The sequence below is a fragment of the Arvicanthis niloticus genome, chromosome 20 (assembly GCF_011762505.2).
Source record: "Arvicanthis niloticus isolate mArvNil1 chromosome 20, mArvNil1.pat.X, whole genome shotgun sequence".
NCBI classification, from domain to species: Eukaryota; Metazoa; Chordata; class Mammalia; order Rodentia; family Muridae; genus Arvicanthis; species Arvicanthis niloticus.
The window spans coordinates 51492904-51634966 of NC_047677.1; the positions used below are offsets into that span (position 1 = coordinate 51492904).

The 142063-nt window shown below is 43.1% G+C and overlaps 8 protein-coding genes, 1 long non-coding RNA gene and 1 pseudogene across 15 annotated transcripts; 3 read left to right on the forward strand and 7 right to left on the reverse strand.

Annotated features, from left to right (window-relative positions):
- Positions 1-19472: 19472 nt before the first annotated feature.
- Gabbr1 (gamma-aminobutyric acid type B receptor subunit 1) lies at positions 19473-47829 on the forward strand. Of its 3 annotated transcripts, XM_034523755.3 has the most exons (23): positions 19473-19739; positions 20149-20230; positions 20915-21118; positions 21866-22051; positions 23244-23264; positions 24475-24635; positions 27507-27641; positions 27999-28169; positions 29103-29204; positions 29492-29557; positions 30012-30203; positions 35673-35915; positions 36508-36571; positions 37806-37883; positions 40168-40318; positions 40785-40917; positions 42093-42209; positions 42294-42401; positions 42918-43011; positions 43583-43710; positions 45370-45498; positions 45651-45794; positions 46352-47829. In XM_034523755.3, the coding sequence occupies exons 1-23, from the start codon at positions 19698-19700 to the stop codon at positions 46523-46525; spliced, it is 2925 nt and encodes a 974-aa protein (XP_034379646.1). In that variant the 5' UTR covers positions 19473-19697; the 3' UTR covers positions 46526-47829. The 3 variants fall into 3 exon arrangements, with proteins under 3 accessions (XP_034379646.1, XP_034379647.1, XP_076772994.1); XM_034523756.2 differs by lacking the exon at positions 23244-23264; XM_076916879.1 differs by lacking the exon at positions 20149-20230 and having other exon boundaries at positions 19610-19739.
- A 6595-nt stretch (positions 47830-54424) lies between these two features.
- On the reverse strand, positions 54425-59387 carry Or2h2 (olfactory receptor family 2 subfamily H member 2). The gene has a single exon (XM_076916884.1). It carries the CDS (start codon positions 57096-57098, stop codon positions 56166-56168), a length of 933 nt encoding a protein of 310 aa, XP_076772999.1. The 5' UTR covers positions 57099-59387; the 3' UTR covers positions 54425-56165.
- Positions 59388-60814: 1427 nt separating this feature from the next.
- On the reverse strand, positions 60815-80337 carry LOC117724613 (olfactory receptor 2H1). Of its 4 annotated transcripts, none has more exons than XM_076916880.1 (5): positions 80291-80337; positions 77187-77255; positions 68175-68418; positions 66846-67057; positions 60815-64410 (listed from the first exon to the last, which is right to left on the reverse strand). In XM_076916880.1, exon 5 carries the CDS (start codon positions 64171-64173, stop codon positions 63235-63237), a length of 939 nt encoding a protein of 312 aa, XP_076772995.1. In that variant the 5' UTR covers positions 64174-64410; positions 66846-67057; positions 68175-68418; positions 77187-77255; positions 80291-80337; the 3' UTR covers positions 60815-63234. The 4 variants fall into 4 exon arrangements, with proteins under 4 accessions (XP_076772995.1, XP_076772996.1, XP_076772998.1 ...); XM_076916881.1 differs by having other exon boundaries at positions 60815-64431; XM_076916883.1 differs by lacking the exon at positions 66846-67057.
- On the reverse strand, positions 71746-80345 carry LOC117724623 (olfactory receptor 2H1-like). Its single transcript, XM_034524544.2, has 3 exons — positions 80291-80345; positions 77187-77255; positions 71746-73499 (listed from the first exon to the last, which is right to left on the reverse strand). The coding sequence occupies exon 3, from the start codon at positions 73090-73092 to the stop codon at positions 72154-72156; it is 939 nt and encodes a 312-aa protein (XP_034380435.1). The 5' UTR covers positions 73093-73499; positions 77187-77255; positions 80291-80345; the 3' UTR covers positions 71746-72153.
- A 4915-nt stretch (positions 80346-85260) lies between these two features.
- Positions 85261-89680, reverse strand: LOC117724510 (olfactory receptor 2H1-like). The gene is made up of 2 exons (XM_034524373.2): positions 89257-89680; positions 85261-87005 (listed from the first exon to the last, which is right to left on the reverse strand). Exon 2 carries the CDS (start codon positions 86742-86744, stop codon positions 85806-85808), a length of 939 nt encoding a protein of 312 aa, XP_034380264.1. The 5' UTR covers positions 86745-87005; positions 89257-89680; the 3' UTR covers positions 85261-85805.
- Positions 89681-96156: 6476 nt separating this feature from the next.
- Positions 96157-97322, forward strand: LOC117724509 (casein kinase II subunit alpha-like; annotated as a pseudogene).
- Positions 97323-100125: 2803 nt separating this feature from the next.
- LOC143435289 (uncharacterized) lies at positions 100126-102460 on the reverse strand. The gene is made up of 3 exons (XR_013105439.1): positions 102355-102460; positions 101832-101978; positions 100126-100624 (listed from the first exon to the last, which is right to left on the reverse strand). It is a non-coding gene; the product is annotated as an uncharacterized LOC143435289 (long non-coding RNA).
- Positions 102461-112380: 9920 nt separating this feature from the next.
- Ubd (ubiquitin like modifier D) lies at positions 112381-114741 on the forward strand. The gene is made up of 2 exons (XM_034524571.2): positions 112381-112528; positions 113889-114741. Exons 1-2 carry the CDS (start codon positions 112511-112513, stop codon positions 114354-114356), a joined length of 486 nt encoding a protein of 161 aa, XP_034380462.1. The 5' UTR covers positions 112381-112510; the 3' UTR covers positions 114357-114741.
- Positions 114742-114888: 147 nt separating this feature from the next.
- Positions 114889-119774, reverse strand: LOC117724291 (putative olfactory receptor 2I1). 2 transcript variants are annotated; one of them, XM_076916885.1, is made up of 2 exons: positions 119290-119774; positions 114889-116608 (listed from the first exon to the last, which is right to left on the reverse strand). In XM_076916885.1, exons 1-2 carry the CDS (start codon positions 119293-119295, stop codon positions 115679-115681), a joined length of 936 nt encoding a protein of 311 aa, XP_076773000.1. In that variant the 5' UTR covers positions 119296-119774; the 3' UTR covers positions 114889-115678. The 2 variants fall into 2 exon arrangements, with proteins under 2 accessions (XP_076773000.1, XP_076773001.1); XM_076916886.1 differs by having other exon boundaries at positions 114889-116619.
- A 6037-nt stretch (positions 119775-125811) lies between these two features.
- On the reverse strand, positions 125812-130547 carry Or10c1 (olfactory receptor family 10 subfamily C member 1). Its single transcript, XM_076916887.1, has one exon. The coding sequence runs from the start codon at positions 129232-129234 to the stop codon at positions 128296-128298; it is 939 nt and encodes a 312-aa protein (XP_076773002.1). The 5' UTR covers positions 129235-130547; the 3' UTR covers positions 125812-128295.
- Positions 130548-142063: the final 11516 nt, after the last annotated feature.

Below are 142063 nucleotides of genomic sequence, written 5' to 3' on the forward strand. Positions count from 1 at the left end.
TTATAGGCCTAGGCCATTATGCCAGGCGTGGCACTTTTATTTTTTTAAACATAGAATTGGGTTAGATTGTTACTTCTTTCTTATATCTGAGACAGCATTTATTGCTGTTTTTGGTCTGGATGATAGCCATTCTGACTGGGGTAAGATAAATCTCAAAGTCATTTTAATTTGCATCTTTCCTTCTTTTCTTTCTTTCTTTCTTTCTTTCTTTCTTTCTTCCTCTTTCTCCTCCTCTTCCTCCTCCTCCTCCTCTTTCTTATTCTTCTTCTTCTTCTTCTTCTTCTTCTTCTTCTTCATCTCATTGATATTTCCTTATCAGGACTCAAATAACATCCTTGTTATTTTATACAAACATACAGTATCTCATTGTACAAACTTTTCATATTCATCTAATTAGGCATTCCACAATATTTAGGTTGCTTCCATTAAAAAAATAATATGCCAGGCTGAAACAGAAAAATGTATCTAGTTAATTTAAACTAATAACTATTTAAAACAATGGTATTGTTATGCTTAATTAATAAAATAAAATAATCTTAAAGTGTTCAGGGCTCCCAGAAGCAGGGTAAGAGAGATATCCATTAATGATCTCCTGGGCAGGGTAGAATGTCCAATCTCCTCCCAGGGACAAAAATGGTTCAGATAGCAATCCTCTGACAAATAATTAGAGTCCTGAAGTTCCTAGTCCTTGGTTCTATGTAAGAAGTTGATTATGAAGGAGGGGCCCAGTTCTAATATCTTCAATCTGCTAACAGCTACCTAGCAATGAAACCCTGAACAACTGCCCTGACTGCATACCTATGAAGTTTACTCTTCCTGTATCATAGTGGTGTACTTGAATGAATCTGAAGAGTCCACTGGGATTCAATGACTGATAGATTAAAGGTCCAGGCTATCCCCATTTAGGGAGAAGCCTCATAGGTCTGCTGGAGAAATAGTTTTGCTGACATGAACCAGCCTGATGCAGTTCCTACCAAATGAGTGATTGAGAAACAGGCACGTGGCAGAAAGCATTGGCTCTCCAATCCTACACTTCACTTTAGTTAGCAAATTGTGACTTTTTGTTGATGTTGTTGTTATGTTTTTAGAGTGTCAAATAGTCCAGGCTATCCTGAAACTCATTATATAGCTGAGAATAACCTTGGTCTCCTGCTCTTACTGCCTTTGCTTCCCAAATGCTGAGATTACAGAGATACCCCACCATGTCTGGCAGGTCAGAGTGTCATCTTTTTCCACTTCACAGTTAGCAAGAATGGAGGGTCTTGAAGCTGACCTCCAAATAAAAGACACAAAAGACTTGAGCATTCCAACAGGCTTCAAACTGGCAGTTTAAGAGACTAGGCCTAGCCGGGCGGTAGTGGCGCACGCCTTGCCTTTAATCCCAGCACTTGGGAGGCAGAGGCAGAGGCAGGCAGATTTCTGAGTTTGAGGCCAGCCTGGTCAACAGAGTGAGTTCCAGGACAGCCAGGGCTACACAGAGAAACCCTGTCTCGAAAAACAAAACAAAACAAAACAAAACAAAACAAAACAACAACAACAACAACAAAAAAAAAAACCAAACCAAACCAAACAAACAAACAAACAAACAAAAACAAAAAAACCAAGAGACTAGGCCTAAGTCCAGGCATGCCCAGGCAAGTAGGTTACTAGGAAAAAACAAAACAAAAAACAACCCAGGCTTCTGGCAGTTATCAGAAATTGTCCTGTTATCAGAGGCTGCCCCACCACCTAGCCTGAGGCAAGGACAATGGGTTAGCAGCAGTTTCCAGACTTCCCCAGCAACAATTTCCACCCTTCTTAATGGTTCTGGAAGTTCCATAGAAATAGACCCAACAGATTAAGATAGAGGTCACCTACCCCGGAATTCCCTTAATGTGCTTTAAATCAGGTCTGCGAGCTCACTTGGTTGTCTCTCTATTCCAGTAATGGGAGACCCCAGCACACTGGACTTCCACAGAATAAAACACTCTTTGCATTTACATACTATTTGAGTCTTGGGTATCATTCTTTGGGGAACCATGGACCCTTTACACTATGGCTTTTCATAAATTTTAAGGTGACCATAAATGTACTTTGACTAAACTTTAACCTACTTTCCTTTTACTAGTTTGTTTCAATTTTCTTTCTAAACATAGGGGATATACAGTGGGTTTAATGGCTCTAAGCGAAGAGCAGCTGCCGTGTGGAGTTAGTGCACTTGCTGCAGTGGAAGTGGCTGCACTTTCACTTTCTTGTGTTTTTAAAAAATGCAGTGTAGAAAATCAGGGGGAAAAATCAGTTATGTTCTACTGTCTCAGCCCGTGTTCTATTGCAGTGAAGAGACGCCATGACCTCGGTAACTTCTATAAAAGAAAGCGTTTAATCTCGGCCTTACAGGTTCAGAGGTTTAGTCTATTGTCAGCCTGGCGGTAGCTTGGCAGCACACAGGCAAATTATGGTAGCTGAGAGTTCTACATCTGGATCCACAGGCAGGGGGCGAGAGTGAGACCCTCTCTAGGCTTGGCCTTTAGCATTTGAAATCCCAAAGCCCACGTCAGTGACATACTTCCTTGAACAAGGCCACATTTACTCCAACAAGGTCACATCTCTCAATCCTTGTCAATTAACATTACTTCCTAAGGACCAAGTATTCAAATCTATGAGTCTATGGGGGTCATTCTTATTCAAACCACCACATCTACTAAAGATTAAAATGTTAAATTTAAAATTCTCTCCGCGGGGCAGGCAAGGTGGTACATGCTATAATGTCCGTACTTGGTGGTAAAGGCAGGAGGATGCTTGGATACAAAGTACAGATTGGGCCTAAACAACAAGAAAATCCCAAGCAAAACTAAACAAATTTTTAAAAAGAAACTTTTTAGGTGACTTTTATTATTGGAATTATTATTATCATAAAAATTTTCCGCATTTTTTTTTGAAATTTTGAAAAGAAAATTATGTAGCTTAGTGAGTCAGAAAAGCCAAGCATTTGCTTGCTTCCATTCTAAATGGGCAAGAGAAGTGCTGGTTTTAATCAAAACCAAGCAAGGGCTATCCTGTGGAAGAAGCATTTAGCTGTTCGGTAGGTGGGGGCAGGGGCCGCTGAAGCATCCGGGACAGCTGAGTATGAGAACTCGAAGGCACGTTTTATTATGCCTTTCTCACGGTGTAAATAATTTCTTCTGTCTGGTCTGCAAAGCCAGGGATACACAGAAAAACCCTGTCTCGGGGAGGTGGGGGGCAAAGTTTATTGAAGCTGTTGTCACCGTGGGGAAAGACTGCAGGAAGGGGCTTCCCATTCTGGATCGGAAAGCCAGCACAGACCGTTTTCTTTCAGTAACTTTCCTCTCTCCTCTCCATATCTGCATTCCTGTGATACCTTTGCAGCAGGCCCTTGCTGGGAGGGGACAGAAGAGGCTCTTATTCTGCCCAGCAACAGTGACGTCCATCGCCTGATCACGCGGAATTAGTCGCCAGGACCAGGAGACTTTGGGGGCGTGGGCCTCTAGCGTCTGCCAGCGTTGCTGTGATACCCGGTCCCCTCAAGAAAAAACTAGCTAACCCTTTCGTTTCAGACTCGCTGCTTCTGGTCACCTGCTTTTCCTCCAGTGTCCCTTTTGTTTCTTGTCGATATGGTGTGGACCCCGCAGCCTTCGAGACCCGGAGAGGGAGGCCTCGCCTCGCGGCGGGCTGTCAATCACCACGGTGGCAATGACGACAGCGACGAGTGTGCGCAGGCGGTTTTCCCCAACTGAGCAGCTGTCACGTTGCAGGCCATCTTGGAATTTTACAGTCTCTCCCCTTTGTTTTCTTTTCTAAGGTTCGATCCAGAATCTAACTGAATAGGCTGGCACTCTGCCTTTTAATTATAGCCCATCCCACTCCATTTTCCCAGTAGAGAAAACTATATAACGGCTTAAGTATGTAGCCTGGAATTCCTTGAGCTATTTGAATTTTTATTCCAATATGAGGGAATTTGTTTCTTCGTCTTTGTCCGAAGTGAAATTCTCAAATGCGGATTCTAAGTCTAACTGACTGAAGATTGTCTGAGACCCTAATCCTGCACATGGGCTAAAGAAACCCCAATTCTGTATTTATAAAATGAGAACTACTAAAGAACCAGCTTAAAAGCTATCTTATAATAAAGACAAACTAGGTTCATTCCTCTTTATGATTAAATCCCTGTTTCTCAAGGTCCGGGCTATGCTCCACCTGTAACCTTAACTACAAATGGTTCTGTAGATCCTGTTCTAGGAATGATCACCGATTTGTTTCAAGAAGTTGTTTATATTGAGAGAACCTAACTCACTCCATTTTAGAACAGGCAGCCTTGTTAGACCTTAAGCTTCAATTTTCCAGGACAGCCTAGGCTTCTCCGAAAAACCACAGAAAAAGGACAGCCAATCAGCAATTGACTAGACCTCCTGTGAGGGGCTTAAAACAGATACAAAAAGTCCCTATAAGACACACACACACCCTCTCTCAAGGTATGAACCAATCAGAAGTGTACAAATATCTCCTACCATAAACTCAAACAATCCTGATGAAGGTAATCCAACCACAACTGGAAAAAACCCTAACTGGCTTTCAAAGGGGCCACAAGCTTCCCCAGAGACACCATTTTGCTTAGATGGTTGACCCCCGAATGTTGGCTGTTTCTGCAGAATCAATGCTTCTTGTCCTTGCATACTATTCTGGGGTCTTCTTTCAGAGACTCTTGGACTCTTACATTGTAACCACCCATGACTACCTTGTTATGCTTTTGTGATTTACTTTGTTTTGACCATCTGTTATGTTCTGCTCTGGCAACCCAGCCTATGTTCCCACATTTGAGAAACTCCTACCCATGAATTTTAAAGACCTTGTCTTCCTTACAACCAATGCTGGCCTTTCAAACCCTGCTTTAGGACAAGTGCAGGGATTCCCATTCTATGCTGCCATTCCCAGTTCAATATCTCTTGCTGAATAAATTACATGACAGCCGTCTTGACTAAGTAGAGTGGTATAATTTCCATTTGTCCTTGGTTCTCAGCAGTGTTCTGAATAGCTGGCATTATTAAGTTACTAAATAAAGCAGGCATATTGAGTTACAGTTGTACCCAAGGAAAAGTCATATTAGAGGAGAGAAAACCGTCTATGTAAGCAAATTTTCACTATTTTTATTTATTCAGGAATTTTATGCATGTGCATAGAGTATTTTGGCTGCTCCCACTCCCTACCTCCTCCTCCTCTTTTTCTTTTTTCCTTTTGAGATAGAGTCTCTCTATTATGTACCTCCAGGTGTCCTGGAACTTGTTGTGTAGATCAGACTGGGGAGCAGTGATAGAAGGCACAATCTGGCTAACAAGGTGGATAAAGTTAATATAGGTTGGACATTCAATGTCAAGGTTTCAATGACAGATGTCATAGATGGTAGCCTTCTTGTCTACCATAAAGGCCTAATCAGAGTTGCCCAAAGGTGTATGAATCATGAGGATGAAATTGCAGGGCTCCCTGGGCAGTGGTGTCGCACGCCTTTAATCCCGGCACTTGGGAGGCAGAGGCAGGTGGATTTCTGAGTTCGAGGCCAGCCTGGTCTACAGAGTGAGTTCCAGGACAGCCAGGACTACACAGAGAAACCCTGTCTTGAAAAACAAAACAAAACAAAACAAAACAAACAAAGAGTAATTGCAGGGTTCAACAAAAGTGGTGGAAACCTGGTGTCTGGGTACTGGAGTGTCAGCTTGGGCTGTGGGCCTCCCCATCTCTTGGATCATCAGCCAATATGGTCCCAGGAGGGCAATGAGAGCAGAGATGAGTGTCGGGGATCAAAAGCTCTTCGAGAACATACAGTGAGTGACTATACCCAGATGAGCTATCAGGAGGCAGATCGACTTTACTTAGGGTGACTCCAGGCTTATAAAGTTTTGGGGGACCGGGGATAGGGACATCCAGGATGGGCAAAAGTTATTGGCTAAGGGCTGAGGGCACTGAAATGCCTCATTAGCATGAGGGAGGAAACAAACATTTCAGGAATCTCAGGTGCTAGCTGAACTGGTTTTATCAGGAAAAGGAAATTGATCCTGTAATCTGAGGCTGTGTGACATTCCTGGGGGAGGAGGGGATATGTGAGGGGGTTTTGAATTCCCCAGACAAGGTCAGTGGAGAAGTCCTACTAATGAAGGGAGTCCCCCATTATGCGCTGAGCCTCAGAAAGCTATCCAGTTAATGGTAGACTTTGACCTTAATTAGCAGAATTTCCCCACATTGGACTTCTTTCCACAATCCACAGAGGGCCACTCCATCAGTAGGGAGGTGAACTCTGAGACATTTCCTCCACCAAAGCTGTGGAAAACCAACAAGTCACAAAGACTTATGTGTTGGTCAGCCTACTTGTGAATTCAGTGCAAGATAAAGTTACTGATCTCTTTGCCACTGATGTAGTAGCCATGAACATAGTTATTGGCAGCCGCTCAGGGTGGAAGAGCTGATAGTAAGTACTGAAGTGGAAATTTCTGGTTTCTTTAACAACTCAGTTGTGTAATGTGATGTTTTTCTGGAAGCTGTTTTGTGAGAGGGCATATGATGTTTTGCTGAAAACAGACGCTTGAGAGGGTTCATGATGTTTAGAAAGAATGTAAATGGAACCCCACAGACAGTGAGAGGATGCCCTTGCATTGCTATGCCATTTAATGCTTCACTGGTCTTTGCTGGTCTTCACTTTGCAGAGAGAAATGTGCCAAAGAACTTCTTGTGGTATTCCAGCTGATTCTGGTGTCTTCCACTGACTTGTGCCAATTCGGTGGAATCTTGCTGTTTCTACTGGATCTTGACACCTCTACTAATTCATGTTTGGTGTTTGTTATTGAACTGGACTGTTCAATAACAGTATCCTGAAAACAAAGAGTGGAAACTCCCCAAGGAACTACTTCTAAACAGGTCTACAGTAGCCTTTTCCTATTAAACCTTCTTTCCCCCCTATTTCTCGTTGGTGGGTTAGAAGAGAGGTTGAATTGTTTAAGAGACCTAAGTAAAGTTGGTTTTGAAAAAAAAAATCTACAAGCCTACAAAGTGCCAGTGCAAAATTTTAGGTTCCAGGTCTAGAAACACTTCCCTGGGCATATTGTTGCCAGTACCTACCTCACTGAAGAGGAGTCATCACCGTCCTTGATGATCTTACTTGACTTTGCCATCAGGCTAGATTCCATGTTCTAGGCAGTAGAGCTCTTAGCAAGACCCGGACACCAGCCTGCCCAATTTGGACAGAAATACATTCATGTGTGGTAACTACAGTTTAGGAGATGAGGATGACAGAAACAGACACAGTCCCAGTTACTATTCCCTGGACAAGCTAAGATTCCAGTTATCTAATGTGCAATAGTGAGATTCTTAATATAACTCATGACACTGTTGACTTAGTTGTGGACTTAGACTACAAAAACCGCAGACAGTCTAGTCATCTGACTAGGGGAACCAGAGGCTGGGGAGGGGGACTTTGTAAGAACCAGCAAAATATAAACAGTCTGGAACCTTAATTCCGGAGCTGAATGAGGATATCGGTAAGAAATAGGGTCGATGTGGTCACAGAGATTTTGTTATCCTTGTAGTAATGTTCTGAACAGAATAGGCACATCAAATAGCTCAGTACCACCCTACCACGACATCTCTGAAGGGTCTAATGCACCCTAAGCAGCTTTGAACTCAATGTATAGCTAAAGCTCACTATAAACTGTTCTTCTGCCTTTATTTTTCAAGTGTTGGGATTGTTTTTGTCATCATGCCCAGCTTCCAGTACAGAACTGTGCTAAATGGCTAAACTGGATTTAACTAAGAGTTTATACCTATATACTATTATATTCAAACCAGAGCCAGAAGCTGTCTTGAGGCTTACCAGAAATGAGAAATTTATTTTTTATTTCATTTAGTGTTTTTGATATATTTTCACAGCCAACATATGAACTTTATAATGATAATTTTCGAAAAAAAAATGTCATACAACAAACAAGACTGAAAAGAGCATTTGCTCTTCAGACTTGGTCCCTTTCTAAAGATTTTGTGTTGCCATGTAACTCATGCCATCTAATGGACTAATCAAGTAACTGAGCTGTGCATGATGGCATACACTTGTAATTCTAGCATCCTGGTGGCTGAGGCAAAAGAGTTACATAAAGTTTGTGACTAGTCTAATCTATATAGTAAGACTTTGTCTTACACACACACACACACACACACACACACACACACACACACACACACACACACACACACACTTGTTATCAGTTGTACAAGAGCACAGAAAAGATACATGGATGCTGGAAACTTCAAAAGAGAGAGTGAACCATGATACAGCCAATTCACTCACTAAAGTTGCACAAAGTTCATACTTAATGAGGTATTAGGGCTACCTAATGATGGTAAATCATATCTGTATGCCACTCAACAGAGGAAGTATTGATCACTGATACGTGTCAGATTTTTTTTCAGCCTTAGAACATTCTTTCTGTTAATATGTTTCTCACAATAGTATATATAACGGCAGATAAGCCATATTTTTCTAATGTCACAGATGAAGAAATAGGGATTGTAAAAAGACCATAAGTCAGATGATTATTGTTTTTACAAGGTTAGGGCCGCAGACCTTTGGTCACCGGGCTGATATTCTTCTCAAATATGTAGATATGTATATATCTCTTCCATATCCACTGTGAGTGCTTGAGTTGAGACACAGGAAAGAGGGCTTAAGATGTTCTCTATCACATGATTTGACATTCTTTCCTCAAAACAGTTTTACCAATATATACTCATGTTAACTATGTTTGAAGATTCAGTTTATTACATTATTGTCAACACTTGATTTAAATTTTTTTGAAATTATGTGTATGTGTCAGCAAATGGAACTGCAAGTGTCAGGGTCAGGTTACATCTTTTCTGGTTGTTGGCCAGTGGGGTCCCATACACACTGACAAAACATCACAGGTTATTGCCCTATTGATTCCATAACCTGGTAGCAAGGCATGTTGCTGAAGACACAACCTACTTACATTGTTGAACATGAAGAAATTCTGCTGGTGCCCAACTAGAAGTTTCACTCCTACTGATTAGCATCCATGGTGCTAGAAGGTACTCTGCTTGCTACTGGGAGAGAAAAGTATTCATTGGTACCACCCAGTAATAAACCTTATGCTCTACAATGACAACCTGTCTGCAAAACAGACTAGTGAAATCCTGGCACAAATGTAATGGGAGTAACTGTGTTAGCTTGAATAAGAATAGCCCTCACAGGCTCATGTATTTAAATGCTTAGTCATCAGTTAGTGGAAAAGTGTGGTGTAGATTAGGTGTGACCTTGTTGCCAAAAGCTTGTCACTGGGGTGGGCTTTGGGGTTTCAAAAGCCCACCTCAGGCCTGGTCTGCCTCTTTCTTTGTCTGGGACTGCAGGCTCTCTTCAGCTACTGTTCCAGTGTTATGCTTATCTGCTTTCTGACATGATGATTGCCATTTGCAAGAGATATCTGAGAATTGATGTTGAGAAAGGGAAAGCCTATTTTCTTTAATGGAGTAGATCAATCAAACTCCAGGGCAGCCTTGTGCTCAGAAGTCGTTGGCAAACACAAAACAGACTCCATTTTTTGGTGCACCTTTTGTTTTGTTTTTGTTATTTGTACCTTACTGATTACTGATTTTTTTATGGAGAGAGAGAGAGAGAGAGAAAGAGAGAGAGAGAGAGAGAGAGAGAGAGAGAGAGAGAGAGAGAGAGAGAAGAAAATGAAAGGAAGAGTGGGGGGAGAAGAAACAATATGATCAAAAATTTGTATGAAGACATGAATATATGTATGGGGTTTATGCACTTGTATGCAATGCTAGAAGCCTGTGTTCGATCCCAGGGAGTTGGAATTATGGGAAGGGGGTTGAGCTGCCCGGCACCATCGCTGAGAAACAACTCTAGTCCTCTGTAAGAGCAGCAGTATGGCTAGCTCACCTTTTCACCTCACATATTAACCATTTCTGACTTTGTGCTATCGAGTCATAGACTTCTAGAGTTAGGAACACCACCATTCCTAACTCCTTTATAAAAATGGCAAGATAGGATTGAGGAACACTTGTGTGGTACACTTGTCCTACCATTTTTGGGAGACAACTGTTCTAGGGCCATCAGTCAAGGCCTCCCTCTTTTCTGGCAAGCCCTTAACCTATGATGTCTTAGTTAGGGTTTTACTGCTGTGAACAGACATCATGACCAAGGTGAGTCTTATAAAAGACAACATTTAATTGGGGCTGGCTTACAGGTTTAGAGGTTCAGTCCAGTATCATCAAGGCAGGAACATGGTAGCATCCAGGCAGGCATGGTGCAGGAGGAACTGAGAGTTCTACATCTTCATCCGAAGGAAGCCAGGAACCATCTGGGCAGCCTCAGACAGCTAGGAGGAAGGTCTCCAAGCCCACCCCCACAGTGACACACTCCAACAAGGCCACACCTTCTAACCTGCATATGCTAGGACAAGCATATGCAAACCGTCACATATGGCAGTAACTTATCCATAGAGAATAAAAGTTGGACCCTGGCACAAGTGAAGATTCACTACCCATGTACCTGATTCTGGAGCAGGAGCTTTGGGATAAACTCAAGAATCATGATCCTTGGATGGACATTTTCAGAGAACAAGCAGAGTGATAATAACCAGGCACAGTGGTACACACCTATAATCCTGGTACACAGGAGTCTGAGGAAGGAAGATCTTCAGTTGGAGACCAGCCTGGGCCACATTAGACCCTCAAAACCAAAACAAAAAAAGGAAGAGAAAAGAATTGAAGGAGAAGAGGGGGTGGGAGGAGGAGAGCAGGGACAAGAACAGGAGGAGGAGGAGAATTGATTTGGTTCTCTTCTTGGTAGGAGATGTCTCACTATACTAGTGATCTGACTTGGGCCACAATTATTAGTACCGGTATGTGGAATAGAACTTGTGTATGTACCAGAGATCATACAATGTCTTCAAGACCCAGAAATTCTGCCACTTCTAGTGCTGGGAAGAAACTTCAGTTTCCTAAAGATAAGAGCAGCTGGGCAGGAAGTAATGTACCTGGCATGACAGCATCCTAGATAGCATCAATAAATGATGCAAATTAGCAAAGAGATTGATAAAAACATGACATGGCAAACAGCAGAAGAATTTGCTGGAGAAGGACTCTGTCTAGAGCCCAGTCACACTGATGGCAGCTCCATGGAAAGATGAATCTATTCCCAGAAGAACTGTTATCCAGGTAACAATGACCCTAGTGGATTTATCTACAACAGCACTACAGAAACACAAGAGATGTTTCAGGAAGACAAACTACGAGCTAGACAATGCTTCCCACAGCTGCACCTCACAAGCAGGGTCTCTGGAGTCAGTGTTTTCATCTTCCCATGTCACATAAGTTTGAGTTTTTTATTAATAGAATGAAAATAGTAGTATCTATGTCAAAAAGTTTCCCCCAACTGGGGATAGACATACATTGGAGTGGCTTCCACAAACACCTTCTGCAGTCAATCTCCCTAACAGAATTAATTAATTAATTAGCTCACATATTTATCGTGTGTGCGTGTGCATGTGCGTGTGTGTGTGTGTGTGTGTGTGTGTGTGTGTGTAAAAGAATGTGGAGATCAGAGGACAACTTGCTGGTTTGCTTCTCTACTTCAAACATGTGCCTCCCGGATATCAATCTCAGGTTTTCAGGCATAGTGACAGGTGACTTTACCTCACAGGCCCTATTTAAATTTTTTTGTTTGTTTGTTTGTTTGTTTTTCGAGACAGGTTTTCTCTGTGTAGCCCTGGCTGTAGACCAGGCTGGCCTTGAACTCAGAAATCCACCTGCCTCTGCCTCCCAAGTGCTGGGATTAAAGATGTGCTCCACCACTGCCTGGCTCTATTTAAAAAATTTAAACTCCAGTTTTCTCATCTGACCTGTGGAGAAGTTATTACAAAAAAACAAAAAGACTAGAATAGAAGGGATTGGGGAACGGCACATTGCCAGAGTCCATGGCTACATGTACAAGGCCCTGGGTTCTGTTTCCAGTAACACTCGAGTGTGTGTGCAGACACACACACAGAGATACACACACAGACACACGGAAACACACACACACACACATACACACTCGAGAGAACACACACGAGAGAGAGAGAGAGAGAGAGAGAGAGAGAGAGAGAGAGAGACAGACTAAGAACAAATTAGAAGAGAACATAATGTAAATTGTGCACCATTAAGGTATTCTGTTTCTGCACAAATTCAAGTGTAGCAAATACTGAAAGCATCTGAAGGTGTGTGTGAGTCACACTGTTGTTCCAGAGTGACGATTTGGAAAGACAGGCAGGGAAGAGTAAACCCAACAGGTGTTTGTTTACTCTCAAATGCTAAAACAGAGCTAGCAGCACACCTGTTCCTGGTTTTCCCCTTTGCTGGGATCCCAGTGGCTTGCTTATATGATTCTCTGGGTCTGGTGTCTGCTCTGCTGTGATAGGCTCATTGGTGCACACTTGGTTAAATTCACAGGCAAGGCCTGAGTGGGATACTTGCTGGAAGCTTTATGGTGTTTCCATGAATAGACTTGTTAGTCTCTTGCCTCAGCTTTCTTGATTTGACTCCTAAAATATCCACTGGCAAATAACTTCTCATATATATATAAGCTTAGTTTCACACATCAGTTTCTGCAATTCCAAACTTGCCAATAGTTTCAAAACCAAAGTTTTATATCTCACTAATTTGGTGGCAAAATCTAACCAGACTTGCATTTATTCTGTGGCAAAACTGGGTATGAAGCTCTTTCCTGACTATTTATTCCACCCAAAGTGAATCTTACATTTAATCCAGAAATATAATTGTGCATGTTATGGGCTTCAAATTTGTATATACATATTTATTTTTAATTTTTTTTTTAAAGACAGAGTTTCACAATGTAGCCTTGGTTGGCCTGGAACTTACTATGTAGACCAGGAAGGCTTTGAACTCACTGAGATAAACTTACCTTTGCTCAAGGTATGTTGGGATTAAAGGTGTGTGCCACCATACCTCAGTAATTTATTTTTAATTATGTATATGATTCTATGTCTGTGTATACTTATGTGCATGTGTGTGCAGGTGTCCTTGGAGGCCAGAAAACAACCTTAGATTCCCAGGAGCTGGCGTTACAGTCAGTTGTGAGCCACATGCCTGACATGGGTGCTGGGAACCAAACTCAGATCCTCACAGACTCTCTTAATCACCAAGCCTCTCTCTAGTCCCCTTGAATAAAGATTTCCCCATCATACCATAAGCTTCTAATAGAAAAATGTAATAGGGGACAGAGAAAGCATTTCTATATTCTATGTTATGAGAGCACAATTCATAGCCTCTGTAGCCTGGGGAATATGCAAACCTTACTGCTTATGAGGGGAGAGGGTATGAATTTCAGAGACAACCACCTGACCACAGGTACCAGACTAAACTTTGGGATGATTGGCTTGTCTTTGTTCTCATTGTCTATCAAGTCTGCTAGCTGGAGAGGAGTGCTAAGACAAGACTTTAGGGTGTCAGTCTTCACTTTTCTCATAGTGCCTGCTCTCTGGATAAAGCATAGCTTAAAGCTCTTATCTCTGTTCATTGTTATTGGTAGTAACAGATAACAGGAACCTCAGTATTCCAGTTAGAGACTGAAGTTGACTGGTCTCTTTAGCCAGGTACATTCTCATCGTCCCACAAGAGTGTAGAGTGGTCCTTTGGGATGTTATCTAGTCTCTTTTGCTGAGGATGCCCCACTTTACTCTGTTATAAACGGTGTATACCTGCTACACTTAAAAAAAGAAAAAGAAAGAAAATAGTAAAGAACAACATAATTTGTTGTTGTTGTTGTTTTGTTTTTTAAGACAGGGTTTCTGTGTGTAGCCCTGGCTGTCCTGCAACTCACTTTGAACACCAGGCTGGCCTTGAACTCAGAAATCCATTTGCCTCTGCCTCCCACGTGCTGGGATTAAAGGCATGTGCCACCACTGCCCGACATTTTTTTTTTCTTTCTTTCTTACCTTTTTACTCTGAGTACTGTATTATTAGTCTAATGTGGATTTTTATTTACATTTTAATCATATTCTCTCTTTCTCTTTGTCTCTCTGTGTGTGTGTTTCTTAGTTTATTTTGAAATATTTAAAAGTCTGATAATTTAAATGCTCACTAAATTTGTATTGGTAAGAGGTGAGCCTGGTCTAGGTCAGTTATCCTATACTCATCCATACTGTAAAGATAAGCTTTCCTGATTTATTATTGCTTTGGTTACTCTAACACTTAATTACACCATGCTCACTCACTTATTACATAAGCACTTACTCGTGGAGACATTATTTATAGAGTCAATTCACATTGCCAACTTGGTAACCTGGTTTTTGGCTCTGAGTGTCCCCGAGACAGGGAGATGTGAGCTAGAGAAAGAGTTTCACAGTGTCATTTTCTTATTTCACTGAAGTTTTGTGAATTCTAGGCTAGGCCTACGTGTGTAAGTGTGTATAGTTGCAAAGGTACAATAGCAGTAACCAGTCTTCCTATGCCCTAGGCTGGAGTAAAGAAGCAAGGCCCTGAAGTTTTAAGAACACACATTGCTGCGGTCTCAATGTGTGTATACCCTGCTTGGTCCTCCAGTTCATATGCTGAGACCCAATGCACACAGTGTGATAATATTCAGAGGTGGGCCGGAGAGGCCAAATCTGTTAAGTTCAGACTCCATTTTAGGGAACCTGACCTAAGTTTGAACTCAGACAAATGAACAGGCGGTACCTAATATTAGTTTCCAAGTTACCCCACAACAAAACCTGAGCCTAGCTCCAGTTTCCAGGTTATATCTCAACAAGATCAGCATCTCCAGGTTATTCTCCCAACAAACCTGCACTGCAAGGTTATAGGCCCAGCCCCTGCCTAACGGGGGATTGCTAACATTTCCTGGTGCTACAGGGAATTTAGGAAGGTGATTAGTATTTTTATAGAGAAAGCCCTCTTGGACTGGGGATTTGGCTCAGTGAGAGAAGAATTTGCCTAGTACATACAAGGGCTGGGGCTGGATTCCTCAGCATGAGGTGGGGGCAGAGAGTAGGAAGAGGAGTGTGGGTGTCTCTTCTGTAAGCACACTGTAGGGATGTATCTAGGATGGTGTCATCTTTAAGGATCAATGAAACTTAAGCTTATACTTCCAGCTTCCAGATATGTCAATAATACATTTCTGGGATTTTCTGAGGTGTGTGGTGGGAAGAGAGAGAGAGAGAGAGAGAGAGAGAGAGAGAGAGAGAGCGCAAGAGAGAGAGAGAGAGAGAGAGAGAGAGAGAGAGCAAGAGAGAGAGAGAGAGCAAGAGAGAGAGAGAGAGAGAGAGAGAGAGCGAGAGAGAGAGAGAGTTTCACACTAAAGTCCAGCCTGACCCAGAACTCATGATATAGCCCAGGTTGGCCTCAAGCTTCCCAAAAGTGCTGAGATTACAGGCACTAGTCAACACACACCTCTCTGCAAGTGTTTAGTTTAATACAAACATAGAGGGAAAGTGATGCCCAGAGTCTAAATGAGATCAATATCTTAATTTTGAAGTCTTATTCTATACATATTTCTAAGTAACACAATTTATATGAAACAGAAAACTCCCCGAAGACAAGTCTTTCAACTTGTTCTTCACATGCTTTCCACCCCTCGTCAGGCATAAAAACAGAACAGAGCTGCATTCTAGTCTATGAAGGAGTATTCTGTGGGGAGTGAGCTTTGGAAGAAAGAAGTACATCAAGTCCAAGCCAGAGTTTCCATGTTGGTGGTACATGCCTATAATCTCAACACTTAGGAGGCAGAGCCAGAAGGATTAGGAGTTTAAAGTTATCCTTGGATACTCATTAAATTTGAGAGTTTGAGACTAGCCTGGGCTGCATACTTAAGACCCTCCCTCTAAAACAAAAATCAATACTTCAAACAAATCAATAAGAACACAACCGCACAGACAAACAAACCCAAAACAAAAGACTAAATTCTAACCTATTTATTTATTTATTTATTTTTGTAGTTCAGTTTGGCCTCAAACTCTATATAACACAGACTGGCTTTGAACTGGTTGTCCTCCAGCCTCTTCCTCCAAGTGCTAGGGTTTGCATGTACTATGGTGCTTGGCAAAACTAAACCTTGAAATGAAATGTGAAGAATCTGAAGATAGGCTAGACATAATGCTATGCAACTATAACTCCAGCCTTCAAGAGACGGAGACTGGAAGATCGCCGCAAGTGAAAGGCTGTCCTGTTTTAGGCTTCAAGTTCCAACCGGCCAAGACTTCACGGTAAGTGTCTTAGTAAGAGTTTTACTGCTGTGAATAGACACCATGACCAAGGCAAGTCTTATAAAGGACAACATTTAATTGGGGCCAGCTTACAGGTTCAGAGGTTCAGTCCATTATCATCAAGGTGGGAGCATGGCAGCATCTAGGCAGGCATGGTGTAAGCAGAGCTGAGAGTTCTATATCTTCATCTGAAGGCTGCTAGTGGAAGACTGACTTTTAGGCAGCTAAGACAAGGGTATTGAGGCCCACACCTACAGTGACACACCTACTTCAACAAGGCCACACCTCCAAATAGTGCCACTCCCTGGGCCAAGCATATACAAACTATCATGGTGAGACTGTCTAAAAAAGAAAATTAATTTGGATGCAGAGTAAGGAGCTGGAGTTCAAATACGGGCTCTGCTGACTTCTAGCTCTGCTATCCTTGCTTTGCGTCTCACTTTCTCCAAAGCAGTTTAGTTGGAAATAAGAGCATGAACATCCCTTTACTTCATGTGGTGGTGTGAGCATTAGATGCCATTTCCCTTCAGAACCCACAATTTTATGGATCATCAACAACTTGGGTTACTTTGGTTCTTGTGTTTTCTTTCTTTCTTTTTTTAAATATTTATTTTATTTATATGAGTACATTGTTGCTCTCTTCAGATATATCAGAAGAGAGCATCGGATCTCATTACAGATGGTTGTGAGCCACCATGTGGTTGCTGGGAATTGAACTCAGGACCTCTGGAAGAGCAGTCAGTGCTCTTAACTGCTGTTTTATCTCTCCAGCCCCAGTTCTTGTGTTTTCATGGCTTCTGATAATTAAGCTTTGTGCCCTCTGGGGTGGAAGAGAAAGAATGGGGGAAAGCATCAGAAGGAGAATACGGGAAACAAGGTGAATAAGAAGGCTGGCCATTCCGTAGGGAATCTGAGTAGAAACTCCTCCATTTCCATGGAAAATGGTAACAAAATAGAACAGAACAAACAAACAAAAACTGCACAGAGAAGGTAGCATTGCAATGGCACACCTGTGAAGAATAAGATTGTGCCCAAGAACCTTTCCAGGAGAAGCTTTTACATGTTTTTATTATTTATTTATTTATTTATTTATTTATTTATTTTGTAGAAGGAAAAGAAGGAAGTGGAGGGCTTGATGCCCTACTTTCATCCCTACGTTAATCCCCAACATCATATCTCCTGTTAAATTCATTATCTATGGGAAGAAAGAGCTTACACTTTGTGGTTTGAGGAAGAATCTGAACAGGTGTCCTGAGGAACATGGACAAGGAACTCTGGAAATTATACCGGAGAGTGAAAAGGTCTGAAAGGAGAAAATGGCAGTTGCAGAATGTTCTAGAGGTGAGCAAATCAGAGTGCTTACACAAGGATGTTGAGAGTAGTTTGTGATCCCAGAGAACATGCTTGCCCAGATGTTCCATTGTAGCAGGGTCCTACTGGGTTTGGAGAGGGGTTTGTGAACTCAGCTTTGCCAGGATCACAGGGTATCACTTGGCTAGAAGTACTGGCCTTTAGACAGAGTCAGATAGCTCTTCTTTTTGACTATCTAGGAAACTTCCCTTGCTGGTATCAATAACTTCAGTTGGCCTTATTGAGAGAGCAGGCCACTCAGAGGAGGGTGGCTGTCATGTCTAGTCGTTAGAAATCCTTCCTACACTCGTTTGTTCACTGTTTAGTCCAGTGATTCTCAGGCTCTTTCCAGGCAACATTTAAAAGTTTGTGGGGTTTCTTTTTTGTATTTAGCGCTGTGAGAGGGGGTGTACTTATGGCCAGAGCCTGTGTAAAAGCTGTCCTCCTGCTAGAGTTCTCTCTTTATCTAGATTTTCAGAAGTCCCCTAGGACATTCATGTAGGTAAAAACTTGTGTTTAATTATCTGAGCCTAGAACTTAATAGTTTTTTTTTTTTTTTGATGGTCTGAATATGCAGTGAACTTTCTAGGAATGCAATTACAGTTCTGCGTGAGTTTAGGGAAGCTTGACTTTGCTACCAAGAGTTGCTCAACATTTCCTGAAGTCACTACATTGATGGCAACATGCCGGAACGGAGGTAGTTGAGTCACTGGCTGTGCACCTGTATCAGTGCGTGTTGGTAGAACTTCCATTTCTGTGACTCTATGGAGAAGTGTGAGCATTTGCCTGCTTCGAGGGAAACAGCACTCACACTAAAATACTGTTTATGTTATAGCAAATTGCTATGCTCCTCCTTATAGATGGGGAAATATTATGCTCTAAAAGTCATGTGCGTAGGGAAGTGATGTAATCTATGATTATTAGTTCGCGGTTTAGGAATCATTACAAATACTTGTTCTAACAGAATTGAAGGTTGAGAACCTCAGTTCTCCTGGGTCTCACAATATCTGGTTTCCACCCACCTCTCTGGAAGAACTAGCCAGCAAAGGAGTGCCCCACCCCCTTTTCATCTTTCCGTCCATCATCATTATTAAGGACAATCACAATGACAGCCTTGGCTGTCAGACCTCTCTGCCAGGGCCTCCAGTTTACCCTTAGTCAAGAACTGCAGGTATTTGGTCTGGTGGATAATACAGGCTCCAGCTCACGTAGAGGTTCTCTTTCTTTACGTTCCCTCCTTTCTCCATCTACCTCAGTATCTCTTCTTGATGCTCTTTCCCCGCCCCGCCCCGCCCCCCCCGCCCCCCCCCCCCCCAGCCATAAGCTGGCAAGTAGCCTACTGCTGGACCAACGAGCCACCCTGGGCTCCCAGTTCCAGCTCTCCCATTTTCTCCTGGCGCCTCCTCCACCCTCGGCTGCCTTTCTGACCCTTGCTTCTCCCTTTCAAGGTCTATTCTCCAGGCATATGGCATCTTCTTTCCTTCTTTCGCCAGGTCCAGATCTGTCTTCCTTCCCTTTGTACAAACATCCTTTTTCCACCTTCATCCAGGCTCCTGTCTCTGTGCCAGCTCCTTTGCTTTAGGCTTGGGTCGCATAACATCCCCACCCCCCAGACGCTCCCCTCCCCCGCCCCCCCATCAGTCTAGGCTGCAGGTCTCTCAGCAGCTCTCAGTCCCTGCCTGCGTGCTTGATAGCCCCCTCCATCCTACCTCTACGCCCTCCCGCGCCGTGGGCGGTCTAGGGAGGGGCCAGGATCCGGGGCGGCTCCTGGGGCTCGGGTTGTGGGAGGCGCCCTCTCTGGTCTCCCCCTCCCTTCCCCCCCGCCCTGTCTTCCCCTGCACCCTCCTTCCTCCCTCCGCCCGAGAGCTTCCCCGGTCCCCGGCGCCGCCTCCTTCCCTCCCGGCACCGTGCTCTCGCGGCCGCTGTCGCCCCGGGGAAGGAGAGACGGGGGTGGGGTTTGCGGTAGCGATCGAGAAGGGGAGAGACCCCGGCCGGGCTAGAGCCTGGATTCCTGTGGAAGGAGAACAGAGGGAGGGGAAGCTGGAGGACCGGGAGGGAGAACGGGGACCCGCGGCCGGGCCTGGGCCCATGAGGCCCGGGGAGAGCCGCGGAGCGGGACCGGCCGCCGAGGTAAGAGCGGGGCCCCACGACCAGGGCTTAGTGAGGAGGCGGGTGGACGCAGGGCAGGGCCGGGGGTACTGGGTTTCGGGTGCGAGCGGCGAGTGATGGGGTAGCGGGACCCTGGAGCGTGGGTAAGCTGGGCTAGCGCTAGCCACAGGGGCTGCTGAGAGGAGGTGGAGAGAGGTGGAGTCCCGGGAGGGTGGGGGGCCAAGGGAGGCCGGAGGAGGGTGGGGACAGGCGCTCTCTCCTCCTCTCCCCTAGCCCGTGCGGCTCCGCCCCCGCCTCCTCCGCGGGGCGCCCTCCGCGTCCCGAACCGCGCGGTCGGAGCCCGTGAGGCCGGGAGCGAGACCTGTCCGTCGGCTGGCCCAGGCCGCTGCCGGCGGGCTCCTCCGTGCCCTCATGGCTGCCTTTTCCTTAGATGCTGCTGCTGCTGCTGGTGCCTCTCTTCCTCCGCCCCCTGGGCGCTGGCGGGGCGCAGACCCCCAACGTCACCTCGGAAGGTGCACCCATCTCCGGCGCCCCGGACCTCTTCCACCCCACAGCTCCTTTCCCTGCACGTCTCCTTTTCTCAGCACCCTCGCGTCAGGACCTTCCCTCACCCCCACCCCCGGGCATCCTGGTCCGCAGCCACTTCACTACTCCTGACCTCCTTTCTGTCACTCCGCATCACCACCAGCACCCATTTCCTCTATCTCACGTTGCTACACTACACCGTTTTTCTGTGACCCCGAATTATCTTCTCAGCCCCACCCCCCTTTCCGGGCCCCACAATACTATAGCGCCCCCCTTCCGTGGTCCACCTTGTTGCTTTGATGGGCTTGTGTGGTCCTCGTTCAATGGGATTGTGTGGTCCTCACCAGTATTCTCCTTCAGCCCTGTCCCTCATTTTAACCATCGAACATGATAGCCCTTAGGATTTCTTCTTAGCTATTTTTCTCCGTTATACGTCTCAATCGGTGGAAAGGTGATGTAAGCATCAGCTTTAGCCCTAACCCACGATTCTGGGTTCTGCAGCTTGGGGTTCTTAACTGTTCCCACTCCCACCTTCCAGTCGTGTGCCCCGTGTGCCCGTCCTTTTCTGTCCCCCAGACCCACCATTGACCACGCCCTGCTCTTCCCCCTTCCACTGCGGCGCTGCCTTCCCGCTCCGACGGTTCCCCTGTGCCTCCCCCATTCCCTCTTAGGTTGCCAGATTATACATCCGCCCTGGGAAGGTGGCATCAGGTACCGTGGCTTGACTCGCGACCAGGTGAAGGCCATCAACTTCCTGCCTGTGGACTATGAGATTGAATATGTGTGCCGAGGGGAGCGCGAGGTGGTGGGGCCCAAGGTGCGCAAGTGCCTGGCCAACGGCTCCTGGACGGATATGGACACACCCAGCCGCTGTGGTGAGTAGCCTGGGAAGCCACCCACCACCCCTGCCCCCTTCCTTCAGGCATTTCCTTTCCCAGTTGCAGACCAACCTTAGTTGTTTTGCAAGTCAGCAATTTAAATCCAGTGGAACCAAATTCACAAATACGTTTGATGAATGAGTACTATGTAGGAGGAGGGTGTTGCTGTGAGCAGCTAGTGGGAGGAAGCAAGCTAAGCAGCCATTCACTTCCTCGTCTTCATTAGGATGCCGATCATTGGAAGAAATAACTTTGATTTTTTTTTAATCTGAGTTATTCTTTGAGGTTCATTAGTGAGAGATTATTTTTTTTAAGTCATAAAACGATTTCATTGCATTTTCTGACACCCTTTGTCTCCAACTCAGTGACCATATAAGCCAATTTAGTAGTAGTACAGACCAGCCATAAGAAAAGCAAGCCTAATCATGCATCCAGATTTACATACATCTACACATTTCAAAGGCAGAGAACTACCCGCTTTACTGTGCTGTGAGCAGTATCTGTTTTGTGTGCTTATAGCTCCATCTTGGGTTCATACAATAGAAATGCTATTTTTTTTCCTGATAGGAATGTGGATACTGGGGGGCTGGGGAGAACGGGGAGGTAGGGAGGCATGGACATTGCACACCTGATTTCCCATAGAGCGCATGCTTGTGAACCCAGACCCAAACCTAATTCTCTGTACTCCTTAGGGGAAGGATCTTTACAACTTGCCTTTCTTCTTATTTTCCTGTCTCTCCACAGTCCGAATCTGCTCCAAGTCTTATTTGACCCTGGAAAATGGGAAGGTTTTCCTGACGGGTGGGGACCTCCCAGCTCTGGATGGAGCCCGGGTGGATTTCCGATGTGACCCCGACTTCCATCTGGTGGGCAGCTCCCGGAGCATCTGTAGTCAGGGCCAGTGGAGCACCCCCAAGCCCCACTGCCAGGGTGAGGGGAAAAGCTGCCTGCCTGTAGCTGATGAGGGTGCTTGCCCTAGAATGGGAGTGGGGTGGGAGTGGGTAGAGGGAAAGGATGGTTGCTATGAAGAATGTCGGGGAGGAATTTGGGAAGATGCAGGTGAAGCCCGTCTTTACACCACCCACCTGCCTCAGACTTGGTTCCACAATCCTTTCTGTTGGGCTTCCCCCCACCCTCCTTCCCTTTAGTGTGTTCTTCCTGATTTCAAATCTTAGACCTTTTGTTTTCTTCATTAATCTCAGCCCCGCTCCCTCAGCTTCTTAAAGTTAAAAAACTGCTCGCCCCCCCCCCCGCTGGAAAAAACTACCCCCTCTCTGTAGACTTAGAACATCCTCTGTATCACTCTTCTAGAATTAATTGATCCTTTGCTCTTCACTCTATAATGGAATTGCTGTAAATATTCAGAATTAAATCATACATTACCTTTAGAAAAAGTCGGTGAGATCTGGGATTGGAAACATGGAAAAAAAAAAAAAAAAAAAAAAAAAAAAAAAAAAAAAAAAAAAACTGGGGCAGAATGTCCAGAACAGTGATAATTCAAGGGAACATGGAAGAAGACTATGAGTCTTGTGTATTCTTTTTACAACCTTGATCATTCCTTGAGGGAATAATTGCTTTTGTGTTTGCCACCCCCTTGCCTGCCTCTCTGCTGTCTTTTCTGCAAATGTCTCCCTTTTCTGGGCACCCAAACTCTTGTTGTATATATATATTCTTCTCTCCTGGAATGAATTAAGTAAGCTTCAGGGTTCTTCATTTTGACTAAGTCCTCATTTTGAGCTCTTAAGACTGTGTGCGTATGCTAACCAACTTTTGGAGAACTTACTAAATTAAGGTATTTAAAGTACTCGTTTAAAACCAATTGTTTTGTAATTTGTTTTCTTATAGAGATCATAGATTTATACATGTGTATAATAGTCAAGCTCTACAAAACTCAGCTGCACTCCCACCCCCTCTACTTCCTGGCACAAAATCTGTTGTCCTTTGAATAGAAGAAAACACGAGTCCTGACCCCTAGCCCCGCCTTGCTCTTATCCCCAGGCACCCTTCCCTCAACGCAGTCTCCGCTCCGCATGAACAGGTGTGGGAGGGGGCTGGGGATCAGGCCTGGGAAGCTGGGCGCCCCTGGTAACTCTTCTCTGATCCCCGTCTTTCCTGCTGCCAGTGAATCGAACGCCACACTCAGGTGAGATCAGAAACCCTTCCCGCGTGCACTGCTGCCCCCATCCCCTCACTCTTCACCCTCCACTAGAAGGATTTCTTTGCGTAGGTTGTGGGTGTCCTGTTACTCATTCCCCTCCACCCATTCTAGTTTGAGGCTCGGCCCTCCTCTCCTACCTGTTTCTTGCCGACAAATCGCGGTTTTCCGCGGGTCGCGCTCCCTCCCACTCCCCTGCTTGGCCACGTTCCTCCGGGTCGCGCTCCTCTCGGACTCAGCTTCCAAGTGCGAAGCCCGGTAGGGGGCAGCCGCGCGCCGGAGGATCTCAGATCTCTCCGCGGGGTTCCTTCAGACCTCGGGGACCTATTCCTGCCACCCCCTACCTAGGTTTTACCGGCGGGGTTCCGTCGACCCTGTTCACCGGTCCCACCCATGCGATTCTCGCATTCTTTGTAGACCCTTTCTCTCAATACCCTTCTTCAAGCCTTCCCTCCACCGCACTATCCTTAACCTAAGTTGCACTTCTCCATACCGTTCTCCCGTTCTCAACCCGTATCTTTCTGCAAAGCCTTGCCCATCGTTCTCGCTCTTCCCACCCTTAGTCCATCTCCCCATATTCCCCTTTCAGAACTGTCACCGGCCCCTCCTACCCTACCCACCCTCGCTTCCCATCTTTGCTTTGTGCTTATCCTCTCGCATTCCAACCCCCCCATCCTCCTCTCCAGTCTCCTTAGGCGGAGACCCCTCCCTTCCTTGCGCGCTCTCTCTCTTCTCCCCTCCCCTCCGGGCCTCGGCACTGGCTCCTATCCCCGCCCCCAGCCCGTGACGTCAAGGCCCCTCTCCTAGCTCCTTTTCTCCCTCCTCCCTTCTGTCGGTCGGTCAGTCGGCGAGGAGAGTCCGCGGTGGCGGGAGCGAGCGTCTCCTGGCCCTAGAAAGCCCACGTCCCTGCCTTCCCCGGGCTCTAGCCCCTCCTCCCCAATGAGACCCGGGATGGAGGCGCCTCCCCGACGCCCTCCCAGAAGCCTTCCCCAGAAGAAGTGTCCCCCCTGAGCTGCCCCCATCCCAAGGAGGCCGCCCCCGCCCCTCCTCGCCATGGGCCCGGGGGGACCCTGTACCCCGGTGGGGTGGCCGCTGCCTCTTCTGCTGGTGATGGCGGCTGGGGTGGCTCCGGTGTGGGCCTCTCACTCCCCTCATCTCCCGCGGCCTCACCCGAGGGTCCCCCCGCACCCCTCCTCAGAACGGCGTGCAGTATACATCGGGGCGCTGTTTCCCATGAGCGGGGGCTGGCCGGGGGGCCAGGCCTGCCAGCCCGCGGTGGAGATGGCGCTGGAGGACGTTAACAGCCGCAGAGACATCCTGCCGGACTACGAGCTCAAGCTTATCCACCACGACAGCAAGGTAGTCGGGGTGAGGGACAGAGTGGCTGGGGTGGTGGAAACGAGGGCTGTGAATCCTCTTTGGGATTGCGAAGCAGACCCCTCCGGAGGGTGACTGGTTTGAGACGCACAGGAGGTGCAGGAGCTTTGGGATGTCTCAGTGGCTCTGAAGGCCGACCCTCTTGCAGGCAGTAGGAGAATCACAGAAGTGGTGGGGGTCTTAGGTGCTGATCCTCTGGAGTAAGCTATCCCTGGCCAGGGTTGGGGGCTGGAAGGAACATCAGAGGTGGGTAGCTGGCTCAGGGGTTTACATTTGCCATGGTAACAAGGTAAATCTTGGCGTAGGTTGGGGCTGAAAGGAATATGGAAAGAAGGGGGAGGATTTAGAGAGACAAGAGGGTTCTACTTTATCTATCAAAACAAATAGCAAGGTAAGGCTGCCTGACTCTTCATCTCTACCTTTTGGGGGATTCCTGTGAGAATGTGGCCTACAGCTCTGGGAACGACTAATAATGGTTAAGGGGTGGGCTGAAGCACTGGAAGAGCGTATTGGGGTCCGTAAGGAACCCCTAAAACAGCATTGGGGATGGACAGTCAGTGTGCAAGAAGATCAGGGAGGGGGTAGGGAGGGGGGTTGGGACAGTCAAAACCCTGAGTCTCCCGTGGAACTTGGGGGGGAAGGGGTCCTGATTTTAGTGTTTGGTTTTATTATGGCCTAGTGGATGTAGTTTTGGGAAGAGGAGAAGGTTCATTGTGGTGAAGAAATTTTGGGGTTAGAGGATGGTCTATGATAAGATTTCTTTACCAAGTCTCTCCCTAAGTGGGAACTGACAGAAGTTTGGGTCCTTTCTGACTTGTGGCTCCAAAGATTTGAGGTTAGGAAAACTGTACAGGTGGGAGATTTGGCCATTTTATTCTTGGGGTGTGTGGAACATTGGTATGCACTAAAAATAGGCACGTGCCTCCAAAGGGGGCAGAAATGAGCCCGCTGCCAGAATGCTAGGGGAAGGGGCTTGGAGAAAAAAAAAAGAAACTTAAATTCTCTTGGATTTTTGCCTTCTCTGTGGGTCCCAAACATCACTGATCAAACACACGATTTGTTTAAAATATTAGTTTGCACTTCTTAGTCAGGAAGGAATTCCAAGTAGTATCTTCGTTTTCATCCACAGAAATCCTGCCTAAGGAGATGGGTGCATGCAACTTACTCCAGGATGCCTGTGGGAAGAGAGGCAGAGCACAAGAAAGAAATAATTAGACGTGAGGGTAGGGAGGAAGGAAGAAGAGAGAGGGTCTTGATCTGGTTAGAGAGCAACATAGGTCATTGTCTGTGAGAGGAAGATGGGAAAAGACCAGAGACGGAACACTATAGGAAGTCAGGGGAGGCCTGTCTTGAGTTCAAATTTTTCCCCCATGACAAGAGATTCCCTAGAAGTGTTGGGGAGCAGATGGGGGGGGGCGCTAGAAGGTAGACATGAAGGAGAGGGTGTGGTGCAGCGTCTCCATCGTTGGCCAGTGTTAAGAGAGGAACTTCATGGGTTGGGGGTGAATGGTTGTGTGTGTGGTTTTTGTAAGAAAAGATAGAAAAGAAACGAAGCAGAGATGATACACACATTAGGCCCCACAGGCCCTGTTTTATGTAACTGTAAATTGCTGGTTATCCTCATTGTTCCTGTGAAATCTTTTCTTCAAACAGTGAAGGGACACTTTCAGGACTTAGGGGAAACTGAGGTCAGCATCTGTTCTTAGTCAGGAAGGACCCACTAATGGTTAAAAAAAAATTGTAAAGATGCTAAGTAGGAGGCATGTTCCAAACTTACAGGTGAGCCCTGCCCTTGACAGGGGGAGAACGGAGCAGGCAGCAGTGTTCAGAGTATGTTCTTTTGGGTGCTCAGATTTGCCATCTCCCCCTGCCTCCCTGGGCTTCTTGTCTCCAACTTCCCACAGTGTCTCAAATGTCAGGCCTCAGTGGGGAGCAAGCAGACTCCAGATACCTTCTTTATTTTCTTTCTAACCCCCTCCACCAAGTTCGCTCTCTCCAGTCCCTTGTGCCTCCAGTCTCTGTTCCCTCTGCTCTGACTCCCCACTGGCTGTCATTTCTTCTCCGCTTCTTTTGGGGGCTCCAGCAGCTTCTGAAATGTCATGCTTCAGCAGGAGGGGAACAGACAGTGGGGGACCCACAGCTGGCCCTTCCTCCCCCAATTTTATTTCCTACTATTCTTTCCCTCTCTAAGCTCTCCTGTTTCCTCTCTCGCAGGCACCTCTCATATCATCTGGCTTGTGGAGAATTCCACTCTATTTATTTATCTGGATCTCCCTCATTTTAGATTCTTCTGCACTCCCCCCTCCCCTTTTTCTCTAATGGACTTGTCAAATGTCAGGGCCCAGTGGGAAAAGATAGGGTGCTGAGCAGACACCCTACTGATATTGTTCTCTGAAATTGAAGGTGAAAATTTTATTGAGGGAGCTGTCTGGGAATCTGGAGAGAATGTCTTTGTATTCCTGCAGATTTTTCTGGGCAGATGTTTCAGACCCTATAAACATGGGATGGGTGTGTGTGTGTGCAGAGTTGAATGAAGAGAGTGGGCTTAGGGTTAATTGAGAATAAGCAGAAGTGGAGGACAGTAGAGTATGTGTTAATATGGACGGAAGAACATGCAGTTGTGAGTAGGGTCAAGGTGCCAGATGGAAGACAGGAGAAGGGAGTTTAAGGGAAGAGGTGAAACCAGAAGAAACTTGACAGGAAGGGATTCAGGAAGAAGAATGTGGTGCTGGAAGTGGGCAATTAAGGAAGGGCAGGCACTAGGTTGTCCAAGACAGTAGGCAATTCAAGATGTGTGTGTATGTGAGGTGGGGGTCTTGGGAGCCAGCCCTCATTTCCTCCTTCCTCCCTCAGTGTGACCCAGGGCAAGCCACCAAGTACTTGTACGAACTACTCTACAATGACCCCATCAAGATCATCCTCATGCCCGGCTGCAGTTCTGTCTCCACACTTGTTGCTGAGGCTGCCCGGATGTGGAACCTTATTGTGGTATGCAAGGCAGGGGGTCACTTCCTTTTGGGCTCGGTTTAAGTAGAGCTGTGGAGGTTAGGTGAGAGAGAGAGAGAGAGAGAGAGAGAGAGAGAGAGAGAGAGAACAAACGAACACTAGGGAGAGGGATATCTCTGCCAGGACTCAGCCTACTGAGGGCCTGAGTTGTTTGGCTTTCTGGTAGAATTGCATGAAGGGCTATGGGGATCCACAGATGTGTGTGTGCGCGCAGGCACGCTTGCTTGCTCGATCTCGAAAATCACTTTTCCCAGGACAAAGGTGGGGAGGTTTGGAGAGTTGGGAGGGAGAAATCAGGGCCAAGGAGTACCTAAAGACACTGCCATTCTTCTGCCTCAGCTCTCATATGGCTCCAGCTCACCAGCCCTGTCAAACCGACAGCGGTTTCCAACATTCTTCCGGACACATCCATCGGCTACACTCCACAATCCCACTCGGGTGAAACTCTTCGAAAAGTGGGGCTGGAAAAAGATTGCCACCATCCAGCAGACCACGGAGGTCTTCACCTCAGTGAGTCCAGATAGGGGGTGGGACATGAGGTCCCAGGGGCATCTGGTCTTGGGGGGAGGACTTGATGGTTTATCAAAAGAGAACACATTCCAAGTGGGCGAAGTGCTTGTTCTTTCTGTAGCCTGGGAACACGCGAATCGGATTTTTGGAATCCTCTCCACTGTTTTGATTTGTTGTTTCCCAGACACATAGGATTCTGTTCTATGAAAGTAGGTTTAATTACAAGATGAAACAAGAGGGAGTAAAAAGTAGGGTCTTAGGGAAGTAGTGGGTTCCAGTGCCTTCAGGGGTGGAGGGTGATTGGCGGCTGAGTGTGGAGCTACTGGATGGAGTGGGAAAGAAGAGGATGAAAGAGTGGGGGTAGATAAGAGAGACAAATGACACGTGTGTGGTGGGTTTGCTAGTTGACAGGAAAGATGCTTACAGACAGTTTGAGGAAGGACAGGGAGGTTTGCAGAGGCAGAGAGGAAATGGCCAGGCTCCACACTGGAGAAAGTAGCCTGATTCTTCTCTTTGTTTCTATCCTTTGAGTCTTCATTATTTTCAGTGGCCCTTTAATTTTCCCTTCCCACTTTTCCTCAGTGACTCAGTCCATTTTTCTGTGATCCTTTTGACTGTCTGCCCACTTGCCTCTTGAGTTGGCACCATTCTGTGTAATCCAGACCCTGCCCTGCTTTTTTCTGCTTCCTTTGTTTTCTTCTCAGTGTCCAGAATGGGGTAGATGGGGCAGTATCCTTGGACACAGATTCCGAGGAGGGTCTCATCGTTACATCCCAGAAACTGCCTCCTAAGAATGGGGGCACTTTCTTTCATCCTCTCTTCATGGGGTTCAGGGGCTCTTGGAATAAGGTTCAGATCCTTTGCTGTGAGTATTCGGTCGGTTCTTGCCTGCAAGCTCTGCTTCACTCTTGATCTTTCTTATCCCCACCTAAGACACTGGATGACCTGGAGGAGCGAGTGAAAGAGGCCGGGATCGAGATTACTTTCCGACAGAGTTTCTTCTCAGATCCAGCGGTGCCCGTTAAAAACCTGAAGGTGGGAGAGCAGGGGTGGTGGGCTCAGCCTGCCGTGGGGTTAGTGTGGGTGGTGGCTGGCTGGAGAAGAGAACCTGGAAGAGGCAGTTGTTAATTCTGTGAGGCAGCTCAGTCTCCTGGGAAGGTTTAGTTCTGTCTTCCAGCTGACATTTATCCACTGCCCATTCACTGAGCATTCTTTGCACTAAGTGCTTGGAGCTGTGAAATCAACGCTTAGAAAGCACTGGCTTAATCCCTCAGGCGCTTTTAGCATCCCTCAGGAGCTCTGTTTCTGTCCCTCTTTTATAGCGTCAAGATGCTCGAATCATCGTGGGACTTTTCTATGAGACCGAAGCCCGGAAAGTTTTTTGTGAGGTGGAGATAGAATCTGGGCCAGGGAGGGGCTGGATGGGCTCTCTACCGTGGTTTTTCTCCTGGGTTCTCACTCACTGCATCTCTCCTCAAATTGATAGCAAATGACCTGAGGTGATAATGAATACCAGGCCTGTCTGTAGGCCCTGACTCCTTATTTGAGTACATTCAGACACACACACACACACACACACACACACACGTTCTTATTTTATTGCTTTGTGTTTTGACCCTGTCTTTTCTGAGTGGCCAAAGGAGGTATTTTGTTGAGACTTTCCTATGATTCGAAGATTAGATTTTTAGATCAGCATACAAAATGGAGGATTATAGTGAAGATTTAAAAAAAAAATTGCTGCTCTTTGATTCTGGAGAAGCTAAACAGTATCTAGTGAGATGACACTACTTCCTCCACAGCAAGAGCAAACCTCCAATGCTTTCCTCCCTACTTTGAATGCAGGTCTATAAGGAACGGCTCTTTGGGAAGAAGTACGTCTGGTTCCTCATCGGATGGTATGCTGACAACTGGTTCAAGACCTATGACCCGTCAATCAATTGTACGGTGGAAGAGATGACTGAGGCGGTGGAGGGTCACATCACTACTGAGATTGTTATGCTGAACCCTGCCAACACCCGAAGCATTTCCAACATGGTGAGGGAGCATCCAAGAAGAAGAGAGAAGAGTGGGGGGGGATTGAGGATAGCAGGGGAGTCGGGGGATGGGAAGGGGTCCTGTACCCATCTTGTGCTTGTTTGCGTCGTGTTTCGTGGGTTCTACCTGTGCTTGGTTTCCTTGGGCGAGAGAGAAAAATTGTGGAGCATACAGTAGGCTTCTGATGAGCGGAAGGGCTGTTACCATGGAAACAAGGAGCAGTTGGTGAGAAGTCAAGTGAGGGAGAGAGGCGTTAATGGTAATATAGCCTTGCACGCAAAGCACACTTTTTCCAGAGAGCTTCCCTTGGGCACTGATGTGTTCTTATTTATTGTTATTATTATTATTGTTATTATTATTATTTGTGTGTGTCTGAATTATGTTAGTACCTCAGAAGGATGCTTAATATTCCCCTTGGTTTTTTTTTTTTTTGTTTGTTTGCTTGTTTGTTTTGTTTGTTTGTTTTGGAAATAGAGTCTCTCTAGGTACCTCTGGAGATCCTGTAACTAGCCATGTAGACCAGGCTTATGTCAAACTGACAGAAATCCTTCTGCCTCTACCTCTCTAGTGCTGATATTAAAGTCATGTGCTAACATGCCCGGCTTTCATATTCACTTTGTTATCCATGTGAAATTAGTTTTTGGTAATTTGCTTTTTTATTTATTTTTTAAAAGAATTTTGGATTTACACAAACTCCCAAAATTCTTTAGCCCTGGATTGTTTTCTAGTGATAGGCACTTTGAAGGCACACTGTCACTGTCTTAATTTAGAGGATCAGGGTAGCCCTGGGGGGGGGGGGTGATGCGTGAGCACAGGTGTGGCTATGTGGGGAAGAGACCCTTGCTACACAACACCACACCCCACAGTGCAGGGATCTCCATAGTTCAGGAGGGTAACCTGTGTACCTGACGTAATTCCAGCTGTGAAATATCAGCTTTCAGAGGGATTGAACTAATGATGGTTTAATAATGGCTGATTTTTATGAGGAATATCAGGACATTTCAGGTTTAATTTCAGGATCTTAACAGCCATACTCTAAAACAGATTTGTTATTTACATCTTATGAGCTAGAAACCAGAAAGGTTTCTTGGAACCAGGAAGGTTTATTGACTTGTCCTGGGTCTTGCATCTCCTCATGCCCTGTGGAGCTGAACTCCAACCTGCTCTGTCATATCAATTCCCATGGCAAAGCACAATGCCTAACCAAAATCTTTACATCTTCATGTGTAAATAATGTTCAGATAATGGTGGAGTTTTATCAAAGGAGAAATGAGGTTCAGGAATCTGCTTCTGGCAGTAGGTTGTGATAAAAAGGTGGGCAGCCATGTGGATTCTGGTTATAAACTTTGTTCTGGGATGTTCTAGCAGGATGTTATGCTTAATTTATCTCAATTAAAAATGACAGTGAAGAAACACTGGACAACCACTGCCCTGCACAGGACATGAAAACAGTCATTTTCCAGACACCAAGGCAGTGGAGTAGGTTACCAAAATCAGAAAGGCTTATTAGTGTTCAAAGCCTAGAACCTGTCACTCACGGACTCTGTCTCATACTGGGGGAGAGAGAGAAGGAACTGATGAGAGCTTAGAGTTGGGGGAGGGGGTGTCGCTGGATACTTGGGCCTTGGGGTAGGATGTCTTTTCTGGCTTTTGGTTTTCAGAGAACATATCTTTTTGTTTATTTATATATTTTTTAAAAGGTGCTCTTTTCTCAAGAAAGCTGAAGGCCTTCTTGAGACCCCTTTCTTGAGAAAAGACCCTGAAAATGTCAGGTGGAAAACACTAGATTTTTTTTTTTTCAATAGTGAAGAAGCAGCCTTTTCAGGAGACTAGGGAAGATTATAGGTGGTCAAACGGCACCAAAAGAAGTGGATCAGAGCAAGAGTCGGACTGAAGGGTGAAATGGGCAGAACCATAGAGACGTAGAGAAATGCCAGAGTTGCATTCATCTCAGCAGGGTGGCCTCAGGTGTGCTTGGATCAGTTCCCAAATTCCCATCAGAGCTACCTGGAAAATTAGGTTAGTGTGGAGGTTACTGAACCCTTTCCCTGGAGTTCCCTGCATCTGAAGTGTGGGACCTGAGGGTTTCATTTCTGGCAAATTCTTGAAGTTTCTGATGCTGCTGATCTGGTTTCCCATGAGAACTATAGGGGAGTGGTGTTCAACAGAGGTTGCAATGTCTGGAGGGTGAGGACAAGGGGGCCTCTAAATATCCTGCGATGAACACAGTTCAAACCCTAGCAATAAGACTTCCCTGATTAAATAGTTCAACAGCATAGGAATTGAGAAACCCTGGTTTAGAAGAGGAACTTAGGTACCATGTCTGAGGAAGTGGAAGGTCTGAGATCATATACACCCAACCCTACCTCCTCTACAAAGAAAGAAAGAAAGGAAGAAAAGTATAACCAATAAGCTGACTCAAAAGGGAAGAGTGGTTTTTTCATGATTTGCAGTGGTACTCTCTTGGCTAGCTGTGCTGTCCTGAGTGAGCTGAGAATCTGAGGATAATATCATGCTGAGCAGATTAATCCCTTCCCAAGATGGTGATTTTCTGATGTAATCTTTTCTTTGAACTGAGGATTGGCTAGACCTGAAAGCTGAAGGCCTGACTGCTCAGAAAGCCTTAGCTCGGTGCAGTCTGAGAGCTTCCAGCACAGAGGCAGCTCAGGGCAGTGCACAGTAAGCACAATGGTGGATGCCAGACACCCTGGGCTGGAATCCCAGCATCACTACAGGCTGCAGTTAGTCACAGGACCCTGTGTCTTTGTTTCTCATCTCTGAAATAGAGATGATAACAAAGCACACTCATTGAAATGTCTGAGGATCAAACACATTGATCTGTGTGCCTGGTACAAAGTGAGGACAATATAAATGTAGCTGTCATCATGACTCCTACCACCACCACCACCACCAGCAGCCTTCTGTATGGAGAGCAATGGTATTAATGAAACATTAGATCAAACTGCTTAAGAGGATTTGCTGATCTGATATGTAATTTACTTGCAGTCTGATTCACTGGATACTGGGTGTATGAGGGAAAAAAAAGTGAGCTAAATATTATATCTTTTTGGGGGTGGGTCTTGGTTTTCTTTTTATTTTATTATTATTAGGCATGTATGAGTATGTATACAGAGGTGCCAGTGGAGGTAAGATACCGGATCCCATGGAGCTGGAGTTTCATGGGCTCTTTACAATAGCCTATTCTGGACCATTGAACCATCTCCAGCCCACCTACCTGCCTTTCTGTTTTGTTTTGTGTTGAGAGTCTTACTATGTAGCTTTGGTTAGCCTTGAACTTAGCTGTGTACACCAGAATTGTCTCTAATTTGAAATCCTATTGTTTTTGTCTGCCTCCCAGGTTTGAGATTATAGGTGTGCACCATTATGGACACCCCCACCCTGACCCTTCTCTCTGAAGTTGGTCTTACTGTGTTGCCCAGGTTGATCTTGAACTTACAGACTCAGACTCACAACTCACCCCCCCCCCACCCTCTTTAGCCTCATAAGCAGCTTGGTTATGCTGCCACTGTTCTTCCTTTGAATTTGAGATCAATGGTCATATATAGCGACAATGTGTTTGAGTAAATGGGACTTACAAGATGTAAGGTCTGGGACCAGAATTACAGGCCTGAGCACTGGGAACAAAGACGAGGGTGCAACCAGGGAAATGCAGAGAGAGAGAGTGTGTAATGTACTTCATATGCTGCATTTTATGTGTTCTTACTTAATCCTTGCTGGAGCTCTTTAATGCAGTATTATTCCCATTTTCAAACTGAATAGTCAGTTTAGTGAGATTTAATAACTTGCTTGAGATTTCTCAGTAGGTAAGCAGTTTAATTACAGTTAGAACCCATTCATCCACTTATCCATCCAGTGGACTTTCTTATGACTTAGAGATGTTATTGTTTTAGGTTCACAGCAAAATTGAAAGGAAGGCCCAGACTTCCCATAATTCCCCATGCACAACTTCTCCACTATCAGGTTACACCACCACATGAGTATACTAGTGAAAACTGGTGATCTTCATCAATCATCTATTGTTACCCAAAGCCCATGGCTTGTATTAGTGCCAGCTGTTGGAGTTTTGTGTTCTGTGGGTACATGTGTTTACCTTTACGGTGTCATGTGAAGTACACAGAGTTCCAGGAGCATTTGTAGTGTGTCTGCTGCGAGCTGTGTTCAACGTTAGGTACCAGTCCCCAGGAGAGGAATGGAGCTTATTCCTGTTTTAGCATAGTTGAGCCCTGACCTTTGTGTTTCAAGGCCCAGGCTATTTCTAGAAAACTGGATAGAAAAGCAAATGTCTTTAGGGCATGGGAACAAGGTTTAAAACATTTTTAAATTTCATTTTATCCATTTATTTTATGAATGTGTCCACACCAAGGTGCACATGTGAAGGTCATAAGTTAGTTAACCTTTAGGTGTTGATTCACTCCCTCCATTATGTGTGTGCCAGAAATCCAACTCAGGCTTGGCAGTAAGTAGGTACTTTTTACATGCTGAATCATCTCACTGGCCAGAAACAAAGATTCTTCATTCGTGTATCATCCCTTCTTCGTTAGAGTGTGCCTGTGAATGTTCTAAACCCAAACAATTTTCTGTGCAGTGATTCTGTGTCGTACACGTGTTCTGCCAAGAAAAATTTAAATGCTTTTTTACGTGGTCAGGAAGAGAAGATGTGATGCTTTCTCTGTTATGTGGAAGGCAATTCTGAGAGGTTCAGAAATTCATTTACCCATGAGTAAGGAAAGCCAAGCAGAGCTGTCATGAGCTATACAGCCAGGTCTCTTCATCCATGAAAGTTAAAGGGATTGCCATTCTTCTTAGATTTCTTGGAAGAAAGATTGAGTGCAAGAAGGGGTGTGAATAGAACTGAATCTGGACCTCTACGATGTGAAGGCTGCTTCCTGTGGCTGTCACCAGTCCAAGGAGGCAGCCAACAGAAGTCATACCAGGCTAGCAAGAAGTTAGCTCCCTAAAGAGTGATCCTCCTGGCTGGCAGGCAGAGTGCAAAAGGCTGTGGTGTCGCCTTTTCTGGATCTTTCAAAACTGGAGGAGTTGTTAGCTCCTGGGTCACCTCTGCTGTACGAGCCTGAGGGTTGGGAGAACGCCAGCTGCCACTTCACTGCAATATCCATCTCTTCCTTGGCTGTGTCTTTGCTTCGCTCGCTTGCCATTCATTTCCCAGAGTGTTTATTCATCAGATTTCTCTGTTGTTTGTAGTTCTGAGCTAGCAGCTGTACGCTCTTAAGACCATTGGACTCAGCTAATCCCCGCTTTTAGTCTTGTAGCTTCCAACCCAAGATAGACACATGGGTATAGCTAACGATTTTGTCTGTACATATGGTCCTACCCCACAACACGAACACAAACCATCCGCTCGAGTCACAGTGTCTGAGCCAGAACTGAGGCCTCTCCCCCTGCGCCCACGCACATTTCAATGCTCTCTCCTCTTGTTCTTCCCTCCAGACATCACAGGAATTTGTGGAGAAGCTAACCAAGCGGCTGAAAAGACACCCTGAGGAGACTGGAGGCTTCCAAGAGGCACCACTGGCCTATGATGCTATCTGGGCCTTGGCTTTGGCCTTGAACAAGACCTCTGGAGGAGGTGGCCGTTCTGGCGTGCGGCTGGAGGACTTCAACTACAACAACCAGACCATTACAGACCAAATCTACCGGGCCATGAACTCCTCCTCCTTTGAGGGTGTTTCTGTGAGTTACAGCAGCTTTTGTTGTGCACCCATGAAAAGGGAAATGCTTGGAGGGTCCCTAGATACATACATTTTCTCAGTTTTTTTTTTTGTTTTTGTTTTTGTTTTTTTTTTTGTAAGAGTCAGTAAAGCAGTCTTAAACTACGGAGGAGGGACCCCCTAAACCAGAAAGCCATACAAAATATGGCAGCACAAAGAACCGCTGTATTCTAGTGCTTTTCAAGCTGGTCAAGGTAGTTTACAGGTTAGATGAGAAGTATACTGTTTTAGAAAGAGATAACAACTGGAGAGTTTATCTCCTCATTCCTTTTAAAGTAAGGAAATTAGTGTCCAATAGGGTTTGGCGATTGTTCCTGATCTCCCTGGGGACACTCTGATTCAGATCTTAAGGGTGAAGCTTCTTCTCCAAAGAATACTGTTTCCAGAATCTAGGGTATGTGCATCTGGGGTGTGTCCTACATGCAGCAGATGCCATAAATAGCCTTCATTCAGAAGCTCAATTACATCAAAAAACAGAAGGTTTCGGAGTCCCTGATGTTCTCTTTCTCTCCTGCTTTTATCCCCTCTGCCTTCCTCTACATGTTTCTCCTCAGGGCCATGTGGTCTTTGATGCCAGCGGCTCCCGGATGGCATGGACTCTTATCGAGCAGCTACAGGGTGAGCCCGGGGTCTGAGGGGTCTGAAGGAGGGGCAGGCAGGGGCTGGGCTGAGTGCACCCTTGGAAGAACAGTGATGTGCCTCAACAAGATTGCCGGATACATTTTGCCTACCTTGCATCATGTTCGTCAGTCTTTTAAATAATGATAAAAAGAACATGGACAGGCCTTTTGCAGTGATTTCTGTTCTTTCAAAGGGGCATGCAGGTTAAAAACAGCTGTTCTTTCTTCCCAGTGGCTTCAGTTTTAGTCCTAGAAGTTGCCTGCCTGAGGCTGGGTTGAGAGGTGAAAAGCTGTCAGTGTGTCCTAAAAGATCAAGGGAAGCTGGCCCTGGGAAGCTGGCTTCTTTTAAAAGGAATCCACTCAGTTCTTTGCTATGTGAGAACAGCATTCCAGTCATACAACTAGCTGGCCTTTTCTAGATAGCATTCCCTGTAACTTAGTTCTGATGAGTCTGCAGAGCTTCTGTGAGTTAATCTCTCAGTTTCACCTGACTTAGCCTCTTGTGGTGTGGCCAAGAGACCCATTTCTTAGCCTCTGTGAAAAGTCCCTCCACCCCCACCTCTGCCACCAAATCCTCTCAGCTCTCTCTCTCTCTCTGTATATGGGACAAGTGAGGCTGGACTTCAGCCAGGGTGAAGTGGGTGTGAGTTGGTGTTTGGAAGGAAGGTTGTATTAACTGGCCATTCTGCAAAGAGACATCTTAGGAGTGACTGCATTTTACTGACTGGCACTCGAAGAGGCAGATGTATCTTCTCCAAGGCATTAGAACCCAAGCCAAAGGGAGAGAGGGTTCTAAAATTAAAGCCATGGCTCCTGCAATTCTGTCCATCATAAGAGGGAGAACAGGCAGAAATTGTTTAAAGCTTTGGAAGCGAGAGACGAGCTGCTGGGAGAGGTGTGAGGCAGTAGAATATGTGGTAGACGTGCCAAGGCGTCTTCCTCTGCAGAGAGCCTTACATGCTTAAGGGTTATATTACTATTCATATATACACACACATACATATTTATTTATTCATAGATACTTACTGCTTATTCATGTAAACTTGCTGCCTTGGGAACCACCTTGTGTTGCCATGGATTTAGGTTGCCTACCCAGGTGACTTGGGTCCTTACAGCATCCTTGGGTTGCTTATTATATATTATTTCGTGCAACCACGGAGAGCAACCTCTAGGGTAATGGAAACTTGAAAATGGCTTCTCCCTACCCACGGCAATTCCTGTCCTTTGCTCAGGCGGCAGCTACAAGAAAATCGGCTACTACGACAGCACCAAGGATGATCTTTCCTGGTCCAAAACAGATAAGTGGATCGGTGAGTTCTTCTTTGGTGCTTCTGAAGAGTCATTGTCATACATACATCTGAGTGAGGGGGGGGGTTGCTTTTGGGTTGAAATGGAAGGTGGGTCAGGGTAGGGATTGGGAGTGAACATAGGCCCCCAAGAAGGGAGGAGGGGTGAGTTGGTGTGAAGCTGGATGAGGCCAGGAGTTGGATCAGGCCCTGTTTTTTTTAACAGTGCTCCGTTTCAGTGGGTGGGAATTAAAGGCAACAGAGGCCGAGAGAAATGGAAGCTGTCATCCAGCCTTGATATGGTAGAACCAGGGTCTTCAGTTCTCTCTCCGGAAAGTACTTGCTCAGCTGTGGGACAGGAGGCAGAATTTCATACTGTTCTTATTGGCTCTTTTGTCCTTTTTTGTTTTGTTTTCCCCTCACATTTTATACGTTCATTTGTGTACAAGTGGGGGTCAGAGGACAACCATAAGAGACCTCTCCTACCACCGTGTGGGTCTTGGAAATTGAACTCAGATCATTAGGCTTGGTAGCAAGAAACTTTATGCCCATGCAGTTGCTGGGAATTGAACTCAGGACCTCTGGAAGAGCAGCCAGTGCTCTTAACTCCTGAGCCATCTCTCCAGCCCGATCTTGCACTTTTTCAAGAGGGAAAGAAAGCTGTTACTTTTGATGTGCTAAGTGACAGGAAATGGGAAAGATACTGGAGGTAGACAAAAAAAAAAAAAGTTCCTATTGATGTAAAGGCCATCGAAGGCAGCCTTGCCCAGTGAAATCTCATCATTACCAGCACTGCTGGAAAAGTTAGTGTGTGTGTGCATTCATGCTGTGTGGCTGTGGTGTTCCTGTGGAGGCTAGAAGACAGCTTTGTGAACTTGGTCCTCTCCTTCCCGACTTTACCTGGTTCTTCAGCTCTAACTTCATGTCGCCAGGTTTGCATAACAATTGCTTTTACCCACTGAACTATCTTTCTGACCCAGCTTTATAGATTTAATTTTTTTTCTTTTTTTTTTTTTTTTTTGGTTTTTCAAGACAGGGTTTCTCCGTGTAGCCCTGGCTGTCCTGGAACTCACTCTGTAGACCAGGCTGGCCTCGGATTTAATTAATTTCAATGTGTCAATAAGTGTTTTGCCTGCATGTATGTGTGTACCATTTGTTTGCCTGGTGCCCTCTGAGGCCAGAAATGGGCACCAGAATCTCTGGAACTAGAATTACAGATGGTTGTGACCTACCATATATGTGGGTGCTGGGAACTGAACTCAGGTCCTCTAGAAGAACAGCGTGACCTGGTGAGCCATCTCCCCTAACCCCTGTTTTATTTTGAGACAGATCCTTACTTTGTAGACCAAACTGACCTCAAAGTTAAGTCAATCTTGTCCTAGCCACCCAAGTGTTATCTCCATTACTGTGTGAGTTAACATGCCTAGGCTTTACTTCATATTTTTTTAATTATTTATTTATTTTTGTAGCTTGAATTTAGGTCAGTGTTCTGTACAGTTATAGACGCCGCATGGCCTAAATTGAGTTGGCTCTTTAATTTTTTTTTTTTAAAGCTGAGCAAATTGAAATTAAGTAGGTGTTTTGAGTCTCCCCCACCCCCACCCCATTACAGATTTGAGCTTCCTCCTAAGAGTAACTGGAGAACAGTTTTGGGGAACACATCCCTGCTAGAACTGTTCTGTCTTTTGCTGGAGGCTAGAAGACCACACTGGATCCTTGAGGCTCTTCTGGCTTTCTGCTTCTGTAATTGTCTTTTACACCTTTTTGTGGAGTGACTAATAAACTCATAGGGTCATTTCATCTCTTCCCTTCACTCATCTCTTATTTTCCCTTGCTGTAAGGCAGAGAAACAACAAGAACAAGCAATAAAAGTTGCCTGTGGTGGTTCACACCTTTAATCCCAGCACTCAGGAGTCAGAGAGAGAGCCAGGGCTACAAGGAGAAACTCTGTCTCTAAAAACCAAAACCCAAACCAAAACCAAATCAAACTAACCAAACCAACCAAACAAACAAAAACTCCAAAAAAACCCAAACCAAACCAAAACAAACAAACCTCCAAAGGAATGAACAGTCAAAGACTGAGCTCGTCTTCAGCACAGACCCCATTGTCTTATTTCTATGTGTTCCTCAAGGTTCCCATCGTCCTCCAGCATTCCGCTCACCTCAGCCCCTCGGTGTGTTGAGGGCCTCGTGTCTTCAGCCACACAAGCTCCTTCCCTCAGCAGCTTGCCCTTCTCCACTGTCTCCTATCCTGCCTTGATGCCACATCCTTCCTCCGTTTTCTTTCCTCCTCCCCTGTGCCATGCAGGAGGGGCTCCCCCAGCTGACCAGACCTTGGTTATCAAGACATTCCGTTTCCTGTCACAGAAACTCTTTATCTCCGTCTCAGTTCTCTCCAGCCTGGGCATTGTCCTTGCTGTTGTCTGTCTGTCCTTTAACATCTACAACTCCCACGTTCGGTAAGTTTCTCTTCTGACTGGATCTCTGGCCTGGCTGTCTCTCCAAATATTGACCATACTCTCTGAAGAGTAGGACAACTGTAACTCTCAAGGCCACGTGTCAGAGAGTAGCATGATACCAGAAATGTAAGAGGGATGAGGCAAGACCCCTACCCTTGCTTCAAAGTAGTCAGCTAGAAAACCAAACCAAACCAAACCAAACCAAACCAAACCAAACCAAACCAAACCAAAAAAACCCATTCCAGTAAGGCCTTATGCTGCAGAAGCCCTGTGCTCCCCTAGGTCCAGCCCTGTGGCCCAGCAGTGTTCCTATCCTGAGTGCTCTTTCTGCCTGTCCCCAGCCTGTCTCCTTTATTGGCCCTGGGGATAGGGTCGTGCTATTGATGGCATTTCTGGAGAGCTGAGCCTCCCTGGAGGAGATGGGGTAATTCTGTGCTTTCTCCCACCCTTTCCGCCTCTGCCCTAGTTATATCCAGAACTCCCAGCCCAACCTGAACAATCTGACTGCTGTGGGCTGTTCACTGGCACTAGCTGCTGTCTTCCCCCTTGGACTGGATGGTTACCACATAGGGAGAGGCCAGTTCCCATTTGTCTGTCAGGTAAGTAGATGGTGGGCCAATATAGGCCTTGCAGAATATGGCTTTCCTAGCCCTCACAGGAGCAGCCTTCCTGTCTCTCCTCTTCCCCTGACTAGTGGCTCCTTTCCTGCCTCCTAGTATCACCCTCTGGTCTCTCTTTGGCTCTGGCTCTGCCTCTGGTTCTTCTTTCTGGGTGCCAGACCTATTCCATTCTACAGTTCCCTGGCTGGTTGCAAGGTTGCTAGGCATGCCTTGGAGAGGAGAGGGGTGATGTACTGAAGACAAAGGAAGGGGTCTGCACACAGAACCTGTGAACAATGGTGGCTTGTCTGTGGTATGTGGGCTGAGAAACAAAACTGGGCTTTCCCGTGGGAGCCTTGGTTGGAGTTTGAAATGTTGAAGGCAGAATCTAAGCAGATAGAATTTGAGCAAGGGACATATCACAGAGGGAGGAGGCTTTTGGGATTGGGCTCATGGATTTTCAGGGACTATGAGGAAAGGCTGGCTTCAATGATGTTTGAATGTTTCTCTCCTATATGAAGCATCCACTCTTTCCCTGGTTCTTCCCCGACTCCCTCTCTTCACTGTTTCTGTCCTGACCATGCCCTGTGCACACAGCATGTGCACACATCCATGCGTTCACCTCTTGAGGAAGTGCCAGTTTCTAGTGGGATTGGCACGCAGCAGGAGAGATAGACAGCTGGCTGTGGTGTGACTGTGGAAAGTGCTGTGGAGACAGAGAAAGGAAGTGGCTCACTGTCCGTGTTTGAGTGGGCCTCAGGGCTTTTGTGCATTGGAGGATGCATGGGATCTGAAAGAGAGTAGGTAAGGGAGAGTGAGTAGTTCAGCATAGCTTGGTGGGTGAGCACAGGTTCAGCAAGGGCCTGGGAGGTGATGGACCATGCTATGTCACATTCAAAGGTGTGCCGGTGGTAACTGTTGGTGCTAGATAAGGTCAGTAAGGGTTTACCAAGAATACCCTGGTGCTGTGGCAGTAGTAAAGACAGTAAAGATGAGGGGAATGGGTGAATGCAGACCCCTTTCCTCCCCTCTCCTCTCCTCTTCTCCCCTCCTTTCTCTGCTTGTTATATCCTGCTTGCTTTTTGCCCTCTGGTCATTATTCCCAATGCCTCCTGTAGTTCCATCCACCATGGTCTCAATCCAATCTATTTCCAGTGTCCTTTCTCCCCTTCTAGGCCCGCCTTTGGCTCTTGGGCTTAGGTTTTAGTCTGGGCTATGGCTCTATGTTTACCAAGATCTGGTGGGTCCACACAGTCTTCACAAAGAAGGAGGAGAAGAAGGAATGGAGAAAGGTGAGCTACTCCCCATATGCAGCCTTTGATTCTGGGCATAGAGAAGATCTCCTTTTGACCTGTCTCCTCTGGCTGTCTTCTCAGACCCTAGAGCCCTGGAAACTGTATGCCACTGTCGGCCTGCTGGTGGGCATGGACGTCCTGACTCTTGCCATCTGGCAGATTGTGGATCCCTTGCACCGAACCATTGAGGTATCTATCATTTGAGTTGCTGGAGTCAGGAGACTGGGTAGAGTTCACCAGCTTAGCATCTCCAGGGCTGTGTGTGGTCCTGAAGGAAATGAGTAGTGGCACATAACCCCAAAACTCCGGTGGCAGGGGCAGACAGAGTTGTGTTAATTTGAGGCTAGCCTGGTCTACATGGTGAGTTCCAGGCCAGCCATGGCTACATAGTAAAAAGAAAAGGAAGCTACTCAGGGAGAGAACTTTACCATCTTCTAGATATTCTAGATCTTTGCCAGATGAAACCTTATCAGAAGCTTCTAGGTTTATCTAAAGAAGGGAAGTCGTATCTGGGAGGATGTGTAGGGTTTCCGAGCTTTGGGGGAAAGGGGGGAGCAAGCCCTTCTAGTGTGTTCAGGAGAATGTCCCCAGGCCTGGAGTAGGATCTGGCACAGTAATGAGTCTCACAGGGAAGGCAGAGGCAGAGGTTCAGGAGCTGGATAAGAATACAGTCACTCACCCTGTTCCTTTTTTCCCCCTTATTAGACTTTTGCCAAGGAAGAACCAAAGGAAGACATTGATGTCTCCATTCTGCCCCAGCTGGAGCACTGCAGTTCCAAGAAGATGAATACATGGCTTGGTGTGTGGGATGTGGGTGGGAGGAGGGGAGGGAGGAAGCATAAGCAGGAAAAAAGGGTAACAACAACAAGCCAGGAGAGACGGACCATTCAGAGGAGACAGCTTCAGTGCCCTTATCACTACACTAAACTTTTCCAAGAATAGGAGAGCTTTGGTCTTTTGCTGTGGGTAGTGATGTTCAGCAGAGGGCCAGTGTGGGTGGGTGGACTCACCCATCTGTGTCTGATCAGCTCCTGAGAGTAAGTGACTAAGGTTGTGAGGTCGCAGGCTTAGCCTCCCTTTAACCTGACCAGCATTCAACCAATCTACAAATCCACCTGGTGAACTAAAACTCAGCCTGTGCTGTATGTTGCTGCCTGGAGGAGATGGGTTGAGACACTGGGTAGCATCCATTGGATCCTTCCTAGCTGCTCCACAGAAAGCCACAGAGGGGCTGGGATGGAAAGGGGGCGGGGCTTTCTTTACACAGAGGACCAGTAGTAAATAATGCTCAAAGAGGGGAAAGAGGAAGAGGACTGAGTTGGGGGTATGATATCCCTTGTTGCCTCTGTGACCCTTTGCTACTCTCCTAGGCATTTTCTATGGTTACAAGGGGCTGCTGCTGCTGCTGGGAATCTTTCTTGCTTATGAGACCAAAAGTGTGTCCACTGAAAAGATCAATGACCACAGGGCTGTGGGCATGGCTATCTACAATGTTGCGGTAAGCTTACTTGACACCTGGCGTTGGCCCTGGAAATGGACCGCAGCATGGTGAGGGTGATAGAACCAGAAGAGATCGCTTGTATAGGAGTCATAAAACACTGGCTAATGTCTGATTTATAAAGTCATTTTTTAAATGACTCTACCAAGGAGACGTGAGCAAATGTTAGTTCACCCTAGGTAGGGTACCACAATAGAAAAGATTCTACCAACGTCTAGCTTAGTGTTCTGTTTCCGTTTCTGCTGTTGTGATAAAACACTCTAACACAAAACAACTTTGATGAGAAAGGGCTTATTTCAGCTCACAATCCCAGGTTATAATCCATCACTGAAGGAAGTCAGCACAGGACCTTGAAGTAGTTGGTCATCCAGAATTAAGAGCAAAGAGAAATAACAGCATGCACCCTTACTCAGCTCAACCCTGAATCCTATGCTTAGGGATCGGTGCCCTCTACAGTGATTGAGTCTTCCCACATCACTTAACAGTAGAAATCAAGATGATCTCCCTACCCCAGAATATGCTCACATACCAAACCTCATTGATAACCACCTGAGTCTAGAATTCAGACTGACAAAGCTAACCATCACACTTGGTGAACCTATGCGTCTGTTGGGGTTACTACAGGAATACGGGCGTCTTAATGGCATTTATGATATCTAAAATGTCTACTACAGCAAACTCATAGTAACTGCATACCTAGAGTCCCCCGCCCAACTTGTAGGCAATTCTATAGGAAAGCATTCTCTTTCACCAGGAATTGGTTACTGCTTATATAACTTCGGGGTTGGGCTTCCTGAATCTTGTAATTGACCGGCTTTCACGTCTCCCTCTTTCTTTGGGGGAAGGAATGTTTGAATTCAGAGGACATAAAAAACACACTAGATGCAGGTGGGGTGGGGACCGGGGAAGGCTGGGGTGTTAGATGTTAGATTCTGATGCTTACAAGACAACTTTAGAACCCACATCAGAAAAACTAGGTGTAATGATATGTGCTTGTAATACCAGCTCTGATAAGATGCAGACATGCATGTAGATCCTTAGCTCTCAGTGACCAGCCAGTGAGGGACCCTGTATAAAAAACCAAAACGGAGAAGAAATGAAAGCTGAGGTTTTCCTCTAGCCTTTTATACACGTGCACTCCCATGCACGGGTACACACATATATGATTTAAGAGATAAGGGGGGGAAAGCTTTAAGAAAAGCACACTACCTTATATCATTTGCGATAACCTAGTGAAGTCATCTGAAGAACAGACTGAATGCAGAGATCCTGAGGGAAGTGTTGATCTAGAGCTGAGAACTGGTTTGGTAGTTTATCTCTGAGTTTTAGCTATTTAAAGTTGAGGATTGGGCTGGAGAGATGGCTCATTGATTAGGAGCACTGACTGCTCCTCCAGAGATCCTGAGTTCAATTCCCAGCAACCACATGGTGGCTCACAACCATCTGTAATGGGATCCGATGCTCCCTTCTGGTGTGTCTGAAGACAGTTTACAATATATAAATAAAATAAATAAACCTCTAGTTTAAAAAAAAAATAAAGTTGAGGATTTGTGGAATGTTCATCACAAGTCTGTCTTTACTGACTCTTGTGGGGAAGGAAACCCTGTATCTCACTTGAACTATACATAGCTCTGAGTCTCCCAAACGCTGTCTTCCCAGGTCCTGTGTCTCATCACCGCTCCCGTGACCATGATCCTTTCCAGTCAGCAGGATGCAGCCTTCGCCTTTGCCTCTCTGGCCATTGTGTTCTCTTCCTACATTACTCTGGTTGTCCTCTTTGTGCCCAAGGTGAGGGCTAACTCTCCCGTGGGCTCCCTAGATGGAAGCAGGGCTTTGACTCTGTCCTAATTTGCCTGTCTTTCAGTTTTTCATTACTGTTTTTTACCAGCTGTTCACTCACACAGCCCAGTGCCACCTCATGCCCAAATCTTTGTCCCCAGATGCGCAGGTTGATCACCCGAGGGGAATGGCAGTCTGAAGCCCAGGACACCATGAAAACAGGATCATCCACCAACAACAACGAGGAAGAGAAGTCCCGACTGTTAGAGAAAGAAAACCGTGAATTGGAAAAGATCATCGCCGAGGTGTGTGGTGACAACCAGGGTCTAAGCGTGGGTTGTCTGTAGTTGAGCCTTCAAGTGTTGGTGATTTACAGAGGGTCTCACAAAGCCTGCAGAGGAACAGGAGAGGGAAAGGGAAAGGGTTGAGTTTCAGTCGTGTTAGCCTGAGGAGAGGGAGGACACTCTGGAGATTTCAGTCCTCCTGAGGCAAAAGAGCAATCAGTCACTGGTAGTAGTTAGGGGGAGGCCATTGTGAGCCATTTGTTGCCCCCACTCTTACTGTGTCCATACTGTAGTTAGGGACCGTGCAGTGCTGGGGGGGGGGGAGGGATGGTGGGGCTGATGCAATCTTCATTTGTCTGATGCAATCTTCATTTAATCTCTTTCTCTCTCTCTTTTAAAAATCATTTATTTTCTTCATCCATTCTGGTGCTGTTATGTTCTGTGGCTTCCTTTGTCCTTCCCTCGATTCACATTTTAATTTCCTTTCTTACTTGTACATCTCAATGTCTCTCCCCCTTTCCCTCCTCCCATTCCACATCACCCACCTCCCACACTCCCAATTGTGTTTCTTCCTCCAGAAAGAGGAGCGTGTCTCTGAGCTGCGCCATCAGCTCCAGTCTCGGCAGCAGCTCCGCTCACGGCGCCACCCCCCAACACCCCCAGACCCCTCTGGGGGCCTTCCCAGGGGACCCTCAGAGCCCCCTGACCGTCTTAGCTGTGATGGGAGTCGAGTGCATTTGCTTTACAAGTGAGGGGGTATCCAGAAGGATAAGGCCAGTAGGGGAGGGAAGGGTATGGGAAGAGGGTGGGGGACTGGGAGGAGGGTAAGGACTTCTATCTCCAACCTGGAGAACACGCTCCAATCCCCCTCTTATAAATACATGTCTGTGTATCTGTGGTTGTTTGGGTCTCCAGTGTTCTGGGGAACAGACTGTTTTCTTTCTTTCCATATAATTTTATATCACTACTTCACAGTTTTGTTTGAACCCTGCTTGGAGCTATTCACTCATGACTCCAGAGGGGTATTTTTTCTCCCATAGCCTGCCTGTCTTGTATAGTTACCACAGCAACTCCTGCCGTTTCAGCAGCAGGGGGTCTTCCTACATTAGCAGGGCCTTCTCTCTTCATTTCTCAGTATCAGAATCTCTTTTCATCATTCTCTCCTTCTACACATCCCCATGTCTTCCTCTCCTTAAACATTGCTTCTTCCAGAGGACTCATTCTACACACACACACACACACACACACACACACACACACACACACACTCCACATCCTCCCCTCTCCTAGGCAGCTGGGTGTGGCTCCTGTGCAAGTGTGTTCTTTTCTGAGTGCTTCTTCATGCTGTCATCACTTGTACTGTCTGTATTCGCTGCACCTGTGACTGCACAGTGGCTGTGGGTGTGTGCTGTGGTGTGCTTGGGTAGGTGTGTGTGATGTGTTGAACACACTACGCTGTCTTCCTCATGTGCACATGTCATGTCTGTCTATGTTTTGCTTGTGTGCCTCCGTGCATTGTGTATTTTTTTTTTTCTTTGCATCTTAATATCATGTGGTGTGTGTTGCCCTGACTGGCATCATGGCAGGCTTCCTGTCTCAGCCTTCTGAGTGTTGGGATTACAGTTGTCTGCCTAGCTGATATCCTGTCTTCTTCCAGTAGAGCCATGTGCACCCAACATGCACGTAGTTAATCAGGTTCTTCCCAGTACATGTTTTCTGAGTCATCCCTACCCTCTCCTTGGCGTTAGGTTTACCCACAAGTGTTCACTCTATTTTTTGTTCTCATGTGTACCACCTTTGCTCTGTACAATCATCTCTCAGAACTACCGAATCTTTGTTTCCTTTTCTTTATTATCATTATTATTATTTTTCAGAACTAAGGGAAAAAGAAATGGGGACAGGTTGGAGGCTGTTTCCAGTGGATAGTGGGTGCACATCCTGACCAAACAAAGGCACGAACAGATGGACTGATGGGGCGGGAGGCAGTGTCCCTTTCACACTGTGGTGTCTCTTGGGGGAAGGATCTCCCTGAATCTCAATAAAGCAGTGAACAGTGTGACTCAGCACTTCATCCTCTGTCCTGTGAACTGAGTGGGCTCCAGGAAGGGAGAAGCCCAGGCTCTCAGGATTGGAGTTAATGAAAAGGATTTGAAGCAGAGAAGTGTCAAGATCTGTGTGACGGATCCATGCATGGATCAGTGAGGCAGAGCAGGATGAGATGAAGGCCCATTAGTGATTGACTAGTGAGTGATGTCATTAGTGGTTAAAAGAGTGGGCTCTAGAGTCAGGCCTGCACCGAATGCAGAAATGTCCCCTAATCTCTATTCTCTACTTTTGTGACCTGATGATAATGGTAATGAGGGTGCATTTCTCCATGGAGTGCACACAAGACCTAGGCTAGTTACACATCCCAACATCAGGATCTGCTTGGTCCATGATAGCCTCTGTTACTGCTGCCTCTTGGATTCCCCGGCAGTGGTGGGCATGCTCTGGGAGCCTGGAGCAGGTGGCTGAGCAGATGTGAGGAGTCTCCTCCTCAGAAAGGAAGAATCACAAGCAAACAATGACTGCCAGGTTCTGGAATAAGTGCCTCCAAACTTGAAAACTGTTCTCTAAGGGACTCTGAGCATCTTGGGAAGAAGTTTTTTGATCAAGATGAATGTTTGAAAAGCCTGGAGGAGAAAACTTGGAATTTTTGTAATTCTTTAAGGTGGTTCTCCTTCCCTCTTACTGCATGGAAACATCAAGGGTTGGATGGGACATTTCACTGTCCTGTTTATGGCAGGTTAGATTGTAGGCCTCCTTTGAAAGCAAACCATAGTGATTATCCACTTTGGACCACTTGGATTTAATCTGAGTTCTCTTTCTTCCTGCAGTGGGATATTCTGAGAGAAAGGAGAGGCCTGTGGAGTAGAGAAACCCGCAGTATAGGAATTAACAGTTGGATTTAGAAGCTACAGCCGTAGCCACAGACTGGCCCCTTGGGTAGACTAAAGCTACATCCTAAACCTGTGTTGTACTTAGGTGGGAAGTGAATAGTTAATCAAAGCTCAGAAGTCCCAGAATAGTCAAGGGTGAGGCAGACTATAGCAAGAGATCGAAGTAACCTTAAGTAGCTGAGCTGAGAGAAGTGCTTGGTGCCTGAGTCTGAGGGAGCTCAGGAAGCAGGAAGCATCTGTCCCTGGGTTCAGTGGGGCTGACTGCACCTCCAGCTTTGCCTCAGGCAGTAGTATATCCTGCATTCTAGACTACCTGCTAGTCCTCAGTGCTCTGCCACATCTTATCTCTGCCCTAGCCCCAGCCACTAGAGCTTCCTGTGAGGACTGCTATGTGACTGTTATCTTTGAAATTCATTTAAGATAGGGTTTCATCTCTATGGCCTAGGCTAGCCTCACCCTCACTATATGGTTCATACTGTCCTTGAACTGTCCTCTCCCCGAAACTTCTCAAGTATTGTGTTACAGGTGTGTACTACCATGCCTGTTAACAGGTACTTTGTTTTGTTTTGATACAGGATCTTGTCATATAGCTCTAGCTGGAGCGTGGTACGTACTGTATAGCCAAAGCTGGCCTTGAACTCATGGTAATCTCGCCTCAGCTTTCCAAGTATTAGATTTTAGGTGTTAAACATTGCTCCTGGTAACAGAATTTTATTTTTTTAGAAGGGGTCTTGTTATGTAGCATTGTCTAGGTTGTCCAGGCCGAAATGTACAGAAGTCCTGCAGCCTTTCTAGGGATGACAGTCATGAGCTCATCTGGCTCAGTTAGGAAGTGCTGACTGGACAAGTCAGTTACTATGGCAGGGTGTGCATCTAAGAACTGGGAAAGAGAAGTGAGCAAGATGGCCTGTGTAAGAGGGAGAGGAGAGAGAAACAGACCCCCTCAGGACAGCCTTAATAGACCGGGGTTGCATGCTCATTACCCAACCAGGAGCCTGCAACCAGGGTAGAGGAATGTTGTCAGCAGTAGGGAGTGGAGCCAACATCCAGACTATGCATAGGCTACTGTGTAGCCTGGTATCTATAACAGCTTAACAATAGCAACATCTTTGTTTCTATGGGATAGGTGTTAAATAGGACACATTTGGGGGGGGGGGTTGCAGAGTCTACACTACACATGGCCTGCCAGTTTGAAGATGGAGCAATTAAGTAATCTCTAGAGATGGTTTTTGTCTCGAAACTAGCACGCTTGCCTAGGATGTGGGCTGAAACCCTGTACTCAGGGTCCAAAGGTAAGTCTCCCTGGAGGTGAGAGAGACAGATGCATATATATTTGCCAGCAATCCTTGGAAGTCACACAGAACAGTTTCTAGTGCATTCTACTTTGTTAGGTTCAAGGGGTAGAATTGAACACATGTAGAATAGAGTGAGTGTATCATTGCAGCTTTATCTGGAAGCATGGTCCACCGAGGCTGGTCTTCCTTCTGCAAAGGCAGTATTCATAACCTCACCAGACCATGCATCTTCTCTTTGGATGATCACCCAGGTTCGTGCTCCTCCCTACCCCACCTCAAAACCCCCGCCCCCTTTCTTTTTGAGACAGGATCCTAACGGGCCTAGAACTCACTATGTAGACCAGGCTGATCTCAAACTCAGAAATCCACCTGCTTCTGCGTCTGGATTGTTGGAACTACAAGTGTGTATCATTGTACCCAGCTTGCTCAAACCAGTCTTGTTCATCTCTTCTGACATTCGGTGTTTCACCAGGTCCTTCTTTTTGGAGGTTTCAGGGGGGCAGTTGCCACCCTCAACCTATCCTTTTCTGTCTAGCTTGAAGATGACTCTGCTAATTACAGCTTCCCCTGACAATAATCAGTAAGCTTAGGCTTCCCCAAACAGGTAAATTTTGGCTTATTCACTAAGGCTTTTTAGAGCAGGGAATTCTTTACTTTGTCCTTTAACCAAAAAGCAATCGTAAAAGTGGGCTTCACATCATGCTGCCTCAAGCATGTGATTTAAAAAACTCATTGAACAGCCATTATAAATGCATTCACCCAAACTAGGCAGTGGTGGCACATGCCTTTAATCCCAGCACTTGGGGGCCAGAGGCAGGTGGATTTCTGAGTTCAAGGCCAGCCTGCTCTACAGAGTGAGTTCTAGGACAGCCAGAGCTATACAGAGAAACCCTGTCTCAAAAACCAAAAAACCAAAAAACCAAAAAAAAAAAAACCAACCAACCAAACAAACAAAAAAAAACCCAAAAACCAAAACAAACAAAAACAACCCCCCCAAACAAGCAAACAAAAACAAAAGAACAAAACAAAACCAAATAAATGCATTCATCCTTATGGCCCCCTGGAGCAAGAAGTAACACTAGACTCTAGTGCATCCGTTTTCAACCTGTGGGTCATGACCTCTTTTGGAAATCAAAAACCCTTTCACAGGGGTCATATATCAGATATCCTGGATATCAGATGATTTACATTACAACTCATACCAGTAGCAAAATTACAGTTATGCAGTAGCAACGGAATAATTTATGGTTGGGGTCCAACCACAGCATGAAGAACTGTATTAAAGAATCACAGTATTAGGAAGGTTGAGAACCCCTGCTTTAGTGATTAGAGACTGAAGGAAGGTGACTGTCCCTATACTGGGACAGTCACACAGGAATACAGACGTGAAGGCCTGACAGGCTCTGGAGCAGGAAAATGGTATGGATCTTCTGGTGTGTGTTCTGTGGAAGAAGGAAAAAATCCCGTCATGAGTTCCTCAGCTGAGGTTCAGCAAGCAGGTAAAAGATTAATAAGAGACAAATGTGAAATTAACACGTGCTTTCTGCGCGAGTGTGTAGTGATTAGTTTGGAATTTTGGTTTCTTTAAAAGAACACAGATAATGTAAGAATGTGCTCTCATTTTAATCCCAGGTGTGGGATATGGGGCTGCTTCAGGGTGTCCACTGCAGCTGACTATAATTTGCCCTGTACTCTAGCCGAGGTGCAGTTTTGCCAGAACTGCTGAGGCAGAGTTAACTCTGATAGAACATACTGCAAGATGCGTATGTGGATTGCACAGAGCTCAACCTTTTCCCCCCTCACCTTGATTTTTTTTTTCCATAAACAAAATAAGACAATTCAGGTTTGTTGGGGTAGCTCTCATGTGTGTGTATGGGGGCGGGTGGGGAGAGAGAGGGAAGGAGGGAGGGAGGGAGGGAGGGAGGGAGAGAGAGAGAGAGAGAGAGAGAGAGAGAGAGAGAGAGAGAGAGAGAGAGAGAATGAATGAGAGAATGAGAATGAACCAAAATGTAATGTCTGGATTATATAGTGAAGAACCCAGCCCCAGGGATGCTGGGGGAACCTGGAGGCCATTACTGGTTTGGCATGTTAAGTAGGCTTGCTTGTCTCAGGTCTGAAATCCAACACAACTCACTTGCTTACTGGGCTCACCATGCAAAGGGAAGAGAGCAAAGGGAAGTGGAACGGGTTTTCTTAGCACACAAAGTTAAAAGACTTACATAGAAAAAGTTTCTGATTTAATCATAATAGGTAGAATATGTCAGTTATCAAAAACAGACCTAGCAGAATTCTGGGAACTTTTCAGGGGGTATATAAATGCTAGCGCCTCGAGAGGTGGGATTGGTTGGTTGCTGTTGGCCGTTTAGTGGGGTTCGCTGCGGTTTGTTAATAATTGTACTCCAAGAAGAAATGAAACAAAATTTCAGATTTAGGGATCTCTTTCCTCTGCCCCTTCTATCCTGTTTCCCTCCTGTTTAGTGTTAGGGAGTTAAGAGGGTGGAGAAGGGTGGAAGAAAGAAGAACCCACAAAGAAGTAAAGACCAGCTACACACATGCTTTTGAGAATACTAGTAATAAACACGTGGAGGCTTGTGGGAGTGGTGGTGGAGGAAATGACTATACAAGAATAGTCTACCCAAAGGAGATGGATTTCATTTCTGATTGAGCTGGTGGGGGGTGGGGGAAGGTGTTAGAGGAAGGAGATCAGGGAAAGTGGCAAATGCCGGCCTGTGAATAAAAATTTGTTATGTAGATTTAGGCAAGTGCCCTTTTCACTGCTAAGAAAGAGGCCTTTTCAAATGCAAATTTCCTTTAGGAGAGGAAATTTTGTTCCCTGCTGGGCAGCATCCCTTGGGGAGTTGATTTCCTGTAGTCTTTAGCTCTAAGTAATTGCTAGACGCTTGTGTTAAAGCCTCGTGTTCTGCTGGGTTGGTGACATGCCTTTAATCTATGAAGTCAGAAGCAGGAGGCTCTCTTGAGAGTTCAGGCCAGCCTGGGCAACACAGTGAGACCATCTCAAAAATAAGGTACTGTAAGTCTCCAAAAATCCCCAAAGGAAGACCTCAGACTCAGTATGCAAAAACACACTAAACATCTGCTATTCTTTGAAAATGACAACCCCAGACAAAGGCACATAAGCCTTCTTATAGTGAACAGGGGAACTCTCTAGAAGGATTAGGTAATCTAAAATTTCATTGGTGGGTGCTAGGGAGTTCACAATTGTCAGTGGTCTGCATTCCAATATTATGAACTTAGCCATGTGATGAAACAGAGTTGCCCACTGCAGATGGCCCATTTTTGTGGTTTTCCCCAGGCTGTTCTTTTGGGAGGGGGTTTTATGATCCTGTTCTGGATTTTATGGTCTCCTTGGAGCAGGTGACTTATGGCCTTTTTTTTTTTTTTTTCAAAGTCAGGCCTGGTCCTTAAATGGAGACAAATGGGATTTATGTTGTCCTTACATTACAAATATAAAAAGCTGTGTGTTTTGAGGAATTATTCCACTATAGGTTTAGGCTAGTGGTTAATTGTGCACAATGAAAGGCTAGCTTTGCTGGGGACACAGAAGTGAACTGATGGTTAGAAACGACATGCAGGTGTGGCCCTGAGCTGCCACACTAATGTCTCTGACTCCTGTGGTATCCACAGGTATCTCTGCTAAGTGCTGAAAGGGTCCATGATTTGCAGACATCCAGAGTCAAATAGCAAAATGTAAACCCAAAGAGTGTTTTATTCTGCAGAAGTCCAGCATGCTGGAGTCTCCCATTATCAGAATAGAGAGACAACCAAGTAAGTTTGCAGGCCTGATTTAAAGGACCTTAGGGAATTCTGTGGTAATTGACCTCTGTGTTAATCTGTTTGGGTCTATCTCTACAGACATTCTGTTACTAGGGTGTGGGGGCTGGAAACTTGCTGAGGAGGAAGTAACTGAGGAAGTCTGGAAACTGCGGCTAACCCATTTGTCCTTGCCTCGGGCCAGGTGGCGGGGGCAGTTTCTGAGGTCTGGAATTGCCCAGTTCTTGGAAACAGAGATTTAGGTCTAGTCTCCTTAACTGGCAATTTGAGGCCTGTCTTGGAATCAGCCTAGCCTTCTCAGTGCTTACTCTCGGGAAACCCTAACTACTGAAGGTTGGAAACTAAAGGAAGGATTGTTTGGAAAGTTGTATTCGACTCAGTAGTTTTGTGTCTTCCCAAGCCAGTCCAAACCTTATTTAATAATACTGGGTTCCTCGATTTATCTAACTTCCATCTTGATGTTCATCACGAATTGTTCTCTCTATATAGCTAAGGTCCCAGTTCTTCCTCAGATAATGCTGATTCCCAAGTCAACAGGCATGTCAAATATTCAGATATTCTGCTATGGGACAAGTTTCAAGAAAAAGATGTCTGCTCTGCCTGGAGAACACAGGGTTCCTTTTGAGGGTTCTTGGTCTTATAGATAAAAAAAAAAAAAAAAAAAAAAGAAAAGAAAAGAAACTCAGAAGAATGCTTGAGGACAATTTAATTTGGAGTTTGGGGTGGGGGAAGAAAAGACAGGCAAGCCCAAAATTTCAGCTGTTGCCAAGAGGGAAGAGATGACTAAAGGAGGGAGAGTTAGACTCTCTGAATTGACACCTAGCAAGCATGAGTCCAGCAGTGGATGTTTGAGCACCTGTAAGGAACTTGTGCTGTGTAGGCGTGGCTCTTCAGAGACACAAACTGTCAGGGCAAGAAGTTTAGGATTTTGGCTGGCTAATAACCAAGGAAGGGAGAGAAGGGAGACAGGTCAAAAGGAGAAGTTATGTTTTCCTAGTTCTCAGATCATCATAGATACTGGAACTCCAGCCCACGGCCTTGCACATGCAAGGAGATGCTGTCCTACTGGGACAAACCTCCAGGCTCAAACGTCTTGTCAAAGTTGTCACCTCTAGTGTTCTCACAGAGTGAGACTCTTGGAAACCTTGGAAAACCTATAGGGAGATTAGCTCCAGGGTGAACATGTGTCTAGTTAAGATCGACTCATCTTAAGTTTGAGGACAAATGAAGGCTTCTCATTTGAGCTAAGAGCTAAGGGCTCCATTCATATCAAGGCAGGATTACTAGCTGGATGGGTACCAATCCTAGCTGAGAACTTTGAGAGATGGTTTTGAACTCTTGGTTTTTGCTTCTGAATAAAAGCTTCATAATACTACAAGAATGAAGTGGGTCAAAGGGTGTAAGTTACTTTAAACTGTACCTGGAACATCACAAGACATGAGTATTACATCAACTACAACGTTAATTAGCCCCAATAGCCCTGGTGTGCACTTGTGTTTAGGGAGGGGACTTGGGTCGTATATCACTGCAGTTTTAGATCTGGCCAGTAGATGGCACCAAAATCCCAAGGCAAAAATTGATCTGCCTCCCTAGAAGAGAAACCATTCCTGTTTGTGAGCTGGCTGTCTTGACATTGATAAGAACACTGACTGCAGTTCAGGCTGCTCCCCAAGGCTCTTTTTTTCTGGCATCAAGCTAATGCTACCGAGACATTTTATCATAGTGTGGGAACAGCAGCACAGACAAGACAAGGAGCCAGAGAGGTGGCTCAACATTAAGAGCATTTGTGTTCTTTCCAGGACCAGAGTTCAAGTTAGGCACCCATGTTGGATAACTCAGCTGTCTGTCATTCCAGTTTCAGGGGACCTCTTCTTGCTTCCTCAGACATCTACACACATACACTCACACAGAGACATACAATAAAAATAAAACCTTGGGCCAGAGAGATGGCTCAGAGTTTAAGAGCACTTACTGCTCTTCCAGAGGTCCTGAGTTCAATTTCCAGCAACTACATGGTGGCTCACAACCATCTGTCATGGGATTTGGTGCCCTCTTGTGGTGCATCTGAAGACAGCTGCATTGAACTCATAAAATAAATAATTCTTTAAAAAATAAAATAAAACCTTAAAAAATAAATAGTGGCACTCTGGCAAGGGAAGGGAATTAGAAGGTGTATAAGAACAAAAATGAGTTAATAAAATGAAACTACAGATAGATTACATTTGATTCATGTAAGGTTTCGTACAGTTATGCTCCTTTACTGAAACAGTGTCTTACAGTCTGGCATCCACTACAAAGGCAGGACAGGTCTGAAAATTTAAGCGTACAAGGTTTGCAAATTTCCCATTCAGCTTACTGGGCGTGTGTCAGCTGGGCTCCACTTCCTTCCAGAGCAGCCTCCTGAATGCCCTCTTTACTTCCTTGTTCCTTAGAGTATATATGAGAGGGTTAAGAGAAGGAGTTCCCACTGCATAGAAGAGACCAAAGAACTTGCCCCTTTCTCGGGCATAAGGATTTTTTGGCTGCAGATAGACAGCAATGACTGAGCTGTAAAAGAGAGTGACCACAATGAGGTGGGACGAGCAGGTCCCAAAAGCTTTCCTGCGCCCCTTTGCGGAGCTTATCCTCAGCACGGCCCTGGCAATGGCACCATAAGAGACCAGGATGAGGCTCAGAGGCACAACCAAGATGAAGACACTGGCAACAGCCATTTGGATCTCATTGTAGGTGGTGTCCCCACAGGACAGTCGAATCAAAGCAGGGACCTCACACACGAAGTCATCAACCTGATGATGGGGACAGAAGGGCAGGTGAAGAGTCGATGGCGTCTGAACCACTGACTCCACCAGACCAATCATCCAGGCCACACCTGCCAGCTGCCAACACAGGCGAGGGTGGATGATGGTGGCATAGTGCAGGGGCTGGCAGACAGCCACATAGCGGTCAAAGGCCATCACTGCTAGCAGAATGCACTCTGTTGTCCCAAGGGATAGGAAGATGAAGAGCTGAACAAAGCATCCCAGGAAGCTGATGGTCTTTGTGGGGCCCCAGAGGTTGAGCAGCATCTGGGGGACACAGGTTGTGGTGAAGCAGAGGTCCAAGGAGGAGAGGTTAGAGAGGAAGAAGTACATTGGAGAGTGGAGCCTGGGGTCCAGTGTGGACAGCAGGAGGATGAGTGTGTTTCCTAGGAGAGTGAGGAGGTAGGAGCACAGGACAACCACAAAGAGAACCTTTTCCAGGTGTGGGTGTTCGGAGAAGCCCAGCAGGAGGAAGCCCACGGGGGAGCTCTGGTTGACCATGGTGTCTGTGTCTAGTTGGAGGGATGAGACTGTCAGATTAGTGTGGTACAAAGGGCCTGTTGAAAACACACCCTGTGTACTTCTCAGGACACACAAGGTAGGCTGATTTTTCCTGGGCTCCCTTCTCCAGGTTGGTCACCTAAGGACTTCTCTTCCATTGTTCCTTCTGGTCAGATAGAGTCTGATAGCTGAGAGGAAACTGGGAATTTGGTAGAGAGCAGGTGGCTCCTCACACTGGCTTCCTGGGCAAAGGAGGCTGGTTTTCAATAGCAGCAAAGCACTCTTCACTTTCTTTGTACAGTTTTTAGTGTGTTCCTGTAGTGGCACCCAACTCATTCATGCATCGACTTCTGTTTTTATTGACTTTCTGCTTCTAACTGGTTGTTCTCTTGGCAATTAACTCCCTCCTTTTCTCTGCCTCATTTCTGAATATCTTTATATATTTTAGATACCTTAGTTTATTTGTCCCTTTTTCTCTCTCTCTTGAGCTCTTTCATTTGCTATAATTTCTCCTAGATTTTGTCTTCCTGACTGCTTTTGTTTTGAAACAAGGTTTCTTTGTGTAGCCCTGGCTGTCCTGGAATTTTCTCTGTAGACCAGGCTAGCCTCATATTCAGAGATCTGCCTGCCTCTGTCCCCAGTGCTGGGATAAAAGGTGTGTGCCACCACTACCTGGCTGTCTCTCTGACATTTATTGGTCTGTATATTTGTCTTTTTCTTAAGCTTTAAGGTATAAACATTGTGATATGAGCCACGGCAGGGGTTGGTCATCTGAAGAGGTCAGTGATGGTCTGGTGACCATTCTCTTATTTTTCTATTAGCATTTTACACTTGTGAAGTATTTTCCTTGGGCTGATTGTAATAGGTAGCTATCTGAACATCTGGTTTCCATAGTGTCCCTGCAACGATCTTCCCAATTTTATCAATGATCGAACTGTCTCAGTTCAAATAACATGTTTCAGGCCACCTATTCAATAGACACTGGGATCAAGATTCCAGAGATCATTGCTCTGGCCAGGTGTTCAGAGAAAAAGAGGTGAACTCTGGCCGACCATGGTCTGCTCCTGTTCAGAGCCAGAAAGAATGAAACCACATGACCACCTGATTCAGTATAGGTGATAGAAATTCACCCTGTTTACGTCAGGCATCTTAGCAATGCCTTTCATGGTAGCACTTAGGAGGTGGAGGAAGGAGGGTGGTGAGTTTGAGGATGGTCAGGGCCACAGAGTGATGATACCTTATTTCAAAAGCAGAAATGTGCTAGAGTGAGCTCAGCAGTTAAACATGCTTGGTGCTCTTACTAAGTGTCAGAGTTCAGTTTCCAACACCCAGATCAAGCATTTCACAATAGCCTGTTCCAGCTCCAGGGAATCCAATGCCCCTTTCTGGCCTCTGTATGAACACACACGCACACAAACATGCATGCACACACATACATACACACACTAAATTAAATGTTGTTTTCTGTTTATTTGTTTGTTTTAAAGCAACCTCCTCCAATAGCAAACAAACAAAACCTCTGGTTTCATTTTCCTTCCAGCATGAAGCTTGGTTGTTGAGTACTCACCTGATATTTCACAGATGAGAAAATATTTTACTTACCTTCAACCAGAGAATATCCTCTTTGGCCAGCAATAGTCTGTCACCAAACTCTCAACAGGTGCCTAGCCCCCAACATGGACACCAAGAAGAAAACTGAATATAAGATTACTCATCTCTGAATGGGTGCCTAGATCTATAGTATTAATAAGAATTGATAATGTTCCCTGCTAGGCACTTTTCTAAGTATATGTATGTGCAATCAGTTAGAACTAGTGCATAGTACTTCTTAGTAAATAAATGTTAGCTACCATCCTTCTTGTTAGGAGTATTTACACTGTGTAAATTCAGCAGATACTATAAACCAAGGCTCTGAATCCCTCTAACCAAGCTGGTTGTTAAGCGTCTGTTTACACACCTATCATCTTTTACAACGCTACATATCTGCACCTTCTTAACATGAGAAGTTGAAGCAAAGAACGGTGAAATCAATAAGCTAAGGGAGTATATTTGTAAGTAATCAGGTTGTGTAAACAAATATAATCCACTGTCTTTTCTATAGCACAAATGAGGTCAAGGTAGGGCAGAGTCATCTCTTCATCAAGGATTTACAGCCTTCCCCCTCAGTACATGAAGGAGTTAGCATCTGTTAGTGGTCCTGGTGGTGGAAAGCCTGACATGGTATTTGGTGGAGAGAGGGTCCCAGAATTCCTGTCCTATCGAGAAACAGCTCATTAATTCAACTGAGACCCAAGGGTTCCACAGTCCATAGACAATTAATTAGCTTGTAATTATGGTAAAGGATCATGGAACTCTGGAGGAAGCATGCCAGCAATAGTCCCCACTGGAGCAGGTCAATAGTTCACTCACTACCTTTCTCTCAATAGGATAGTATTTGGAATAACCAATGTCACATCTGTTCTTCTTCATCCACCATCCAGGTATCTTCTTGGTTCTTTCATATATCCATATAGGACTGTACCAGTAACATCTCTCAAATTCTTCCCTTTCTGCTTAATTCCTCTGAAATATTCTATATTGTAATAATATGGGATGATCAAACCCTAGGTTTGTAGATGACTTGAGATATTTGTCTACCCCTCATCTAATGAATCATAATGGGAACATAGGTTCCACTAGCCCAGTTCAAATGAAGGTGGATGTATCAGGGCCATGGTTATACCTGGACCTCATTTTTGAACTCTGACTGTGTAACTTGAATGTGTATATTTGTTAGTTGGCAGAATCCCACAGTAGTTCTTTGGTATGTTGAGTGACAGCTGTAGCAATGGTAAGAACTCAACTCTACACTCTCCCCATAGAACAGTGTTATAACCTGTAAGGTTATAATTGTAAAATGCTGAGCAGGATGTTGATCCCGTTACTTCAGCCACATAACTATTCTGATCATCCCCACACCCAGAGGTATCTTAGAGGTAATGGAATCCCACAAGGGAAACTAAGGAATAGCCACAACTACAGTGGCGATGCCTAGGTGATGCCTGGGTCTGCATCACCTTCTTTCTTACATTATAGTCTTGCATGTACTGAATAGACTCTCTTCAAATGCTATCATGAAAAAGGACCAGACTCAGTTTAGATTTAAAGGTGTGTGTATATAAGTTCACTCAACAGTCTTGCTTCTAGTTTGTGTCAGAACTCTTTCATAACTGTGTTCCAATGGGACACGGACAGTATCCTTTCCTTCAGGCAAACAAGCGTGCAATAGAACATGTATTGATTTCTGTACTTTAACTTAACCTTCCCTCAATCTGTCCTTCTGTCTGTCCTTCTCCCTCCTTTCCACTCTCCTTCACTTCCTAGTTTATACAGACAGAGTCTCCTTATGTATCCAAAGATGACTGGAAACTTTCAAGTCTTTCTAATGCTTATATTAAAGGTATGCACAGATTACCTGTCTGTGGTATAGTGTGGCCAATTTTAAACTATCAATATGGCGGTACTATGGTGGAGTACATCTTTACTCAGGCAGAGGCAGGTGGATCTCTGTTAGTTCCAGGCCAGACTGGTCTACTTAAGAAGTTCCAGGATAGCTAAGACTTTGTCTGAAGAAACCAACCAACCAACCAACCAACCAACCAACCAACCAAAACGAGTAAACCTAGAGTTGGAAAGAAATGCACAGTTACACACTGTTGTCAGTGCATGGTATAATATTTTATCATCTAGAAGTCATGGATGTGAATAGTTATAGAACATGAAGTAAAACAACTGAAAAATTATGAGTTTAAATATTATCTTTGTTTTAATATAGTTTATTTCAATATGAGTTTGTATAAATAAACTTTTTTAATGTTGTGTGAACGTATTTATAGTGATAATTCTCTTCTTTTAAGTAATGTTAAAATGTTGTATGTTGTGCAAGGGGGATGCCCACAGAGGCCAGAAGAGGGTTCAGGATCTTCTGGAGACAGAGTTACAGGAGGCTGTGAGCTGCCTGATGTGTGTGTGAAACAGAACTTGAGACCTCTGGAAGAGCAAGTACTTTTAGCTGCTGAGCCATTTTTCCAGCCTCTTATAAAAATTCTTTTCCTCCTCTAGGACAGAGTCATGATTGTCTCTGATAAAACAGCATGAGGCATAGGCATAAATGAGGATGAAAAAGAACATCATAACAATATAAGTATAACAAGATCTATATGAGGAAGACAATATTAGTTGTAGGTACATGATAGTAATGACCATCTATGAAAGGAAAAATTGGTCAAACTTGTGAACTTGGTTATGATCACATTCTCACGAGTATTTTTTAACATATTTTTCAGAATATGAAAAAGGTAATACTTGCCTGTAATAAAATTCTAGGAATGTTTAGAAATATTGATGAAGAGTCACATGAAATATTTAAAAATATATGGAGTTAGAGAGATTGCTCAGTAGTTAGGCATGCTTATTGATCTTGTAGAGTACCAAGAAGAAGTTCCTAGACCATACAACACAGTTCACAACTGCCTGTAACTCCAATTTCAGAACATGTAACGTTTTCTTCTGGCCTCTTAGGACTCCTGCACAAACATCTACACATATATGCATCCAAGTGCTCTCACATATATATCAAATAAATTTTAAAATGTAAAAAGTACACATTCACAGAAAATATGACTTCAAGAGATTCCCTACACACGTGCAGACACATGCATGCATGCATGCACACACACATGCATGCACACACATGAACACACCTATACGACAAGACCGGATCACATGATTTTAAAAAAAAACAAATTTTTTAAAATTCAGAAAGTAGTTTTCAATAGTCCATTAGTCTAAATAGTTTAAGAGCCACACAAAATTAGCTCTTCTAATGTTAGAAAAGTATTTCAGCCCATCCATCGATTCAACATGCTTTAAAATACATGTAGCACAAACTCATTACCTAAATTTGATTTTAAATAAATAATACCTAAGATACACAGTATTACTAAAAAAGGTCTTCAAACATTGTATTTCAATTTTTAAGAATGAAATTAGAAATAGCATATCAAGACCTATTTTAATAAGACTCATTGATAAACAGCCTATTTATAGCTTCAGAACATTCCCACCAGGGTGTGAAATGCCTGAAAATGTTATACAAAGTATTTTGTATCAAGATTTTCATCGTTTGTTTGTAGAATTTTCCACATAGAGTATTTTCATAGGAGTTTCAAAGTATTGGCTGCTACTGATAATTGTCTAATTTAATCTTTAATTATGGCCAAGTTTAACAACTGTTTTGTAGACTTCCAGAAAATTCAACCATCAGTGTTATTGATTGAGATTGTGTTGATTAAGTAGAGTCAGCCAGGAGGGTAAGTGTACTGGGGGCTTTAATGTAACAGCTCAGAGAGTGGGACATAAAACCCAAAAGTATCCAGGGCTCCTCACACATTTGAGAGTGTTAAAAGTCTGTAGTCTAAACCATTGAATGGTATCTCTTCAAAGTAAGGACAAATTCTGTGTTCATTCTGACACAGGGGACGCAAATTTCAGTGATTGACTTTTTTCTCCCCAGAACCACTTACTGATGAGTGACTTGAGCAGAAAAGGGCTCTCGTACCTGTGTACTGCTGCTTTGCACATGAGATCCACCAGACTCTAGAGTATGAAGTGGATCTGTCACTGAAGTGGGCTGTCAGTGGTTGGAAGGAATTCTTAGCCTCTAGAGTTCTTGGTCAAGGTAATCTTATAGTTGCAAGAAAAATATCTATTAGGGAATGTTCCAGGCCTGCTCTCCACTGTAGAGACTATGTCCCTGTTAGAGACAAAGCTCCTGACTGTGGGGTATCTAATGTCTTTGAGGCAAGAAATGCTTACCATTGATAGGGTTTTGCCAAACCAATGGAATGATTAAGCCACATGGTGACAACATTCTTCACTGTTGTGTACTAGTTGTACATCTTGGTGTGACATATGCATAACTAAAGTCAAAGCGAGACCATAATTAGATCCTCATTGTCACTGTAGCATTTTTCTTGAATATATCAGTCATTTGAATTTCAATTACCAGTATCTCCCCAGTTTTGTTCAAGTCTCAGTGTGTCTACCAATCTGGCCTTGAACTTACAGCAATCCTTCTGCTATGACTATTTCTCTCTTAGGTATTTTCGGAGTCTGCATCCTTCCCCAGCATCCTCCAAAATGCTTTCTTTACCTCCTTGTTCCTCAGGGTATAAATGAGAGGGTTCAGTGTGGGAGTGCCCACTGCATAGAAAAGACCAAAAAACTTGCCCCTCTCCTGGGCATAGGGATTTTTGGGTTGCAGATAGACAGCGATGACTGAGCTGTAGAAGAGAGTGACCACAATGAGGTGGGACGAGCAGGTCCCAAAAGCCTTTTTCCATGCTTCAGCAGAGTTTATCCTCAGCACTGCCCTGGCAATGGCACCGTAGGAGATAAGGATGAGGCTCAGAGGCACAACCACGAGAATAACACTGGACACAGCCAACTGAATCTCATTAAAAGTGGTGTCTCCACAGGACAGTCGAATCAGAGATGGGACTTCACACAGAAAGTCGTCTATTTGCCTATGGGGACAGAAGGGCAGACGGAGTGTAGGAGGTGTCTGGACTATGGATTGAAGCAGTCCCATCATCCAGGCCACACCTGCCAGCTTCCAGCACAGGCGAGGGTGGATGATGGTGGCATAGTGCAGGGGCTGGCAGACAGCCACATAGCGGTCAAAGGCCATCACTGTCAGGAGGATGCACTCTGTTGTCCCCAGGGATAGGAAGATGAAGAGCTGGACAGAGCATCCCAGGAAGCTGATGGTCTTTGTGGGGCCCCAGAGGTTGAGCAGCATCTGGGGGACACAGGTTGTGGTGAAGCAGAGGTCCAAGAAGGAGAGATTAGAGAGGAAGAAGTACATTGGAGAGTGGAGCCTGGGGTCCAGTGTGGACAGCAGGAGGATGAGTGTGTTTCCTAGGAGAGTGAGGAGGTAGGAGCACAGGACAACCACAAAGAGAACCTTTTCCAGGTGTGGGTGTTCGGAGAAGCCCAGCAGGAGGAAGCCCACGGGGGAGCTCTGGTTGACCATAGTCCATTTCTGCTATGAATCCAGCTGGAGGTATTGTCTCATCATCATGACTCAATGTGTCCTGAAGTCCTGCTATGGGACACTTCTGCCCCTTCCTCTCTCTCTTCTTGAGCACACCACCCAACAGCTCCTTGTTTTCTCCCACAGCTCCTGGTCTTCTCTAATTGCTTCTGTCAAATGTCTAGTGGTCACAAGGAAACCAGGAACAGGCGGATCCTAAACTTGAACCTCTGGTTCCTTCGTTAAGAGAAAAAGAGGCTGATAAAAAACATGTATTCACTCATTAATTTTTATGATCACAACAAACATTTGCTAAGCATATGTTATGGTCTGAACACTGGCCTACTGTTGAAGTTGTTCCTTCTGTGTGGTAGGAATAATAATGAATTTTGTGGCTGATTGATCATATGATGACAAATATTAGTTCAGATTCATCTAACTTCCTGATAGCATTTGGAGAAGATTAGATGAGAGATTAAAACTAGGTCTATGGATGAGATATTCTCACTAACAAAATGCTGCAATCTCCAGTGAGCTCAATTCGGATTCTTGTTTGAAAACAAAGCTTATGGGGCTGGACAGATGGCTCAGTGGTTACGAGTGCTGACTATTTTTCCAGAGGACCTGAGTTTGCTTCTCGGCACCCACATGGGGGCCCACAGTAACTGCTGTCCTGGATCTTTCAGGTGTGCAAGTGACACACAGACGTACATACAGGCAAAATGCCCATACACATAAAACAAAATTAAAATTAAATCAAAACAATCTTTATGGCTCATAAAATTGAAACAAATATTTTCCCTCTAAGAGAAAACCCTTTTTCATTATATGTATGTGGAAATTCTTTTCAGAAAGAAGTATTAACCTTACAATACTGTAATGACATAATTCCATAAGAACATAGAATCCTAGGGCTGGAAGATGACTAAGTGGTTAAGAGCACAAACTATTCTCACAGAAAATTTGAGTTCAGTTGCCAACACCTATGTTGGCCAGCTCACAACTACCCATACTTCCTGTTCCAGGGGATCTGACACCACTGGCTTCCTCAGTCACCTGTGTACATGTGTGCACACTCACAAACACACACATAGAATTAAAAGCAATAAAAATTGTTTTCGAAAGTTGAAAAGAAAAAAATAGAGAAGATACAATCCAGGCATTGGGCTATCTTAGGCTGGAGGACCTGTGAGTTTGAGACAGCCTGGGCTTCAGAGTGAGGCCTTGCCTCGCAAAATAAAGCAAAAAATGACCAAACCCCATGCAGTTTGCTAGTGAAAGTCTGAAGTAGGTTAATTTAATTATTTTTCTCTTTTGATACAGGGCAAAATTTTGTCGCAGGATACTGAAGTCCTTCTCTCACCTCCCCCTCTCTTCCCTCCTTTCTTCTTTCAAAGCCAGGGTATGGCTACATTACTGAGACTGATACAAATACATGCAGGACTATGTAGTCCTGAATGGACTTGAACTTGAGATCCCCCTACCTCAGCACCATAATGCTGAAATATGAGACATACAAAGTAGGGTTTTGGTTTTGCATAATTATTAGTTAATATGACTCAGATACATTTTTCAAGTATTTTATTTTGAAGTAAGTTTATATATTCATAAAAGCTACCAGAGTGGTTCTAAAAGTACACATGTAACTTTTTAAAAGATTCACCATTTAAAGAAATATTTTCACTTATGCTATATTCCCTGAGTATCATTTTCATTCTGAGTCATTGAGAGCAAGTCACTGGCACCAAGACCCTGCAACAATGTGGCCTCTGAAACAAAATATAGAGGAAATGAATTCCAAGAACTTATAATTGATATAGTGCCTCATGAACACCCCACATTTCAAAGTTGTCCATTGTTCCAATACCTTCAGAAGTGGTTTTTTTTTTTTTTTTTTTTTTTTTTTTTTTTTTTTTTTTTTTTGGACTGTTGTAAAACACATGACCAAAAGCAGCTTGAGGAGAACAGGGTTTACTTCAGCTCATAGCTCTCAGGCTGTTTTTCATCACTGAGGGAAGTCAAGATAGGAACTGAAGACGAGACCATGGAGGAGTCCTACTTATCGCTTTGCTTTTCATGTTTTTTTTTCTTTCACCTGCTTTCTTATACAATCCACCTACCTAGGGATAGTACCACTCACAGTAGGCTATACCTTTCCCTAATTAATCAAGGAAATGCCTTAGAGACTTCACTATAGGCAAGATAATGGTGATATTTTCTCAATTGAGGTTTCTCTTGCTAGATAACTCCATCTTGTGTTAAGTTGACAAACAACAACCACAACAAAACCAAAACAGCAACCAGGCCAATAGGACTTTTTTTTTTTGGGGGGGGGGGTGCATAGTACCATATTTAGCTCAAAATTCACATACCACACTGTTTAAAGCACACTGTTTAAAGTAACCCTTGGTAAGTCACTAAGCTAAGGAATTTTTTTTTTTTTTTTTAATATTGGGCAATGTCAACAGACCATGTGTCAGAGCTCATAGGCTGCAAAGGTGAGCCGTCTGTTGTCTTTGAAAAACCCAAACATCATCAGAAGAATCCAGAACTGAAAGACATAAGGTACATTTACTGAGTGGGGGAGAGACAGGGCTGTAGAGAACAGTGTTGTATCCTGCAGGAGGTGATGCTACTGTTCTAAAAGAGTGTATCTGGGGCACTAAGCTCACCTTGGAGTTGTCTGGCAGTGACAGTCGCTGTGACAGCTGAGAGGCAGGATTCCTGCAGGCTGATGGGTGGGGCCTGCAGAGGGGATGGGTGGACTGTGTCTCCTCACAGGTGCCCTCTTGTGTGCTTGGAGGTTCTGTACCATCTTTCCTCCTCCAGCTTAACTCTGAATCCCCTTCTGCCTTTTTCTTTTCCTCCCATTTTTTTTCTCTCTCTGAAAGAAAGAAGACCTTTCTTGTTTTCTCTCTGAGGGAAGACCGCCTTCCAATATTAAGTGCTTTGTTGTTAATAATTTCTGCAAAAGGCTTAGAAGCCATTTGCATGTCTCTCCTGGTCACACTCACTTCCTACCCCTTAAGAGGCAATCACTCTTATTTAGATTATTTATCTTAAGTTCCTATGCTGTCTTTAGCACCTCTTGTGTTACTAAAAAGCAATTCAAGGGCTTCTTAGCTGTGAACGCTTCAATATCCTTCCTGTGTCTCTGGTTTTCCTACTGTCCTGGTCACTTTGAGTTTATTATTTTTCAAGATCCTCAATGCCCATCATCCTTTGACTATCTTTCTGTTGTTTTTTGTGCTATGATTCAAAACTCCCCAACCCTCTTTGTCCAATCTAATTCTGAGACATCAAAATTCAAATATTACTTGACAGTCTTCCAGTTATTTCCATGGATTCATTCTTTGTCCTTCTGTCGACTCTCTCTCTCTCTCTCTCTCTCTCTCTCTCTCTCTCTCTCTCTCTCTCTCAAGACAGATTTTCTCTGTGTAGTCTTGGCTGTTCTGGAACTTGCTCTGTAGACTAAGCTTGCAGAGATCTACTTGCCTCTGCTCTCTGGTGCTGGGATTAAAGGCCCGTGTCCCCACTGCCTGGCTGTTCCTCTTTTTGATCACCAAAGACCTAGGCATGTACTAGAAGGTACAGAAAATGGGTTGCCATATCTGCCCTTGTTGGTGTCTACATCATGTCTCTGCTGAGAACTTTCTGTACATCTGGCCCCATGCTACATTTCTAGAATATTCATTAACATTATTCTCTTTTTACGAGGCATGGTACCAGAGTATTGAAACACCTTACTCAACATTACACAGCCATGAAGGTCAGGCATGGATTCTGAGCCCTGCTTGACTTCCTTTCTGGTACTCAAGCACTCTGTATCCATTGTGTAACCCAGGTACAATGGCTGCATTCTACCTTTGTTTGCAGATGAAGAGAAACACAGACAGGTTAAATAATTTGTTCAGGATAATATAACGTGTGCCAGATACAGCTCCACTCTTTAAAACATGGGGGATTTTGCTGGGCTACAGAAGAAAAATCCCAGGACTTACCTTGGTCAGGGGAGAGTCTTCTCACTCCTTGGGAGGTGAGGGTTCCCCATGATGAGGACCTTCTGGCCTGAATGGAGCCTCCACTTGATCTTCACACCATGAAAATTAAAAGCAAATTGATGGCTTGTGCCCTTTGACAGCACTGGGGTTAGGGCTCAGGATACTGTGGATGAGAATGCCATTCTGAGCTTCCCAAAGCACTCCGAATCAGTGGCATTATCTGGATATGAGTTCTGCATTTTCTCTTTAATTTCAGGTGAAGAAACACACATTCAGGCAAAATAATTTTTCAGGAGAATGCAATAATGCTGAACCTTGAACCACAAGAGGCTGCTTCCAGCATCTGGCCCTCACCACCATTGTTCTGCTAAAGTCAGGATGTTACCTTCCCTTTCTCTGGCACTGGAGATAGACAGGAGGGATCCCTGGACCCTCATCCCATAGGGACTTGTTTATTAGTTCTCCTAGGACTCTGGTGCCTCTGCCCACTGATGATTAATTAACCACTGTTGATAATGATGATTAAGATCAAATCGACAACAACATTCCATTAGAGTATTCCGTGGTGATAAGGTCACCTTTGCTTCTTAGTGTCTCCAGGAGGAATAATGAGATTATCTTATCTATGATGTCCTCTTGACCTCTCTCTCTCTTTTTAAAGAGAATTTTTTTTGTTTGTTTTTTTGTTTTTCGAGACAGGGTTTTTCTGTGCAGCCCTGGCTGTCCTGGAACTCACTCTGTAGACCAGGCTGGCCTCGAACTCAGAAATCCACCTGCCTCTGCCTCCCAAGTGCTGGGATTAAAGGCGTGTGCCACCACCGCCCGGCAAGAAATTTTATATATATATATATATATATATATATATATATATATATATATATATACACATACATATAAGCTGTCTTTAGACATTACCAGAAGAGGGCATCAGATCCCATTACAAATGGTTGTGAGCCATCGTGTGGTTTCTGGAAATTGAACTCAGGACCTTTGGAAGAGCAGTCAGTGCTCTTAACCACTGAGGCATCTCTCCATCCCCACTTGATTTCTTTTAAGCCTTGCTTGAACCCTCTCAATACATAAGTATTGTATTTTATGTCTTATTTCTTTGTTCAAATTGAGGTATAGGTTACATAAATCAAGTATTTAGGTTTTTAAAATGTTTTTTTTGTTGTCATGTATTGGTACATTGAGTTCCATTATCAAATGTACACACACACACACACACACACACACACACACACTATATTTTGATTATATTCATCTTCTATCATCTTCTCTTGTCCTGTTTATCCCCCACTGTTCTCTTTTCTCCTTCTATTTTCATGTCATTTTGTGTGTGACCCAGTGAGTTACTAATTAGGTTTGTTTATAATAATGTAGGTGAGAGTTTATTTACAGAAGCATGGGCATCTGACCTGTGGCTACACCTCTGGAGACAATGTGTCTCTTTCATTCAACAAGCATTATATAGATATAAATGAACTTTAACAGTAGACAGTTTATTATTCATCTTTAGTTATTATTTTATTTGTTTGTATTTCAAATGTACCCCTCCCACCCCAGTTTATTATTTAGATACACTAAAAGGGATGATGTTGATTCAAAAGGATTGTATGATGGCAATAGTGTTGAGACACTTCACTGTATTATTGGGAGCAATGGGTATGAGCCAGGGATGTAGCTCTAGGCTGCTTCTTACAGCAGCCCAAGGAGATCTTTCGCTGACTTCCACACAAGTGAAGATGGGATGCGTTTTCCAAAGAAAAGAATTTCAGCGTGAGCCAATGTGAAGCAGAGTTTGATACTGTTAGGAGGAACCTCCCTATAGACTTTAGCATTAGAGACAGAGAGGTACTCAGAGCCAGTGGAGCCCACTGAAAATGGGTGTGTGGACTTCACGAGAGAGTTGTACTTTAGTTTCTCAATACTTGCTATTATTTTTGGCAGCTCTCAAATACATCTCAAAGGTTTCTAAGAATATTTCCCCCTGTTTTCAGTAAATGGGATTATAGGTTCACTCCTAGGGTGTCTTGCGTGGGATTACAACCTAATAAGATGAAGTGACAAGGGTTGTTAGTGACTTAAAACATTTTTTTTTTTTTTTTTTTTTTAATGCTAAATGGAGGTTTTAGTAAGAGGTTTGATAATTTAGTAAGAGTAATGATAGTTGGAGGTTTACAGCTGGGGAATGAAAGAGATTCTTCCTGAAGGTAGTGTTTGCTTAGTCTTTAAGCCAGGATTCATTGCTATTTTAACATTTTTATTTGAAACTTCTATATGGAAAAGAATTCTGTCTTTATGTAAGCAGCCTCCATAACACATGTTAACTGTGCTCAAATTCTTGGCTTCTCAGCTGGAAAAGGCTTATACTGTATCCTGGGATGGGGACTTTTTTCTTTTCCATGTCTCTCATTTTCTCAGTCTGTCTATCCTATTTCAATTGTAGTGACTTTTGTTGTTGCTAGGACCAAAAACCAGACACAAAGCATCATAAGGAATGAGGCATTTATTTTGGCTTATAGATTCATGGGATGCAGTCCATTATGGTAGAAAAACATGGTAGGAGGGGTGTGAACACCAGAGCTACACTGAATTGGCAGTCAAGAAGCAGGAAGTGGATGCAAGCAGGGCCATGCTATAAAACCCCAAGGCCTGCCTCAATGACTCATTTTCTCCAGCCAGGCTCCAATTCCTAAACATTCCATAGCTTTCCAAGAGAGTACCATTACTGGTGGACCTAATGGTCAAACACGTGAGCATATAGGATGGGTGTGGGGCAAGGCGGCATTTCACAATCAAATATCGTGGAGAAACATTTCCTGCCTACAGGCAGCTCTCATATTATGTTGCTATAGCTAATGTTATGAGACAGAATGCCTCATTCTCTGCCAGAACTGGAGGCTACGAGGAAATGTCTCATGACTCTGCAAGACGAAGATAGTCAGATAGATAGATAGATAGATAGATAGATAGATAGATAGGTAAATAGAGATAAATGATGGATAGATAGATGAGATAGATAGTCAGAAAGAATGAAAGAGTTGCTGGATAGATGATAGAAGATAGATATATGATAGATAGATAGATAGATAGATAGATAGATAGAGATAGATAAATGATGAATAGATGATAGATAGATAGATAGATAGATAGATAGATAGATAGACGATAAACAGACAAAGACTAAGAAGTTCCTAGATTATCACTTTCTCTCACATTGTAAGAGGAACAAAGGGAATCTTCCAAATCTCAGATTTGCCATAACCTAAGCCTTTGCTTGCTTTGCACACATAGATATATGCCTCCCATACACAGACATAACAACTGGGGAGAGAAGATATATCCAGAAACAACCATGAAAGAGTTTGAGAATGTATAGAAACAAAGACAATGGAAAACAGGAAATATCAAGAGTAGATGTTTGTATTTCTCTCCTCTTCTTATCTCTCTTTTCATAGTCACACTGAACTGTGACTCAGGTATGTGGCCTTGAGAGTTTAACATTGTAAACTTTTTTCATATATATATATATATATATATATATATATATATATATATATATATAATTTTTTCATGTATACTAGTACTCTATTTGCATGTATGCCTGCATGACAAAAGAGGAATCACATCCCATTATAGATGGTTGTAAGCCATCATGTGGTTGCTGGGAATTTAACTCAAGACCTTTGGAAGAACAGACCATGTTCTTAACCACTGAGCCATCCCTCCAGCCCCCAAAATATATTTTAATTGAAATAGAATTGTTGCCACTTTTTCCCTACATTTCTTTTCTCCCTCTAGCCCCTCCCAGGTTCCTTCCCTCCAAGTCCTCACACATCTTTCTATCAAGTCTTTTAATATATATACATACATAATATATACACACACACACATATATATATGCACACATATATAAATATAGCATACATATCATGAAGAAACTTTTAAATTTAGAAAGCACACAAGTATTTTGCCCTTAGCTTTCCCCAGAGTCTGCATCCTTCCCCAGCAGCCTCCAGAATGCCTTCTTTACCTCCTTGTTCCTCAGGGTATATACAAGAGGGTTGAGTGTAGGGGTGCCCACTGCATAGAAGAGACCAAAGAACTTGCCCCTCTCTTGGGCATAGGGATTTTTTGGCTGCAGATAGACAGCAATGACTGAGCTGTAGAAGAGAGTGACCACAATGAGGTGGGACGAGCAGGTCCCAAAAGCTTTCCTGCGCCCTTTTGAAGAGTTAGTTTTCAGCACTGCCCTGGCAATGGCACCATAAGAGACAAGGATGAGGCTCAGAGGTACAAGCAGAAAGATGACACCCGCAACTGCCAACTGAATCTCATTATAGGTGGTGTCCCCACAAGAGAGTCGTATTAGAGATGGAACTTCACACAAAAAGTCATCTATCTGCCTATGTGGACAGAAGGGCAGACGGAGGGTGGGTGGTATCTGAACTATGGATTGGATCAAACCAATAGCCCAGGATATACCTGCCAACTGCTGACATAGGCGAGGGTGGATGATGGTGGCATAGTGCAGGGGCTGGCAGACAGCCACATAGCGGTCAAAGGCCATCACTGTTAGGAGGATGCACTCTGTTGTCCCCAGGACCATGAAAATGAATAGCTGGACAGAGCATCCCAGGAAGCTGATAGTCTTTGTGGAGCCCCAGAGGTTGAGCAGCATCTGGGGAACACAGGTTGTGGTGAAGCAGAGGTCCAAGAAGGAGAGATTAGAGAGGAAGAAGTACATTGGAGAGTGGAGCCTGGGGTCCAGTGTGGACAGCAGGAGGATGAGTGTGTTTCCTAGGAGGGTGAGGAGGTAGGAGCACAGGACAACCACGAAGAGAACCTTTTCCAGGTGTGGGTGTTCGGAGAAGCCCAGCAGGAGGAAGCCCACAGGGAAGCTCTGGTTGACCATGGTCTCTGTGTCTAGTTGGAGGGATGAGACTGTCAGATTAGTGTGATACAAAGGGCCTGGTGAAAATTTGTGTGTTTCTCAGGTCATTGTCAGGATGTGCCTGGTGGACATTTTTCTTCTTCCTCTGTTCTCACAAGGTCTACTTCCAGGCTCACCACCAAGTAGGTCCTTGCCTTCACCTGTTTCACCTGGTCAAACATTGTCTAATGGCCATGAGGAAATCAAGAATGTGGTGGAGGATGGGTAGATCCTCATACTGGTGCCTCTGACTTTCTGATTAAGGATGGAGAATGTTGATTTCAGATGAGTGAATCAACTTGTTCACTGTTTCAGTAGAAATGCGTTGAGTGCCTTATGTTCTCAGTGCTTTTCTGGTTTTCCTCGGTGCTATCTCATGCCTATTATCCCTTGGATGAAGAAGTTAAATACTGTGTTTTAGGTCTGAGGCTGTACCTTTGAGGAAGAAAGCTGGCAAGTATGAACCATAGTTTGGAGATGTAATTTACCAAAACAAACAAACAAACACACAGATAAATAAATAAAATAAAATAAAATAAAAATAAAAAAGACATTAAAACCAATTATTTTGGATGACTTTTCAGGTTTTATTTCTGGTAAGTTTTGAAGTCTCATTGTTTCTGTGTTGACTTGGTGAATACTCTTTGGCATGACTAGAAGTATTTTATTTTGTACTTCTTATTTTGTAAGGCAGCTCATCAGAGCCAGACTAAGTCTTTTTTTGTTTGTGTGTGTGTTTGTTTGTTTGAAGTAGGGTTTTGTTTTGATGTACAGGCTTGCCACTGTTTCCAGGCCATCTTCCTGCATCAGCTTCTGGAATACTGGTCCTATAAGTGTGAGCTACCAAACCTGGCTTAAAATATGTTATGCATGAGAGATTTTTTTCCACTGTATGAGGCTCCATGCATACATAGCACATGGTTTCTCTCGTCTTGTCTTCTTTAATCATCTTTTAGTAAACAGCTGCCCTGGTTAGGAAGTAGCATTGGTCCAGTTAATCAGTCCTCATGAGAGTTAACAGGCAGGAGGCAAGAGTGGCTTGTTAAAGTCACTATGGCTCGCTGGGCGGTGGTGGCACATGCCTTTGATCCCAGCACTTGGGAGGCAGAGGCAGGCGGATTTCTGAGTTCTAGGCCAGCCTGGTCTACAAAGTGAGTTCCAGGACAGCCAGGGCTACACAGAGAAACCCTGTCTCAAAAAACCAAAAAAAAAAAAAAATAAAAAATAAAAATCACTATGGCTCACTGTTTCATTATTAAAAGCCTCAGACATAAATAAATGTCAGCCATGTGGGTTGTATGGGGTGAATGAAAGTAAGGAATTCATAAGGTGAAGGGCATATTTGGGGGAAGCTTTGTCTGGGAGAATTCCATTATTAAAGTGGCTGCAAATATTAGAGCATAGCAAGCCAGCTCAGTGAGGGAAGAGGGAGGCTGCAGCTACTCTGGAAACTAAACTGAGGACACAGGGTTCTCTGATCTGGTAATGGACAGGAAGGCAATGGGTGGGAGGGCCTCTGCCTAAGTGTCCTAAGCTGGAAGAACACCCAGTCCCTACTCACTGTCCTATCATTCTTTCCAGAACCTTCTGCTTTCATTTCTTCCCACCTTGTTTTACCTCCTACAGAATATTTCTCATTATTATAATCTTATATTCAAACCAAAGTATAAATAAACAAATATGTACAGTATAAGTAACAAGTTCAACCTCTGATGCATCCAGTACCCAGGTAAAGGTTGTAAAACAGACGTTCCACATATCTTAGAGGTTTCTGTGTGCCTCTCCCTGGCTTCTTATTTCACATCCACAAAGATGGAACTACCTCTCAATGTTACACAAATTATTCTTTGTCTTTTCATCTGCCCCCCCCCCATCTCTCTCTGTGTCTGTCTGTCTGTCTCTTTCTTTAAAAATACATTGCCTGGGGGCTGGAGAGATGGCTCAGCTGTTAAGGGCACATGCTTTTTTTGCAGAGCACCCTAGACCAGTTCCCAGTACCCACATGGTAGCTTATAACCACCCCCAACTCCAGCTCTAGGTGATCTGATAACTTCTTTTGGTCTCTGCAGCCATGTACCAAGCCATGTAGTTAGCGTACTAATACAGGCAAAATACTAACACACATGATATAAAATAAATAAACCTTATTAATATACTCTGCACTTATTTTGTGTATGTGTTTGTGTGTGTGTGTGTGTGTGTGTGATGCTGAGGACAACTTGTGGGAATTGCTTTAATAGAATGTGAGGGTCCATGGGATTGAATGCAGGTCATCAGGATTGGTAGATACACTTTTAGCTGCTTCATCTTGCTGGCCTCATTTTTTTCCCTTTGAGATCAGGGTTTCATGTAGCCCAGGTTGGCCTCAAACCCACTATGTAGTAAAGGCTGGTTTTAAATTCCTGATTCTCCAGTCTTTACTGCAGAAATGTGGGGACACCGACTATTTTCTTTTTTGAGATGTATTTCATAGAATGTAACTTTTTTTTTTTTTTTATTTTTTTGGTTTTTCGAGACAGGGTTTCTCTGTGTAGCCCTGGCTGTCCTGGAACTCACTCTGTAGACCAGGCTGGCCTCGAACTCAGAAAATATGCCTGCCTCTGCCTCCCAAGTGCTGGGATTAAAGGCATGCGCCACCACTGCCCAGCTGTAAATCTTATTCTTTGAAAGTATATATATATATATATATATATATATATATATATATATATATATATATTGTGTGTGTGTTCTCATGCACATATTTATGTGTGACCCTGTGGGAGGCCAGAGGTTGTTGTCCAGTGTCTTTCCCAGTTGCAGTCTAACTTGGGTTTTTTTTGTTGTTGTTGTTGTTTTTTTGTTTTTTTTTGTTTTGTTTGTTTGTTTGTTTGTTTGTTTTGTCTTTTTTTTGCAAGCTCAGTAATTTGGCTAGACTGGCTAGCCATTAAGCCCCGAGGTTCCTTCTGTTTCTGTCTCCTCATGCTGGGATTATAGGTATGAACATTGCTCTTAGCTCTTTGGGTGTTAGGTTCTCAGCTATGGTCTTCACGCACATGCAGCATAACAAACACATTAACAGCTGAGCTGTCTCCCATACGAACTCACTGTTTTAAAAGAGCACTTACCAGTCATGTGACCAGATCAGAACCATCTACCTCTAGAACATCTCATCATCCCGAGAAATCCTGTGACAGCAGCTAATCCTCCTTTGCTTTCTTTATATACGGTTTTTAGTATGTGATCTTAGTGACACCTATCTCCATTCAATAATTATCCTTATCAGCCCTGTCCCTAACTTGGCTCTTCCCATGGGGGTCACTCCCTTCTTTTTTCTGCCTTATTTCTGGATCTCTTCAGAGTCCATCGTCTTTAGTTGGGTCAACCTTTTCTCTCTTTTGATAAATTATATTTACCATTGCTTGCATTATTCTACAACATGCATTTATTTGTCTGAGATTTTTTTTTTTTCTTCTTGTACTATAAGACAGGGCTAGTCACCTGAAGTGGTTGCTGAAGGTCTGGTAATCATTCCTTGTTTTTGCTTTTAGCACTTTCCAATTATGGAGTCCTTCACATGTACTGTGTAGGGCAAACAGCTCCCTGAACATCTGGTTTCCATAGCAGCCATGCAAAGATCTTATCATTTTTTTTTTACAGGGAATGGTCTCAGGGCAAGTAAGGTTTCTAAGGTTACACACTTGAAAAATGTTGGGAACCAAGAGAATGCTAGAAAAAATTTCCCATACCTGGGAGAGTACAGAAGGAGCTAGGACAGACTGGTATTTTCCTGTCCAAAATACAAGGGAGTGATGCCATCAGATCAGCAGCTGATAAGTCACTCTGTTTTGTGTTAGTACCTAATGCCTGTAATCTTGGCACTCAAGAGGAAGCTGCATGTAGAGTCTGTGTTTGGAACTAGCCTGGGGTACATCGGCTTTAATAGCAAACCAAACAAAAGCAATCCCCAAAGTAAAGCAACCCCCAAAGCAAGCCAATAAAAGCCCTTTCCCCCTTTAACTCCCTATCTTGGGGTCTATTGTTGAGGATACACAGAAATTGATGTTACATGAGAGAAAGGCTAATACTCTACTTACCCTCAACTGGTGGACTACTTTGGTTGCCAGCAATTATCCACGATGAAATTCTTAATTGGTGCCTCATTTCTGCATGGACATCAAGAAGAAAACTCAAACTGAGAAAGAAGCATAGTCTCTGAAGGGACAGCTAGATCTCCAATTGAAGTAAGGATCACTCAGTGTTGCAGCCAAACTCTTTTTATAGAACACACACATGTGCTTTTGTTAGAGCTAGCTTATTTGACTCTTAAACTTTCAGATTTTATGAGATAGCTTTTAAATCATGATCTCCTAGAACGTTCCTTGCCAGGAGTATTTGTACTGTGTAAACAGAGCAAATACTTAATGAGGACTCTGCATCCCTCCAGCCAAGCTGTTAACATTTATCCATGCGCCTCTGACTGTTCCTTACAGTTATTTCTACATATGAGTATCTTCCTTTTTACATGAGGAAGTTAACAAAAGAAGTTTAATCTGCAAGGCTACTGCAGTATAGTGGTAAGAACCAGAGTTCATGTATAAACACAGATACACTGACGAGTTCACCAACCGTAGCCTGCTGCCTTTTCTAAGAGGTAAAATAAGGCCAAATGGAGTAGAGACATCTCTTAAATAGCAAGATTTTGGCAAACAGTCTAGAGAAGTTAACATCTGTTTCAGTGGTCCTGGTGGTGGAAAGCCTGACATTAGGTATGCGGTAGAGAGAGGGATCCCAGGACTCCTATCCTGTGGAGAGAAATATCTCATTAATCCAGATGAGACCCAGGGGTTCCACAGCCCACAGGTAATTAGCTAGTAATTATGGTGGAGGGGGTAGGTGACTCTCTGGAGAAAGTGTGCCAGCAATAGCATTACTTGAACAAGTCACAAAGTCACTCCTGTTAGTAGGGATAACCACGGTCACATCGTTCTCCTTCACCCACTATCTAGACATTGTTCCAGTTCTCTGATTTATCCACACAAGTTCACATTGCTTATGTGTGTGTGTGTGTGTGTGTACACTTGTGTCTATGTAGACATATGTCTAACCCTCCTTTTATACAGACAATTATTCTGCCTGTCACCCATCAGCATAAGGATATAAGGTCCACATCATACTGGATGTTTTGGGTATGATCCCCAGTCATACCTGATAGTCACCCCAGCAGTCTGAGTGTATAACTGGAATGTTTGTGTTTTCTCAGACTGTAGACTCTCTACACTGTTTCTTTGGTGTGTTAAGGAACAGTTGTAGCAGCTGCCAGGAAATGCGATGAAATTCCATTAATTACAAGTGGGGCTATAACACTGATGTTTGTGAAAAACTGATGACAATTCGGAAAAATAAGTTATAATGCTAGAAAGGGCACACAGATGAAATGTAAATTTAATAAAATATGAAGTTAACAAATAAACTTCATGAAGTCCAGACTGTAGGGAAGGAAATGAACATTTATTTAACTGTAAAACATTCCAGAATACCCTACAAACCCACAGTTAAGGGCAACTGGGCTGAAGATGCTCTTTCTAGCTTTGACCCCTTTGTAGCCACAAGAAATGTGTATCCAAATCCTGCTGATAAAAATACCGAACCACGTGGAGTTCCATGGAAAGAATAAAAAATACTCAGAGTTGACAACAATTCATTTACAGTCCATGAGACTGGAATTATACAGGAGCATGGCTGCTTTCTGTCTAGATAAGTTACCACTGTTACCTCAGTAACTGTGGAAAGCCAATCTTGATTTACAAACAGAAACAGAAAACTACTGTAAATTGAGTGGACTAAGAAAACATAAGCCTTGAACAATGAGAAAAAAACACTTTCCATTAAAAACAGCTTCTTATATGATGTTTGTTTAGTGCTTTTAAAATTAGCTTCCCCTTCCCAACCAAAGAGGCTCACCGTCCTGAGCCTGTCTATGAAAGCATCCTCTGCTTGTTCACTGACACCACTAACTGAATGTTGGGAGCCGACTTTTAGCAGAAAGCGGCTATCAGCTTTGCAACCATCTTGAGCCATATACCCTGACAGGAGACTTGGATTACAATAGCCTACAACAGCTGAGCACACTCTGATAACGTCTTGCTTTAGATACCTAGGACTTTCCTTGGGTGTGTGAGATTAAAGGTGTATGACTTAAGAGTGTGACTTAGAGATCAGATTTAGAGACAAGACCTAAGGGCATGATTAAAGGTGTGACTTAGAGGCATGGCTTAGAAGTGAGACATATAAAGGCGAGAGGCAGACAGAAGAGAGATCAGATCAGAGAATCAGAGAAGAGACAGAGAATCAGACAGAGATCAGAGAGAATCAGACACTTTAGAGAGTACAACTTGGGGAACAATTTGGAGTAACAGAGATTCAGATACTAGGAGTAGGAGTAGACATTAGACACTTGGAAGAGAAGATTAAGTACAACTAGGAACTAGGAACTAGGAACTCAAGACTTGGGACTTGGACTAGGAAGAGAGACTGAAGAATAAACAGGATTGAATCACACTCTGTCTGGTCTCCATTCTTTGAGTCCGTCCTCACTCTCTCTTTTGCTGAACCCCCGACCCGGGGACCAGAGCGGCAGCTTGGGCCGGGAAACAGTGGCCGCCAAGCACGGAGTGGAGAGGGCCGCAACATTTTTGGCCGCCCAAAGTGGGCCAGCCTAGGCCTCAACATTTTTTGGCGCCCGAACATGGGCTTGTGTGGGTCCCAACAACTGAAGGCTTCCGATGTAATAGGGGCCAGGGCCTCAGAAATAAATTCTCATTTCTACATTCAGGGTGTCTGTTTTTCCAAAGCAGGAGGGGATAGGTTACTAACCACACTGCATCTATTGAGATGTGACTACTTTCTCCTAACTACACTAAATTTCCTATTCACTTACACAAACATCCTATCAATTTTTTTTGAGCTACTAGTAGGCAAAAGTGCAACATTTCTCCTGATGCTTCTAAAAAGTGCATATATTAAGTGGGATTTTGTGATGTCATTACTTTTTAAATGATTGAGCCCAAACTTCGTTGACTAGTAAATGCTCTACCACTGAGCTACCCTCCAATCCCTAGTTAGCTTTCCTTTTAGCTACAAGGATAAACATTATTTTAAAAGGATAAGTGGCCAGTTCCATCTCTAGATCAAGACTCACCAATACCATCAGAAGTTCTTCAGTGATTTTTCTTTGGCCGCCTTTTCTAATAATCACATATTTTCAATGTGTTCTTGGCTAAGCCATTCCAGGTCTTTCCTCACACTGGGATGGTCTTCCAAATCGTCATAGAGTGAGGAGACAATGTCCAGTCACCTGTAGTTCTCAGGGCTGACCAGGGTTCGCACAACCTGAAGGCAACGCTCTCTCAGCGTATATACCGGCAGCGTGATGTTGGCCAGAGCAGGCTGCTCATCAACGTTGAGAGATGGCACAAATAACTCAGTTCGGTTAACCAGGAGTCTGTCGTTCGTTCTTGCATCTCTGAAGAGCCAAGGGTGACCTCGGTAGCTGTTAATGCGGAGGCTGGTGCCTGGCAGCAGAGTCTGGAAGGGCTGTGGTTCACCGTGGAAGAAGAGCCACAGGGCCTGCACCACTCGCGGGCTGCGGTTCTAGACCACCACGCGGGACAGGTCTCGCGGGTTTACCCTCGCTGAGCGCAGCCAGGTTGGCAGCTGCCCTGCAGCCATAGGTCCCTGGGAATCTTCCAGGTCCAACCCTAAGGTCAGCTCTGGAATTCAGCCACCCTGGTCCTCCCACTGTAGGCTCAGCTTCAGCAGTCACAGTGCAAGCCCGGACTCCGGCACTCTGACCGGTTCTTCAGGTCCCTGCTGCTCCAGGAAGGGCAGGCTGGGAAGGTGTGGCATCCTACCTGCTGGCTCTCAGGTAGATAAATTCAATACTTGAGACCTTGCCAGAACACACAGAATGAACTTGGCGAGCTCGGTCTCTTCTCTTCTCTTCTCTTCTCCTCTTCTCCTCTCTCCCTCCTCCCCTCCTCCCCTCCTCCCCTCCTCCCCTCCTCCCCTCCTCCCCTCCTCCCCTCCTCCCCTCCTTCCCCTCCTCCCCTCCCCCTCCTCCCTCCTTCCTCCCTGCCCCTCTCTCTTCTCTTGCTCTTCTCTTCTCTTCTCTTCTCTTCTCTTCTCTTCTCTCCTCTCCTCTCCTCTCCTCTCCTCTCCTCTCCTCTCCTCTCCTCTCCTCTCCTCTCCTCTCCTCTCCTCTCCTCTCCTCTCCTCTCTCTCTCTCTCTCTCTCTCTCTCTCTCTCTCTCTCTTATCTGATCATTGTTGTGCTCATTTGAACAATGCATATTCACTACTGGACGTTCCCCACTCACCCTTCAACCCCTCCCTCCTGCCCACTGCAACATTGGGACTGGTCAGAAACTATTATTGATAGCCTCCTTTATGTGTACATCACACACACACACACACACACACACACACACACACACACACACACATCTTTATCTTGGAGTTGAAACTGGACATTTTATTGAGATTGGGTCTTATTAGGTACCTATGTATGACGTAGTACTCACTATGTAACTCAGGATGGCCTTGAACTCTAAACAATCCACCTTCCCCAGCCTCTTATGTGCTGAGATAATAGGCACATGCCACAAAACACCACTAAAAATTGGATATTTTGGATAATATGCAACAATTGTCAATTGTAATGGACCCTCATTTAATAGATGGCAACCACAGATATTTTATGTTTATTTGTTGAATTTCTCTGGTGAGTAAATTTTTTTCCTCTGTGTAGCTGTTGATGTCTCTACTTAATGATAACTGAACTTTTAAAAATTATTTTATGGGTCTGGAGAGATGGCTCCACAGTTAGAAGCACTGGCTGCTCTTCCAGGGGTCCTGAGTTCAATTCCCAGCAACCACATGGTGGCTCACAATCATCTGTAATGAGATCTGATGCCCTCTTCTGGTGTGTCTGAAGACAGCGTCAGTGTACATATACATAAAGTGAGTAAGTCTTAAATTTTTTAAAAATATTTTTATCATTGGAAATTGAGCCTAGGGCCTTGAGCATGCTAAACCTGTGTTCTGTCTACCACTGGGCTACACCTAAATTTTAATTATTTATTTTGATACAGGGTCTCTTATGGATATGAGTCACCATGACAAACCCAAATAATTTTCTGGAGGTGGGCTTCTTAAGTATTTCCCTGGGGAAAGGAAAGCTAATTTTGGTCAACCAATTGTTTATTCAAGGTTTTGGGCTTTAACTGAACCTGAGAAAGAAGGCCAGTCTGAGACATGTTATTCTGGAGCTGGTCTCAGCATGCCTCCACAGACAGCATGAAACAAGGTTATTCAGCTATTCAGACATGCCACAGGGATTAGGAGTTCTGGTGAGGATGGAACTGCTTTTATTTGGGGCACACAGAAAAAAAAATAATACACACTTGGAAGCTATCAAAAGCAATAATGTCTCAGTGGCAAACAACTAGGAAACGCCAACAAAGAAGCTAGTCTGAGCTTACAGAATTGTAGACCCCCACCCTTTTCTGATAGATTTACATGTAATTTGGGAAATGCTTTCTAAATTCAGGCAGCTTATAAACCCACATTGTTTTTACTTCTATCTTTGTGTTCAGCAAGATAAACAGCACCCAGGGCTCTGCATTTACCCTTTCCAGACACCAGAGTTATGCTGAGTTGGGTTAGGACTTTAGTTGATTTGATCTTAAGAATTTGCTGTTACATTTCTGGCTGACTTGCAGGTCAGTTGTTTGTTCAAAACACTATTGCAACCTCAGACTGGCTACCCTGTTAACATTTTCTAGTTGTATGCCACTGAGGCATTGTTGCTTTTGATAGCCTCCAAGTGTGTATCATCATCATCATCATCATCATCATCATCATCATCATCATCAATGTCTGCTCCAAATAAAAGCGGTTCCATCCTTACCAGAACTCCTGATTCCTGTGGCATGTCTGAATATCTGAATAACCTTGTTTCACTCTTTGCAGGCATGCTGAAACCAGTTCCAGACTAACATGTCTCAGATTGACATTGTTTTTTCTCAGGTTCATTAATTTTTTTAAAAATATTTTTGAATAAATGAAATTTATTTTATGCTTTTAGCTTATCTCCAGTTCTTGAAATGGCAAGTTTTATTATTTTAGATATATTGATGATTTTTAGGGAGATTTTTTCCCAAGCTTCTTACCCAGTCATTCTGTCTCTATTGAATTTCAGAAAAATATTTATTTTTTTATTACTTTTAATTATATCTAAGTGTGTTTATACAAGTTGGTATATATATAAGCAGGTGTTTATAGCAACCAGGGGTGTCAGATTCCCCTGGCTTGTGAGCCTTCTGATATGGATGCTGGAATGTCTGTAAGAGTAGTGCATGCTCTTAATGGCTGAATCATTTTTCTATTGTATTTGTTTTCTTCTAGAGCTGAAAATTGAACTTAGATGCTAACACACATACTAGGCAAATGTTCTTCCACTGAGGTATATTCCAAGTTCTTGTCTTCCCTGCCATGGAACGTTAACTGCACCATCAGTAAATAAGAATTCAGAAGCCTGGAGAAATGGCTCAGTGCATAAGAGCACTTGCTATTCTTGCCAAGGACAGGAGTTTGGATCCTAGTGCCCATCTGTGGTAGCTCACAATGGCCTGTAACTTTTGCTTCAGGGATCCAAGGTCTTTTGGCTTCTGTAGGCATTTGCACACTCTTGAGCATACATACACAGAGACAAATAGACATAAGTAAAACCAAAAAAAAAAAAAAAAACCACTTAAAAAAAGAATTCACTGTAAGTTATTAAAGTAACATTTATTCATTTGTGTGTTTACATTTTATTTTCTCTTGTTTTATGTTTATGAAGTGCAGTATGTCCCTACTGCCTAAGGAAGCCAAAAGAAGCTCTCCAGTCCATATACCCTGAAACCAGAAACAGTTTTAAGCCACTAATGGGTGCTGGGAACCGGGCCTGGTCCTTCTGTAAGAGCATCCGGCACTCTTAATTGCCCAGCCATCTCTTCAGCACTGACAGTAGATTTTATATAGTGTTTGGTTGGCATTTCTAGAGCATTATTCATTGTCAAAGCTCTTTGACAAATTCCCTCATGAACTTTTATTCCTGGAGAAGAAGAAGGCTTTTCTCCAGGGAAGATGTTCTGGGTGGGTTGACTTCATCTGGGATAGTCCATCAGCTTGGAGTAGAATAGAAGGTTTGTGGATTTCTATGCTTCTTGTTCCATCTCCTTAACCCACCAAAATTCCTGGAATTAAAAGACTACTTTATCTGTTATCTTCATTTTAGAGAACAGGATGAGGAGGAGTTGTGACCCAGAACAACAGTACCCCTTTGATTCTTCATCAGAAGCAAGGATCCTAATCCCAAGAACTTGTCTCCAAGGTTGCCTGGGAGGACATTTGTGTCTCTGGAATATCTCTGTTCTTGGCTTAACCTTGGAAAGAATTCCAAGTAGGAAGGGACGTGGGGAGGGAAAGAGTTCATATTCTAGGTGTTTTTGTTCATTTCTAAAACGAGCACCAATTCTCTGAATTCTCTCATCTTTGAGTAGTAAAGTCCCCGGATTAGTTTTTTATGGGAGTCTTCCTGGTTTCTTTCTAGTTTTACTATAGAAGAAACTCTAGATGCTGTGGGTTATGTCTTTGTGTTAAAGTGACACACGTCTTTAATTCCAGCATGTGGGAGACAGAAATGGGTGTGTCTCTGTGAGTTTGAGGCCACCCATCTCTGTCATTCTGTCTTTGGTTTACAGAGTGAGTTCTAGAACAGCCAGAGCTACATAGTTTTGAAAAAGACCCTGTCTTGAAAAAAAAAAAACTAAAACAAACAACAAAACACTATATGAATTATAGAATAATGCTACAGACAGCTAGAAAAAAATGTACAAAGGGCTTTGAGAACCTATAAACAAAATAAAATGGAAATGAAACAAAATGAGTAGAAAAGAAACAAATATTAACTATGCTTTTGAATGTAAATTAAAGATACCTCCTCTGTTTCTCTGTCTCTCTGTCTGTCTGTTTCTGTGTCTTTGTCTTAATCTTACTCTTCCTGATGAACTCATCCTAAATAGGGCACCAAAGGTAGGTCAAACAAATTATTCCATTCAAATCCAGGTTGGTCAACTAATGAGTTTATTCATTGTAGTTACAGAAGAATGAAGTGGTACATGACAGCTGTAGCTGTATGACTGAAAGCCTCACTTAAGTAAGGATGAGGACACATATAGGTTGTGTCACTGGGTTCTGGTATATAACTTGCTTGCAGTTAGATCTTTGGAGAGGTTTCTCACTTCCAATTGTTTACTGATTATGTCATCTCAAGAAGGAATCACCAGAATCCTGTAAATTTCATGAACTTCCTGAGTTTTGTAAGATTTTTTTCTCTTTCTTCTAAATTTCTTGAATCAAATAAGCCTTCTTGATCAGTACAGATGAGAATGCTTCACTTTGGAAGAAACATCTAGCACTCTTTTCACTTACCATCTGATTCTGCTTCTTTCCTTCTCACTATCCCTTCCCTTTTCACTATAGCCTGTTATTCACTAGGTCTACTGTTGTGGCTTCAATAGGCATGAAAGAGTGAGTGGACTTGGGAGTTCAATTTTTTCCACAAAGACTAAAATTCATCTTAATTTGCAAAGTATACTAAGTGTTTCTCCCTCAGCTCTCTTCAGAGTCCCCATCTTTTCCGAGTAGCCTCCAGAATGCTCTCTTTATCTCCTTGTTCCTCAGGGTATATACAAGAGGGTTGAGTGTAGGGGTGCCCACTGCATAGAAGAGACCAAAGAACTTGCCCCTCTCTTGGGCATAAGGATTTTTGGGCTGCAGATAAACAGCAATGACTGAGCTGTAGAAGAGAGTGACCACAATGAGGTGGGAAGAGCAGGTCCCAAAAGCTTTCCTGCGCCCCGTTGCAGAACGTATCCTTAGCACTGCCTTGGCGATGGCACCATAAGAGACAAGGATGAGGCTCAGAGGCACAACCACGATGAAGATACTAGCAACAGCCATTTGGATCTCATTATAGGTGGTGTCCCCACAAGAGAGTCGTATTAGAGATGGAACTTCACACAAAAAGTCATCTATCTGCCTATGTGGACAGAAGGGCAGACGGAGGGTAGGAGGTGTCTGAACTATGGATTGGACCAAACCTATAGCCCAGGCCACACCTGCCAACTGCCTACACAGGCGAGGGTGGATGATGGTGGCATAGTGCAGGGGCTGGCAGACAGCCACATAGCGGTCAAAGGCCATCACTGTCAGGAGGATGCACTCTGTTGTCCCCAGGGACGTGAAGATGAAGAGCTGGACAGAGCATCCCAGGAAGCTGATGGTCTTTGTGGGGCCCCAGAGGTTGAGCAGCATCTGGGGAACACAGGTTGTGGTGAAGCAGAGGTCCAAGAAGGAGAGGTTAGAGAGGAAGAAGTACATTGGAGAGTGGAGCCTGGGGTCCAGTGTGGACAGCAGGAGAATGAGTGTGTTTCCTAGGAGAGTGAGGAAGTAGGAGCACAGGACAACCATGAAGAGAACCTTTTCCAGGTGTGGGTGTTCGGAGAAGCCCAACAGGAGGAAGCCCACGGGGGAGCTCTGGTTGACCATGGCATCTGTGTCTAGTTGGTGGGATGAGACTGTCAGACAATGTATTTTAAATTTTTTTGAAAAAGCTCACTCGGCATACTTGTCAAAACATGTGATGTGGATGTTTCTCTTCTCCCTCTACTCTCCAAGCATCCTTCCTCCCTTTTCCTTTTCCTTCCGGTCCAATGTTTTCTAGTGGCTGAGAGGAAGCCAGGAATGTCCTGGAAAATAGGTGGATTCTTCCTCTGGTACTTCTGATTTCTCAGCTGAGGGCAAAGAAGGCTGATGAAAAACATGAGTTCATTGATCAGTTAGTTTTTATTGTTTCAACGAACGTTTATTGAGTACCATGTATGATCTGAACACTGCAGCTATTGAGTTTGTCTTTTATGAGTATCAGCAGTTATAATGAACTGTGTGGTTGGATCAATGACTTGATGGTAAACATTAGTGTAGAATTGGTCTCATTTTCTAAGTGTAGACATGGGTTTGTTGATGAATTGTATTTGGTCTTTGATATACTTTTTCCGGAGATTCACTCAGAGACTGATGTCTGTCCTGTGGCTGAGATTTTTCCCTACATGATAATTCAATTTCCAGAGAGGTCAGTTATTTTATTCTTTATCAGAAATAATAGGAACGTTCAGGGCAGTATTATGTAGAGTTCACTCTTTAAAAACAATTATTATACTTACTAAAGTAAAAGCAAATGCCTTCTCTTCATTCTGAAAGGTCTGTCTTCAACAGTTTATCTTACAAATATGGAACAAGCCAGGATAAATACAGCATTGGTTCTACAATGATTTTTGTCTAATTCTATAATGACACAGTTCTTTGCCATCTGCAGAGGGGATGGGTGGGCTGTGTCTCCTCACAGGTTCCCTGTTGTGTGCTTGGAAGTTCTGTACCATCTTTTCTCCTCTAGTTTTACTCTGAGTCTCCTTCTGCCTTCTCTTCCTCCCACTTTTTTCTCTTTGAGGGAAGATCCTGAATTTTAAGTGCTTTATTGTTATAATAATTTCTGCAAAAAGCTTAGAAGCCATTTTCATGTCCCTCCTGGTCACACTCACTTCCTACCCCTTAAAAGGCAATCACTCTTATTTAGATTATTTATCTTAAGTTCCCCTATACTGTCTTTAGCACTTCTTGTGTTACTAAAAAGCAATTCAAGAGCTTCTTAGCTGTGAACTCTTCAATATCCTTTCTGTGTCCCTTGCTTTCATACAGTCCATGTCACTTTGAGTTTATTGTTTTCAAGCTCTTCAATGTCCATCATCTTTTGACTGTCTTTCTGTTGTTGTTTTTTCTTTGTGCTGTAATTTAAAACTCCCCCATCCTTTACCTGATCTAATTCTGAGCCCCCCAAACTCTACTTTTTACTTGACAGTCTCTCAGTTATTTCCTCTTTCTTTCTTTCTTTCTTTCTTTCTTTCTTTCTTTCTTTCTTTCTTTCTTTCTTTCTTTCTTTCTTTTCCGAGACAGGGTTTCTCTGTGTAGCACTGGCTGTCCTGGAACTCACTCTGTAGACCAGGCTGGCCTCGAACTCAGAAATCCACCTGCCTCTGCCTCCCAAGTGTTGGGATTAAAGGCGTGCACCACCACTGCCCGGCAGTTATTTCCATTTTCATGAATGCATTCTTTGTCTGTCTTTCTTTCTGTCTGTCTGTCATCTGTCTGTCTGTCTTCTTTTTTATTTTAAAGATAGGTTTTCTCTGTGTAGTCTTGGCTAATCTGGAACTTGCTCTGTAGACCAAGGTGGCCAATAGCTTACGGAGATCTATTTGCCTCTGCTTTCTGGTGCTGGGATTAAAGGCATGTGTCTCACTGCTTGGCTGTTCCTCTTCTTTACTGATCACCAAAGACCTAGGCATGCACTAGAAGGTACAGAGAATGCACACAACAGGGAACCTGTGAGGAGACACAGCCCACCCATTCCCTCTGCAGATGGCAAAGAACTGTGTCATTATAGAATTAGACAAAAATCATTGTAGAACCAATGCTGTATTTATCCTGGCTTGTTCCATATTTGTAAGATAAACTGTTGAAGACAGACCTTTCAGAATGAAGAGAAGGCATTTGCTTTTACTTTAGTAAGTATAATAATTGCCATATCTGCTCTTGTTGGTGTACCACATCGTGACTCTGTCACTATCTGATGAGAACTTTCTGTACATCTGGCCCCATGCTACATTTCTAGAATATTCATTAACATTATTCTCTCTCTACAGATTCGAGGTAACAGAGTATTGAGACACCTTACCCAACATTACACAGCCATGAAGGCCAGGCATGGATTCTGAGCCCTGCTTGACTTCCTATCTGGTACTTAAGCACTCTGCATCCATTGTGTAACCCAGGTACACAATGTAACCAGGTACAAAGGTAGATTGTACTCTACCTTTCTTTGCAGATGAAGAGAAACAAACAGGTTAAAGAATTTGTTCAGAACAATATAACATGTGCCAGATGTGGCCCTACTCTTTAAGACATGGGGGTTTTTGCTGGGCTGCAGAAGAAAAATCTCTGGACTTACCTTGGTCAGGTGAGAGTCTTCTCAGTCCTTGGCAGGAAAGGCTTCCCCATGATGAGGACCTACTGGCCTGAATGGAGTCTCCACTTATTCTTCACACCATGAACATTGAAAGCAAATTGATGGCTTGTGCCCTTTGACAGCACTGGTGTTAGGATTCAGCATACTATGGATGGAAATGCCATTCTAGATTACCCGAAGCATTCTAAGTCGGTAGCATTATCTGGATATGAGTACAGCATTTTTTCTTTGATTTCAGGTGAAGAAACACACATTCAGGCAAAATAATTTTTCAGGAGAATGCCATAATGCTGAACCTTGAACCACAAGAGGCTGCTTCCAGCATCTGGCCCTCACCACCATTGTTCTGCTAAAGTCAGGATGTTACCTTCCCTTTCTCTGGCACTGGAGATAGACGGGAGGGATCCCTGGACCCTCATCCCATAGGGACTTGTTTATTAGTTCTCCTAGGACTCTGGTGCCTCTGCCCACTGATGATTAATTAACCACTGTTGATAATGATGATTAAGATCGAATCGACAACAACATTCCATTAGAATATTCCATAGTGATAAGGTCACCTCTGCTCCTTAGTATCTCTAGAGGGAACCAAGACATTATCTTATCTATAGTGTCCTGTTGATTTCTCTCAACCCTCTCAATACATAGTATTGTATTTAATGTCTTATCTTTTTGTTCAAATTGAGGTACAGGTTACATAAATCCAGTGTTTAGGTTTTGAAAATGTTGTTTTTATTGTCATGCATTGGTGCATTGAGTTCCATTATCACATGTATACACATGCATGCACGCATGCACGCGCGCGCGCGCGCGCACACACACACACACACACACACTGAGTTTGATTATATTTATTCTCTATTGTCTTCTCTTTTTCCACTTATTCCCCTCTGTCCAGCCATTATGTTCCTTAAAACTAAGAACCATTCTAGCAAAGCAATATTTAATTTATTTTCTCCTTCTACTTCTTTTCACTCTGTTGAACATGGTGGCGTTGAACCTGGAGATCTGAGTGCTGGGATTAAAGGCTTGAGCCAATTACTGGCTCTATTATCTGGAACAAAGGAAGGTGTTAGAGACTGTGTGTGGCCCAGCAATGTGAATGTTGGGGGCTGGATGGGTGTGGTTTCTGAATGACCAACTGTACACCAGTGCTACACTTGATTCTCTCCTTCCAGCCAGGGATGAGTCTCAGGCTAGCAATCAACCTTTGTGGATTGAGCTTCCTTTGTTTTGTTGGGCCCAACTTAACAGACATTTAGTTTTTTGTTTTTCCCTGCTTGCTTGCTAGTGTGTTTAATGTGGGTGTTTTCCCTTTCTATTTGTGCAGGGTTGCCAGACTGCCCTGAGGGAATTAGAAGGGAGTCCAGAATCAAAGTCTTTTTGATAAAACATTGGGACTAGATACCAACCCTTGTGAATTGCCCTCCTTCCCAAGGCATGGATCATCCCAGCACAGGAAGACTGCCCTTCTTCTTGACCCACAGTTGGTACCCGAAGTATGGCCCAGCCCATTTTCTCTCTTCTACCATACACTCAAAACTTTCAAGTAAATAAATGCATGAAATTTTCAGTTATTTATTTGTTCAAGCTACTCACCTGGTGGCAACTAATTGAACAAAACAATACTCTCATACCTAGGTCTTTGGAAATGGTAATGGGGTTGATAACACATCTTAACAGAAAGAGAAAGAAGACTCCACTATCACTCAGCCTTCTGCCAGCTCAGCAACTTCAAGGCCGAATCTGGACAATATTTACATGGTTTGGTATTTTTAATTAATGCTTAATGTTTTGGTAAATAAAGCTTCTGAAGAAATTGAGCATCTTAAAATCCTAGGCATGTCTATCCCTTCATTTTATTTTATAATTTTATTGTTTTTATTTTTGACACCAACCAAAGTTTCAATCTTAAAGAAGCAAGCACAACCTGCAGGATCTATGAATTTGTAAGGTTTACCTACAGAGTTTACCTGAGGCTTAAAGGACTTAAGTGTTGGACTGCCCTGAGAGCAGCTATATATGTTAGAAAGTCAACCTAGTATTGATGATGGCTTCATGCAACAGTATAGATGGCTCCCCTTTTTCACAACCTTGATAGCCCAACTGAGACAGAATTGCACACTACCTAGCTAGCTGGAAGTCATCGGGTATACAGAAAAGGAACAACACATTTGCAGTTAGCTGTCAGATTGGGGGGGGAGGCTTTTTTTTTTTTTTTTTTAAAATAGTAGAACTTGTATTTTCTATACTATATTCTGTTCATAGTTTCCCATCCCAAACTTCCTCATAGATCCTTCTTCCCCACCCACCTAAATCTACCCTGGGCCTGCCCTTAGGTTTGGTTTGAATCTACATTGGAGAAAAACAATATTCCCTTCTCCTGTGGTTGTCAATTGGAGATTACTTCTGTGCTAAGGACTTCGGACTTGTCTCCAATTTCCCCTCTGAGAGCTGTATTTAGATTTGTTGCGGGGTCAGGGTTTTAAAACAAACAAACAAACAAACAAAAAATTAAAGTAGGAAACTGCACACAAAGAGGCTGTTGGCTACTCTTTGAAGATAGTACTGTATAAAATTTCTTTAATAAAGCAAAGTCAAATCCAAACTACACACATGGGAGACTATAACAAATTAGGATTGCTTATGTATATAGAAAACATTTTTTCCTTCCCTATCCTTTCCTTTCTATTTTTTTAGTTGTGAATTTTTTATTGGATATTTTATTTATTTACATTTTAGATGTCATCCCCTTTCCCCATTCCCCTCCCTAGAACTCCCTATTTCATTCTCTCTCCTCCTTTTTGCTTTTATACCATTTTAATTACATGCATGTATTAAGGTCAGTTCTAGGTTGAGAGTCTAGCAATACAATAGATGCAAATAGTCAAGGAACAAACAAGACAATAAACACAAATAGTCAAAGAAGGATCAAAGCATTAAATACAATTCTGTGAACACTCCCATGATCACTGTTTCTAAGGGCTTATTAGGATGACAAGAATCTGAGCCTACTTCCCTGTCCTAGCCCAAAGTAATTTTTCATGTCTGAAGCCTACTTCCTTGTTCTAGCCTAAAATTTCACCCTCTCTCAATTTGTTGTTTGCTCTGCCTCTTGGCACATGGTTGACTTTATAATTTTGTTTATAATACACAGAAATCTTTTGGATTAATGATGTGTTGTAGGGCTGAGCCACACTACATCTAGAAAGAGCTTATTCTTGTAAATAACACAATCTCAAGAGTTCACATTGTGAACAAATATCCTGTAACACCATAACTTTTGGAGAAGTATCCAGTATCATTGTAAGGAGTGCATCTTCTAGTTTCCAGGGGCTTGTTTTTGAAAGCATGTTCTGCTCCTGTGGGTCCAAGGACTAAGGCAATAGTTGATTATTTTAAGAATATGAATCAGGCAGTGGTGGTGCATGCCTTTAATCCCAGCACTTGGGAGGCAGAGGCAGGTGGATTTCTGAGTTTGAGGCCAGCCTGGTCTACAGAGTGAGTTCCAGGACAGCCAGGGCTATACAGAGAAACCCTGTCTCAAAAAACCAAAAAAAAAAAAAAAAAAAACCCAAAAAAAAAAAGAGTTTACTTTCATTTCATTGCCTACAGACCACATGACATGTTCTTGGTATTTACACCTGAGTGAGAGTTGCATATTGTGATGGTTTGTATATGCTTGGCCTAGGGAGTGGCACTATTAGGAGGTATGGCCTTGTTGGAATAGGTGTGTCATTGTGGGTGTGGGGTTAAGACTTTTAGCTGCCTAGAAGTCAGTCTAGTAGCCTTCATATGAAGATGTAGAACTCTCGGCTCTGCCTGTGTCATGCCTGCCTAGATGATGCCATGCTCCCACCTTGATGATAATGAACTGAACCTCTGAATGTGTAAGCCAGCCCCAATTAAATGTTTTCCTTTATAAGCCTTGCCTTGGTCATGGTGTTTGTTTACAGCAGTAAAACCCTAACTAAGACACATATTTTGCACGCTATGGATGGTTGATGAAATTGTTGGTTGGATGTTATTAAGTTAGAAAAACAGTTGCATTCAAGCTTCCATCATTTCTGTTGGAGTTGTTGGAGCCCATAGATATTTACTCTCGAAGCCCAAATAAAGAAAGTTTATTTGTTTTATGCTCCAAAACTACTCATTCCTGGTTTATTAGAAAATGGGTCTATAAAATCACCGTGCCTAATGATTTTTTTAGCTAACTCCAAACTTGAGAAATTTTCCTTCATCCTTTCAACTTTATGACACATTGTGACAACTCATTATGTTAGCAGGGTTTGGTCAAACTCAGATGCATTATCTGTGGTCATTTCTGGTGATCCTGTGTCTATAGATGTGGCTAGATCCCAGTGTACAGTTTTCAATTAATTGTGGGACATTGTTGGTGGTTGTGTTTTATATGGGCTTACAGACATGTTAGAATGATTAATTAATTAATTATTAACAATTTATTATTAACTCAGTTAAAGTTGGTAGTATGGCTGGAGAAAGGTTTGTTTCTCACAGCTGATGCTGCTTATGTAAAAATTGTTTTGAGCTTAGATGTTGAGGAGAAGTTTTAATACCAGACTAATTTCAAGACATGTAAACATGGTGAGTTTGATGGATTTGGGGGAATAGGAATTCTAATCCTTCAAAATTTCTATCCTATGCTAAATAGCCATCTTAATGACATCAATGATATTTTCCTCACTCTCTTTTTGGGAGGCATGATTCTGTAACGATTCACATGTAAAATTCATAGGAAAACTTCTAGGAGTCAGTCCTTTTCTTCTATCATGTGCGTCCTGAAAATTAAATTAAGGTTATCATTCTTTTCTTCATCAATCACTTGTACCCACTGGTCCATCTCATCAGCCATCATAATATTTATCGTGTTGATACACTGTGGTGGGAGTTGAACTACAGACTGTAAGTCATCAACAAATTCCCTTACTATATAAAGACTACAGAACTATAGTTCTGTGACTCTAGAGAACCCTGACTAATACATACACTTCTTCTAAAACTAGAACTTTTAGCCTCCTGTTGTCCCACCTACTCCCCAACTCATTGTTCTTGCCCATAGCACTCCCAACATAGTTCTTACATGGTGTCGTTTCATCTTGGAAAAACAGTGCAACAGTTGCTATTTGAAACGAGTTCATTCTGCAATGTAAATTAAAATGTTGAAAGCAATACTTCAAGGAATCTATTATTTTTCCATGTGTGAGTACTTATTTGGGCCATGCCAAAAATGACATGGTCTAATAAATTACGATTTGGAAATTAACCTTATAATTTTAGCCTTTCTTATTGACAATCGAGTGTTTTCTTACCGATCTTACAATATAGAACATAGCAAACTTCCTTGAGGCTATTAATAGGACAAGAGTCATTGCCCTGTTTAAAGACAATATTCCTATAAACACTGCCTATTTTACTTTTGATGAACAATGGATATTGTTTTGCCTAGGCTTATGTGTTTTCGTAAGAGACTCAGTAATTCATATATTGACTCCTTATCTCATCATCATCTTATCAGTTACTGCTAATTAAACATATATGTTATTAGCAAATTAATATCACTACATACATACGCCAATAAACTGCTTTTTCTTGGCTTTCAGTAGAATTAGAAGAATGGTCAACCAAGAATATCAATGCAATATTTGGAAAATTACTACCAGTTTTAGAAAAAAAAGTATTCTAAAAGCTTCACTAGGTTAGTTGAATTTAAAACCATTACTTTGCCGGGCGGTGATGGCGCATGTCTTTAATGCCAGCACTTGGGAGGCAGAGGCAGGTGGATTTCTGAGTTCAAGGCCAGCCTAGTCTACCGAGTGAGTTCCAGGACAGCCAGGGCTACACAGAGAAACCCTGTCTCGAAAAACCAAACCAACCAAACAAACAAACAAAAACAAAAAACAAAAACAAAACAAACAAACAAAAAAACCCAAAAAAACAAAAAACAAACAAAACAAAACAAAAACAAAACAAAACAAAAAAAAACCAATTAACGCCCTTTAATCTCTGACATGGTTAAACTATAAACATCGTAACGTATATTATTCTAACTGATGTTATAGTTCTTTTGTCATCAAATTTAGGCTGCATCTACATCCAAGATACTTAAATCCAGAGAAGCATGTCTACTTTATCATGTTGGTACATAAATGCTACTGGGGAGAGGTTGCTATGTATGGCCTGTGAACCTCATATCAATGGCAAATGTAAATTCGAGGGCAACCTGTGATTCTGTTAATCCTTCTCGAGGCATTCACATGTTTTTATGGAAGACTGCACAGCAATCTAGTATCCAAATGGAAAATGCCTTTAGATGTATTGTTTATGGAAGTTTCTTTACAAGTAGCAGAATCCTTGTGATCTCTAAGCTTTCAGATAAATCTTGACACTCCCAATAAACCCGCTGTTCTCTCTAAATGTACCCGATTTTTAAATAATGTTTCCTTTACCCAGTCAAAAGAACCCAGAGTCTGTGCAAATCAGCAGGACAATATTTTAGCTTTTACTGCATTGAACATGGCAGTATTCCAAACAGAACAGCAGAGGGATACTCTTGTTTTGTTTCATTTAGTACAGTCACTGAGGGAAACTTTCTGAAGCCAGTGTTTTAAGTTTGGTAAGGCTTCCGGCAGCACAGCGGAGGCTGCAGCCTCTCTCTGGTCCCTGTGGCTGGCAGCGAGCATGAGTCTCCTCCTCCTGTGTGAGGATAGGGGAGCGGGGCTAGTGTGGCTGCTGCTTCCACCGCAGTGTAAAGAAATGAAGAAAAAGGGTCTGAAACAAAGTTTTACCAACTTCTGCTTTTGAACACACTGATTAACAGATCTTCAAACATTAAATTCAGCTTTGTCCCTCAACCTGTCTGACATGTCAGGACCAGTGCCAAGCAGGGCCAGAGTTTACACACAGACCAAGAGAGTACCGGAACTATGAATCACATATGGTGGAATGGGGAAATCAAGATGACTGCCAGCTTGTTCGAAAATTAGTCAGGGGAAAATACAGTGAAGTGTTTGAAGCCGTCAACATCACAAATAATGAAAAAGCTGTTGTTAAAATTATCAAAGCCAGTAAAAAAGAAGAAAATTAAGCGTGAAATAAAGATTTTGGAGATTTTGAGAGGTGGGTCCAACATCATCACACTTGCAGACATTGTAAAAGACCCTGTGTCACGAACCCCTGCCTTGCTTTTTGAACATGTAAACAACACAGACTTCAAGCAATTGTACCAGATGTTAACAGACTATGACATTCGATTTTACATGTATGGAATTCTGAAAGCCCTGGATTATTGTCACAGCAGGGGGATTATGCACAGATATGTGAAACCCCATAATGTCATGATTGATCATGAGCTCAGAGAGCTTCGGCTAATAGACTGGGGTTTAGCTGAGTTTTACCATCCTGACCTGAGTCATCCTGAGTATAATGTCCGAGTTGCTTCCCGATATTTCAAAGGTCCAGAACTACTTGTAGATTATCAGACGTCTGATTATAGTTTGGATATGTGGAGCCTGGGTTGTGTGCTGGCAAGTACGCTCTTCCAGAAGAAGCCATTTTTCCATGGACATGACAATTATGATCAGTTCGTGAAGATAGCCAAGGTTCTGGGAACAGAAGATTTATATGACTATATTGACAAGTACAACATTGAATTAGATCCACATTTAACGATATCTTGGGCAGACTCTAAGCGAAGGGAACGCTTTGTCCACAGTGAAAACCAGCACCTTGTCAACCCTGAGGCCTTGGATTTTCTGGACAAGCTGCTGCCATACGACCACCAGTCGCGGCTCACTGCAAGAGAGGCCATGGAGCACCCTTACTTCTACACTGTTGTGAAAGACCAGGCTCGAATGAGCTCCGCTGGCATGGCAGGGGGCAGCACGCCTGTCAGCAGCGCCAATATGATGTCAGGGATTTCTTCAGTGCCAAATCCTTCACCCCCTGGACCTCTGGCGGGCTCACTAGTGATTGCCGATGCCAACTCACTTGGGATAGCTGTCCCAGCTGCTGCTGGCGCTCAGCAGTAATCACCCCATCTATCTTCTGATGCCTGAGCAGAGGTGGGAAAGTCCATCCTCTCCTCGAGGCAGCTTGCGCCTGGTTGGGAGGGTGAGAACACTTCAGAAGCCGCGTCTAAACCGTTGCTTGTGGATTTAGTAGTTGAGTCATAAAAAAATTATAGGCTGATTTTCTTTTCCTTTCTTTCTTTTTGTTTTTGTTTTGTTTTTAACTTAGACCTTTCATAACTCAGGGGATTCCCTGAAAAAATTACCTGCAGGTGGAATTTTTCATGGACAAATTTTTTCCCCTTCCAAATTCAGTTTATCACCACTAATGAACAAAGATAAACTGGCCTCAGACCCAGCTGCTGCGTTTGGGTGGAGATTTCTTCCCCTTCCCACGTTGCTCTCCCCACATTGTACACTCTTGGGGCTTATATCTCATGTTCTTCTCCAGAGATTATAAACTGTAGTCATCAAGGAAGGAGGGGAGGGAAAAGGTAGGGAGGACCCAGTCCATCCTGAAACACTGTTCTGCCTGCTGGCCACTTCATCTCTTCTCTCCAGGACTGCATCCATGCTAACGCTCTCAGAGTTGTAAGTGTATTTGAGAGGCAGGAGCAGAGCCACTATCTCCAGTGAACCAGAAATGGTAGACCTGTAATTGTGGGAAACTATCAGTTCTCTTGTTATGGCCCTGCCTTCCCTTGCTGTGTGTGTGTATATATAGTACGTTCTCCTTCATATGTGAAAGATCCAGTGTTGGAATTCTTTGGTGTAAAAAAACATTTGGTTTTATTTATCAAGGTTAGATTTAAGTTCCCTGTGTAAAGGTCTCGATGGGTGGGTGTCTCACATTCAAACCTGAGGGGACTACAGCCCATACCATGGAAGCTTCTCAAGGCCCTCATTTTTATACACCCCTCATTTGACCCATGGTACTGGGCAGGGCAGAGAGGCCTTAAAAAACCACCACAAGCCAAAGCATCTCTGGGGATTAAGGATCCTTTGCCATAAAACACATTCTGTGTCTCAGCATTGCAGGGATTGGGGATAGGAAAAGTCGCCACTTTTTGTGTGTTTGTGTGTATATAAAGTGGACTTTCCACTGTAATCCAACCACCTAAGTTTGTCAGGTGCTTCACTAAAGAAGCCTAGTTTTTTAAAGCACAATAGCAAAACACCAGCTCTGTATTTTCTCCTGTTATTTCATTACAGTAGCTGCCCGTGGGGACTAGGAAAAAAACTCTTTTAACATATTTTAAGGCCTAAAATCTTAGTTCCCCATTCTCCTACCTTTATAGATTCATAAGCCTTTCTCACCTGGCATCATAGATAAAACATAATTGTTTGGGGAGTTGAATTTAATTAACTAACCTAACTTTGTGAACCCATCTTGGCTTTAGTGACTTTATCAAGGTGGTGGCTTTAGCGATAAAAGTCGAGGATGCTAATGCTTTCTTTTCTTAACATTTCTCAACCATAGAGAGAGATAAAAGGAAAACCTGACTGCAGAGTGATTTTTCTTCTTTTTGGCCACTTGCAGTGACTATTTATTGTACTTGATTCTTGTGTGCGCTAGCGTGCTGTGAGGGTCACCATTTGGATTTGTGCAGAGCTGAAAGCAACAGGTGTGCCAGAGATGCATTTTGTGATTATGTTTGCACTGGACTGTGATTTGAACAAGACACTTAGACTGATGAATTCTTTCTTTTGAGGTAGAAAGGAAAGCTGTAGATCAGGACTCCACACCCTGCTTACAGAAGTGTAGGTGTGTCTGAGGCTGGTGTGGACAGCTGTAGGTAACCTGGGCCTCTTCACACATCAGACCTGTGCAAGAGCTGAGGGTGAACACAGAGGACTCTGGTGTGCCACCTAAGAGCCTTTTAAAGTAAATCAAAGAAACAAGGAGTCACTGCAGAAATGTGGAGAGTTTTAAAAGATCTCAATGGGTAGGGGGTAGGGAGGGTCAGGGTTTACAGAGTAACAACTTCTGTGTTGTAAATCACCTCATCTGTACACCTTGTGTTGGGACACTATTTCTCAGCACTTCCTGTGTCTGTATTGCTTAGATGGCGGGATGGATGCCAATATAAAACAGCTGTACTGGCAATTATCTGAAAGTATTTTTTAACTTTGCTTTGAAATGTGCCCTTCCCCCCTTTAAGTTTAAAGTCAGAATTCCCACCTTGATTTTTTGGTTGTAATTGTATTGTAATTGGTATGACTAAGACATAACTGTGCTGGGAAGAAGTTGTGCTAAAAAGGTCTTTAATTTTTTTAAATAAAAACATTTAAATCAATGAAAAAAAAGAGTTTGGTAAAATCTCAGAATTCACTGGATATCTTGATTACAAGATTGTCTCTTAGACCTCCAAAGTCTGGTTTACTGTGTGAGCTAGATTCAGTAGCTAGATTCAGAGGTTTATTTCATCCCTGTAATGTTTAACTCACTACAGATAAGAATAATTCCTTGTCATTTAATAGAAGAATTTAGACAAATGAAACTCACAAGTTAAACCAATGAAATAGTAGTAACTGGTTCATTCATGTTGAAACAGCCAAAGCATTTAGTAATATGCCTGATATCTATGACAAATTTTAAGAAAATAAAATGATCTCTCAGGTGAGCAGATATAAAATTGAATCCGTAGAAGAACACAAGAAAGTACTATGTTTAGGATTTCCGGTAGATTCTTGAAACAACAACAAAAAGAACTCCCACAAATGTATATAGGCAAAATAGCATGTTTTATTTAGGGTTTTATTGAAGTGAACAGACACCATGACCAAATCAACTCTTAAAAAGAACATTTAATTGGGGCTAGCTTACAGGTTCAGAAGTTCAGTCCATTATCAACAGGGCAGGAGCTTGGCCATGTCCAGGCAGGAATGATGTGGGAGGGGCTGGGGCAATCTATATATTGTTCCAAAGGCAAACATGAGAAGACTGGTTCTCACAAAGATAGGAGGAGGGTCTTGAAGCCCACCTCCACAGTGATATACTTCATCCAACAAGGCCATACCCACTCCAACAAGGTCACACGTCCTAATAGTGCCAGTATCTGATCCAAACATATGAAAATCACCACAGGGTAATTTTGATTTGCTAATGTATATCATTTATTGCACAAAAGTAAATGTTATACATAAAGAACACTCAGTCATTAGGGTAAGTAGTTAGAGGAAATAAAATCACATATGATTTGGTCTCAATCCTGGTAGATACAAAAACATATCCTTTTATTAAAGTAGCCACTTTTCCAAATACTTCAAGATACAATGAAAGGATCCATTGCCTATGTCTTTTGTAAAGATATCACGTATACCTATAAAAGAAAAAAAATAAATTAAGAAGCTTTCACAACAATAGAACCATATGTCTTGTCTTTTTTTAATTTAAAAAGAAACTAGATCTTATAAAGTCAGAGGAAGTAAAGCAAACATGAGACTTTCATCCCTCAATGATAAAACTTATAATAATCTTAAGGTAGACGCCTGTCATCCCAACCTTCAGGAGGCTGAAGCAGGAGAATGAAGAGTTCAATGCCCATATGAGCTCAATTCTTAGACTTTGTCACAAAAGTAGATAATTGGATGATAGTAGATAGATAGATAGATAAATGATAGATAGATAGATGAATTTTAAACAGATGATATATAGATAGTAGATGACTGATGATAGATACATAGCTAGCTAGCTAGCTAGATAGACAGACATGCAGATAGATATATAAATAGACAGACAGACAGATAGATAGACCTTCCTCTTACACCAAAAATACTTGGGTATGAAGTCTGGAATGGAGCCAATTTAGCCTGGATTTTACATATTTCAGACTGAGACAGCGGACATTACTTCTCTTCTAATATTTTAATATAATCCAGCTTTTCTGGTAAAAAAAATGATGAATACAAACTCACACAGCATCGACCTAGTTCAGATCACTGGACTAGGTGCCAAGCCAAAGCCCATACAAGAAGGAACAGAAAACAAAAGATTGTTCATAACACATATTCTGAAAGCAAACATCAGGTAAGGCTTTGACCATTCATTCAGGGCAAAGCAGCACAATATAAGACTCACATTTCCTTATTATTCCAACGTTTATCACCAAGAGTAATATTTTTGTGAATCATATAATACTTTTAAATTTAATAATGTGATATCTGATATATGGCTACAGTATCAAATAGTATACAGAAAAGTAGAAAAGTATCCTACATGATGTTCAAAACTTATGGAAATCTTCCATGTCATGGTAAATAATAACCCATGGAAGCCTTTTTTTTCAAATCCCTTTTCTATTTCCATTTTTAAAATTGTCTGCAAAAAAACCAAAATTAAGTTAAAGAAAAGCCATAGATGGTTACCATGCTTTATTGAAAGTTTTTGTGCTTTAAATGATCTTTGCAATAATTAATTATGTCTAATTTTAATATGGCAAGTATAATAATGTTATACTGGTAAATGGGGTTACAGTTCACTGTGGGTATTGGGTATCTAGGGATTCAAAACATTATAAAAGGACTCACACACAGAGAAGTCATCATTACCACAACTCCCACAGTTTTCTCCAGAGTCCTCGGGTTTTTCAGGAGCTTTTCTCTCTTTAGCAGTCCTTATGTGTTCCTCATCAGCCAAGTTGGTGCTTTCATCAACTGATCTCTCTTTATAGGCATCTGAAATGAATAAGAACAGCCATAGATGAAATGTCAACTCTTCTTTATAATAATAATGGTGCTATTAAAATTTGAATATCCATTCTTATTTGAACTAATCAATTCTGTCACAGGTTCAGGCCTGTAAGTTGGCTCAATATTCCCATATGATTGACATTATGCGTTCTCATGCATATAAACATTATAAAAATTGTGGTGGTTATTACCATTATTATATGAAGAAAATCATTTAAAGCAAACAGGCAGATGTAATCAGGTACAAATAAGTGAAATGAAATTACAGATATGTAGGCATTCCTAAATTCATGGCCCACAGAGTAGGTAAGTGTTTATATTGTATCACAAAATTTAAGTTCAAGTAAGAATCATTACTTACAGCAAGAGATCAGGATAGCGGTGACATAAATAAACACAGAGAACAACAGGAGCTTCATGGTGATGAATGGAAGAGCACGGGAAGAAAAGCACAATCAGGTTCCACAACTAGATTTAGGAATAGTCTTGCAATGCACGTCATACACTTAGTATACATAGAGTTCACCAATCAGAAACTGCCACAACCTGGTAAGTGAGTAACAAGAAAGGTTGGGAGGCATAGCAAAAGAGAACCATTCACAGAGCCAGGAGGTATTTAGAAAGGTCAGGGTTTCAAATGTTTGACAGATCCTTGATTCTGACAACCGAGGCATCCGATCAAACTATTTCCGTATAAAAACTTTTGGCTTTTTCTTGTCTGAGACAAAGTACTGTCATGAATATAAATTATCCAAAAAGTTGGAGATATCCAGCACAATGTTCTTGCCCTTTGGAAGGCAGCAGAAGTTAGAAACTAACAGAATCCACAGAACCATGTCTCATTCAAGTGAGTAGTTGGAGTAGATCAATTAGGTCCATATGTTCCCTGGAACACAAAACACATTCAAAACACACTGTCCCCACAGTACATGCAGAAAGGGTAATCTGATGACACAGGAAGTGTAATGGTAACAGTGGTCCAAAGCCTAAATCTATCTTCATGGTATCTCTGAAATTGTGGTATAAAATTCAAAATCTAAGAGGAAAAGTCCAGGAAACCAAATTTCTTTTAAATGACTGCATACACTGGGAAAAATTCATTCATCATTAAGAATGATTTTAATTTATTCTTGACACCACAATTCTTATAGCCAAGAAAGTCTCGAGTTTCTGATAATCATGCTTTACACACTTGAGTGCTAAAATTATAATTATGTGGCACTACACACAGATTTAATATATGCTGATAGAATGCAATTATAAAGCAGATATAATAATACATTTAAGAAATATAGAGGGCTGGTGAGATGGCTCAGTGGTTAAGAGCACTGACTGCTCTTCCAGAGGTCATGAGTTCAAATCCCAGCAACCACATGGTGGCTCACAGCCATCCATAATGAGATCTGATATGGGTGTCTGAAGACAGCTACAGTGTACTTACACAAAATAAATAAATAAATTCTTAAAAAAAAAAAAGAAATATAGAGAGACTCGAATTCAATGGTAAGAGCACTGAATGCTTTTCCAGAGTTCTGTCTTCAATTCCAAAAACTCATTTGTTGTCTCACAACTGTCTGTAACTCTCGTTCCAGGAGATTTCACATCCCCTGCTGGCCTCCATTAAAGAGTATGAGGCACACAAGTGGTACACAAACATACTTTCCGACAAAATATCTACATACATTAAGTAAAAAAATAATTAAAGACATATTGTAGAAAACAGGGTACACAAATACATAAAGCCTTACATAGTTAAGAATAAATAACTTGGAAAAATAAAGAATGAAATAAGAATGGGAAAAGAGTAATATGATATAAATGAGAGAGAATTTTGAGAAATGTATCATTATACAACTACATCATGTATGAGCAAAACATAGTGTAGTCATACAAATTAAACATGCACAGTATTCTTAAAAGCTATAATAACAAGACTCCCGTAGTGTATTTGGTTTATTGGTGCCCAACAGGTCATCATATGGTATATGACTGTGGCAACTCCTCCACAACCCCAATAATCTTTTTTTTTTTTTTGTGATAGCGCAGAAATAGCTATAAAAAGCGTGTTGCTGTGTTGAAAGTTGTAGGCTCTTTATTTTATTTTTAAAATTAGATTCTTACTCGGTAGCCCCGAGTGTCTCGGAGATCGATGTATAGGTTAGTTCGGCCTTGAGCTTGCAGAGAATTCCTAGATCTGCCTCTGGGTGCTACAGTTACTGGTGTGCATCACCACACAGATTTTGGTTTTAAGAATCTTTTGTGTATATTTATGATATACACAGATGATGAACTTGGCTAAACCTCAATTGCTCTTTCCCTTTGGCTGTACCTGAGGGATTTATAAAAGAAAGAGGGGGTGGAGAGATGGCTCAGCTGTTAAGAGCACTAACTGCTCTTCCAGAGGTTCCGAGTTCAATTCCCAGCAACAACATGGTTGCTCACAACCATCTGTAATGGGATCCAATGCCCTCTTCTGGTGTGTCTGAATACAGCAACAATGTACTCATATACATAAGATAAATAAATAATTCTTTAAAAAAGGAGAGAGAGACAGAGGGGTGGGGGATCAGTGTAGGAAGGGTGAATGATGAGAAAGGAGGGAGTCCATGTTAATCCACAACTCTTCCTGACCATCCTCTAGAGGCCAGACTGTGGGTCTCTTTGTTATGACTGTAAGTGCTACAAGTCTGACGGGAAAGGCTAACTTAACACAAGTGTTGTGGAGGGTTGCGGTTAGTGTGTGGCTCCTTCAGCCGGCTGCCTGGGTTCCTATCTCAGTCTTCATGTTTCTAGCAATACTTTCCAGAACAGTTTTTCTCTGTGGCCTTCATTTCTTCATCTTAAATGGCACCAGTAACTGTGTCCTGCCTCTGGAAACATAAAACCCTCATAAGCATTTCTCTCACCTAAATTCCCTTGCCTTCTTTCCTCTCCCTCTTCTTCTAATTCTTCCTCTCGACTCCTCACTCCCATTTCTCTTCACCTTCCCCTCATCTTTCCCTCTATTCTTCTGTCTTCCTTCCTCCCATCCATCCATCCATCCATCCATCCATCCATCCATCCATCCACTAACTTAAGTAAAGCATGTACAGGATGAAAGAATTCCAAAACCTCAACAGTAGGACAGAGCATATGGTAAGTCTCTCATTCTAATAATCCAGGCAAGTGAGGGGCAATATCTTCCCTTTGAGGTATTTCATGGAAGTTTTATCGTACATACATACATATGTGTATACAAACATAATACATACATATTTTCTTCTTTTATAAATTAAGAACATTTTTTAACTGGGGGGATTTAGTGCAAAAAACAAAACAAAACACACACACACACACACACACACACACACACACACACAAAACCAACTCTGAAGGTTGTGATAAACTAATCTTACCCTTCTCCCAGTATGCCAATTGAAGAAGTAAGCAAGGGTGAAGGGCAGAAAGATCTACCCACAGTGGCTACAACTGGGAAGAACAAACAATGGCCTTTGAGCAGCTGATAGAAACTTTGAGATTTTATTTAAAAGAAAGAAAGAAAGAAAGAAAGAAAGAAAGAAAGAAAGAAAGAAAGCAAGATCTGGGATACAGTGTCAGAGGAGGTGAGGTTGGTCAGGCCCATGTCCTGATGATCATAGTCTCAGCCCCGATTCTGCCTGGGGCTCAGGAGAAATTGTTTAGTTCTGTCACATGGTGATAACTGTTGTTCAGCATCAGATGTTGCCCTTGTTCAGAGCATGATCTCATCCTGGGGCTGTTTGCAAGGCTTGCTGTAGCATGGAAGTAGTTTCAGTTTCTTGCTATAAAGATGTTTATCAGTCCTGCCCTTCCTGGAATCCAAGTTCTTACAGGAAAGAGCGAAACTAAAGAGGCAAAAATAGGAGTTAAATCCATGGGTGATTCCCTTCTCCACTCTGAGTGTGACAGAGACATTGCTAAACCTGACTTTTCAGCAATTCCTCTCTATATTCATTGACTTACTTCTCTTGGTAGGCTTTGCCTTCATTTTTTTGTTGTTGTTGCTTTTTGTTTTTGTTTTTCGAGACAGGGTTTCTCTGTGTAGCCCTGGCTATCCTGGAACTCACTCTGTAGACCAGGCTGGCCTCGAACTCAGAAATCCGCCTGCCTCTGCCTCCCAAGTGCTGCTGGGATTAAAGGCGTGCGCCACCACCGCCCAGCTGCCTTCATTTTTATTACAAGTAATATCACATGATATTAAAATATCATTTTATACATTTTGAGTATTAGTATAGAACTGCTGGGTTAGAAGTTATGAACATAAAAACATTTAAACTTATTTTCATCACAAACTTTGATACCACAAAGAATACACACAACAAATGTACAGAGTTTAAAGCATAGTAATATCATAGTGGAGACACATGCTTTTCAATTTCTTTAATAAGAATTACTATCTTTCGACACTTTTTATTATTTGTTTTTTTGAGACTCTAATATAAATGACATCATTTCTCCATTCTCTTTTTTCTCTCTCCAAGCCTTTCATATACCTCTTCTTGCTCTCTTTCTGATTCATGCCTTCCTTTTTTACTAATTGTTATTACTTGCATATATGTACATACATATATATTTCTAAATATAGCCTTCTCAGTCTCTACAATGTTACTTGTATGTAAGTAGTTTTGGAGCTGACCATTTGGTATTCAACAGTTAATTGGTGTGCTTTTTCCTGCTCTTGAAAGTGTTTGTAGTTCTTTGTATAAGACTGAGGCTTTATGTTTTTGCTGTCTACTTTGACATGTCTATTATTGTCCTTGTTCAGATCATGTTTAGGCAGTCATGTTGATGAAATTTTATGCATGTAGTTTCTTACATTACTAGGAGACACACTCCCTGGTCCTCTGGCTCTTACAACCTCTGACCCTTCTTCTGCAATGTTCCCTCGCCTTAGGTGCAGGAGTTATTTTGTAGATCCATCCATTGGGACTGGACTCCACAACTATGCCTGTTGATTGATTGTAGTTTCTGTGATTGTCTTGCCTGTTGCAAAGAGAAGTTTCCTTGATGAGGGATGAGGACTGCAGTTATCTGTGGGTATAAGACAAATATTTAGAATGTAGTTAAGGATTATTATGGCTTAGTAAAGCAGTGGTTGTAGGTTTCCTTCCAAGATCCATGATTTCATTAGTCTTAGGTAGTTGGATAGATTACTCATACAGGGCATAATTTTGCTCTTGTTGAATGGGCCTTAAGTCTGACTAGAGAGTTTTTGGCTACTGCCAAGGTAGAATGTGTGGGACCCTGCCAGCTCTACTGCTAGCTGAGAAAATAACAAGAGGCAAGAAGGAAATCCTGTTTAGCATGGCTTGATTAGCCAGGCTAGGTCAAACTTCTGGAGTCTGACCCTGAACAGTTTATTTTTGACATTTTTAAATAGTACTTGGGGCTAGAGAGATGGCTCAGTGGTTAAGAGCACTGACTGTTCTTCCAGAGGTCCTGAATTCAATTCCTAGCAACCACATGGTGGCTCACAACCATCTGTAATGGGATCTGATGTCCTCTTCTAGTTTGTCTGAAGGCAGTCTACTTACACATATAAAATAAATAAATCTTAAAAAAATAGTACAACTTTGGGGAAGGTTTTTTTATGATAATTATCACAATAAAACTTACTGAATGATTACATTGAAACTCCCTTGCAAAGCACATGTCTTTTGCAAAGCACCTGTGACCTCTTTCATAAGAATGGGTTCTATTGACTGAGAAACATAGTTCAGGATAAGAGTCTAGAGAGGTTACCATGGCATGTGGTGGTTGTAGTTCATAGGCATCATAGTTGGTTGACTGTTGGTTGCTTCCTTAATTTTAAAGCTAGCATGGTGCTTGTCTATCTTTTAAAATTGTGTGTGTGTATCTGTATGTGGGTGTGTGCATGTGAATACAAGGGCCTTGAGAAACCAGAAGAGGGATATTAGATCCCAGAAACTGGAGTTACAGGTTGTGGGCCACCTGATACAGTCCTCTGAATTCTTAATTGCTGAATCATCTTTCCCTGTATTTATTTTTAATTTTTTAAGGCAAGGTCTCATTGTATAGCCTGCATGTCTGTAACTTATCATGTAAATCAGATGGCCTTGAATTTACATTGATCCACTTGCCTCTACCTCTGGAGTGCTGGGATTAATGGTGTGACCACCATGACCAGCTAAAATATATATATATATATATATATATATATATATATATATATATATTTCTTTGTAATAAGAATTATTTGCAAGAATAGGACTGGGGATGTAGGTCAGTGATAAACTATTTTCAAAAATATTTGTAAGTGGATAAAAGTAGCACAAAAGCTAATAATAATAATAATAAAATAATTACAACACAATTCCTGAAGAGAATCCAACCCAATTCTCTCTGTAGATTTTTCTTTTTTTTCCTTTTTTTCCATTGGTGAAAAAGACTGCATGTAAGCAATATCTCTGTCACTGAGCTGCACACAACCTCTGTGTATCTTCTAGCTTGTACCCATATGTCTAAGAGGCAAAGAGTGTCAACAACATGTGCCAAGGCAGTGGATACTTTTACTTTTTTAAAAAAATGTTTTGTATATTTACATAGCTATGTGGTCCAAAATGTTATGTTATTCAATTAGTCTGTGATAACTTCACTTTGGAATGTTTATTTTAAAACATAATATTACCTATAATAGAATTAAGTACATGTTGTATCTCTTAAGGAATAAACTACTTTAAAAAACATTAAATTTGGCTAATAACAGTAGCTTACCTCTGAATGGAAAACAGGAAAATGTCAGTGTGACTCCAAGGGTCATATATCCTCTTAAATACCTTAAGTAACTCATAGCATTTAAATTCAGCTTCATTTCTGTTAGGTGAACATATCCTGAATTTCAGAATAACCCCCCTTTCTCTGTTCTTGGGATAGTTTGCTTGGTTTTGAGATCTATAAATACTTCTTCATGCAAGTCTTCTTGATGTTGTATTTTTTGTCTTTGAAATCAGATGAAGAAAAGAAAGCAGTGGAAAGGAAAAGAGACAGGAGGAAGAGAAGGGTTCAGAGTCCAGATTTATTGTTTATATTACTTGAAGACACTCCATTTCTCAGAATCCAAGTTCTCTCTGGTGGAGAAACCACTGAGGTAGCTCTTCCCAGGAACATCCTAGACTTGCCCTTAATGTCACCCCGTACTGGAAATCCCCAGCTGCTGTGGGTGTTTTCTCTGTTCTTTCTTTCGTTTGGATGCAACAACAATATGATTAGAAGCCAAGAACTAGAGTAGCAAAGATGTACACTGGGGTCTTGTCGATTAACTAGTACAGTCCCATGACTATACTGGGTTGGTCTTGTTTACCCCTAAAGATACCAGTACTTCACCAGGATATGAAAACAGCAAGTGAGATTGTGTTTAATAATCTTATGCCATTTCAGAAATATAAATTCTCACTAAATGTTACTCTTTTATTATTCATTTAATTATTTGTTAATTTATTTTTTCTGTGCCAGATAACAAGCTGGCCAGCGCTGGAGATACAAGTAAACTAGAACACAGTCATGGTCTTCAAGTGCTTACTGGGGTGATAGACAAGGAGATGATCCTATAGCTGGAGAAATTCTTTCAGACAAAGACTTTAGGAGAAGTATGGGAGGATAACCTGGAACTAGAGAGGAGTTGCCTTTGTTGTGTTCTTACTAACTCATGCTCATAGTCTTTAGGGTAGCACTGGAGGGCGAGGCATGCTTACTGGCTGGGGAAGGCAGAGCTCCATCTGCTCAGGAAAATGGAGGAATTGTATCGACGAAACTGGACCTGCTGACTTGCAGTGACACAGCTCTGTAGTATCAACTGACAAAAATCATTCCTAATAAAAGCCATATCTAGGAGTGGGAACCTGATATTGTGTTCTGGTAGCTCTGGTCAAGGGTCCTTGCTACCTGTGATTCCAAATGCTGGCACAGACAGTCACGGATAAGGAAGGAGAAAGAATGAAAATAGTGTGTAGCTTTAAGCAACATTTTAACATCTGCTCTCCTTCTGGCAGGAACAAAAATACTCAAACAGATATTTTATCCCTCCTTGTAGCTACCAGACTATTGAAACTGTAGACCTTCCAAGCACCCAAATTTAAATTTCTCCAGGAATCTCATGCTGGGAGAAGGGAAAGACTGAATCCTGGTGCCAGACAGATTGTGGAGAGGAAAGCTTGTCTTCTGAAAAGAGATTGCACACAAATCTGACAACCTGTCAGGCTACCATATAGGGCAGACTACAGCCTAGGTAATGGCTAAGACTCCTAGCTTGTTATAAGCAGAGACCTGCGCCTGCCTCTCTCCCTCTCTATCCCCCTTCCTTTTCCTCCCTTTCTCTCTGTCGGATTTATTTATTTATTTTATGTATGTGTATGAGTACACTGTAGCTGTCTTCAGATTCACCAGAAGAGGACATTGGATCCTGTTACAGATGGCTGTGAGCTGCCATGTGGTTGCTGGGAATTGAACTCAGGACCTCTGGAAGAGCAGTCAGTGCTCTTAACCACTGAGCCATCTTTCCAGTCCTCTCTTTCTTGGGGTGACCACTTTGAATACATCTCCTTTCCCTGCTTGTCACTGTTACTTGTTTATTGGCATGTGGAGGACATGAGTGACCAAGCCTAGGTTGTTAGGACTGCAGGGCCCAGGCTCTGGCCCAAACAATTCTGAATAAATGTGTAAGAAAGTAGTGACTACAGAGAGGAATGAGAATGTGAGTAGCTGGGTTGGAAATCCCCAAGTCCACTGTGTTGTCCAGTTTAGCAACAACCTTTGTTCTCAAGACTTCCTTTCACTTTTGCTGGGGTGGAGTTAATAATGGACACTCTTTATACACAGATTTCTCCCCTTAGTCAATCCATCTGTATTCCTACATCTGAGCATAGGATAACTGTTCTATGATAGGAATTTCTATCCTAATGACTATGACTGTCTAATAAGAGCTTCAAATAAGTTTTCATTAGGAGATTGAAATATTCAAGCAAGCTTTTGGACTGCCCTACTCGGCACAGGTACTCTGTAAGCAAAGTTCTTTGGAATGGAACCCCCTAGAATAAAATGATACAATTTAAGATGGTATTTTATGGGGGAAGTGGACATGGAGTCCCACTTCTAAGAAGTTTATGGAATTGATACTGCCCAGTGAAGGTAAAAATCAGCTTTCTCCAATGGAGTATCATTAAGTAAATTAACCATACCTTAGGGCAGGCCGCATACCCAGGAGTAGCTGGCCCACTACTAACTGATGGTATATTTTGTAGACTTTTTGCTTTGTTTGGAGGTTTCTGTTTGTTTTGCTTGATCTCATGTCTTTATGGTCTTTCCCTTATTTGTTTTTTATTTTTGTGTTGGTGTGTGTGTGTGTGCGTGTATGTGTTTGAGAAACAGAGGAAGAACATAAAGTTAGGTGGGTAGGGAGATGAGGAGGAGGATTTGGGAGGAATTGGGGGAGGGGAAAGCATGATCAAGAAAAGGAAAAAAAAGGTTTTTTCAGTGTATGTATAGTACATAACCAGTTCAAATACAGAAAACAAAACTTGGAAAATTTACAGGGTCCTTTGAAAAAAACCTGAAGCATGTTTAATAAACAATTTTGAAAATAAGTTTCACTGAATGTCCTGCCTGAGAAGCCAGTGTAAAACTTGAAATATTAGGAGTATCAAGTTTCCTGAGGACACACAGCTCAGTCACAATCTTGGTCTCATTCAACCAAATCTCAACAGTGAGCGAATAGCACCTTTACATATCCCTAGTCTCAGGGAGGAGGAGGCATCTGAGAGTCAAGGTCGGGATTAGGGGGTGGTGATCCAGGAACTGTGGTGCACATATGGAGAAAGATAGGAGTCAGAATTTAACTGTTGGTTTTGAATTGTTCTCCAGTAGTATGTTTGGTTGCAGGTCCTGAGTCAGGTTGGAAAATGTATTAGAAGTTTAACAACCAAGAATCCAAAGTAAATGTGTGTGTGTGTTTAAAGATTTTATAAGCAAGGTTTTCTGAGCTGAGGAGACACCAGGAATGGCCTTCTTCATTAACCTATTTTAAAAGAGGGGAGCATATTTCTACAGCATAATGTATATAGCAAGTGGTACCCCAGGACACCAAGTCATGTCTGTAGTTCAGGCTCATTTAGGCAGTGGAAGAGAGCTACCAAGCATCACAAATTATCAAGCCAGCTAGTGGAAGCCAAGATTAATAGTGGCTGGGCGGTACTAATGTGGTATTGGGAGAAGGCAGGGGGATTGTCAACCAGGGAAAAATTCCTATCATAGAACGGTTATCCTATGCTCAGAAGTAGGAATACAGATGGATTGACTAAGGGGAGAAATCTGTGTACAAAGAGTGTCCATTATTAACTCCACCCCAGCAAAAGTGAAAGGAAGTCTTGAGAACAAAGGCTGTTGCTAAACTGGACAACACAGTGGACTTGGGGATTTCCAACCCAGCTACTCACATATAAGAGGACAGGAGGACTTTTCTCCTCACTCGGCTTTTGACTGCAAACATGGCTTCCTGCACCTGTGTAAGTTGGGGTTTGGTAAACAAACGGGAAGGAAAAGTATTTCCACATACTGGGAATACAGTTCCACAGTTCAGGAGGGGGACAGTGGCCTAGAAGGTGAGATGGTTGGTTAAGGAACATTCAGGAGAAAAGGCAGACATTGATAACTGCACAATAGGAAGAGGGTATTGTGAAGAGAGGTTGGTCATTTGACTTATTAAACTTTTAAAATATATTATTATGTATTTATTATATGTGTGCATGTATATTCGGGGTCAGGACCAGAAGATAACTTTCAGGGGTCAGTTCTCTCCCTCCACCATGTAGGTTCTAAGGGTGAGGCTTGGCGACAAGAGTATTTATTTATTTATTTATTTATTTATTTATTTATTTAAACAGCTGAGCCATTTTGCCAGCCCCACTTAGGAGAAATGGTAGGACACTGTGCTTTATGAGGCTGGCAAGATGTGAAATTAGGGAAATAACTTTCAGAGTTCTCAGCCTTAAGCTTCTCTCTCTTTTCAAAAGAAAAACATTGTAAATCTCATTTTTCTTGTTATTGATGACATACCTAACACATTACCTTAATGAAAAGAATGTGCAACCAGGGCAGTGTCTAATACAGGACAAAACTTCCACTGAAGAAGAATCTGGAATATCTAGGTTGGGAAGATTTCTTGAATGGAGTATGAGGAAGTTTTCATAAGGTTTTCAGGGCTGATTCTTCCCTATCTTAATTCTTTAGTAAATGAAGTTAAACTTAGATATTAGTTTCTATCTTCTGCGAGTGGGATTCTGGTCTAATTAAAAGAGGATATTATGTTCTATAACAGTAGATATTAAAATACAAGATATACAGATTAACACCACTAAGCACAGCATCACCACAACATGGACATTATCAGAAACGAATGGAAACATTACTTAAAGCGTAGCAGTGTAGAGACTGTATAAGTTAATTGGGGTTCTTTCTGAATTAGTCACAGAGGGTGTGAGTCATGGCTGAGAGCATCCTGTGAGGCTGCCAAATCTTGGAAATCTGCTTTGGGTTTGTTTAATGATCTGTGTACAATTTTTGAAGCCTTGTAGTTTCATGAACCTAATGTTCTGATTTGGGTTATAATATAGGAATTAAAAGTTTCAAGAGAGGGAGAGATGCAGATTGTTGGGAAGGAACTGGAGGGCTAACCAGGCAGAACAGTGACGCCGAGGGGCAGGGAGCAGGGGGTGGCAGGCATTCTTAGATGCCTCTCTAGTGATGCCGAGGGGCAGGGAGCAGGGGGTGGCAGGCGTTCTTAGATGCCTCTCTAGTGATGCCTAGGGGCAGGGAGCAGAGGGTGGCAGGCATTCTTAGATGCCTCTCTTGGCTTTCTTTGCTTAGGTTGTCCGTTCGGAGCAATGGCCATTAATGACCTTTGATATCACCAAGAATGACAAAGTGAAGAAGATAAATGAACATATTAGGTCCCAAACCAAGGTCTCTGTGCAGGACCAGACCCTTCTGCTAGACTCCAAGATCCTGAAGCCCCATAGAAAATTATCATCTTATGGGATTGACAAGGAAACCACCATCCACCTCACCCTAAAGGTGGTGAAGCCCAGTGATGAAGAGCTGCCCTTGTATCTGGTGGAGTCAAGAAACGAGGGGCAAAGGCACCTCCTCCACGTTCGAAGATCCAGCCCAGTGGCCCAGGTGAAGGAGATGATCGAGGGTGTGACCGCTGTGACTCCCAAGAAGCAGATTGTGACGTGCAACGGAAAGAGGCTGGAAGATGGAAAGGTCATGGCTGACTACAACATCAAGAGTGGCAATTTCCTCTTTCTGACAGCGCACTGCATTGGGGGATGACAATGTGGGTGGGGTGATGAGAAGCTCAAAGCTGATTTCCTTTGAGCTACTACCAATCACATCTCTTGATGATATAAAAAATAATGAGAATGATATAAAGATTTGAGGGGAGTGGGGTGGGTTAAAAATATTTGTCAAGTCTGTGATTCCTTGTTTTTAACAGTTCATTAGCAGGGTTGTTGATGAGAGCAAAAACTGAAACTTTAGTCAGGTGTGGTGGTGCAAACTTTTAATTCCAGGATTTGGGAGGCAGGGACAGCTGGATGAATGAATGATTGTTGAACCAAATTGAGTTCTAATTATAGAGTATAGAGAAATAATGTGTTATGGAATATCATTTTTTGGCCATAACTGGATCATAATCTAATAAAGATTTAGAAATTCAGTCATCATCTTCTATTTTTAAATTTTTAAAAAAGATTTATTTATTTACATAACTTATGTATACGAGTGGTCTGCCTACATAATCAGATCCCATTATAGATGGTTGTGAGCCACCATGTGGTTGCTGAAGTTGAACTCAGGACCTCTGGAAGAGCAGCCAGTGCTCTTAACCATTAAGCCATCTCTCCAGTCCAGTCATCACCTTCTTATTTAAAGATATTTGGTATGAAATAAAAACTATCACCTTCTCCATATGCTGTGTCTAACCCTGACAAAAGTTCTGGGTAAAGAAGCGGAAGAGCCATATCCTATTTGGCAGATGGCAGTCCCAGTTTAATAAAGCCCAGCACAATTGCCTATTATTTGCAGACATTCTTTGTCGTTGTATGGACTAAACGGAGTGTAGTGAGCATGGCCACTTCTCTAGGTTTACATTAGCTGGACTGGCTTCCCGAGAACAGAAACCATGTCCTATTTCTGGAAGAGATCTCTGTAAGGTGGGGCCCATGACTTCCTTGTTAACTCGAGAGACTCCACCTGATGGCCGATGTCATGGAAATTTTCATGGTCTTTTGTAAGCCTGGAGAAAAACTAAAGGTCAGCACCAGGTTAGCATCATTTTATCTCCATGTGGATTCTTCGGGGCCTGTACAAAGTCTCCTGAGGGTGCATCTGGCCCTCTCCTGAATCGTGCATCCCTTCTTATAGAAAGTCACAAGAGCCATTTACCACATCACTATTTATTGTGTGTTTATATATCTCAGGAGTCCCTCACCCCACCCCCGAAGAATCCAAACCCTACCCGGTGAGAGAAAAGTATCTCTCTATTAACCCAGAACTCATCGAGCACAAAACTTGCAGATTCTCATGCAAAGACAAAAATTATGAGCATCCTATTTCTGGGACCTGAGTCCTTCTCAGTTTTGTCACTGTCTCACCTATGGCCTCCCCAGGCTCCTCCAAAGCCTCAATGCCGCCCCCTTCACTTCCTTGTTCCGCAGTGTGTAGATAAGAGGATTGAGCGCGGGTGTGACCACCGTGTAGAAGAGCGAGACGAACTTGCCGCGGTCCTGCTTGTAACTATGCGTGGGTTGCAGGTAGGTGTAGGTGGCGGAGCCATAAAATAGGCAGACGGCGGTCAAATGAGAGCCACATGTGCTCGCCGCTTTCCGCCAGCCCGCGCTGGAGTGCATGCCCCAGACCGCGCGGCCCACGGCGATGTAGGAGGCCAGGATAACCGCCGAAGGCACCAACAGGATGACCACGCGCGCGGCGAACATCTGACTCTCCGTGGCGCTGCGGCCACTGCGGCAGGCCAGCTGCAGCAGCGCGGGCAGCTCGCAGATGAAATGGTCCAGACAGCGGGGCGCGCACAGCGGACGCGCGGCCAGCAGGGCGGTCTGCGCTGCAGAGTTGGCCAGGCCACCCAGCCAGGAGGCTCCGGCCAGCGTGCGGCACAGGAACGGAGAGGCGAGTGAGGCATAGCGCAGAGGGTTGCACACGGCAGCCGCGCGGTCCAGAGCCATAACCGCCAGGAGCACGCACTCGGCGGAGCCCAGGGCCAGCGACAAGCACAGCTGCGCCATGCACCCGGCGCGCGGTAGCTGCAGCACCCATCCGCTCAGGCTGGTCAGCAGCGGTGGCACCACACTAGTAGTGAAGCCCACATCCACTAGGGCCAAGTGGCAGAGGAAGTAGTACATGGGTGTGTGCAGGCGAGGGTCGCGAATGGCTAGCAGCACCAACGCCGCGTTGCCAGTCAGCGTTAGTAGGTAGCAGAGAAGGACCAATGCGAAGAGAACAGGCTGCAGAGAGGGCCAGTCGGTGAAACCCAGCAGCAGGAAGCGCTCCGCTGAGCTCTGGTTAGCCTAAGGGGAAACTCCAAGAAGGTTTGGAAGGATGAGACAAAAATGTTTAGTGCTAGAGGGCACAGTGGTGCAGGCTTTGCACTGGGAGGCAAAGGCCAGATATTTTTGTGAGTTCGAGGCCATCTTTTTTTGTTTATGCAACTGTTAAAGGTCTGAGAAGACAAAGCCAGCCAGGTTTCACAGGTGCCCTTAACTCTGCTTCATGGGCAAATCAAAGTGGAAATGCTTTTGTAATATATATAATTTCAACCACTTGGAGCAGCCAATTTTTCCACTGGACCACACCAAATACGGTAACTGTAGCCAATCAAATATTTTTCTTTATTCTCCTTTCCTTCCTCCCTGCCTCCGTTTGTCTCTGCCTGCCTGGGGATGGGGTGGAGTGGAGTGGGGTGGGGTGGGGAGGGGGTTCTTTCTTTCCCTCCCTGCCTACTTCTCTTTCCCCCTCCCTCCCTTCTTTTCAATAATGTCTCATGAAGCCCAGGCAGGCCTTCAGTTCTACTTGTAGCAGAGGATGACCTTGAACTCCTGATCCTCGAGTCCACCTCCAGAGAGCTAGAATTATAACCATGAGCTAGAGTGTCCAGCATCCAAGCAAAAGTTTCTTTGCTTTACTTCTGTGTTCATCCTATCAAAATATTCCCTATGTTTTCCCCCTGTGGTTCACTGAACCAGTTTTGCCTGATTCAGAAACAGCTGTTTGCTCAAATAAACCCATTAAAAGTTTATTGTGCCTCGTTCTCTCTCTCCCATAACCCCCCTCCCCCGGCCCTACCGCCCGGCCCCCTTTGGCTGAGGATTGAATTTGGAGCCTTGTGCATGCTCAGTACTGAGCTACAATCCTATTCCATGAGTTTGATTTTAACATGTTATACTGTTTTGTCTAGTCTATGGAGGCTGATTACAACGCACAGGACCTCCTTCTGTATATGTGACACTCAGGATCACCACAAGACTAGCCTGGCGGAGGATGGGACACTTTCTGTCAGACTAGAAATGAGAATCCCTCAGTCCTAGAACTGAACTCAGCTAAAACAGCCGTGTCTGGTTGGTTATATGGGATGTAGAAACCACTTCACGTGATTCTACCTCAAGTTTGTCATGTGTAAATGGTGGAATTTGACTTCTTGGGTCTATCATGGGCTTTCCTGTCAATTGTTTCTCAAAATAAATAAATAAAAGAAATGCAAGAAACAAAGAGGACCTCAATTTCAAGGCTCTAAATATTGATACTGAATTCAATATCTGGTGATACAGAAATTATCATGGCTGATGAGATGGATAAAATCTACATAAAAATCTTTCTATACATGTTTTAGATAGATATCATATAGATTACTTGTGATCACACTCACTGCTTTTAATTTAAAAAGAACCACACTCCTCTGGCCTGGCACTTGCTGTCTGATGGCCTGAGTTCCATCCCTGGAATCCATATAGTGGAAGAGAACTGACTCCTTCAAGTTGTCCTCTGGCCTTCATAATTATGACGTGGCATGCATCCCAACCTCAATCTATCAATCACAAGCTTTTTAGTTTTTTCAGGAAGTAATCCCTCTCCGAATATAACACCTTGCTTATTCCTCACAAGGCAGAATAAGTTTCAATGTGAATAAGAACAACGTCCAGGACTTAAGACTCCCTAGGTTTGAGTCTTGATTCTGCTACTTTCTAGATAATAACTGTGGGCATGTACCTAACCCCTCTGTGCCCCGATCTTCATATGGTAACATAAGTCTGTAACAAGAGTTAAATACACAGAGTACTTTGAACAGTGCCTGGCATAACAGTGGTTATCATTTTTATCTTATAAAACCAGCATATACATTTTTTGTTTTCATTGTTTGATACTTTTTAGTGCTGGAAATTGAACCCAGGGCCTCATGCATGTTGAATATATATGCCCTTACTGGTCATACACTGAATCATATCCCTGGCTTTGGAAACTGTCTTGGTTTTCAAGACAGAGTCTTATTATGTATTCTAAGCTGGCTTTGAACTCAGAATTGTCCTACCTTTGCCATCTGAGTGCTGAGACTACAGGTGTGTGTGTTTCTGGATCACTCAAGCTCCAGGACATGAGCGGTGACAGACTTGGTATGAAGATCCACTTTCTTATCAAGTATCAACCTTAATATTTCCTTGATTGGAAATCAGGCAGAGTAGGGAGGGGGTCAAAATTAAACGTGTCCATAGTCACATTGTTTATAAATGATAGAAGATTTTTGACTCAAACCTGATTAACTCCAAGGACTTGTCTGAATTCACAGGATTCTATTATGCCAGATTGTGGAAGATTAAGGGACATGCAAAGCTTCATCTTTATTTCTAGACAATTTCATAGCATTGGAACATGGATGAAATATAAGACATGGCAATAAACTTTATGAAGTAGTGGTGACTAGAGTCATCAAATTACAAAAAAGTCAAATTCTTCAGCATTGGGATTTCATAACCATATATCAGCACAGCTAGGCAAGCTCTAAACATTTACCTTTGGCATGAATGAAACAGGTACACGCTAATAACATTTCACAGGCAATGTCTTTGTCTGATGCACAAATCCCCAAGAACACACACACACCACTGATTTTTCAGAAGGCAAAAATCTCCCTTGATCTTCTAGAACACACCCTGAGCTGCAAAACCATTTATTCTTAGGGGAATGTAAACAAACTTACCTTCATGTTTAACCCTTGGTCCCCGTTTCTAGATTTGAGTTTATGTTGGTGTCTTGCTCCTGTTCTGAATTCTGTGAGTTTGAAATGACAGAGGGAAAGATTAACAAAAGACACAAATACTTGACAGTACTGGTTGCTGGAAGGAGTCCCCAAGATCAAGTGCCTGGAGAGCCAGGAAGAAAACAAGGGGTGGGTGCCATCCTGTTCAGCAGAGAAATAAATCAATGGTTTTGGAAGAAAGATGCACAAGTTTGTGGAATGGGCATACAGAAGCAAAGGTGGAGGCTGTTACTGGACAGTCCTATAATGAACACACACAGGAAAAAAGCTTGAGTCTTGTGATTGTAGCCAATTAATCTTAGCCAGTGAACGCCCTGAAAATATCCTCTAAAATCTAATGGGAAAGAGAGAGAGAGAGAGAGAGAGAGAGAGAGAGAGAGAGAGAGAGAGAGAGAGAGAAAGAGAGAGAATAATGACATCTCCTCCCACTAGAGAGGAAACAGGAATTTACTTGCCCTGCTCCTTAGAAGAGGGGAGGCAGCTCTGGGAAATCTTTGTCCCACTCCCATAATTAGCATTTTCCATGGGGGTGTCCAGAGAGACAGTCCCTGAGGGAATGGAGGGGAAGTCCTGAAGAGACTATCCCTTCAGGGCACTGTGTCTCTGGCAAGGTATAGAGCCAAGAGGCAGCATATTCTCCAATTATAGTTATTTCTACTTTCCTCGTTCATTGATTTGCTGGCCCTCAGTAAACCTCTGTCACCATGTCTGTAGAGCAGCCTTAATCTATTGGGGATACTTCAGACTTAAGCTCCTTTAAAAGAGGAACAGCATTTTACTACCTAGCCCAAGTTACTGAGTGCTGGGATTGTGGACATGTTTCCTTACACAAATCTCATCCTCATAAGACATGAGACTTTGGCTCATGCCGTTGGCTTTTATCACCTGCCACCTCTCCCGTTTGCTGTTAATCCCCTAAGTCCCTTCGGCTCCTCCAAGTTGTCCACAGTCTTCCACACCTGTGTTGTAGCACACACATGCCCGTACCCCACTACCAGTGCATACACAAGAAAGACAGCAGATTATAAAGAGCAGGGGCAAAAGCCATCTGAATATGTATATTCTATATGTGGTGTAGCTGTGTCTCAAGATGGCAACATGATGTTACAGAGCATACGGGGACACTTATAAGGCCCATGAAACTTAACTAGTATCAGAAAGCACCCTCTGGAGAAGCAGCAAGGAACTGGTGGGTGACAAGAGACTCCTTGTTGATGCAGCTGCCTGCAAGTTGTACAGGGAACTCCAGTGAGGCAGCCTCAGTGTGTAAAAGAACAAAATAGAGACTGGATTTGGCAGTGTGGGAGTGATCTAGTCACCCTTCCCTATAGCCCCCCTCTGTCTTTCCCACTCCTGTTTCAGCCAGGGCAGCCCCTGCTTTATGAGCCCCAGGTAGCTTTGGGTTATAGCCCTGCTCCCTATTTTTTCTGCCTTCCTGACTTCTGGTATGCAGCAACCCAACTCAATCACACACGAGCTTGTAGCAAAGCCCGAGATCACCTACCCTCTCTAGAAACTTATAGTAAAGAACTCTCTTTGACTGGGATTCAGAATCACTTCCCTCACCCCAATTGTGGTGGCCAATGTTCTCAAACTGTCTTTTCATCTGAAGTAAATCTCAGCTCCTATGTATGCCGACGTGGTCTTTTGCTCATTTAAAACATCTGAGTGATCAGAAAATTCAGACAAAACCAGAATCTTGGGCAGACAAGAAACAGGACAGACTGAGGATGGAGGAGAGAGCTGTAAAGGCCACACCTTCTTCTTCATTAAAGCTTAATGAGTTTCAGTGAAGAGAGTCTCAGGGTGTGAATGAATTGTCAGTCTTTCTACCACGACTTGTTTAGCCACCCGAAGAAGCAAGGGACAGTGTTAAATGCATGGTTGGTGGAAAGGTTCTTTTCTCTTAGATGACTTATTTAGATCAAACTCAGTTTGTTGTACGGCTTTTGGACGTATTTAAAGTTATTGTTTACCAAAACTTTTACCTCAATTTTCAAGAGTAACAATTTCGGAGCGGAATCTGCCTCCTTTCTCAGCACTAACACAGCAGACATTATCTCCAGTATGGTGGACGCATGCTGCCACCATGTGGCTAAACGATGCAACGATAGCTTTTGTAGTTCATGCTGCCACCATGTGGCTAAACGATGACAGTTCTGGAGGGCGCTCAAATCCTGAAGCACAGTAATATTTTCTTCAGCTCACTGAAACTTAGGGAAGTCGTCCTCGGAGTTTTATCTGGGTTGTACCCACAGAATTCTTGATTTGCACGATAATTTGCACGTGTAGATTCTCTGGTGCTGATGTTGCTGATGCTCTGACAGGTCGATGGTTCTGAGCGATTATTGGTTTCACTACCACATGCTCTTGCCTCACTCCAGATAAGAGGTGACTATACAGTTAGAATATGTACAATATGTTGAAGAGGTGGCCCGTCTTAGTGCAGAGAAAAACTCTCTATCAAACTCTCTATCCCCCATATAGGTCATTAGGAAAGGTTAAAAGAGCCTTTGGAAGCCTTAAGGAAAGAAAGTGAGGCCTCTCATGACAAGTTAGCTTGTTCACTGGGTAAATGGGGGCAAAGACAGAGTTGGATTTGACAGATATTCGATGTTTTCTTTGTTTGTTTTAAGCAGTCAGTTCCTTTTTCAGATCTTCCTGCTAATGACTTAAGCAACTTTTGTACAGTGTCAAATAAAACAATGATTTGTGATACAAAGAGAAGGATTTTCATGAGTCTTTGGGAGAGGCATTGGCATTCCTCACTTGATCAGATAGCTGAGCTGATGACTTAGTATTCATGCCTGACTTGTAGACCTACTATGTCAAGAAGCTTTATTCTAACAGCACCTATGCTGGGGAGCTACACTTTCTGAGGGTGAGGACACCCAGGCATTGATCTGAGACTGCTGTCTCAGAGGAGTTTCCAGATTAGAAGTTGCTTAGGTGCAGCTCACAGATGAGAGAGAGAAGGAAATACACTGCATTCTGGAAAGAGGCAGCATCTGATGTCTTGCTTTCTTAGTTCTGGTAGACCTTAATTACTGTAAGACAGGTCCTCTCTGTGTCTTAACTTTTGAATGCGTATAGTCTGCTGGAAGTTTATGTGAACACAAGAAACAGAAACCTTTCTCCTTGCCTTCTTTCCTGTCTAGAATCAGAATGAATGAATTTAGAACTATGTTACCTGTCATGACTGGTGTTTACCATGGAGTCAAGTGGACATACTTAAATGTGACTCAGGACTGATGGAGTTCAAGGTCCTTTAGCAGTGATGGTGGAGAAGGGGTGTTCACCACACTCTCAGAATTTCTTCTTTGTGAGATATTCAGCTACAGGAAGCAGAGGGTTCTCAGGAGGATAAGCACAGATCTCTAACCTAGCACAGCACATTTAATTCAGACTTCTGTTTGTTTATCATGGTGACAGGTGGTATTTGTTCTGAGTCATTGGAAATTTTATAACAGTAGAGCTTATAACCTAGGGCTTCAGTCAACAACAACAACAACAACAATAATAATATCATCATCATCATTATTATTTTTCAGAGACAGGGTTTTATACAGCCTAAGCTGGCCTGGTATCAAAGACAACCCTCCTGCCTCAGTATTCTGAATGCTGAGATTGTAAGTGTGAGTCATTGGACCTGGTTGCAAGTCTCCAGCCTTCAAGACATTATTTATTGTGGGTATGCATTTATTTATTTATTTATTTATTTATTTATTTATTTATTTACATCCCAATCACTGTCCCCTCCTCGTCCTCCCTCACAGAGTCTTTCCCTTCACCCCCTCCTCTTCTCCTTTGAGAGGGTGACCCCCCACCTATCTTCTCACCCTGTTGAATCAAGTCTCTACAGGGCTAGGCGCATTCTCTCCCACTGAGGCCAGACAAAGAAGTTCTGTTGGGAAATGAATTCCACAGACAGGCAACAGCTTTAGGGATAGCCTCTGCTTCAGTTGTTGGGGGACCCACATGGAGACTGAGCTGCACCTCTGCTACATGTGTGCTGGGGTCTCTGTCCAGCCCGTGTATGGTCTTTGGTTGGTGGCTCAGTCTCTGAGAGTCCCCAGAGGTCCAGGTTAGTTGACTCTGCTGGTCTTCCTATGAAGCTCCTATCCACTTCAGGCCTTCAATCCTTTCCCTAAGTCTTCCATTAGATTTCTCGATTTTGTCCAACATTTGGCTATGGATATCTGATATCTATATCTGTTTCAGTTAGCTGCTAGGTGGAGCCTCTCAGAGGACAGTTATGCTAGGCTCCTGTCTGCAAACATAACAGCATCATTTATTGCTGGTAGGGTGGCTGGGAACGCTGAGAGTTTCTCCACTGGGAAGTTAGGCATGGCTGCTGTGGCTCCATGGTTCCTCGTGGCACAGCCCCAATGACACCAGAAAGTCCAAGAAAGTCCATGAGGGTTTTTTTTTTCTTTTTCTTTTTTTTTCTTTTTTCTTTTTTGGTTTTTCGAGACAGGTTTTCTCTGTGTAGTCTTGGCTGTCCTGGAACTCACTCTGTAGACCAGGCTGGCCTCGAACTCAGAAATCCACCTGCCTCTGCCTCCCAAGTGCTGGGATTAAAGGCGTGCACCACCACTGCCTGGCTAGTCCATGAGTTTTTACAGGCTTTAATGTCATGGCGGATGGTGGATGGATCTGGATGCAACCTCCCCCCCCCCAGGTAAAACCCAGGGCAGACCTGAGTTAAATAGGGAGGGACAGAGAGGGGAGGGGCTGGGGAAGAATGCTTAATTGGCTCTACCCTCTGGCCTTCAGGTACCTCATTAGTATGTAAGTCTCTCTAGGGCCTGAGGCCTGCTCCTCATGACTGATGGCCATAGACCTCTCTGTGGGAGAGTCTGTGGAGAGCTGAAGCTAAATGAAAAGAACAAGGGCCCAGGAGCAGAGCTGAACTCCTGCCATCCAATAATGGTCTGGGGTTCCAAGCTCATGCTCGACCAAGCACCCAGCTGCTTCTCATAGCCCACTGCCGCACAATTTATAGTGTCAGGAATTGGTGCTTGTCCATGGGATGGGTTTCAAGTTGGGCTGTTTGTTGACTGGCCATTCCCTCAGTCTCTGCTCTGTCTTGGTCCTTGCACTTCTTTTAGAGAGTACAAATGTTGTGTTGAAACTTTTGTGGGTTGGTTGGTGTCCTTATCTCTTCACTGGGAGTCCTGCCTGGCTACAGGATGCAGGCTTAGATTTCTCAAAATTGACTTTAATAAGGGTTCTTAAGGCGTCAACCTCCCTTCTAGCCCACCACCCACCAGAGGAAGATGGCTAATAGGACAGGAGGGATGTGGACCTGTTTAAAAGTAGTTCTTTGGGGCGATTCCAATCTTCATTAGTAGTAGTAGTTCAGTCCACTAGCAAAACGCCAAACAAGAATCAGCAGCAGTGGGTCAATTCAGAAGAACCCTTGAGACTCAGCCAATCGGCACAAGTTGGCTGAAGTGGCAAGAAACAGCTGGAACATCACCACAAGTTCTTTGGTGCATTTCATTCTATGAAGCCACGGCAAGGGAAGATCAGCCAAGAAGGCAAAGCAAACCAGTGCTAGAGCATTGTCAGCAAAGACCAGCAAGATGAATCCCAACCAAGACCAGCAAGGTGAACCAATGCCAGAGTGTCCTCCACTGTCTGTCAGGTTATATTTACATTCTTTCCAAACATCATGTGCCCTCCCAAGTGTCTGCTCCAGTGAAACATCACATGCCCTTTCACTGGACAGCTTCCAGAAAAACATTACATGACACAACTGAGTCTCCGACAATGTTACCACTTCAACTGGAGGCACCCTCTTCAGGTTCTGTATCCCCTTTATTATGCATCTCAGCTAAGGTTATCTGCATTGACTCCTGGAAGCCTCCCCCATCCCAGACCCCACCCCCTGCCCCCAGCAGCTACAGGTTTGCATTCATGCTCCTGTATCTTCCCACACCTGATCCTGACTCCTCCAATCTTCTGTGTGTACATTTCTGTGGGCATACATGTGCTCATGAACCATGGCACATGTGTTGAAGTCAGAGGACAGCCCTTGGGGATTGGTTCTCTTCTACCTTGTAGTTTCTGGGGATTCAAATCAGGTCCTTGTGCTTGGCAATGTGCCCTTATCTGCTGAGCCATCTCTCCAGTTCCCAGTCTCAACCCTCAACCTAGAGCTTTCCTCACTCAAAACCAGCTCCTGTTTTCATGTGATGTGGCTATTGTATATTTGTGTGTATGTAACAGGATATATTGAGAGCAAGGAGCATATGCATAATTACAAATGTTTATAAATATGTAAGAGTGAAAATCTGGACACATCCCATGTTTTCATCAGCAGATGGAGACGTAAAATGAGGTCTTGTAAAATGGGATACTACTCAGAAAAGAATATATTATACACTATAACATGGATCGATCAGAAAACAATTACATTGTTTTAAAGTAGTCAGACCCAAAAGTCCATTCATATAAACCTCCAGAAAAGGCAAACTGATCTCTAATAATGGAATACAGGTGAAAGGTTGTTTGCAAATATAGATTGCAGGGAGGGATGGAAGGAAGATACTGCAGTGGGTTGTGAGGAAAACTTTGGGAAATATGTATGTTGTTTAATGGTTGTGCCATTAGTTTCATGGTGTCTACATATATCAACATTTTTCAGACTATTTAAATATATACAATCCATTATGGGTTAATCATGCCTCCATAAATGATTTAAAATGTAATCATTAGTAGGGTGTGGTGGTTTTGCCTTTAATCCCAGAACTCAAGAACTGGGAAAACAAGACCAATCTTAGTTATACAGCAAGGCCCTAACTCAAAAAAAAAGACATTTACAATATGACAAGAAGAGCACTGTTGTGCCTAACATGGAGCTGAGGGGTAAGTTTTCCTGTGGGTTTCATAAAGCTTGTCCCCAAGGGAAACCAATGGCAAAATGCCAAAGCACCAGAGTTAGCTTGAGAGGCCTCTGAAGGACCTGTAGGTGGAGGTGACCAGGAGGTGGATATGTTGCATTGTAAATGTTTGGTTCTATAGGCAGCCTTCACTCTGGCTTTAAGAATTCCAGTGATCAGAGGAAAAGCTATGTGCTGCAAATCCTTCAGGTAGCTCTTCTGTGATGTCATTCCTCTAGGTAGATGTTCTATGGCTACGAGATACCAAGGGTATTGAGGCTTCGCTCACTGGTAAAATGGGGGAGGCCATGTTATCTTCCTGGGAGCTGGTAGAGTAACCACCCATGTGTAATTTTTTTTCTTTAGTTTTGGGGATTGAGCCCAGGGTTCAAGTACTAGGTGAGTACTTTACCACCGAACCAACACCCCAGTCCCACTGTAAAGGTTTGATGACAGTTTCATGGGTATTAGCATTTTCTCCCCAAAGAGTGTACAAAATCACCGCCTTGTGTTTACTCAGTTTTTACAGTGTCAAGCAGAGCAACAAGCACACAGAAGACAGTGAATGAGTGTTGGGAACAATAAAGACCATGTGGATTTTATTTTACATTTTTCTTCTCTTAAAATTAAATTTCTTTGACAGTCTCATTCCTGTATATAATACAATCTGTTTACTCCGCCACTCACCATCCCTTTTGCATTTTAATTATTAATAATTATCAGTGTCCTCTTGATCCTCGGGAGACACTTATTTCTTGAGACAGGGTTTTATTCTGTAGCCCTGACTGGCCTGGAACTTGCAGTAGTCCTCCTGCCTCACCCTCCCAAGCATTGGGTTGTGGACTGCATCACCAGAACTTTTCATTATTTATTCTGTCTCCCATGGGCTCTTGTAAGTCATGGCTATTATATTCATCTTCATTGTTCTGGATGCTTTTGGTTTGTCTCACTGATGGGGCACATTTTCCTGCAGCCTTATGTGACATCTTTCTGAGTTTTCTAAGTACCCTTATTCCCCCGGCAAAGGCACACACTGTGAGATGGACATTACTTTCTGTGCAAAACCATCTTACTATTAAAAACATCTATAGAGATACCCATGTAGCATGGGTTCTCACAAGCTCCGGGAGAAATTGACCTCCTTATAATCTCAGCTCTATAGATAAGGAATTTTAAAGTGCAGAGACATTATCTCATTTGTTTATGATCATACAGCTAATTAGTAGAAAAAATTAGGATTTAAATTCAAGCCAGGTGTGGTGGTACACAACTATAATCTCAACACTTGGGAAGTAGAGGTGGGGGAATCAGGAGTTTAAAGCCAGGTTAGGTTACATAATGAGTTTGAGACCTACCAACCAACCAAAAACAAACAAACAAAAAACCAACCAACCAACCAACCAACCAACCAACCAACCAAAAAATAAAACAAAACAAAACAAAAAACTAACAAAAACCGAACAACCCCCTAAACAAAATAAATGAATTTAAGTGCATTAATATTAATCCCTTGAAACTCTGTGCTGTATTAATGTTGATAAGATCTAACTTCCATGATTCTTTCTGATCCCCTTTCACTTTTTAAGAGATTTGTTTTTTCTAGTTACAGATTTATCTTCATCCTTGTCTTCCTCTTCCTCTTCTTCTTCCTCCTCCTCCTTGCTGGATGTACCTATGTGTGTTAGCTGTATATAACTGTATACTAATTCTGAGCTAGTATATAGCCTGGAAATAACCCTATGTCTCAATGCCAGATAACTTTCAGGACCATTGCTCTGTATATAGGTGAAAATTTTGTCACCTCCATAGTCTGGTGTGTGTGTAACTTTTCTCCTACCTTGTGCCTCCAGACTGCTGGGATTAAAGGGATGGGCCACCACAGATGGGGCAACCTGTTCTTGTAAAATCAACCCTTTACAACAAAAGACAGAATAGATCAATGGATGTTGAGGGAATCTGTAGTGCTTTAAAGGTAAGTTTGTGTTCCAGGTCTCCTCTCCTTTGATCCTTGGTAATTTGTAACCCGGAGTTCTGCTCAGGGGTCATCTCTCACCCTTTGTCAAATTTCGGAGGGCCCCAATTTTTGGATGCTTCTTTTTAGGGCGGCCTTGACATCCGTATTCCTCAGGCTGTAGATGACAGGATTGAGGATGGGGGTGATCACAGCATAGAAGAGAGACAGCAGGGGGTCCGTGGTTGGGTCATAGCTAGCCTTAGGGCGGATATAGATAAAGATGGCAGTACCATAGAAGAGAGACACCACTACCAGGTGGGAGGAACAGGTGGAGAAGGCCTTGTGGCGACCAGCAGCTGATGGGATGCGGAAGATGGTGACCAGGATCCGTCCGTAGGAGCTAAGAATGAGGCCAAAGGGACACAAGATGATAAGGGCGGCAGCCAGGATAATCTGCAGCTCGTTGAGCGAGGTGTCTCCACACACCAATTGCAGCACGGGCTGGATCTCACAGAAGAAGTGAGGGACAGCGTTGGGGCCACAGAAGGGCAAGGAGAAGATGAAGGAGGTGTGGCCCAGCCCCACTAGAGCACCGCAGGACCACGCGGCGCCTGCGAGCTGCACACATACCCTACGGCTGAGCAGCACCTGGTAGCGCAGTGGCTCGCAGATCGCGGCATAGCGGTCATAGGCCATGGCAGCCAGCAGGCAGCATTCGGTGGCACCAAAGAAGAGGAAAAAGAACATTTGCAGAGCACAGCCAGAGCGCGGGATGTGGCGCCTGCCGGTAAGCAGATGGTGCAGCAGCAAGGGGACTGTGACCGACGTGTAGCAGATCTCCAGGGCTGAGAGGATGCGGAGGAAGAAGTACATGGGGGACTGCAACGCTGCATCTGTGGAGACTAGCGCCACGATGAGGAGATTGCCTGCCACCGTGAGCAGGTAGACGACCAAGAAGAGGGAGAAGAGGATGCCCTGGAGGTGGACCAGACGCGAGAAGCCCACTAGCACGAACTCAGTCACTAGGGAGGAGTTGGATCCCATCTTGCCTCAGCCTTTGGTCAAGAGGGAGTGGCAGAGAAGAGCTACCATTGTGTCTGGCTAGGGACTCCTTTTCCTTAGGCTATCAGGGCCTTAGAACTGAGATATCCATCCAGGCACAAGCCCATGTTACATCCAGGTCACCCTAGGAACCCTGGGTGCGTATTTGTTTCTGGTCTCTCTGCACTGTCCTCATTCTCAGAAATTCACTGAATTCAGACTCTTCTGCTCTGGCTTCTCTCTCTCTCTCTCTCTCTCTCTCTCTCTCTCTCTCTCTCTCTCTCTCTCTCTCTCTCTCCCTCTCCCTCTTTTATTTTAGGTTTCAATTATATCCCAGGAAGGCCCAGGATTCACTATATTCCAAACCGGTCTGCAGTTCACCTCTTGCCTCAGCTTCCAAAGCACTGGGATTATCATAAGTCACCACTACACTCAGCCTTTTCATGATTCTCAGTTTCCTGTCGTGGCTGGGGTGGGCATTTCCTTCCCCAATGAACCAGAATTTGGTTCACATTCAGAGCAGGGAAAAGAATCTCATTCCAAATTAAGGGCATTTCCTGTCCGGTTCTTCCTCTAAACCGGTTATCTTTTGTTCCCCTCCAGTATGTTTCTCTCTTTCTCTCAGTGCTTCTTTTCTTTGGCCCATTCTTTCTCCTCTCCGAGAAGCCTCTTTTTATTTGCTATCATTTTACCTCAGATAGAGCTCACAGTCTCCATTTGGCAGGGAAGACTCTAAATAATCACCTCTTTCAGGCAGCTGCAGGAAATAAAGCTATTAACTGGTTAGAGGAGTGAAGAGCTCTGTAATAAAAATGCAGTGGAATAAATACAAGGCCTCTTTCAGGTGTTCATCTCCGCTGTTTGGTGCTTTTCAGACTCATATTTTTATACCATGATACATACAGAATGCCCGGACCCTGTACACAAACCATGTGAATGCAAACACTAACATGTGGCAATTCTAAATCTAAGCACAGAAGAGTAAATTAATACTCTCAGAAGCCAGGTTCATTCAAGGTCACAAACGTATCATATATTATGTACACACACACAGCCATCATTACAAATAACACCAAAAGTTGCTATATATAATGAAATATAAATGACTAAAAAGACAAACTTAAGTAGATACATAAATTCAAATGCTAGGCAAAGTTATAAAGGCTCATTAGAGCCATGAGCCCACCCATTGGTCCTGCTGCAGGTCAGTCCCTGCTTTATTTTATCCTGGATCTCTCAGTGTTTTCCTATGCATCTTCTGTATAATGCTTTCCTACTTGGGAAAACAGCCATTGATAAAGGAAGGTAGTGCCTGATGACTGGCTTATTTTTTCTTCCTTCTGCAACATGGGTCCCTCAGCAGAAGGATTTTCTTTATGTCTCTGAGGACCTGAGTCTCTCAGTACATTCTGCTTTCCAATTGGGAGAGCCTCACACAACTAATTAATGTTATCTTGGAGTCTGATCCTTAAGTGGCAGTAAGCACAGGATGACCTGGGAGAACCACCTACATACAACTTCAAGGGTTAAAGGTCTCTCTCTTAGCTCTCATATACTATCCTTGGTCACCAGTTTTTATTTTTCCCTCATTATTTTCTCCTTTCTGTCGCTGTAGATGTTACTACATCTACAGACCCAGTAATTGTACTCATTACTAATACATTATTCATTGATACTATTCAATAATGGCTTTACTGTGTGTGAGTGTATATGTGTATATGTGTTCATGTGTGGAGATCAGAAGTGGATGTTGGGTGTTTTTGCCTACTGCATTTTACCTTATTTTATTTTTATTTATTTACTGAGACAGAATCTCACCTAGACTTTGGCTAGCCTAGAGCTCATTATGTAGACCAGGCTACCCTTAACTCTTTTAAGACAGTTCACCACCACTATACAACTGAACAAGTCAAGAAGAACAGGGAGCTTCTTTACCAGTGTTTGCTGCCCAGATTACCGACCTCCTCTTAAACTACACTTTTGCAGAATACTCGATTCCCTCCAGCTATCTTTCTGTTCCTTTCTTTTCTCTCTTACTAAATTCCTCTCATTTATCCCTAATTTCTTATTTCACGTTCTGTCTCATGGAGCCCAGGCTGCCCACAAATTCTTTACGTAGCTGAATGTGATCCTGAACTCTTCCCTGGTCAAAACCTCCACCTTCCAAATGTTGGGAATACAGGCACGCACCCCCACACTGGGCTTCAGCAATTTTCCTTTCTAATGTGATAAATATTGACAGATATATCCCACATAAAATTCCACTTTTAGAGTGACTTAACTCATAAGAGTTGTGGAAGGCTTCCCTAATTTGAAAGAAGAATGTGCTGGGAGAATCAGGCCCTAAGAGGCTAAAAGAACATCCTCCTGCTGAGGGACCCATGTTGCAGAAGGAGTGGGGAATATAAACCAATCACCAGGCACAACCTGCCTTTATCAATGGCTGTTTTCCCAAGCAGGAAAATAGTACACAGGTGATGTCCAGTAAGGAGTTTGTATCACTATGTCAAAAGACAGTTTTGAATGTCATAATCACAAAAGTTTAAATCTCTAAAATGTAATTCTGGAAGTATTTTAAAAATTACTTTAACGTTATTTATTTACATTGGAAAATAGGCTACTTTCTCTGAAAAGATAGGCAAAAGTGTACAATTTATTGCATGTACAGCACTCAGCTCAAATATGTTCATGAAGCTCACATAGGTATAATACTTATGATTGTATAGCCATACAGACATTAGTCAACAAGGAAAGTACATAAATATATCAGTATGGCTGGCAGTTGTACACACAAAGCTTTATACCTGCGGTTACTTGAAATATAATGATGTTTATGACTTTCAAAGATGTTACACTTTAGAGATTTTGGTATTTCAGGATTTCACTGTTATAGCTTGTGGCATTCTTGAGTTTCCATGTTAGGATCTGCACTGACACAACAGGTGCTCCTGGAGCCTCCTTGTTGACTCTTTACCATAAAGCACATAGAAGATACAGAGTAGAGTTATCATGTGCTAGTCTTGAAGATGAGGGCTCAATTCTCAGATGCCAAAGGACACAGAAAGGTCCTGTTGAGGACACATTTCCTGGAGATTAAAATAAACAATCATCTGCCTTGCTAGCATTTAACATTTTTGTTCAGAATCAGTTAATAGGATAGGTTTGCTTCTGTATGTGGTTTGATCCTTCTCACTTGCAGCTTTCCCATTCTCTCTCTCCCCCTTCCTCCCTCCCCCTTTCTCCTTCTCTCTCTTTCTCTCTATCTGTTCTTGATAGTGTTTTTTACACCCTTGTGAAATTATTTGAGAAAATTCTTTTCTAGACTTACCTGTTTTACATTCTAAATGCTCCCTTTCATGGTATAGTCATCTGTCTCTGCCTTTGAGAATTATTTTGTTGGACATAATTTATCTGCCCTTAGTTTTTATTTCTACTCATCCCCTCCACACTCATAATTCATACATTTGGTGTTTCACTAACATCCCAGGTTCTTCTAGGTTCTGTTTGTGTTTTGTTATTGTTTCATGTTTACCATGATCTGACTGTTCTAATTACTCCTCTTTGTCTTCAAACTGTGATATTCTGCCCGACACTTGGCCCATCGTATTGATGTGACTTTCCACTAAACTTCTTATTTGACTTATTGAGATCTTTCCAAAATTCTGATGTACTTTTCCCCAATATTTCTACTTCTTTGTTGAATATGTTTCATTGTTTCCTCTATTATTCTTCTTATTTCCTCCATCTGTTTATTTATATATTCTTTTAATTCATTCAAGACTTTACTCATGTTCTCTTTGAGACAGGGGCTCTCTGTGTATCCCTGACTGTCCAGGAGCTTCCTTTGTAGAACAGGCTGGCCTTGAACTCACAGAGATCCATCTGCCTCTGCCTCCTCAGTGCTGAGATTAGAGGCATGCACCACCTTTCTCCTTCTGGGTGAGATTCATGCATTCTCCATTGGGACCTTGGTATTACTAAGTTTCTTTGGGTCTGTGGGTTGTAGCATGATTATCTTGCATTTTAGGGCTAATATCCACTTATAAGTGAATACATACCATGAATGTCCTTTTGAGTCTGGGTTACCTCACTCAGTATTATATTATCTAGTTCCATCCATTTGAAAAATTCATGGTGTCCTTGTTTTTTTTAATAGCTGAATAGCATTCCATTGTGTAAATAAACTACATTATCTGTATCTGTTCTTTGGTTGAAAAACATGTGGGTTGTTTCTAGTTTCTGGCTATTAATAATAAAGCTGCTGTGAATGTAGTGGAGCATGTGTCCTTGTGGTATAGTGAAGCATCTTTTAGGTATATGCCCAGAAATGGTATATCTGGGTCTTGAATTAAAACTATTCCCAGTTTTCTGAGAAACCACCAAATTGAGTTCCAAAGTGGTTGTACAAGTTTTCACTCCCACTAGCAATGGAAAGGGTGGAGGAGTGTTCCCCCTTGCTCCACATCCTTGCCAGTATCTGCTGTCACTTGAGATTTTTATTTTAGCCATTCTGATGATGTAAGATGGAATCTCAGGGTTGTTTTGATTTGCATTTCCCTGATGACTAAGGACTTTGAATATTTCTTTAAGAGCTTCTTGGACATTTAAGAGTCCTCTGTTGAGAATCTTCTGTTAAGCTCTGTATCCCATTTTTCAAACTGAGTTATTGTTGTAGTCTAACTTCTTGAGTTTTTTATATATAAAGATATTATTAGCCCTCTGTTGGATGTAGGTTTGACAAAGATTCTATCCTAATCTGTAGGCTGCTGTTTTGTCCTATTAACAGTGACCTTTGCTTTGCAAAAATCTTTTCAGTTTTGTGTGGTTCCATTTGTTAATTGTTGATCTTAGAACCTGAGCCATTGGTGTTCTGTTCAAGAAATTGTCTCCTATGCCAATGCGTTCAAGGCTATTTTCCACTTTCTCCTCTATTAGATTTAGTGTATCTGGTTTTATGTTGATGTCCTTGATCTACTTGGACTTGAATTATGTGCAGGGTGATAAATATGTATCTATTTGCATTCTTCTACATGCAGACATCCAGTTAGACCAGCATCATTTGTTGGAGAAGCTTTCTTTTTTCCATTGTATGGTTTTGGCTCCATTGTAAAAAACCAATTGTCAGCTGGGCGGTGGTGGCGCACGCCTTTAATCCCAGCACTTAGGAGGCAGAAGCAGGTGGATTTCTGGATTTCTGAGTTCGAGGCCAGCCTGGTCTACAAAGTGAGTTCCAGGACAGCCAGGACTACACAGAGAAACCCTGTCTCGAAAAACGAAAAAAAAAAAAAAAAAAAAAAAAAAACCAATTGTCCATAGGTGTGTTGGTGCATTTCTGGACTTTGGATTCAACTCCATTGCCCAACCTGTCTGTTTCTGTACCAATACTATGAAGTTTTTTATTTTAATCATTATTGCTATGTAGTACAGCTTGAGATCAGGGATGGTTATTTCTCCAGAAGTTTTTGTATTTGTTCAAGATTGTTTTTAGCTATCTTGGGTTTTTTGTTTTTCCATATGAAGTTGAGAATTGCTTTTTCAAGGTCTATGAAAAACTTGTGTTGGAATTTTGTTGGGAATTGCATAGAATCTGTAGATTGTTTTTGGTAAGATGGACATTTTCACTATGTTAATCCTAAGGATCCATGAGCGTGAGAGATCTTTCCATCTTCTGATATCTTCTTCAATCTTTTTCTACATGGATTTGAAGTGCTTGTCAATGATCTTTTATTTGCTTAGAGTTACAGCAAGATATTTTACATTATTTGTGACTATTGTGAATGGCGTTGTTTCCCTAATTTCTTTTTCAGTCCATTTATCATTTGAATAAAGGAGGGACACTGATTTCTTTGAGTTAATTTTGTATCCAGCCACTTTACTGAAGTTGTTTATCAGCTGTAGGAATTCTCTGATAGAATTTTGGTGGTCACTTATGCATACTATCATATCATCCTTGAGTAGTGATACCTTGACATCTTTCTTTCCAATTTATATCCCCTTGTCATTGTCTTATAGCTCTGGCTAGAACTTCAAGAACTATATTGATAGATAGGGGGATAGTGGGCAGCCTTTTCTTGTCCATGACTTTAGTCTTGACTTCAAGTTTTCCTCCATTTAGTTTGATGTTGGTTACTGGTTTGCTGTATAGAGAGCTTTTATTATGCTTAAGTATATATCTTGAATCCCTGATATCTTTAATATTTTTAACATGAAGGGGTATTGGATTTTGTGGAAGACTTTTTCATCATCTAATGAGATGATCATGTGATTTTTTTATTCTTTGAGTTTGTTTATATAGTGGATTACATTGATGGATTTTCATATATTGAACCATCCCTGCATCCTTGGGATGAAGCCTACTTGATTGTGGTGCATGATGTTTTTGATGTGTTGTTGGATTTTGTTTGCAAGAATTTTATTGAGTATTTTTGCTCCTATTGGGATGATTCATTAAGTTCCATTTATAGGGTTTAAACACTTTTCTAGTCCAAAGTCCCAAAGTCTTCCACATTCCACCAAACAACAACATGGTCAGGACTATTATAGTAATACTCCACTCCCTGGTACCAACTTCCATTTTAGTTCTTTTTTAAATTGCTGTGAGGAAACACCATGACCAAAGCTATTTATAAAAGAGAACACTTAATTGAGGGTTTGCTTACAGTTTCAGAGGATGAATTTATGACTATTGCAGCAGACAGACAGGCAGGCATGATGATGAAGTAGTAGCTGAGAGCTTATACCTGATCTATAAACCAGAGGCAGAGAGAGAGAGAGAGAGAGAGAGAGAGAGAGAGAGAGAGAGACTGAGGGGGAGAGAGAAGTATCTGGCGAGGGATTTTGAAACCTAAAAGCCTACCCCCCCTCCCCCCCCAGTGGCACACCTCCTCAAACAGGGCTATACTTCCTAATGCTGCCAAAACTGTTCCACCAACTAGGGACAAAACATTAAAATATATGAGATAACAGGGGCCATTTTCATTCAAACCACCATACTGGTAATTAGTATAAGGTCAATAGAAGGAAAAATAAATAGAAGGGACAGTAAAGGAGGAGATAAGGCAGCTGCAGCTAAAGGTAGACATGGTTTTCTGTGGGTCAGCACCTGGCCATTTGTAGGATTGTGGCCAGGATTTGCAAGTAGGAATCTACAGTGAAGCCCAGGAATTCTAGGATAGCAATGCTGTCGAAAACATAGCCTATCTCCTTGGCATGTATGTGCACAGGAAAGTCAAAGATCTGGTGAACATCACAGAAGAAGTGGTTGATTTAGCTTAATGTGCAGATGAGATTGTGCAAGGAGGAAGATGGGAACATGAGGCATAGGAAACCCATAGACTATCAGATCCCATCCAGAGTGGCACATGCCAGGGAACTTAGCAATAATGGGTAGTGGAGTAGGCAATAAATTGTACCACAGCAGTCAAAAATCATGTAATTGAGACTGAAGTGATGGCTTAGTGATTAAAAACATTGGCTGTTCTTGCAGAAGACTCAGGTTCAATTTATAGCATCAAATGGCAGCTCAAAACTGTCTGTAACTCTAGTTCCAGAGAATCTGATGTCTCCTCCCCCTTCTTTTTGGTTACTGTGGACATTTTCATGTGTGTGGTGCACATGCATACAATTAGATCCATACACATGCATAATATAATAAAAATAAATCTTTTTTTAAAGCCATGGTAGTGAGGTTGAAGAACTCAATGGCAGCCAGAGGAGAAAAATTAGTACTGGGTGTTGCAGCTAGGAACTGAGCTGTGTCCTATGGGAATTTAGAAAGTTGGATGGATACAGAATTGTACAGGAGCTTAACCAAGGAGAGACTGAAGGAGAAAAAGCACACAAGAGTGTGAAGGCTTACATCCAGGGCCACAAGGAACATGACAATGACATTGCCCAAGAAAAGCAAGAAGGCAGCCAGTAGGAAGAGGTAGAAGAAAGTAGCTGGTGTTGTGGCAAATTACAAAATTACAGAACAACAAAGACAGCAACTACTGTGTGGTTGGTTTTATCCATTCACCCTGAAAGTCTCAGATATCCACAGATATAGGAGCTCATGAAGACATATATACATGAACTCATCTTAGTAGGCTTAGATTTTCTTTTTTTTTTTTCTTTCCCCCCCTTTTTTTTTGAGACAGGGTTTTTTTCTGTATAGCCATGGCTGTCTTGGAACTCACTCTGTAGACCAGGCTGGCCTCAAACTCAGAAATCAGACTGCCTCTGCCTCCCAAGTGCTGGGATTAAAGGCGTGCACCACCACTGCCTGGCTCAGGCTTAGATTTTCTTTCTTTCTTTTCTTTTTTTTTTTTTTATTGGATATTTTATTTGCATTTCAGATGCCATCACCTTTCCCCATTTCCCCTCCCTAGAAAACCCCTATCCCATACCCCCTTCTCTATTTTGCTTTTATACATTTTTTTTTTTAATGTTAACCAATGGCTTTATAAATTTGGTACTGCTCAATATCAATCAGAAGTGTAACCTAATACCCAACCTAGATATATCAACTATCTTTGACTGGCAGAGACATGTGAACATCTGCTTCCATGTCTGGCCCCCCTCTCTCTTTCTCATCACCTAGCTCCTCCTCTCCTTCTCCTTCTCCTCTCCTTACTCCTCCCACCTTAGCTCCTCCTACATATCATTTTTCCTGTTAAAATAAAACTTTTCTCTCAAAATACAGTTAGAGCATAACTATACCAATTTAAGGTAAAGTGCAAGGTAAAGTGCAATTTAATGTAAGGTGCAAGATAGACCTAATACCCAGTCCATCATTTTGTTGACTAAGCAGAACCTCTGTCATCTCTCCTAAATAAAAGACTTAGTTCTGAACCTGGCTTTTTTTTCTCTTGGCTTTAGGATGAATGTCAGCTGAAAACCATCCTCTCAAATCTTTTCTCTGAAAGTAAATAGCAAGGATTGGCTATGAGACTATAAGTTTTCAACCCCATCAGAAATCCAGAATGACTGAGTTAACTGAAATTATGGGAAGCACAAACCATAGCTTCTAAAACTTAGCCAATTTATAGAGACTGCTGAACACGGGGACAGTCCCTAGACTACAGAACATTGGAGCATCTGATCTTCAGCCTTCTGGCCCAGGATCATCTGACAGACCTAGTGATGCATAATTATTAAGGGCTGATTACTCTGTCTTGGCAGATATAATCAGTCGACTATTCTGCAAGTGTGTCCTTTTCTGGACAGTAATTTGTCTGTAGATGGAAAGAGGCAATTCTTGCCTAGTGGCTGTCTCACCTCAATTGGAATAACTCCAAAGATGCTCAATTTCTTCTTAGAATCCAAGACAGGAAGCTGTCAGGAACAGTCAGGTCTCTAATCAAAATGAACATTAATGTGGAAATGTTTGTAATGTCAATTCTGTGGATTTCTGATGTATTGAAAACCAACTATCCATGTAAGGCAATCTGGACTGCTGTCTGTTAACTCCTCTCAGCTATTTCTAAAGAAAATACAGAAAACTCCCTAACAATAAACTCAAAGCCATGAATTTTCTATAGGCCCTGAACGCACAGGCTAACCATCTCAAATCAGTTAAAAAAGTTAAAGAAGGACTGGGTCTAAGCCTTGTATTCCTAAATGTGTTATACAGGTGCAATGCCTATGATAGTAACAATATTCATCTCACTTTTATATTAATAAGAAGCTCGTACCAATGAAAACCTTAAATTTGAAATCAAAGTAAATTTTGTACCATTTAAGAAATTATAACTTCATCTTAATAACAATTGTACATATTTCTACCAGTAGGTTATGGCTATGCAATAAATCCTAGCTAATCCTCCCTGTTCCACCAAAACCACTACTTTTCCCTAGAAAGACATCCCAATATTAACCACCTCAGTCCCTAAGCCCAGGGAATAGGGGCGCCGACTCTTCATTAACTTCTTCAAGCTGATTATGGGTGTTGAGATATTAGAAGAGGGGTTGGGGGAAGAGTAAATTGATAAGCCTCTGACACTGTGTCTTCACTGCATCCAGCTGTAATTCCAGGGCATCAGAGGTTCGAGCAGATCTGCTCAGCTTGCCTGATGAGTAGATACACTAAGGCTATGTATTCTGCAATATACAATTTTCAAAACAAATTTTAGTATCAAGATAATTGTTTGAATTCGGGAATCTAGTCTTCTGGCGGCCTGCCTCTGTCATGTCTAATCCATATATTTCTGGGAGTTTCTATGAGGGTGTGCTCCCATCATCCTCCCATTTTTGCCTCCCTGCTCTTGCAATTCCCCAACACTAGGGAATCCAAACTTTCAGGTACCAAGGCTGTCCACTTCGACCTATGCCTGGCAAGGCCACCCTTAGCTACCTATACAGGTGGAGCCATGAGTCTCCGCCTTTTGTTCTCGGGCTGGAGATTTTAGAATGGCTACTCCAGCTTGTTTCTTAGGACCATTTGCTTGAAAATTTGTTTTCCAACCTTTTACTCTAAGGTAGAGTCTGTCTTTGTCACTAAGGTGGGTTTCCTGTATGCAGCAAAATGCTGGGTCCTGTTTACATATCTAGTCCATTAGCCTATGTCTTTTAATTGGGGAATTGAGTCCATTGATATTAAGAGATATTAAGGAACAGTGATTTTTGTTTCCTGTTATTTTTGTTATTAGAGGTGGAATTACTCTGTTGGAAGAGGATTACTTTCTTGCTCTTTCTAGGGTATAATTTCCCTCCTTGTATTGAAGCTTTCCTGTTATTATCCTTTGTAATGCTGGGTTTGTGGAAAGATATTGTGTAAATTGGGTTTTGTCATGGAATATCTTGATTTCTCCATCTATGGTAATTGAGAGTTTTGCTGGGTATAGTAGCCTGGGCTGGCATTTGTGTTCTCTTAGGTCTGTATGGCATCTATCCAGCATCTTCTAGCTTTTATAGTATCTGGTGAGAAGTCTGGTGTAATTCTGATAGGTCTGCCTTTATATGTTACTTGGCCTTTCTCCCTTACTGCATTTAATATTCTTTCTTTGTTTTGTGCACTTGGTGTTTTGATTATTATGTGACAGGAGGTATTTCTTTTCTGGTCTAGTCTATTTGGTGTTCTATAGGCTTCTTGTATGTTTATGGGCATGGCATTCTTTAGATTAGGGAAATTTTCTTCTATAATTTTTTGAAGATATTTATTGGCCCTTTAAGTTGGGTATCTTCACTTTCATCTATACCTATTATCCTTAGGTTTTGTCTCCTTAATGTGTCCTGGATTTCCTGGATATTTTGTGTTAAGAGCTTTTTGCATTTTGCATTTTCTTTGACAGTTGTGTTGATATTTTCTATGGTATCTCTGCACCTGAGATTCTCTCTTCTATCTTTTGTATTCTGTTGGTGATGCTTGTGTCTATGACTCCTGATTTCTTTCCTAGGTTTTCTATCTCCAGGGTAGTCCCCCTTTGTGATTTCTTGATTGTTTCTACTTCCATTTTTATGTCCTGGATGGTTTTGTTCAATTCCTTCACCTGTTTGGTTGTGTTCTCTTGTAATTCTTTAAGGGATTTTTGTGTTTCCTTTTTAAGGGCTGTGTTCTCAAATTCTTTGAGAGTGTTATGTCCTTCTTAAAGTCCTCTATCATCATCCTTAGAAGTGATTTTAAATCTGAATCTTGCTTTCCTGGTGATATGGGGAATTCAGGACTTTCTAGTGTGGGAGAACTAGGTTCTAATGATGCCAAGAACCCTGGGGTTACTGATGCTTATGTTTTTGCACTTGCCTTTTGTCATCTGTATCTCCTTAGTGCTACCTGCCTTGTCCCTGACTGGAGCCTGTCTTTCCTATTATCTTGGTTGTATCAGAACTTTGTGGGGTGGGTGTAACTACTGGGGTAAGAGCTGGAGCCCAAAATCTGCTCAGTGCTTAAGCGCAGACAGGATGCTGCCCAGGTTAGAGCTCTGGGAGCCCCGTTTCCTCTGGGTTCTTAAAGATTGGGGTAAGAGCTGGGGCCCAAGATCTGCTCAGTGCTCTGGCTCAGACCAGAAGGTACCAGTGCTCCTGGCCGGGAGTGACTTCCTGGGTCCCTGTGGGTCCCAGTTACTCCCTGTTTGGGGCGGGTCTTGCTGTCTGCTTACCTAAGATACTGCTGGGTTAGAGTTCCTGGGAGCCCTGCTTCCTCTGTGTTCTGTGTGATTGGGTGCAGAGCTGCAGTCTTGGATCTGCTCAGTTCCTGGGCCCAGATCGGAAGGAACCAGTGCTCTGGGCTGGGAATGACTTCCTGGGTCCTTGTGGGTCCCAGTTACTCCCTGTTTGGGTGGGTCTTGCTGTCTGCTTACCTAAGATACTGCCTGAGTTAGAGCACCTGGGATCCCAGCTTCCTCTGGGTTCTTAGAGATTGGGAGCAGAGCTGCCACCCAAGATCTGCTCAGTGCTCTGGCCCAGACCGGAAGGGAGGCTTAGATTTTCTAAAACCTACTTTAATAAGGGTTCTTAAATGCTTCAACCTCCCTTCCAGTCCACCACCCACCAGAGGTAGTGGAAAAGAAAGTTTAATAGGAAATAGGGGTTGTGGACCTGTTTAGAGGTAGTTCTTTGGGGTAATTCCAATCTTTGTTGTCAGCAGTCCAGTCTTCTGGCAAAACACCAACATGAATCAGCAGCTGTAGTCCACTCCACTTGGCAGTCACTACTCATGAATGGCAGTTTGATCCAGAAGAAACAACGAAGCTTGGCCAGTTGGCCTGAGTCAGAGAAAGTGGCAAGAAGCTGCTGGAATAAAATGAGAAGTTCTTTGGTGAGTTACTCCTAAAGTTACAACAAGCAAAGACTAGCAAAGTGGGACAAGGTGAATCAACATCACAGCCTCCCCACACTGTCTGTGGGGTGATATTTA

Coding starts and splice junctions, on each gene's coding strand:
- Gabbr1 (XM_034523755.3), top strand. CDS start 19,698: ATGAGGCCCGGGGAGAGCCGCGGAGCGGGACCGGCCGCCGAG. Junction 22,052..23,243: donor CCCCAAGCCCCACTGCCAGG/GTGAGGGGAAAA, acceptor TCCTGCTGCCAG/TGAATCGAACGCCACACTCA. Junction 23,265..24,474: donor GAATCGAACGCCACACTCAG/GTGAGATCAGAA, acceptor ACCCCTCCTCAG/AACGGCGTGCAGTATACATC.
- Or2h2 (XM_076916884.1), bottom strand. CDS start 57,098: ATGGTCAACCAGAGCTCCCCCGTGGGCTTCCTCCTGCTGGGCTTCTCC.
- LOC117724613 (XM_076916883.1), bottom strand. CDS start 64,173: ATGGTCAACCAGAGCTCCCCCGTGGGCTTCCTCCTGCTGGGCTTCTCC.
- LOC117724623 (XM_034524544.2), bottom strand. CDS start 73,092: ATGGTCAACCAGAGCTTCCCTGTGGGCTTCCTCCTGCTGGGCTTCTCC.
- LOC117724510 (XM_034524373.2), bottom strand. CDS start 86,744: ATGGTCAACCAGAGCTCCCCCGTGGGCTTCCTCCTGTTGGGCTTCTCC.
- Or10c1 (XM_076916887.1), bottom strand. CDS start 129,234: ATGGGATCCAACTCCTCCCTAGTGACTGAGTTCGTGCTAGTGGGCTTC.